Source organism: Bufo bufo, chromosome 9 (genome assembly GCF_905171765.1).
Source record: "Bufo bufo chromosome 9, aBufBuf1.1, whole genome shotgun sequence".
NCBI lineage: Eukaryota > Metazoa > Chordata > Amphibia > Anura > Bufonidae > Bufo > Bufo bufo.
The window spans coordinates 86654147-86798325 of NC_053397.1; the positions used below are offsets into that span (position 1 = coordinate 86654147).

At 42.8% G+C, this 144179-nt stretch overlaps 1 long non-coding RNA gene across 1 annotated transcript; it reads right to left on the reverse strand.

The window, feature by feature from the left end:
• Window positions 1-913: 913 nt before the first annotated feature.
• LOC120979738 lies at window positions 914-66452 on the reverse strand. Its single transcript, XR_005774374.1, has 3 exons — window positions 66362-66452; window positions 34542-34581; window positions 914-1086 (listed from the first exon to the last, which is right to left on the reverse strand). It is a non-coding gene; the product is annotated as an uncharacterized LOC120979738 (long non-coding RNA).
• Window positions 66453-144179: the final 77727 nt, after the last annotated feature.

The window sequence follows — 144179 nt, forward strand, 5'->3', positions numbered from 1 at the left end:
GTGAATGAGAGAATAAAGAATATAAATCCATATATACATTATACATCATTTGTGATTACTCCAGGTACGCTAAAGTCTGTAATTACAATCTGTCTCATTTCTTTCTTAGCCATACCTCTCAAACAAGAGACAAAGAGGGCAGAGGCTCGACAGATGGTATATCAACGATATAAAAAGTCTCCTAATGAACCAACAAAATGTTCATATTAAAGGTTTCTCTCACTTGGACAACCACTGTTCATATGCCCTATTAGTGCTATCAGACATCATACAGAGAGGTCTGTCGCTCTGGCTCACGTTTCTATGAGACACAATAAAAAGCCCAAAACAATGAGCCGTTCTTGCTCGGCTGTACCAAGCCATGAATAGCTGGCATGTAATTGTACATGTTCCCTACAGTGGCTGTGTCCTCCCGTAGCAATAACAGGGGTTGATTGTCAGGGGTTTCTGGATTCTGTTGAAAAAGGTTTGTGTCATGAGACAACCCCTTTAAGTAGCACTATATTAATCTTGCATTTTTCAAAGACAAGCCATGTTTTGTCAGGCTTTATTGGAAAGACAAAAAATAACTAGCTTTATTTGATAAATAATTGTGTTTTGTGACAAATAAGGCATTGCCAAGTCAAGAAGGAGAATTTCCGGAAAAATTAGTGACTCAAAGAAAAGAGGTTGGTTACTCTGCAATCCATAAGGAAAAATGGCCAGACAAGAACAGCAGTCATCAGTCTTGCCGTGATGTACAGTCAACGATCGATGGTTTGCCTTCATATACCAAACTCACCGACAGCGTTGAATGTTCATCAAGACAGGCATATGGCATCCATTAACTTGAATGGCATCCAAATGAAAGCTAGCTGCCATTGAATCGTGTCCAATGCAAGCACTTATGATCCAAATGATATATTTTCGACAGACATAGAAATATGCTTTGTATATCCTTTGTGCTCTAGACTCCAGGATTAACCCATTCCCAAACTTGCTGAGAGATTTATTTAATTGATACCCTGCAGTCAGCCGAGGTAATTACAGAAGGATGAGTAATCAGTGAGCCCGGAGAACAGCTGGCAGGCCATCAAGATGGATGTTCTGCAGAAAAAAACACACAAGAAAATTTTTATTACAACAGAATTCTGCAAAGTAGAGAAATTCTATCATTTCTGAAATGATCTCAAACCAACACGTGTGAACAGGCCAATAAATCAGGTGTTAAACTGGAAAATCAAAAAATGTTGTATGTGCCATTTTACCTAAACTAATATATTAGGAATTTGCATAAACAGCAATTCCTTCATATCGTCTCATCATTCCGTTAATGCATATTCAGGGCTGGGTGAGTTTTTTTTACAGCTTTCGAGCAGCAGCCTGTAGTCAGTGAATTGGATACAGCCTATGCGCTGTCATAAAGCAGGAATGCCTTCCAGTATTATTGGATTATTCTTGTAGAGGGAGTGATTTTGATAAGAGGAATTTCCCAGACCTTGACATCGCTCCTTTCCAGTGCCCACACCTCCTGGCAGCACTTGGCACAGCTCTCAGAAGAATGTGACATACTCCAACCCCTACTCTGAATTAAGACAAAAGCAATGTGGAGTGTAATGAGGGCATATCATGACCCACCAATTAGTTGTGCATCTCCTGAAATGATCTACTGGAGGTAGTCAGTGAGTGTAGCAGCTAGAATCTAGGCAAAATTATCATTTGGGGTTTTATCTGGAATAATTCAGCAGGAAGGAATACCAAAAAGTTATAAACTAAATTATGCAGCCATTTTAGGTCCAATTGACAATGCATACAGATGATGACTTGACACTTAGAAAATTGAATACACAGTTGCAACAAAGTTAAAATTGATCATTAAGGGTGGGTTCACATCTGCCTTCTGGATTCTGTTATGGCTTTCCGTTATAACATGGTTATAACGGAAAAAAACTGAATCCATGAGACGGAAGGACGGATCCGTTATACTGCCCATAGACTTGTATTATGACGGAATGCAAAACGGAAGCCTTTAAAAGGCATTCCGTCTTAATAGAAGTCTATGGGAATCATAACGGATCCGTCCCATTTCCGTTATGCAGAACGGAGAAAAAAGTCCCGTCGATAGGACTTTGTTTTCCATCTTGCATAACGGGAACCAGACTTCCCATAGACTTCTATGAAGACGGATGAAAATGGAATGCCTCTTAAAGGCTTCCGTTTTAACTTCCGTCTTATGGATTCCGTTATTTTCCGTTGTAACGGAAAGCCATAATGGAATCCAGAAGGCAGATGTGAACCCACCCTAGCACAAAAAATCCATTGAAAATGTAAAATTGGGATGCTAATACACATGCGTCTTAAGCCATGGGTACTACATTGCGGTTACTACTAATTGTGAGGCTGCACCTGGACTTGACACATAAAACATAGGTGCTGCCTAGCAATTAGCGGTAACCATGTTTCGGTACCCATCACTCAAAATGAATGTACATTAGTGCCCTTAAACTAAATGTCAAGTTAACTTTTACCACATGTGGAATTTACTTTAATTGTAACATTTTATAAAAAAGCTTATTTTTGACTATTATTATCTGATGTCACATACAAGTCAACCTACTGTTATGCTATATACAGCAGGTGAAAAACTGATTTCTCCAATTTGTGTTTTTAGCATAATTTCCTACTACTGTAATAGCAAACCGTTACACACTTACCTCTTTTCCCCCCTGCTGCTTCCAGCTCGGCCCTCCCCACAGGTGTTTGCTTCCTGGCTGCAGCGGTGTCGTTCCATGCACACATGTCACTGCGCAGCCAATCACTGGCCTCAGTATGAAACGTCAGAGGAGAGGACCAGAGCGCAGCACTGGAAGCAGGAGGGGAGAAAAGGGATGTGCATCTCTTCTTTTGCTATTTCAGTACATTTACAGGGTATGCTTGAGTTTTTATTGAACCCTTTAAAAACAAGCAGTGTGATGTACAAATAAATCAGCAGAGCAAGATGGAGTTAGAAGCCTATACCAAAGATTAAAATAAAGTTGTCATAAGACGTCAAACCGCTCATCAACTACACATTGATGCACAGAACATTTTGTGGCATATTTTGTAGTAATAGGCTAGGACTCCACAGCGACTCTTTGTCGTGCAATGGTTCTGGTAACATCAGTTACTGCTACTGCCATATCTGACAATGTAGAGTTACTACTCTTCATAATCCATCCCTCTGCATTTTTTTGAGCCAAAGCAAAGCAAGAAGTGAGTTGGAAAGAAATGAACAATATAAAGGAAAGACTTAGGGCTCTTTCACACGAGCGGATACCGTGCGGGGAATCCGCTGTGTGAAAGACAGCCAAGCCCCGTTCCGGACAGCAGAGGCGCGGAGCATTAAAATGATTGATAATGCTCTGTGCCTCTCTGTGATCTTTTTATTACAAAATCACAGTGAGATAAAGTTGTCCCCATGATTTTGTAATAAAAAGATTACAAAGAGGCAAATCTCTGCTGTCCGGAACGGAGCTTGGCTGTCTTTTACGCAGTAGATTCCATGCACGGGATCTGCTCGTGTGAAAGAGCCCTTATACATTTCCCTTCGTACTGGATTCACTTCTGGCTTTGGCTCAAAAAACTGCCACTAATATGGATGTTAATCAAAAGCGTCTGTACAAAGGTGGACATTTCCCTTTAACATCCTGTGCAGAGAAGGAGATTCTATTCTGCCCATGTCAACTACAGGCACAGGAATCAGTACCTAATGATAAACCCTTCCCTGAGAAAGTGAAATCTGCAAGAATGATTGTTAAAATCATATTGATATAAAATTTGAGGCATTATACTTGTGGGTGCATGTATTGGAGCTGATTGTTCCTTGGATAAAGTATGGTTAATATACATAAGGTATAAAACTGAACGTACATAGACTATAGCCAGTGACACAGTTTACATCAATAATCTCTACATTAAAGTCAGTGCACTCCCAATTTTGAGCTCCAAATCATTGAAGGGATTAACATTGACCTGATTCCTGAAATAAAGCAGCAGATCTAACTCTCGGTTAAAATTCAAGTGAGCCAGAGGCGCAATGTATAAAGTCACACAAACCCCCCCCCCACCCCAAAAAAAAAAAACAGCACTATAATTCCTATACTCGCAGGTCTGAACTGCACCTATTACCTTATTTAAACAACAGACATTTACAATTAGGAAGTCTTCTAGGTCAAAATCATTGCCATGTTAGCAAAATACATAGAGGACATAAAGGCTGCTGCCATTCGCCAGCCCCAGACTCCAGTGACCTCTGATATTTCCAAACCTACAATGCTGTTCTTATTTTATGGATCACATTATTCATTGCCTTCCAGAGAACGCTTGGTTAATCAGAAGCTGATTTAAAAAAAATACCCAGAAATAAAGATTTAGAGTAAGGCCAGCAAAATGATAACATGCCTTGTGACAACTGGACCCATTATGTCAGACAACCCCATTTGAAGCTGATTTTAAAACAGATCATTTATCACTAGGGTCTATCACAACTTTCAGTTCTTATTGAAAGGGTTGTCCACAACTGGAAAACATGGCTGCCTTTTCCTAAAATCATCAAAAATCTGTCAACAGGTTGTGTGTGGTATTGTAGCCCAGCACCATTTATTTCAAGGAAGATGAAATCTAGTACAAATAATGGACAAGTGTAACTTAATTTCTAAAAGAAAGCATCCATGTTTCCCTAATTGTGGAAACTCCTTTAATGCTGTGATCTACAATGCATTCGGGAAGTCTTCAGACCTTTTTACTTTGTTCTGAAACTTTGGCCCAGTCTAAAGTCCAGAGCACTCTGGATTAGACTTTCATTAAGAATCTCTCTGTACTTTGCTCATTTCTGGTTTGCCTCAACCCTCACCAGTCTCCCTGTGGGAAAGCCACTGAAAAACACCCCCACATCATGATGCTGCCACCACCATGCTTCACTATAGGAGTGGTATTTGGCAGGTGAGGAGCAGTGTCTGGTTTCCTTCAAATATGACGCTTATAATTGAGGTCAAAAAGTTCAATCTTGGTTTCATCAGACCAGGGGTTCTTGTTTCTCACAGTCTGAGAGTATTTTAGGTGTTTTTTTCAAACGCCAGGTGGACTTTCATGTGTCTTTTACTGAGCATAGGCTTCTTTCTGCCCCATTTTCCCATCTGCACACAGGATGTTTGAAGCTCAGCCAGAGTGACCATTTGGTTCTTGGTCAACTCTATTACCAAGGTCTTTTTCCCCCCGATTACTTAGTTTGGTTGGGAAGCCAGCTCTAGGCAGAGTCCTAGTTGCTCCAAACTTCTTCTATTTAAGAATCATGGAAGCCAATGTTAATGATATTTTGTCCCCTTCTCCAGATCACTGCCTCCACACAATCCTGTCTCTAAGTTCTACAGGCAGTTCTTTCCTCTAATATGACTTTTTTTTTTGCTCTGATATGCATTGTCAGCTGTGAGACCTTATATAGTCAGGGGTATGTTTTCAAATCCTGTTGAATCAACTATATAGAAACATCTCAAAGATGATCAAGGAATTGGGAGGTCCAGCTCCACTTTTTGCTTTATCTAGTTTTCAATCAGACTATCCTTTTTTCCTAATAAAACTAAATATACACCAGTATGAATATATACAAATATACAATGCCGTTCTATTTACTGCGTCATTTGATAGGGCTATACCGAGAGGGTAGAGAACAGTATAAAAATAAACCAAGAGCTTTGTTTGCCGTAAGCGCCGGGGTGAAAATATACATAAAATTTCTCTTCACAGTTACAGGAATCTTAATGCGCACTGTCAGGGTGAGGAGGCGAGGAAAGCTTCCCTCCCTCTCTCACGCACCCGCGGGGACCTTTGCTGTCTCTGCGGTCTCTCTTCGCTGACTATGTACCAGTGATGATGGAAAGGACATAATTTAAGTGACGGCGGTAGCTCTGCGTCCAGTGGCCGAGTGAGGGAACTGGAGCAGAAAAGCGATGTTTCCGCAGGAATTCTTTCATCTGACCTAAATTCACTCATGCTTTCAGTATAAGGACAAATCCGCATTTTTTTTTTACAGAGAGGAATCGCTAGAAAGACCTTATTTATTATTTTACTCACTTATATAGTGCTGACATTATCATTGCTTTCTGTCTCCAATGGAGCCCATGCAAACCATTGATGAGCGGCAGGGGCAATATTCGAATTCGTGATATTTTGCAAATATTTGGGCGAATATTTGTCATATATTCGCGAATTCAAGAATTCGTGATCTCCAGTCATTATTTTCTTGATTGCGAAAATTGGCAATTGGAAAATTTGCGATAAAATTAGCGATACGAAAATTAGCGATCAGCACTACTCCTATAGGCAACTTTCCTATTAGTTGCTAGGGATGTTGCTAAGTGCCGATATTCGCAATAAATTTTCCATAAATTCTGTGGCGAAACCAACCTCGCCACTGAGTTTTGGACGGGCCTGGCTACCAGCCTCTTGCCCCAGGATTATGGGCCCTCTCATCAGCCAGGCTTCCTTTGTTCACAAAGGACTTATACTAACTTGAAACCCTGGTCTAATTCGTGCCATTTTGGGATGTTAAATGTCTATGTGTATTGAAAAGGGTGGGACATTGTATACGTTGAGTAGTGAGGTCTGTTCCATTGTCTCTCTGTGTGTATTAGCAATGTCCTTTGTCCTGAGAGATAATTGAATTACCTCTCAGTTGTCTCCAGGACAGAAGATATTGTGTATTCTCCTGCCTGAGATGATTACATCAACCCAGTGTGAGGTAATGGTATCGCAGGCAGAGGGGAGGATTTTGTGTGGGAGTGTCTGAGTGTATTGTACGTGGTTATTGGCTGTTTTTACAAAACCCTGTGGGTGGTAACCTTGTTTGAAAAATGTGTATAAATCAATGCTTGTGTGTTAAAATAAAGAGTTCCTGTTTTATCCTTCATCATGTTGAGGCTGGTGTTTGGGTAACTGATCGACACTGGGGGATTGCTATACGCTGAAGATTTGCTATACTCCCCTGGCTATAACTACTAGCTCTTGTAAGAGCTGTTCCTGCTCTCTGGATTTAGGAGAGGTTCACCCACTGGAGCCTGGAGCCTTGTCGTAGGTCCAGGGTGGGTAGGAGACAGTGAGACCTCAACCAAGCTTCGGCGGTTCGTGGGGTCTGCAGCGCTTACGGTGTCAAGTGGAGTGCTTGGGGACCTCGGGAAGCACTAGGAGCATCTATCAACGGAGGTACCGGTCGGGGTGCTAGGAGATCCGTTACAAATTCGCAATTAGAATATTCGTAAATACGAATATATAGCACTATATTCTGAATATTCGCAAATTCTCAAAGTGGCGATATTCACAATTAAAATTTGCGATTCGAATATTCGTGCTCAACACTAATGCAAACACAGGGAGAACATAGAAACTCCATGCAGGTGGCCTTGGTTGCATTTAAACCTAGAAGACCATTGTTCTAAGGCACCATGATAACCTATGAGCCACCAAATCTACATGACATAAGTATTAAAACGACTTGAGTATTACATTTAGGGTTCTCCTGTTTCTTGGTTGATTATTTTTAGCCAATTTATTTACTTTAATATTGGTCTCTTTTGAATGATCCATGCCATCCCCAAGTAGCCACTGAATTTCTATTGGCTTGGGAGCTGAACACGAACTACTGTATCTACATTTCTTTGCTAATGTCTTACTGATATTTTACAGATTACAGAAAATTACCTTAATATTAAAGAAGATTTATTCTAACTCCTTCTGTAAATCTGCAGTACCTAATAGAAATAATAAAGATAATAATCTTTATTGGTATAGCTCCAACAGCAAGAGCTAAAGAAAAAGAATTGTAGGCACATTCTATGCTTGTGATATAAGTAGAGTGGATCAATGGTTGGTAAGTATCACGGAATCAGACATAAACACAAAGAGGGAATTTATTATTCTCCCCATGACAGTTTTCTGGTTTAAAAAAGTCTTAAGCCTTGACTTTTTAAATGCTATTGCGCTTAAATTTAGGTGCATGTGGAGTTTCTACGCTGCCCTTGACACTTTCCCAAGAAGAGAGCTTGGTAAGGTGGGTCTGGAATAGTTATCTGCCCTGGGTTTCAAATTGGGTGCATGGACTACCAGAGAATGAGCCTAATTTATGATGAGGCATGCGCCTCGTCATAAATTAGGCGCTTCATTCGCCAGAACAGGGGATATCACAGACCGGTGTAAAATGCTGGTCTATGATAAATTCCCTGCAAAGATATTAAAACAAATCATAGCTGATATCTTTAAAGAGTCTGGCCCCTTTCTTGCTACTTGTGACCAATGTTTAGGTATAGAAAATGGCACAGAATATTAACAAAACCTATACTAGCAAGTGCTACAGTATATAGTCATCTTACAAACACATTGATGAATAGTAACCAGAAAGTGGCCAACCCCTTGGCGTTTTTTTATAGTCTACTTTTTTTTGCATTTTATTTTCTACACATAAAAGGGGAATCCATCTTAGGCTACTTTCACACTCGCGTTTTGGGCGGATCCGTCATGGAATTGAAAAAACAGATCCGTTACAATAATACAACCGCATGCCTCCGTCATGAACGAATCCATTTGTATTATCTGTAACATAGCCAAGACGGATACGTCATGGACTCCATTGAAAGTCAATGGGAGATTGATCCGTTTTTTATTGTCCCAGATTGTGTCAGAGAAAACGGATCCGTCCGCATTGAATTACATTGTGTGCCAAGACAGATCCGTTTGGCTCAGTTTCGTCAGGCGGACAGCAAAACACTGCAGGCAGCGTTTTGGTGTCCGCCTCCAGAGCGGAACGCAGACAGAACGGAGGCAAACTGATGCATTCTGAGCGGGTCCTTTTCCATTCAGAATGCGTTAGGGCAAAACTGATCTGATTTGGACCGCTTGTGAGAGTCCATGACGGATCTCACAAACGGAAAACCAAAACGCGAGTGTGAAAGAAGCCTTACTAAATCTGTGGTTAACAGTAGCCATGTGGACCATATAATTCAGAGATGCTCACTGGCTTTTATGGGAGAGTTTTCCTGACATGCTCTGTAGCCTGTACATAGGTCATTATGCAGAGAGGGAGAGTATATAAGCTGTGACCATCACCTATTGTTTTATATACACAGATACACACACACACACACACACACACAAACTGTAGATGTTATCTGTCATTGTGATCCTACTTGTGAATATAATGTGTTGAATACAGAAAAGTAATCTCTACAGAACAGGAAGTGTCAGCCTACTACTAGGCTTAGTGATCAGTGTGAAAACTGAAGATTTTAGTTTAAAAATATATATATATATAGAAAATGACTGTGAAAATTAAACATAGCATCACCAAAACTTTGTGAAAAAATATATTTGACAAACATTTGATTCAAACTCACTAAAATTGTTCAAGAGGGTTCTGTATGTATTTCTGGAGTGTAATAATAATACAGTTACTAGTTTTCTGAAGAAGAGTCGTCAATCTAGGGAGTTATTCTGACTACCTAATTGGAGTCGGGAATGATTTTTTTACCCCTAAAATGAGAAAATTGTCTTCTACCTAATGAGGGCTTTTTTCCTTCAGCTTGCAGGATAGCAGGCTGAACTTGATGGGTAGATGTCTTTTTTCAGCCTTACAAATGATGTTACCATTCCCTTTTACCTTCTTTTTTTAGTGATGATTTTGACAGCCTTCCTTACTGTACTTTCATTAGCAGTACTTTTATGATATCTCTTTTAGTGCAGTTATTCTTCAAGATTTATTAATTATAAAATAATTTACAGAATAAAACAGGTTTTAGACTTATGTAAATGTATAAATTAAACAACAGTACATATCGACTTATATGAAACAACAGATTTCACTGGATACTGTTCAAAATCCTTGTTGACGTGCCTAAGGGATACCAACACAACTGGAATAAACTAATCTGACTGTAAAGATGTGCGAGTTTGAAACCATGAACCAAGGGTACTCTGCACTTGATATGAGTGGATATGTTTTACAACATCACCTGTGCTTATGATGTGTGCAATGAATTCAGGCAGGAGGTTTTATATCTATATTAAATATGCTATGACGTTAGACAGGAAACATCTGCTCTTCAGTTCTGTAGATTTAGAGCAACGGTCGAAATGCCATGAACCGTGTGAAAAGAATTCATATGGACTCCATATAAACAGCTGCATTCCTAACGAGATTATCAGACAGATGTCTACCAATAGGGCAACCAAGGACACAAGGCCAGGGATGGGGTTAGACCTACAATAGTTAATAATGGTAAGGCGTTTGGGTAAATAAACGTATAAGAAAGAAAGAACGTAAGAAAGGAAAGAAAGAAAAGGAAAAAGAAAGAAAGAAAATACTGGGGCAGATATGTAGTATACAGTATATAAAGGGGTTATCCTAAGTGAGCCAGAGGTGTGAGATCTACATGAAGTTTCACCCATGGGCTCATAGGTCATACCTTTTACCTTCAAAGCTTACACCATTCAAAAAATAAACAAATAAAAACAAGACAAATTTCACAAATGCAAATACGTTTTAGCGACGGCCTTTATTAGTTAACCTGTGCTGTTCATAACTTTATAACTGAATAACCAATAACCCAAAATTAATAATCAGCATAAACGATAATAAGGAATTACAATTAACAAATGAGCTCAGCCTTAAGCTGAGCTCTAGCAAACATTTCAATATACAAGCAATTCACCCCAGGTTAACACAAAAAAGGCCGTGACAGAGGAAACAAAGGGGTGGGAGGGCGGGGCCGAAGATTCTTCAATCCTGCAGATGAGGTAAGCCAGGACAGACACGAAACGCCGCATATTTATACCCCTAAGCCTGCTCCAACAACCAATAAGGTCCTGTTACTAGGGCAGAAAAGCTCCACAGAACTCAGTCAGAACCCCATTGAAAAAATGACAAAACCAATGAAGAGCATCATTGTACAACTTCTGCCGAAGCAGTAGCAACACCAATCAGTGTACTGTTGTCACCCTGGGCAATCTGCCCAGTGATGGCAACCTTGCATTTGGCAGGAAAAATTCTGGCCAAAACCACAGAGATATCCACCATAGGGATGACCATAATCCCATGTGGATCCCTCCGTAAGGTCCAGGATCCTTCCATTCTATGGCTAAATGGCATGTAAGTTATTTTGTTTCTGGCAGAGCAGTGGTCAGGTTAAAGGTGGCCTTGGACATGAGTTTTTTTTGCTATTGGATCCCATCCCAATATCATGTCTGCAGTTGCTGACAGATCTTTCCTCAAACTCTGTCATCAGAGGAAACAAGGATTGCACAGTACAGTTTTCTGGAGAAGAAGAGAGTTGGGGAGTGCAGCAGTACTACCAAAGTAAACATTGAAGGCTTTCACTGGTTTAGCAGCAATTCTTTTATGTGTTATAAATTGTCCTGGCAACGAGTTTCAGGGCCAAATAGGCTCCTTCGTCAGGCATTAACAATGATAAATCTCAATCTCCTCTTCTTCTCAAGTCTATGAAAAAGCAACCAATAAACGTGTAGGTAAGTACTGCCATTAACTGTAATGCCGTAGCCATGTTGGTTACTGGCATTACAGTGATTGGCTGGCCGGAACGCGTCATCGGGTGCTATATAGCACCCGATGACACGAATTCGGCTCAGTCTTTGTCAGGGAGAGCTGTGCTGGAGAAGGGACAGAAAGCGTAGGGAGTGAAATAGTAATATTTTATTGAAAAAACATGTTAGAACACAAAAGTCCTTTTAAGTGTCCCCTGCGGACAGTTACATTAACTGCTCTACATCTCCTGTATAACGTTTGCGTATCCGAAATATCAGTGACATTCAGTCTAATATTTTTGCTGCTGGTGGCAGCGACATTACCTGCGCTACATCTCCAGTATAACGTTAGCGCATCCGATTTATCAGTGACATTCAGTGTAATTTTTTTCGCCGTGGGGACAGCGACATTTTCTGTGCTACATCTCTTGTGTAATGTGTGCGCAGCCTAAAAATATCTGTGACATCCAGTGTACTTCTCCCTTAGATGGTGTCCGCTGCGGACAGTTACATTATCTGCATTACATCTCCTGTATAACGTTTGCCCATCCTAAATATCAGTGACATTATTTCAGTGTAATTTTTTTAGAAGCCGCCGCTTGACAGCAACATTACTTGCACTATACCTCCTGTATAACGTTTGTGCATCCTAAAATTATCTGTGACATTCTGTTAACTTTTCTCATAGACTATGATCTGTGCTACATCTCCTGTTTAACGTGTGCACATCCTAAAAATATCTGTAACATTCTGTGTACTTTATTTGCGCATACACTTACAAAACCTGCGCTACTGTACGTGTGACATACTTGCAAGCATATGAACCATTTAATATGCGCAAGGCGAGCAGTAAGGGACGGGGAAGTGGCCGTGCTGCTGATGGTGCACGCAGAGGCCATGGCCCTGGGCACGGTGAAACTGTGCCTGCTGCCAGAGTACAAGAAACATACTCATCCACGATACCTAGCTTCATGTCCCAGTTTGCAGGGCGTTGCAGGACACCACTCTCTAAGTCAGACCAGTGCAACCAGGTGGTCGGTTGGATTGCAGCAGATAATGCTTCCAGTCGGTTAAGCACCACCCTGTCTTCCTCAAAGTCCAGTCTCAGTAGCCAAGAGTCTGGTCAACAGAATCCTCACCCTGAAACTCCTTCCTCCCACCATCGAGAGTTTTGGTAAACAAGTGATCCCACACTCGGATATTCCGAGGAGCTCTTTTCTTTGCCATTCCTTGATTTGGGCATCTCGACAAGCCTGCTTGAAGAGAGACATGAGGAGTTATTGTGGCCTGATACCCAAACTCTTGAGCATCCACAGTCACAAAAAGATGACGGTGGGGAACGGCAATTAGTGTTTCACGAGGAGGATGATGATGAGACACAGTTGCCAATAAGTCAATCGTAATTAGTGTCTCAAGAGGTTGATGATGAGGATGAGACACAGTTGTCAATTACTGAGGTTGTTGTTAGGTCAACAAGTCAGGAGGATGACCAGAGTGAGGAAGTGGAAGAGGAGGTGGTGGACAATGAAGTCACTGACCTAACGTGGGAAGGTGGCAAGCCAAGCGAGGACAGCAGTACAGAGGGGAAGGGATCTGCAGCACCGCAACAGGCTGAAAGAGGCAGAGGGGTACCAAAAGGGAGAAGGCGGGCCACACCAAACAGGCCCGCAACTGTTCCCTGGAGCACCCCCTTGTGGCAATCCCCCTTCCCAAGGGGTAGGTGTTCCGCAGTCTGGCGCTTTTTTTAGGAAAGTCCGGACGATAAAAGAATTGTCATTTTCAACCTGTGCCGTACCAAAATGAGCAGGGGAGTGAACACTAGCAACCACACCACCACCAGCATGACCTGCCACATGGCATCAAAGCACCCTAATAGGTGGGCCGAACGCCTGGGTCCACAATAAGTGTCTGCAGGTCACACCACTGCCTCCTCTTCCCCTGTGTTATGTGCTGGCCAATCCCCTGTCCATGATGCAGGCCCAGATGCCTCCCGCCATGCACCTGGACCTTCGCAAGCACCATCCGCTAGCACATCCACTTCTGTGTCCCAGCGCAGCGTACAGATGTCTATACCCCAGGCCTTTGAACAAAAGTGCAAATACCCAGCCACCCACCCACAGGCAATAGCACTAAATAGCACTAAATGCGCACTTTTCGAAATTGCTGGCCCTTGAAATGTTGCCATTTAGGCTTGTGGACACTGAGGCTTTCGGCCGCCTGATGGAGGTGGCTGTCCCGCGTTACTCTGTCCCCAGCCGCCAATATTTTTCACGGTGTGCAGTCCCAGCCTTACACATTTACTAAATAACGTTTTTGTTATGTATAAAGTTTATCAATCAGATATAATAATTTCTCATCTGATAGCAGAGTTTGACCTGTACATTTTTGGTGACCATTACCACAACGATTGTAGTGAAACAGCATATGGAAAGTTCTGAGAGACAACTCTACCATAAGGAAAAGCTAGGTTTATTAATCCAGCGTGGATACCACAAGATTTAATGTGAGAGAAAGTTGCATCTAATTAATCAACTCACCTATGAACACCACCAATGAAAGTAGACTGAAGGTGCAATGCTCCAATGCCAAGTCAGAACCAGGTTTTATTCATCCAGGGAATCAAACCCTGTATATAAAATGCCTTTTCCAAGGCAGAATGGCTTGGTGCTCTCTCTGGCACACATGACCCATCAGTTTATACCAACTATGTCCATGCTGCAATGTACAAACATCAGACAAAAAAATTCAAGCTTCACAGCCTCATAAATTATGACAATGATTCTTATATATCATTGACCGCTTTGTTCATTTATCATGGGTGGTTATCATTAGACTAGGTTTACATCTTTGGCCGCTGTTCTCTAAGGAGCCTACATCATAGATGCAGGACAAATACTGAATCATTTACTAGTTTATCCGGCAGAACGAAAGACATCCTAACAGAAACCCAACAGACCCAATTATAGTCAATAGGATCTGTCAAGCGCCATTGGTGCCCTTCCATTTTTACTTTTTCTGGTTCTAGACCAGAACAGAAAACAGAAAATACACCAGAGATGTGAACCTAGACTTACAATTCCTCAGAAATGTACAAACTGTAATAATTGATCCATGTCAACAGGTGTTCAGTTGAGTGCTGATAGTTTCTTGGACACAACCTAAATCTAGCAACTCCATATTTAATCATAGAACGTTTTCAGTGGATGGGTTGTATATAATTAATAGGAAGAATTTCATGAGATAATGCTGAAAATGCATGGCCTGATCAAGTATATGTTCAGTGTTTCCCTCAGCTTGTAAACCAAAAACTGGTGAAAAACAAACGTATTTGTGAAATGTTAAAAAGTGCTTTGGGGCACTACTTTTATCTTTAAATTCATATATACTGTGCCTGCAGCAGTACACGGTATGCTGATTGCTGAATATAAATTGAAGCGAGTTTAAGTTGCTGAGTTAATCTTGGCACTAGAAGGTTGTGGTTTATGGTGTAATACCTAGCTATTTTTGTCTGTGTAAAGACAGAAAGGGGTCCTTTCAGCCTGATCTTGGCCCTGAGCCCGATGACTGGTTTATATAAGGTAAAACAAAAAAAAAGATAACTATTCATCATCATACAGAGATCATAATATGGGAGCGCATTATGCTCCTTCATATTTAGGACAGGATGAGGACATGTGAACAAAGGAGAAGTTGATTTTCTGCTTCATAAAATTTTATGTACTCCCATATGGGCAAATCTAAATGACTTGACTTTTGTTAAGCATATCCGTGAATATGTCTACTCGAGAGTTAATTGGCTGGTACTGAGGTGGACCACTGCATTTTATTATCCCATGATTAATGTAAAAAATGAGAATCAGACATTATATAGTACATCTATATACAATGGCACAATAGGCACAACTCCACCTGCATATGTACACTGGAAATTTATTTAATCTACAATATCAGCAGGGTCCTTGCTGTAAAAAAAATCCATAAAATATACACAACTCCTATTTCATCAGATAAAAAAATAAATAATAATAATAATAATAATAATAATAATAATAATAATAAATATATATATATATATCACATCTCATGGGGTATGTCTTTTCTCAAAGAGGGTGTCCTTTCTGCCGCAGCTGTCTATTACCACTCAGGGGGGTGCCATTTTTTCAGGAGGCATGTCCTTTCTGCTGCTGCTCTATCTCTATCAGAGCTCATAAGGTGTGTCCTTGCTCAGGGGTATACCCAGGGGCATAGCTAAAGGTTCATGGGCCCTGGTCCAAGAGGTCAGCTTGGGTCACCCTTCCCTCAGTGCTTTGTGGCCAAGGACAGGGAAGCGCATATTCTTTGTGCTACCCGAGGCAAAAATTGAAACAGCACCCCCCAATGCCAAATTCTTGACCAAACCCCTTCCCTCCAGTCAGAGGTGTAACTTGACCAGCATGCACTTTCTATAATACTGTTGTCTTGTTATGCGGACAAAGGCCTTTGGGCCCCCTGAGGCTCCTGGGCCCGGTAGCAACTGCTTCCTCTGCACCCCCTATAGCTACGCCCCTGGGCGTACCCTTTCTGCTGTAGCTCTCTCTCCGTAAGTCTAACAGCTTTCAACAGTAGATAGGGCTGGTGGCAGTTGAAAGATGGAACTGAGCATGTGTGACCTGCTCATTCAGCTCAATAGAAGGACATTTTACATTATTAAAAAGATTGAGCACCAGCAGGCAACATTATATCAAAGTAAGGGGAATATCTCACAACTGGAGCATTTTTCAAGCTGAATTATATTAAAATAACAATTAATATTGGGATAACCTCTGTAAAAAGCATTCAAAAAGATGGCATTTTCTATTGCATGTTATGTAATGCAGATTTAATGTTTGTAGGGGAGAATACAGTGTTTTAAAGAGGCCCAGGCAGCTATACCAATGGACGCCAAATAGGGTCAGCTTTGTCATCTACATTGGTGGCTATATGGATGCTAAATAAGTGTATATTGCATGGCAAATAGAAATCATGTAGAGAATGTTTACATGTGAATGTACTTCAACCATTGTATGAAAAGAATGTCTTAGAAATCATTCCCACGTCACTGTTCTGTGCTCGGACTTATTCTGGATGTTAACACGTAGATGTGCATATGTTACAGAAATAATATGCAATTGCAAATCTCAGAGATCTAACTGAATAACTGCAGCCCTGAAGAGAAAGTCTCTCTGTTTTTTCCTGAATAAAAGCAATGGATGTCACTTTTATCTTCAAATGTGCCATGTCAGCTACACAAAATTACTATGTGGTTGAAGGTTATATTTTAGATGTTATTTTAGTTCAGACGCAGTCGCTACTAATTTCTCACAAGTGCGTCCTGCACCAGTTTAAGTTTACACATGCAGGCCAAAAATCTAGTTATAGGGGAAGCTCCCTACTGGGTCAGAAGCCTGGGTGTATATTTTAAGACTCTGTAAATAGGCTCTTTGTGTTACATTTTAAAGACTTGGCAAAAGTTTTTTTTTTTTCCCTAAGAAATAGCAAATGTTAAAATTCCAGCTTCCCACACCAAGGTATTTAGGAATTTCTAATGGTTTTTAAGGAAAGGTTACTTAACCCTTCTCCTGTCATTCATTGCAGAAATTATATTAATTTGTCAGTAAATTAATTTGCAGAGGTGTAACTGGAAGCGCCTAAGTCCTAATGTAAAATTGGTAACAGGGTCCACCCTCTGCCATTTCACTGGTCTGCTGTGGGGCCACCAGAGGGATAGAGTTCTCAGGACCCCCGCTACTGGTACTGTATATAGAACATACGCACATCCACTATTAGTAGCAGTGTTATATTTTATGCAGAAGACATATCAAGACTCTAGCAGCTCAGGTTGTCCCAGGTTAGAGACCTGTAAGATGACAAAAAAAATAAAAATAAAACATCAAGACTCTGCTTAAGAATCTTACTATAGTATGTCTTACTATGTCTTAATGTTAATATGACATTAGCTGATCATACCATACTGACAGTCAGCAGGAGAATCAGCCATACGTTTTCTATCCTATACCTACTGTATTGAAGCAGTGTCCACCAGTTTTTGATGAGTTGCCCTTGACTCTGACACCATATCCCACTCAAGGATGGCACAGTAAGGGTACGGCCACACGGTTTCCTAATGCAGTTTTTGAAAAAAACAGGAGTGAATTCAAAAAAAGAGAAGTTGTATCTGTCCTTTATACTTTCTCTTGTTTTATGATCCCCTCCTGATTTTGGCTTCCAAAAGTGCATGCAGAAACCTTACCATGTGGCTGTAACCCTAATTGAAGCAGACGCAGCAAGCAGTGATGGCCAGTTCGCCGTGTTCGCCCGCGAACACATGCAGGCTGCCAACTTAAATCACAAGTCCGGCGAGGCACAGGTAAGTCCTTACCTGTGCCTGCACCGCGAGACGGTCTGAAACAAATGCAGTCACCGGGAGCAGGCAGTTCTGAGAACAGCCCGATGAAGGCCCCCGGTGGCTGTTCTCAGAACTGCCTGCTCCCGGTGACCGCATTTGTTTCAGACCGGCTCGCGGCGCAGGCACAGGTAAGGACTTACCTGTGCCTCGCCGGACTTGTGAGTTAAGATGGCAGCCCGCATGTGTTCGCGGGCTGACACGGCGAACTGGCCATCACTGGTAGCAAGTTCAAAGAAACAGATGAGGTATGCCAGAACTTTATTCTATACAGGACAAGAAATGTAATGGTCACAAATTGTGGCGCAGAGTTTGGTGGTTATAAGGGCTATAGGACACATGCTCAGCCGTGCACTCTGCAGTAAGAAATGTTAGCTTTTCTCCATAGAGCTCCATGTCAGCTGCAGTTTCAGTCCTGTGTGTACTTATCTCACACCTGAGACCTCTCTTCGTACCTTACAACGCACACTTTACCTCTCAACCACTAGGGGTACAAAAACACTGTGGTTCAAACTCTCCTGTGCCTGCAGACATGACCAGAGACCATGCCAGCCACCGTGCTTGCCCAATACAGTGCAAAACATGACATTAACATTTTAAAAGCACAGTAAGTGCACATAGCGACATTGCCACACAGCATAAATATCTAGTTAGCTTCACTGACGTAACAACAGTTCAAGTGCACAATACAAAAAGGTCAGTTCAAGTGAACTATTTCGGAAGGGGTGCTGGTCACAGAATAATACCCTTAGGCTTCTTTTTCAGTTTCCGTTCCGTTTTTGCGGATTCCGTTTGCGGTCCATATGTGGAACCATTCATTTCAATGGTTCCGCAAAAAAAAAAAAAACTGAATGTACTCCGTATGCATTTCATTTCTGTATTTCCGTTCCGCTGAAAGATAGAACTTGTCCTATTATTGCCCGCAAATAACAATCCGTGGCTCCATTAAAGTCAATGGGTCTGCAAAAAATACGGAATGCATACGGAACACAGATCCATGCCCACTTTGCCCCTGTGTATACTGTTAAAATACATTACTGTACATTACATTAATGATTAAAAATGATATGTTTCCATTTGCAATCCGCAAACAACGGATTGCATACGGAAACCATACGGAGATTTTTTGCGGAACTACGGAACGGAAATGGAATGGAAACACAAGGAAACATAAAACTGAACAACGGATCCGTTAAAAACGGACCGCAATATACAGAAAAAGCCATACGGTCGTGTGCCAGAGGCCTTACAATTGCACTGATTTTATAGACAAAGTAGTTGAGTGTTTATCCTGCTGCTCTGATCTTGGCTGCAGATTTGAGAAAGCAAAGCCACGTGTCAATAGAGAAATAAATAGATAACTTGTCCTTTCACACTGTATGTGATAAATTCCTGAATAGCAGTGATGGTCACTGGAAGAAAACTAGGGGTGGAATGAAATACTGTATGTATTCACTGACTTACAGTGCCTTGAAAAAGTATTCATACCCCTTGAACGTTTCCACATTTTTCCACATTTTTTCACATTACACCCACAAACTTAAATGAAGCAAACAGAAGGCAGCTCTCACCTGCATATCCTTGTCTTGAGCCAGGACATAGTGTCTGGGTACGCTATAAGTGAACCTTGAAAAAACTTTGCGATCCAGCTCCAAATGAACAAGGTATGAATGAATCTTTATTAAAGCGGTTAAAAATTCCATACAGGTACAATATGTTATGCATTTCAGACCGTATTCAATATAGGTCCTTCTTCATGACACCAAATGTCATGAAGAAGAACCTATATTGAATACGGTCTGAAATGCTGTACCTGTATGGAATTTTTAACCGCTTCAATAAAGATTCATACCTTGTTCATTTGGAGCTGGACCGCAAAGTTTTTTCAAGGTTCACAAACTTAAATGCATTTTTATTGGGATTTTATGTAATAGACCAGTGATGCCCAACCTACGGCCCGAGGGCCAAAAGCGGCCCGCGAAGCCTATCATGCGGCTCGCACAGTAACAGGACTTTATCAGCACACTAGCGCAGGGTGCGCTGTGAACGGCACACGCAGCAAAGCGATGCTGCCTGTGCCTGCAATCTCCCCGCCCAGCGCCGCCTCCTAGCTAATTTATTCACTGCACTTGCCTCTGTGAAATTGAAGAGAAGCACCGTAATCTCGCACAGGCGCACTGGCAGAGGCATCGAAGTGCGCATGCATCGTCTTCCTGGCCTCTGCCAGTGCGCCTGTGCAAGATTACGGCGTTTCTCTTCAATTTCACAGAGGCAAGTGCAGTGAATAAATTAGCTAGGAAGCGGCTCTGGGTGGGGAGGAGATCTGTGAATGACACTGAGGGGGGGATCTGTGGATGACACTGAGGGGGGGGATCTGTGAATGACACTGAGGGGGGGGATCTGTGAATGACACTGAGGGGGGATCTGTGAATGACACTGAGGGGGGGATCTGTGAATGACACTGAGGGGGGGATCTGTGAATGACACTGAGGGGGGATCTGTGGATGACACTGAGGGGGGGGATCTGTGGATGACACTGAGGGGGGGATCTGTGGATGACACTGAGGGGGGTTCTGTGGATGACACTGAGGGGGGGATCTGTGGATGACACTGAGGGGGATCTGTGGATGACACTGAGGGGGGATCTGTGGATGACACTGAGGGGGGATCTGTGGATGACACTGAGGGGGGATCTGTGGATGACACTGAGGGGGGATCTGTGGATGACACTGAGGGGGATCTAGGGAGGGGTGTGGGGATGTTGGGGTGGGAGGTCCTGGAGGGGTGTTTGGGTGGGAGCTCTGGAAGGGGTGGGAGGTCTGATAGGTATGTGGGGGTGGAAGATCCGGGAGGGGGGCCCATAAATTTTTTTTTATGGGGCCCAGTCATTTCTAGCTACGCCCCTGATTGGTAAGATTGGGCGGGCACTGGAGCGATAGAGCGCCCCCTGCTTTAGGAGAAGCCGTCAGGAGATGAAAGGAGGAGGGGCCAGCTCCGGGTGGTGTCGGGCACACGGCGCAAGCATGGCGGTTGAGGATCTGACTGAAGCCTAAAGACAAGACATCAAGGTAGACCTGCAGCAGAAGGTGACAGTGCAGTATGTGATGTATACATGTGTGTAATGTATGTAGTGCAGTGTGTGATCATCACATACTGCACTACATACATTACACACATGTATACATCACATGCCCCCTCACAGTAATAATGCCAAGATATGTGCCCTCTTCACAGTAGTAATGCTCACACATGCCCCCTCACAGAAGTTATGCCCAGATATGTGCCCCCTCACAGTTATAATGCAAAGATATGTGCCCTCTTCACAGATGCAATGCTCACACATGCCCCCTCACAGTAGTTATGCCCAGATATGTGCCCCCTCACAGTAGTTATACCCTGATATGTGCCCCCTCACAGTAGTTATGACCAGATATGTGCCCCCTCACAGTAATAATGCCAAGATATGTGCCCTCTTCACAGATGTAATGCTCGCACATGCCCCCTCACACTAGTTATGCCCAGATATGTGCCCCTCCACAGTAGTTATGCCCAGATATGTGCCCCCTCACAGTAGTTATGCCCTGATATGTGCCCCCTCACAGTAGTTATGCCAGATATGTGCCCTTTTCACAGTAGTAATGCTCAGTTGTGCCCCCTCACAGTAGTTATGCCCTGATATGTGCCCTCTTCACAGTAGTTATGCCCTGATATGTGCCCTCCTCACAGTAGTTGTACCCTGAAATGTGCCCCCTCACAGTAGTTATGCCCAGATATGTGCCCCCTCACAGAAATAATGCAAAGATATGTGCCCTCTTCACAGATGTAATGCTCGCACATGCCCCCTCACAGTAGTTATGCCCAGATATGTGCCCCCTCACTATAGTTATGCCCAGATATGTGCCCCCTCACAGTAGTTATGCCAGATATGTGCCCTCGTAATGCTCACACGTGCCCCCTCACAGCTTTTGCATTTCTTTCTGGCAAAGCTACCTGGTTCCGGCCCGCAAAATTTATACCGAGTCTAGTGCGGCCCTCAGACGATAGACGAAAAACAAAGTATCAAGTGTGTGTGACATAAAAAAGAAAATGATGCATGGTTTTTAAAAATTTTATTAAATAAACATCTGAAAAGTGTGGTGTTCGTTTGTATTCAGCCCCCTACATTCTGATACCCCTAAATACAATCCAGTGTGACCAACTGCCATCAGAAGTCACCTAATTAGTGAATACAGTCTACCTATGTGTAATTTCCTCTCAGTATAACTACAGCTGTTCAGTGAAGGCCTCAGAGGTTTGTTAGAGAACATTAGTGATCAAACAGCATCATGAAAACCAAGGAAAACACCAGACAGGTCAGGGATAAAGTTGTGGAGAAGTGTAAAGCAGGGTTAGGTTATAAAAAAAATATCCCAAGCTCTGAACATCTCATGGAGCACTGTCCAATCCATCATTCGAAAACAGAAGGGGTATGTCACAACTGCAAACCTACCAAGACATGGCCATCCACCTAAGCTGACAGCCCAAGGAGATCACAAATTAGAGAAGCAGCCAGGAGGCCCATGGTCACTCTGGAGGAGCTGCAGAGATCCACAGCTCAGGAGGGAGAATCCGTCCACAGGACAACTTCTAGGCTACTTTCACATTAGCATTTTCAATTCCGCTATTGAGATCCGTCATAGGATCTCAATAGCGGAAGAAAACGCTTCAGTTTTGTACTAAATCATTGTCAATGGGGACAAAATTGAACTGAACAAAACGGAATGCACCAAAATGCATTCCGTTCCGATTGGTTGCGTCCCCATCGCGGACAGAAAAAACTCTGCAAGCAGCGTTTTTTTGTCCGCGATGTGGTGCGGAGCAAGACGGATCTGTCCTGACACACGATGTAAAAGTCGATGGGGACGGATCCATTTTCTCTGACACAATAGAAAACGGATCCATCGCCCAATGACTTTCAATGGTGTTTAAGACGGATCCGTCATGGCTATAGAAGACATAATACAACCGGATCCATTGATGACGGATGAATTTGGTTGTAATATTGTAATTGAAGCGTTTTTGCAGATCCATGATGGATCCGCAAAAAACGCTAATGTGAAAGTAGCCTTCGTGTACTCCAAAAATCTGGCCTTTATGGAAGAAAGGCAAGAAGAAAGACATTTTTGAAAGCAAGCCATAAGAAGCCCTGCTCTAGTCAGATGATACCAAAGTTGAATTTTTTGGCCTAAATGTAAAATGCTATGTGTGCTTTTCTTCAGCAGGTACAGTGAAGCTGATCAGAGTTTATGGAAAGATGGATGGAGCTAAATACAGGGTAATCCTAAAGGAAAACCTGGTAGTGTCTGCAAAAGACTTAAAGGGTTTCTGTCACCCCACAAAACTCTTTTTTTTTTTTTTGGATAGTTATATTCCTTATAGCGCGATATAGGAGAATATAATAGTCTTACTTACTTTCATGCGGCCGATTCTTTAGAAAACGAAGTTTTATAATATGTAAATCAGGGCTCTACCAGCAAGTAGGGCGTCTACTTGCTGGTAGCCGCAGCAGAAAACCGCCCCCTCGCCTTGTTGATTGACAGGGCCAGCCGTGATCTCCTCCTCCGGCCGGCCCTGTCGGCATTTAAAAAATCGCGCGCCTCTGGTCATTCGGCGCAGGCGCTCTGAGATGAAGAGGCTCGTCTCCTCAGAACTCCCTCAGTGCGCCTGCGCCGATGACATCACCGAAAGAGAAGACGTCATCGGCGCAGGCGCACTGAGGGAGTTCTGAGGAGACGAGCCTCCTCATCTCAGAGAGTCTGCGCCGAATGACCAGAGGCACGCGATTTTTGAAATACTGACAGGGCCGGCCGGAGGAGGAGATCACGGCTGACCCTGTCAATCAACACGGCGAGGGGGCGGTTTTCTGCTGCGGCTACCAGCAAGTAGACGCCCTACTTGCTGGTAGAGCCCTGATTTACATATTATAAAACTTCGTTTTCTAAAGAATCGGCTGCATGAAAGTAAGTAAGACTATTATATTCTCCTATATCGCGCTATAAGGAATATAACTATCCAAAAAAAAAATAATGAGTTTTGTGGGGTGACAGAAACCCTTTAAGACTGGCCAGAGGTTCACCTTCCAGCAGGACAACAACCTTAAACATACAGCCAGAGCTACAATGGAATGGTTTAGATTAAAGCCTATTCATGTGTTAGAATGGCCCAGTAAACGTCCAGACCTAAATCCCATTGAGGAACTGTGGCTATTTTGCGTAGAAGAATGGGCAAAAATTACAGCCTCTAGATGTGCAAAGCTGGTAGAGACATACCCCAAAAGACTTGTAGCTGTAATTACAGTGATAGGTGCTCCTAAAAAGTATTGACTCAGAGGGGCTGAATACAAATGCACGCCACATTATCCAGCTTTTATTTATAAAAAATGTTGAAAACCATGTATCATTTTCATTTCACTTCACACATATTTGCTACTTTGTGTTGGTCTATCACATAAAATCCCAATAAAATATATTTAATGGTACATTCACACGACCGTACTTATTGGTCCTCATTAGAGTTGAGCGAATTTCATATTTTGAAATTCATTCACGCTTCGTTTACTGGTATAAGCTGAATTGCGTTATGTATTCCATTACCACGGACCATAAGTCCATAACGCAATTCTATGACGGAATGCATAACGGAATGCCTTTAGAGGCATTCCGTTATTCATTTCGTCAAAATAGAAGTCTATAGGCTGCAAAACTGATCCATCCCGTTTCCATTATGCAGGGGAGTCCTCTCCTGCATAACGGAAACGGAACAGATCCGTTTTGCAGCCCATAGACTTCTATTATGATGGAATGAATAACGGAATGCCTCTAAAGGCATTTTGTTATGCATTCCGTCCTATAATTGCGTTATAGTCCGTGGTAACGGAATCCATAACGCAATTCAGCTTATACCAGTAAATGAAGAGCAAACAAATTTCATAACCTGAAATTCACTCATCTCTAGGCCTCATCCGTTCCACAATTTTACATAAATACATAAGATGACACTGTGTTAGCCCATTAAAGACAGTTGCAGGGTGAAGGAGTGGTAACACCACTCTGGGGTGTTACACATGCTCTATCTTTTTTGTGGGGCCACAGAACAGAAGTACAGATGCAGACAGCACACAGTGTGCTGTCCGCATCTTTTGCCGCCCTATTGAAATAAAAAAAATTGTGGAGCGGATGTGGCCCTTTTAATTTCAATAGGGCGGCAAAAGAAGCGGACAGCACACTGTGTGCTGTCTGCATCTGTACTTCTGTTCTGTGGCCCCACAAAAAAGATAGAGCATGTGTAACACCCCAGAGTGGTGTTACCAGTCCTTCACCCTGCTACTGTCTTTAATGGGCTAACACAGTGTCATCTTATGTATTTTTGTCCAGGTCCTATATACTGTGCATTCCTAATCTTTTTGCAACTGTTATGTTCATGTAATGTGCCTGGTTCACCAGCAGGTGGCATAAAACACGGCAGAGCTGTACTTAGCTAGAATGGAACGCTCTATTCCATTCTACTCCCCTCTGGAGAGAAGTGGGCTAGTCCTACTTCCTGAAGGAAGGGTAGGGACCAGTTTCTAGGCAGTCTAGTCTTCCCTAGACAGGGGAAGGGTGTACAGGGGCATGTCTCTGCTGGACGTGCCCATGCCAGTCAGAGTACCTTAAGCTCTGCTGGCCATGGAGGCCAAAGCTTAAAGCCTCAGGAGCCAGGAGGAAAGTTCTTGGCGTTACCTCGAGTCAGACTACGAAGAAGAAGTGCAGCATACAGAACAAGCTGAGTTATACAGCCAGCCTGTCAGTGCAGCAGAGTGAGAGAAACAGATATAGTAGAGTTGAGTTTGGCTGCCAGTTTCATGCTAAAGCCTGCTGGAACCAAGACAAAGCCTGTAAACTGTTTGAGGAAACATTTATTCAAGTAAAGCTGCCATTGAGCTTCATCTCAAGGTCTGGACTCAAGTTATTCTTTCAAATCCCTCAATTAGTCCCCTTTTTATTGCTTCAGAGCCAAAGCTTGGGGTCCAGCGATATCCAGGTAGGAGCACCGTGACACACAATAAGAGTGATTTAGGCCGCACTATACCTCTCGGCATTTTCTACACCTGGGACACGATATAGAGGGCCCTCGGGGAGGCCGCCCATTGCACATGTCCTACAGTATTCTTGTACTCAATTGCGAACAAGAATAGGCATTTCTATCATAGGGCTGGCCGTGTGCGCTCAAAACACATACGGTCGTGTGAATGTACGCTAAGTTTGTAGATGTAAAATGAAAAAATGCAGAACTGTTCAAAGGATACAAGTACTTTTTCAGTGCACTGGCAAATAATTATACAGCTTAGGGTCTGGAAGAAAACCCATGGTACTAACAAAGTAACCTTTAACAACTGCATTTCCAGTAGTGTGGTCTGTGTGGTTGTATAAGTTAGGTGGTTCCCTGATAGTTTGGTTTATGAATGGTTTCTACTGAGTGGTAGTAGGATATGTTTTTTTCAGGTTTATTCCATTTGATCTTGTTAGATAAGGGGACAATATGCATATTATTGCTCTGGCCTGCAATCTCCTGCAGATTATTTGACAGTAAACATATATTAGTCAGCTATGGCATACCCACTTCTCCAACCCCCGCGCTCTCCTGCCCTACAGGTGGGAGGCCTTCTTCTGCCATCTGCTTTTCCGCCTTTTCCACATCATCTAATATCGATCAGAATATGTCATCAGGAACATCCAGCTCCTCCTCTCTCTACATCTTGCAGACTTTTCTAGGACATGAAGACTTTAGGATGATTTGGAAGAAGTAAAGCCAGCAAAAGATGAGGATGGTCATCATTAAGACCTGGCCCTCCTAAGGGGTGCAGACTGGTTGGTATTGGTTGGCACGCTGGCACTGGAATAATAAAGGCTTTCATCTCATTGGTATTGTATTACATTTACGGCTGATGTAGGAATAAGTAAATGTAGGAACATATAAAACTGATGCAGAAATAAGTTTCCCTGCACTCTCCCTCTCAAATATTCTTCTATTAATCAATTTCAGCAACACTGTTCCTAGCGCATGAGTGCTTGCCACATCTCTCCCTATGCTCAGCTCACAGGACAATGGCTCTCTTAATAAATGTGTCCCTTAGTCTGTATATAATCACCTCAGTCCATATGTAAAATGTTATCACTTTAGTCCATTCAGGTCTCTTCTTCAGCCTTTAGGGGCTGTGTGGCTGCTGCAGTCAGTGCTCATTGGTTAGGCTTCAGTTCTAGGCTAGCCAACGCCCAATGGCAGGAGGTGGCGGCAGTGCTCACCTGAGGGTGGGTGGTCCAGCAGTCTCTGTGCTTCTGATTACTCCCTGGTGGCCGTCACCTGCTGGAGTGTGTGTATGACTGAGCAGATTGGTGGAACAGCAGTTCTTGATTACTTGCTGCTCTGCCAATCAACTTAACACTTAGCACCGCAGTTAGGGTGGCCACTTTCACGATACTGCAATACACTATGTCAGTCAAATTCCAAACATTTGCTTTTGGATATTACAGGGTTGAGATATAAGAACTACAATTCCCAGCATTTCTCTGGCTCTCACACCGAATCCATAGCTTCTGCACTATTCTCTGCTCTATACAAAGCTCTGCCCCTCATGTCACATGATGTCATCACAGGTCCTTCATCACCACTTCCACTCTCCATTGCTGACCTCCTCCCCTTCTGTACTGATTACATGATGGTAGCATCATCCCAGGTCCATCAGCTGTACAGGTGCAGTGTAGCATACAGTGAGGAACAGAAGTATTTGAACACCCTGCGATTTTGCAAGTTCTCCCACTTAGAAATAATGAAGGGGTCTGAAATTCACATTGTAGGTGCATTCCCACTCTGAGAGACAGAATATTCTAAAGAAATTCAGGAAATCACATTGTATGATTTCTAAAGAATTTATTTGTCTTGCACTGCTAAATATAAGTATTTGAACACCTGAGAAACAGCAAGAATTCTGGCTCTCAAAGACCTGTTACTGTGCCTCTACTCCACTCATTAATCTAACTTAGTAGCACCTGTCTGAGCTCTTTAAAGACCCCTGTCCACCCCACAGTCAGTCAGATGCCAACTACTAACAGGGGCAAGACCAAAGGGCTGTCAAAAGACACCAGAGACACAATTGTGGACGTCCACAAGGCTGGAAAGGGCTACGGGGCGATTGCCAAGCAGCTTGGTGAAAATAGAACTGTTGGAGCAATTGTTAGAAAATGGAAGAGGCTAAAGACGACTGTCAGTCTCCCTCGGACTGGGGCTCCATGCAAGATCTCACCTCGTGGGGTATCACTGATGATAAGAAAGGTGAGGAATCAGCCCAGAACTACAAGAGAGGAGCTGGTCAATGACATGAAGAGAGCTGGGACCACAGTTTTAAAGGTCACTGTCGGTAGAACAATATGCCGTCATGGTTCCAATCATGCACAGCAAGGTTCCCCTGCTCAAGTCATTACATGTCCAGACCCGTCTGAAGTTTACCAATGACCATCTGGATGATCCAGAGGAGGCATGGGAGAAAGTCATGTGGTCAGATGAGACCAAAGTAGAACTTTTTGGTCTAAACTTCACTCGTCGTGTTTGAATACTTCTGTTCCTCACTGTATACAGAGCATGTCTTGGTCACTACTGTTGTGCCTGAAGCTGTTTTGTTCTCTCTGTTATCAGAGTGCCATAGCACTTCCCCTCTCTGTTGACAAGGTTACTCTGTTAGCAAGGGAGAGGGAGAGTGGGGGGAAAAAAAATTCTCCCTGGCACTGCCCCCCCAAGGCGGCACGCAAGGCACGTGCCCTCAGGGGCCTAATTGTAAATATGATCTTCACGAACAGTAAGGGAAACCGTATTTCTCAATTACTTTTAGCATTCATTTCTAGATTTAGAGGTAAGAGGTATTTCATTCAGGATAACCCATGCCTATATGACTTATTATAAGGGAAGGTCTTCTGCTACAGAGAATGATTGCTCCTTTACTGACCAGGAGCAACACCAACATACAACACCGGCCCGTTAAAAGTCTGTTACCTGACCTATTTGGTTTTATGTGGTTTATGATGTGTGATGTTTGTATCCATGTGATAATGCAAAAGGTTCTGACACTATGCCTAGTAGGAATTTATCATTGTAAGATAAAAAATAAAAAAAGAACGAGTGCCACATTCACGAGTGTTCCATTTCTGTGATACATGTACATGTTCTTAGTTATAAGCCTACCGAGGTATAAAGCATCTGTTATTTTATAAATTCTTTATTAAGCAAATCCTTCTAATTGAGAAATGTTGGACTTTAATAATTATTTGTGTTTATTCTAATTATTTTGCTTGACACTAATCCCATAACAGTTTTTTTTTTCTGTTTAATGAACAATGAACCTCCCCCACCCCCTTCATAATTTCACCCATCTCTTTTCCCAGTGAATACATTAGGAAGTGGAACTGCATTCATGAGATAAAGCCAGCATCCTCGCTGCACGCAGTCAGATAATGTTCTGAGAGGGGCGTATGGGATTAATTGGGAGGAGGATCAGGGATGGAGGTTGGGGGGGGGGGGGGGTGCTGAACAGCCAGGCCAATCTGACAGGGTGATAAGATCAGTTCATTATGGAAGGCTTTAGTACAGCATGTCAGCAACATCAGAAAACCACTTTCCACAATGTACCAAAGAAAGGAAGATTTTCAGCTGCTAACGAAGCGGCTGGAACAGTTTATGTGTTAAGTGAGCAGATTAGTGCACATCCCTGTATAGGGCAGAAGGAATGAGAGAGGAGAGTATGCATTTCACTCAAGAACTGATATAACAGGAGGTCATGCTCACAACGGGTAATGAGGTTCACGCCGAATAAATGACTACATTTTTCTTATATGGCTTATAGAGTGAGAGGGGGATAAATGGAGAGACTACATGTCTACTATTGGAGGGTATTCTGGGACATTAATATTGATGACCTATCCTCACGGCAGGCCCTCAACATCTGATCAGTGGGGACTCAGTCACCATCAGCTGCTGAAATGAACTGCGGCGCTTGGTTTAGCACTGATCTTCCTCTCCATAGACTGTTAGTTTCTAGTGGTGTGACAACCCGAAACAGCTGATCAGCTGGGTGTCAGACCCTTCAGATTGATATTGATGACCTATCTTGGAGATAGGTCATCAATGTCTGTAGCCCTTTAAATATTTGCTCAGGATCTATGTTGTCAACCAGACCCTAAAATAGTGAATGTATATTTTTAAAGGTACTTTACAGTAATTAGGAACAGTATTTAGGAATCAATGCCTTACCCAAAAACTCAGATCAAAGATATAAAGTAATTGTCCCTACCCTATATAAAATATCTATACATCTTCCCGGTACTGTAGTGTGTACACCTAGCTGTGTCACTGAATCCACAGCCTCCGTACTGTGGTGCATTAAATACAGACATATGTATAGATTTAACATAATACACTTATCATGGCATTTATCAAACTGGTGTAAAGTAGAACTGGCTCAGTTGCCCATAGCAGCCAATCAGAATCCACCTTTCATTTTGGACAGCTCCTTTGGAAAATGAAAGGTGGAATCTGATTGGTTGCTATGGGCAACTAAGCCAGTTCTACTTTACACCAGTTTGATAAATGATCCCCTTAAATTAGTTTTGTGTCCCCTTTCTGACAGCATTCACAATAGGAAGGTTGGCTATCATAAGACATTGTAAGATACCTTCAATGGTCGAATGATTTTCTGCATAGGAAATTATTCCAATGGTTGCAAATATGTTTTACGTGTATAGCTACATGTGCATTTTTCTCACTTGGTAACTGAGGCGAGCATCAAATCAGAAATGGGCAGGAAAAATTGACAACATGGCCTATACCAGTTAGTACTGTATTATGTGAATAAGGGATGACTGTTTCAGAGAAAGCACCTTTAAATTATAGTAAAGAACTTAAAGGTAATTGATTTTAGGGCAAAGTTTTCCAGTTTTAAAGAGACAAGAGCTACCACAAATTGTCATTAAAGCCATTTAAGGGAATCTGTCACTAGCGATCTCCATATCCAGCTGTTTGCATAGACACATAGTTGTGGTTCACCTGATTAAAACACAGTTTTTCTTTTGTTGATCTGAGGCTCCGTTCCAGAGTTATTATACTTTTTCTTAATATGCAAATTAGGCTTTTGGTGCAATGAGGGTGGAACGTTGCTCATGTTGCACCCAGACTCCACCCATTTCTGTGGCCAGCCCTTTCTTTGCTGCTTCAATTGACAGGGCCAGACAGTGGCAAGGCATAATAGGAGGGGCTGACCATAGATAGTAGTAGAGCTTGGGTGCAACAACAGCAAGAGTGACACCCTAATTGCACCAAAGGTCTATTTTGCATATTCTCTTCTCTTCCAGTTCTGCCATGCTCCGCTGGGCTCCATCGATGTCAAAATCTGGTTTGACATCACCGCAGAAAATCACTGGTGTCCTCATCCCCTTGCAAACATGTGACCATTTTTCATGACACAACGGGAGTCAAACACCACCGCAGTCGATGCTTGGCTGCAGCAATGTCAAACCGGATGTTGACATCGATGGATCCCAGTGGAGCATGGCAGTACTGCAGGAGAAGGAGCAGAGAACCGGCGCTGGGAAACAAGTAAGTAATCTTCCCATTGCAGGTCCGGTGTTCCGTTAGATTTCCCTACCTCGTGAGATTTCCCTACCCTCGTCACTTCCGGCCGCACCGGACATGACGTAAGAAGGTGTGTCGTGCTGCGCAAGCGCACAACGACGGGGTAGGGAAATTTCACAGCAGAGTTAGCTGGACACTGTCCGACACTGCACATGCGCCAGGAGCCTCACCAGCAGTTAGGGTAGGGAAAAGTTACGGGCCAGTGCACAGGCGCGGCGATCGAATGGATGTTCTCTTCTGGATACCGGCCGACACTGCGCATGCGCTGGGAGCCTCACCAGCGGTTAGGGTAGAAAAAAAGCACTGGCTCGTAATTTTTCCCTTCCTTAACCGCTGGTGAGGCTCCCGGCACATGCGCAGTGTCGGCCGATGTCTAGCTAACTCTGCTGTGAAATTTCCCTACCCCATCGTTGTGCGCCTGCGCAGCGCGGCACACCTTCTCACGTCATGTCCGGTGCAGCCGGAAGTGACGAGGGTAGGGAAATCTCACGAGGTAGGAAAATCTAACGGAATACTGGCAGAATGGGGCGGTTGCCAAACCATCAACCCAATTCTTGTACAAAACCGTTAAGGTAATCCTGTATCATATGTTTCAATGGGGGTCTTCCTGTATATATTTACATACTGTGCACAGATAAATACATACATGCATACATACATATCTGTACACTCACATACATACATGAATGACAAACATCTTCCTTTTGCAAAAGAATATTATGTAAAAATGAAATAGAGCCTCTCCTCCTAAGGGAATTCTAACTGCAACTTACACAATGTATGCACAATATAATTACTTGAATAATCAGATTAGCCAACCTCTGCCTGTGCAATGGAGTATTTTATTAAGGGATCCTGATCTCAAACAGAATGTTACTTCTCTGCTGTAATTTAAAGAGGATAACAAACATTGCAGCTCCCTGCCATATCCCTTCTTTTCTATAAACCCAGTGGGATTTGTAAAGATAGCAGCTGTAAGCATTCAATCTGTTTCTTTATAAAGCGAATAGCTGGAGCTAGAGAAGAAAACAGTAATTTCATTTGCATTATACAGTAGGTTGTAAATGAGGTCTTCAAAGGATGGACAGCAGCTCCAGACAATGTTTCGCCTCAACATAAAAGAAAAACGTGCAAAATGTTCATTATGTCACATTTTCTTACATTAATTACAAAGAAGTAAATGTCCAACCGTCTAAAAGCGTTTTTTTTGGACTTTGATCTAGATGGTGACCATCCATATCAGATAAATGGGGGTTCAACTCCAAGCACCATCACTGATCATCTGATTTATGGAGCGGCGAAGCTGTGCCTATAAGCAATGAAGGGAAAACAGCTCACACAGTGATTGGTGGGGGTGCCAATAGTTGAACCCCCAACAAACTGATATTGATGATGTTTCCTAAGGATTGGCCTTGAATTTCAAAGTCTTGGAAAAACGCTTTAAGCCTTCAGTGAAAAATTATAAGTAAGTAACTATCGTAATTATCATGGCCAATAAAGCACAGCTCTCCCTGGTAGAGTCTAATAGGATTATACTGCAGATTGCTGCTCTGAGCCGTGTACTGTACATACTGTGGCCCAGTGCAGCTGTTCAGGCTTTTATTAGACCTGTAAAATTCCAAATGACCAGGAGGAGATCATTTTCTGCATCCGTTGTCAACACTACTGAAGTGGCAAGGTGGATGTCCTAGGCACTCAATGTAAACATGACATTACTTTAAGGGGTTGTCCCATGAAAAATTTTCTACGGTTTTCAAACGAGCACCTGGTTCTGAATACTTTTGTAATTGCATGTAATTAAAAATTTAGCCATAGAGTTATTCAATAACATGTATCTGTATAGCGCCACCTGCTGTTTGTTTATTTTCTTATTTATTTGTCCTGCTCACTGAGATGGCCGCACATGATCAATTTCATCCTTCGCCTGCCTCCTGAGCTGTGATAGGGAGAGCTGAGACACGCCTCCTGAGCTGTGATAGGGAGAGCTGAGACACGCCCCCTGAGCTGCAGCAGAAAAGACACTCCCCTTGATATAAATCTAGCAGAGCAATGAATGAGGAGATCTCTGGATCCATGTGAGGTACAGGGCTGGTTCTAGCTTTGTTAGAAAGAGAGTGGCATGTACTGTATGATGTCTTACATTAGTCATGAGATAACGCCTTAAAAGGGGTTGTGCCATAAACTTTTCATGCTAAAGTTTTTTTTTCCATAAATTACTCTAGCCCCATTTCTCCTTGGATTGTTTCTTATTTCTTTTTAATTTACCTCATTTGCTGTTTCCTCTTATCTCCCATGCTTAAATACTACTTCCTGGTTTACCATATGCCTGCTGTCCCATGATCCCTTAGGACAGGAAGGGACATCCTTACCCTCAGTACTGTTCATATACTACTGCTGATAATAGTCTAGAGAGATCTGCTTTAGTTGTTACACATTTTATGCCTTTAGTCAAGACTTCATTCCACAGTACTAAAAGATATGACGAATATCATAGTTAAAATGTAAAGTTCTCATGCGCAGTAGATTTGGAGAAGTTTGGTTGCATTCAAATTGTTAAATGTTGAAAGCTTCAATACCTCCAGATGGTGAGATGGCTGGATGCCTTTCCCGAGTGTAATAGTTACAAATTATAGTTACTAGATTTCGGGGAAGGGTCATTGATTCAGGGATTGTACTAATTGCCTGACTTGGAGTTGGGAAGGAATTTTGGTTTTTCTAGAATTGAGGAAAATTGGCTTCTGTTTTCCTCTGGATCCGCATTGCGGGTAAAAGACTGAACTGGCTGCACGGGTGGGTGTCTTTTTTTTTACCTTACTAACTATTGTATATTACTATGTGCATGCTTTCTTATCAAAATGTGAGTTGTTGAGAAGTGTTTAGTTCTCACCTCAGGTAATCCGCCATATCTTGTATGATCAGCATCTTACCTAGAAAGAGGAACATATTTATAGGTCAAGAATTGATAGCATGTGATATACATTTATTTAGCATAAAGAAATGTGTACATTTTTTACCAGTGCATCTAATTATTTTATTTAATTTTTTTTTGGGGGGGGGGGGGCACCCAAGGATAGGAGAGAAAATTTGCGCAAATTTACATTTCCTCATAGCAGTCATGGAAATGACACCTCAACTCTGGTTGATTGCAAAGGAGAAAAATGCACCGTCGAAGGCACCATTCACAATCTCCAAAATAAATAGTGCTCCATACACTCTGACACTTCAACTTAACCCGACAGACCTCGTTGTAATGCTGTGGGGTCCATTGGGCATTGGTGGTCACGAGACAGATCTGTGAGAGCGTTAGAACTTACATTCCTTATTGAGCCTTGTCAATGACTGATAAAAGTAGTTCTAATGCTACCCTGTTATTATATGTCATATGATGTCATCATATCACAGGCTCAACGTTGGACAAAAAGTCACATTCAAAAACATTGCTCAATACCAAGCAGCAGCTAAAAAAGCTAATGAAATGTTAGGATTTAGATAAAAAAAAAAAAAAGGATTTAATTATAAATATACAAGCATAACTTAACCACTCCTGAATACACAACTTTAACTTGGGTTGCAGTTTTGGTCACTATTCTGTAAACTAGATTGATCCAATGGACAATTGCGTGTGCAAAATAGAAAAGAAGATAATTTTGCTTGTGAGGATTCATCAATACTAGCTGGATTTGCATACAGTACAATCAGCTATACATATACAATTCTCACTGATGCCTGATGAGATATATACTCAACTAATGTCAAACTGTGATGGAAGCCCCACAATGAAGACTGGGACATGCTCTCATTTTACTGCAATGTTAACAGATGCAGACATAATTGTAAAATGACACTTATTCACGCTTAAATACCATCCGACATCTCCCCTGACATGTTTGATATAGTAAATAATGGTATTCACCATAAAATAATAACTCTGAAGTGTCTTTTCTTATAACTGCGTTGTGCTGCTCCTGGTATTATTCCTAGAAATGTATGCATATTGATAACTGTGTTACCATTCGGAGGTGTGTACCTACAAAGTCTGCCACTGCAGACAATATATTAATACATTTATGGGAGGAATAACACAAAGCAAAGCAAATGTCTAAGAAAATAAACTCCAGAATGTCAGGAATGGTAATAGGTCATCTGTAAGGATAAATGATCACTGTGGATACAGTTAGGTAGTATGTAAAGAATTAGATAAACAGCAAGCCCCAAAATTATGTAGCCAATGAAATCATTCCTGCTATAAGTAGGGGTATTGGGAATTTTTGACAGTGCAGATTACTGGTGTCGTAAAATAATGATGACAGGATCTAGAAGATCCTCTGTATTTATGGATTTGTGGGCCGCAAAATGGATCAGGTTGTGTGCATGAGGCCTAATTCAGATAGGTCATAACTCACAGGAAAATACTGATCTGATAAAAATGATCAAGGGGACAAGGAAAAATATTATGTGCAAAAAAACTGAATAAACAAATTCACATGTTGGGCACATTTTTTGCTCATAATATAACAAGCACATCCGTGGTCTCCAACCTGTGGCCCCTTGAAGTTCTAGCTTTGCAACAGCTAAAGAGACAGAGTCTTAGAGAAAAGGAGCTCTCGCATGGCCCGCTATGTATGTGTTCTAAATCAATTGAAGTGTATTACCCTTATTGCTACTACACCACATGTATTATGTGCTTCAGACACATTTTGTGCACTATTAGACAAAATTGATCATGGCTTAAATGTATAGTTAAAAAAAAGTTAAACGGCCCCTTAAAGGGGTTCTGCACTTTGTTTTAACTGATGATCTATCCTCTGGATAGATCATCAGCTTCTGATCGGCAGGGGTCCGACACCTGGGACCCACGCCGATCAGATGTTTGAGAAGCCTTCTCACTGTTTACCGCCGGCCCACTGACGTCACGACTAGTATCAACTAGCATGTGCGGGGCTAAGCTCTGTTCACTTGAATGGATCTTAGCCCCGCCCACGCTAGTTGATACTAGTCGTGACGTCACTGGGCCGGCGGTAAACAGTGAGAAGGCTTCGCAAACAGCTGATCGGCGGGGGTCCCAGGTGTCGGACCTCCGCCGATCAGAAGCTGATGATCTATCCAGAGGATAGATCATCAGTTAAAACAGAGTGCACAACCCCTTTAAAGTGTCACTAACTTTTCACAAAACTTCCATCCCAACATATCAAAAGTATGGATCGGTGGTGGTTTCAGCACTCAGACCTTCAAAACCTCTGATATGTCTTTATGAGATATACATTACATTTTCCTCTCTAGTATCGCCCCCATGCTGTTTATCCTTCTGGTCCACATTCTCCCGCATTCAGACTAACATGCTCAGTAGCTTCCCTGATCTCTTCTCCTGGGGTAATGATCTCAGAAAAGTTCCTACATCCCTACTTCGTTTTATATAAGTATATAGCTATACCTTTCTAGACAGTGGAGAAGGAAATTGAGGTGGGGGCATTACATACCGTAGTGCTATAGTGCAATCTCTGCTGCAGACAGTAAGGGGCTTTTTTTCGTGCAGGGCAGGAAGAGGTTAACAAGAGCAGTGTACTAATGGGAGATGTACTGTAGGTGATTGTCTCATGTGACAAGCTACTGCTGCCCACAGAAAGGACAGTCAGAAGTCCTCCAGATAATGTGAGAAAAAGAAAAAATAGTAAAAAATGACACTGTGGTGATGTAGTTAAAAATGGTGTGCATTACCGTAACTACCGTAGATATTTTTTATTAAATTTGTGAGATAACCCCTTCAAAAGGGTTGTGCCAAGTTTGCAAGTAATCGCTTGGGGCAGACTGCTGAGACGCTCCATTAATTTTTTAGGGGACCACTGGAAATTGCTGAAGACTGTACTTCTTCGGCAATCCCATAGACAATGACTGAATGGAGTGTCTGGGCACATGTCTGTCCTGCCACTTCATCAGATCAGGGGAATGGGACCCCAGTTCTTGGGAGCAGTGGGGGGTCTCCGCGGTCAGACCCACAGTGATTCATTAGCTTTCCCTTATCCTGTTGATAGGGGATAACTTGCAAACTTGGTACAACCCCTTTAATTATTCAATTGTTATATAAAAGTTGTGTGAAGTTCAGGCCTATGGACATGCATACATTGTGGATCATTTACTAGGCCCCGGTATGCCAGAAAAAATGGCTTAAAAAGGTCACAAACCTGTGGCTTGAAACTTTTTAAATGCCATTATTTATTTTATGCACTTTTATAGCACTATTATGATCCGCAGCAGTTTACAGACATTAGCATCAAGCTGTCCACAGTGGGGCTCACAATCTAAGGTCTCTATCAGTATGTCTTTGGAGTGGGGGAGGAAACCTATAATACCCGGGGAAACCCAGGCAAACACGGGGAGAACATACAAACTCCATGCAGATGTTTTCCTTGGTTGGATTTAAACCTAGGACCCCAGCACTGCTAGGCACCAGTGCCAACCAAAGAGCCACCGTGCTGCCCTAAATGTTGGTGCAAGAGGCATTTCTACGCCTACCCATTTACTGAAAAGGGGAAGTGGCAGAGGCGGTGGCATGGATTACTGTGGGACCATCAGTCCCAACAAATTCACTATCATTTACCCCAGTTTACTGGTGTGAATGATGATAGAAATCTAATCCTGCTACAAGCGGGAGTAGATTTAAATCTAGGCGCTTTGACTACTGGAAGATACGCCTGTGCTTCAAATTCATCCTCCAGCAGCACTGGGGATGTCAAAGTCTCCCATCTGTGATAAATGACCCTCAATAATGTTTACTAAGAACGCAATTTGTCTGCAGACTCATTTTCCACAGACCATAGTGCAAAAGGGACTGGTTCATGCAATCGTACATTAAAAAGGGGTGCACTTTTGATCAAGCTTCCTACCATTGTAAAGGATAATAATCAAGAGCAAGTAATGAACATCTATATATAATAGGACAAAGAAGATGATTTAGAATGCAAAAAATAAAGTGTTGGGGAAAAAAACACAAAAGGCAAACTGGCTAATCCACTTGGTATGTTTTCTGCCATCAGAATTCTATGTTCCCAGTGTCTAAAGGGAACTCATTATTGCAGGAGATTGTCAAACAAGAGTCCCAGAAATTCACTTTATTAATCTTTTAAATTGTGTCAAAATGTAGAAATGACTGTTCATTATAGGTCTTACAATAGTAACATAATGTGTTGGGGAAAACTATTTTGCAGGAAAGGTAGAAGAAGAGCACAGTACACGCTCCGTTCCGTGAATGTGTGGATTTATTTATGAAGGCAATACGCTGTGAATTTTTTCACTACTTAAAAAAGCAGACAAACTGGCACTGAAAATGTTAATAACCGTCTCCTGCTTGTCCAAAACTGACAGAGAAGTTTTTCGAAGTGGCTCATTACCACTACAACTGTCTGGCGTCAAACAGATGCTTATCTATCAGCTGCATACTGTGCATACTAACCTATAATTGCCAACAATAATTTACCATGTAGGCAAGTCTGCAGCCCCCGACCACAATCCCAACTCAGTATACTGAACCTTTATGATGAATAAAATGGTCTTATGTACACTCATTATATATATATATATATATATATATATATATATATATATATATATATATATATATATATATATATATACACACAGGGAGTGCAGAATTATTAGGCAAGTTGTATTTTTGAGGATTAATTTTATTGTTGAACAACAACCATGTTCTCAATGAACCCAAAAAACTCATTAATATCAAAGCTGAATATTTTTGGAAGTAGTTTTTAGTTTGTTTTTAGTTTTAGCTATTTTAGGGGGATATCTGTGTGTGCAGGTGACTATTACTGTGCATAATTATTAGGCAACTTAACAAAAAACAAATATATACCCATTTCAATTATTTATTTTTACCAGTGAAACCAATATAACATCTCAACATTCACAAATATACATTTCTGACATTCAAAAACAAAACAAAAACAAATCAGTGACCAATATAGCCACCTTTCTTTGCAAGGACACTCAAAAGCCTGCCATCCATGGATTCTGTCAGTGTTTTGATCTGTTCACCATCAACATTGCATGCAGCAGCAACCACAGCCTCCCAGACACTGTTCAGAGAGGTGTACTGTTTTCCCTCCTTGTAAATCTCACATTTGATGATGGACCACAGGTTCTCAATGGGGTTCAGATCAGGTGAACAAGGAGGCCATGTCATTAGATTTTCTTCTTTTATACCCTTTCTTGCCAGCCACGCTGTGGAGTACTTGGACGCGTGTGATGGAGCATTGTTCTGCATGAAAATCATGTTTTTCTTGAAGGATGCAGACTTCTTCCTGTACCACTGCTTGAAGAAGGTGTCTTCCAGAAACTGGCAGTAGGACTGGGAGTTGAGCTTGACTCCATCCTCAACCCGAAAAGGCCCCACAAGCTCATCTTTGATGATACCAGCCCAAACCAGTACTCCACCTCCACCTTGCTGGCGTCTGAGTCGGACTGGAGCTCTCTGCCCTTTACCAATCCAGCCACGGGCCCATCCATCTGGCCCATCAAGACTCACTCTCATTTCATCAGTCCATAAAACCTTAGAAAAATCAGTCTTGAGATATTTCTTGGCCCAGTCTTGACGTTTCAGCTTGTGTGTCTTGTTCAGTGGTGGTCGTCTTTCAGCCTTTCTTACCTTGGCCATGTCTCTGAGTATTGCACACCTTGTGCTTTTGGGCACTCCAGTGATGTTGCAGCTCTGAAATATGGCCAAACTGGTGGCAAGTGGCATCTTGGCAGCTGCACGCTTGACTTTTCTCAGTTCATGGGCAGTTATTTTGCGCCTTGGTTTTTCCACACGCTTCTTGCGACCCTGTTGACTATTTTGAATGAAACGCTTGATTGTTCGATGATCACGCTTCAGAAGCTTTGCAATTTTAAGAGTGCTGCATCCCTCTGCAAGATATCTCACTATTTTTGACATTTCTGAGCCTGTCAAGTCCTTCTTTTGACCCATTTTGCCAAAGGAAAGGAAGTTGCCTAATAATTATGCACACCTAATATAGGGTGTTGATGTCATTAGACCACACCCCTTCTCATTACAGAGATGCACATCACCTAATATGCTTAATTGGTAGTAGGCTTTCGAGCCTATACAGCTTGGAGTAAGACAACATGCATAAAGAGGATGATGTGGTCAAAATACTCATTTGCCTAATAATTCTGCACGCAGTGTATATATATACACAGTACAGACCAAAAGTTTGGACACACCTTCTCATTCAAAGAGTTTTCTTTATTTTCATGACTATGAAAATTGTAGATTCACACTGAAGGCATCAAAACTATGAATTAACACATGTGGAATTATATACATAACAAACAAGTGTGAAACAACTGAAAATATGTCATATTCTAGGTTCTTCAAAGTAGCCACCTTTTGCTTTGATTACTGCTTTGTACACTCTTGGCATTCTCTTGATGAGCTTCAAGAGGTAGTCCCCTGAAATGGTTTTCACTTCACAGGTGTGCCCTGTCAGGTTTAATAAGTGGGATTTCTTGCCTTATAAATGGGGTTGGGACCATCAGTTGCGTTGAGGAGAAGTCAGGTGGATACACAGCTGATAGTCCTACTGAATAGACTGTTAGAATTTGTATTATGGCAAGAAAAAAGCAGCTAAGTAAAGAAAAACGAGTGGCCATCATTACTTTAAGAATTGAAGGTCAGTCAGTCAGCCGAAAAATTGGGAAAACTTTGAAAGTAATGGCTATTTGACCCTGAAGGAGAGTGATGGGGTGCTGCGCCAGATGACCTGGCCTCCACAGTCACCGGACCTGAACCCAATCGAGATGGTTTGGGGTGAGCTGGACCGCAGAGTGAAGGCAAAAGGGCCAACAAGTGCTAGGCATCTCTGGGAACTCCTTCAAGACTGTTGGAAGACCATTTCAGGGGACTACCTCTTGAAGCTCATCAAGAGAATGCCAAGAGTGTGCAAAGCAGTAATTAAAGCAAAAGGTGGCTACTTTGAAGAACCTAGAATATGACATATTTTCAGTTGTTTCACACTTGTTTGTTATGTATATAATTCCACATGTGTTAATTCCTAGTTTCGATGCCTTCATAGTCATGAAAATAAAGAAAACTCTTTGAATGAGAAGGTGTGTCCAAACTTTTGGTCTGTACTGTATATGTTCAATCTGTAACGTAAAATCTCCACCATAGTATATTAATAGAAATACTTATTTGAAAAGATATACTAGACAGTACAGTGTTAAATGGGTTGTCCACTTTTTTATATTAATGACCTATCAGCCGGATAGGTCAAGTGGACAACCCCTTTAACACCACATTAGGTTATCAGTATCTGATCTGATCACCACTCCTGCATTTTTTAGAACTGGCATACGTGTCGTGGATGGGTAAGAAGTCGCAGATTTGGCTGCAAATCCCCTTTATGACCCCCATAGTTTATATTTCTAGTCAATTGCAGCATTCCATGCCAACACTGTGTAAAGCTCTGTTCTCACTGGCATTCTGAATCTGTTTCATCCACTTGCACTCTCTTGCTCAGTCTACGGACCAGAAGAGACCCATCGCCTGCACCAGTGGGCACATGGATACAGGGTTAGGCGTGTATTTTTTTCTTGATGCAACGGATTTAGGCATTATTATTTTTGCTATTCAGGTTAAGTGCACTATGGAGGACATGTTCTTATGGGGTGTTTTAGTATGACTAAATATGTCTATTTTTAAAGGGGTTGTCTGAGTTAGGCTCCATTCACACGTCCGCAAAATGGGTCCGCATCCTTTCCGCAATTTTGCGGAATGGGTGCGGACCAATTCATTCTCTATGGGGACGGAATGGAGCGCGGCCCCGATTTTGGGTCTGCAGCTCCGCAAAAAGCTTGCGGACAAGAATAGGCATTTCTATGGGGGTGACGGGCTGGTGTGTTGCGGACCCGCAATTTGCGGGTCCGCAACACACCACGGACGTGTGAATGTAGCCTTAAATAAAAACATGGGCAGGCTTAAAAAAACTAGCCAGCACTGCCAGGTGAGAAGGATTACCTCAGTCTGACAGTGGAGCTCAGGAGGTGTGTGTGCTGGGATCTGAGGCTTGTGCAGTGCTGGAGGTCTGAGACCATGTTTAGGGGAAACAGCACCCTAAAATCCTGCTATGGACTCAGGGGCGTACCTAGAGCATTTGGCACCCGGGGCGAACCCTTTGTTTGGCACCCCCCCCCAAGAAAGTTAAGAAAACATGCACAAACTTTTTTCAATGTTTTCAATAATATTTAAAAAATAACAAATAAAACCCGTTAATAAAATAAACCTCTGCACACCCCCTTAACGAAATAAACCCATTAACCCCCCTTAATAAAACCCATTAACCACCCCTTAATAGACCCCTTAACCCTTCCTTAATAAAATAAAAACCTGCACCTCCTTAAACCCCAGTATAATAAACATTGGTGGCGCAGTGCGCCCCCCCCCAACATAATAAACATTGGTGGCGCAGTGCGCCCCCCCTCCCTAGTATAATAAACATATAAACATTGGTGGTGCAGTGCGCCCCCCCCCCAACACCCTAGTATAATAAACATTGGTGGCGCAGTGTGCCCCCCCAACATAATAAACATTGGTGGGCAGTGCGCCCCCCCTCCCTAGCATAATAAACATATAAACATTGGTGGTGCAGTGCGCCCCCCCCCCAACACCCCAGTATAATAAACATTGGTGGCACAGTGCTCCCCCCCCCCAACATAATAAACATTGGTGGGCAGTGCCAATGAGGGTTAAAAAAATAAAAATTAACTCACCACCTCCAATTGATCGCGTAGCAGCCGGTCTCATGTACTTTCTTCAGGACCTGTGGTGATGTCACTGAGCTCATCACATGATACATCACATGATCCATCACCATGGTAATGGACCATGTGATAGAGGCTGGAGCTCAGTGACGTCACCACAGGTCCTGAAGAAATTACAATGAGACCGGCAGCAGCTACGCGATCAATTGGAGGAGGTGAGTTAATTTTTTATTTTTTAACCCTCATTGGCACTGCCCACTGCCCACCAATGTTTATTATACTGGGGGGGGGGCGCACTCAATGTTTATTATACTGGGGGGGGCGCACTCAATGTTTATTATACTGGGGGGGGCCGCACTCAATGTTTATTATACTGGGGGGGCGCACTCAATGTTTATTATACTGGGGGGGCCGCACTCAATGTTTATTATACTGGGGGGGCCGCACTCAATGTTTATTATACTGGGGGGGCCGCACTCAATGTTTATTATACTGGGGGGGGGCGCACTCAATGTTTATTATACTGGGGGGGCCGCACTCAATGTTTATTATACTGGGGGGGCGCACTCAATGTTTATTATACTGGGGGGGCCGCACTCAATGTTTATTATACTGGGGGGGCCGCACTCAATGTTTATTATACTGGGGGGGCCGCACTCAATGTTTATTATACTGGGGGGGCCGCACTCAATGTTTATTATACTGGGGGGGCCGCACTCAATGTTTATTATACTGGGAGGGGGGCCGCACTCAATGTTAATGAAGATAACTGACCTGTTAATACAAATGCAGGAGGCGGGTGCCGGAATCAAATAGCGGCACCCGACCTCTATGACAGGGAGCGGCACCTGAGGGGTTAACTGCCGCTGATGAGGCTGATCGCAGCTCCCTGTCATAGAGGTCGGGTGCCGGCTATTTGATTCCGGCACCCGCCTCCTGCATTTGTATTAACAGGTCAGTTATCTTCATTGGTGGTGCAGTGGCCACAGCCCCTCCCCCGGCCCTGTCCCTCTTCTTATTGGCCGCGGCGGCAGCACAGGGGGAGGGAGAGACCATCTGGAGCCCTGCCCCTATCACAGCGCCACGCCTGGCCCACTCGCCACATTTTTTTTTTTTATCCTCAGTCGCGGCTGGCACTCCCCTTGTGAGTGGCACCCGGGGCAGGCCGCCCCCCCCCGCCCCCCCCCTTGGTACGCCACTGTATGGACTGCTGGTGGTAGAACTGCCAACAAGGTGATTTTTGCTATGTGGACTTTCCATTGTGTGTGAACTAACACCAAGACTGCAAAGTGACGTTTTGTTTTTGCCTTGTGTGAATAAACACAGAAGTTTGATTTAAGAACTGGTAATTTGCCTCTGTACTGCGTCCCCATACCCTGTCTACCAGAGCGAATCCCCACTATATATATATATATTTATTAATTTTTTTGTGGGAAAAGATCCAGTTATTTATACATTTATATCTTTGCTTTTTCCACCTCCTGTGAACAGCTATCGGTACAGGAGGGAGGAGTTATCAGAGATTGATATATAAGTGTGCATAGAGAGATAGCTGTCAATCACTGATAATGTCTCCCTCCTGTACCAATAGCTCTTCACAGGGCTGTAGATGGAAATGTAAACATTTCTAATTTTACTGAATCTTTTCCCACAAAAAATATATATCAATCTTCTCCTGCTCTATAACATGGTGCCTTCAGATTGAATGATTGGCAGCATGATGTGTGCGACAGGAAAGTCACTGCTTGAGCCAGGAAAACAAAAAGAGGCGGGGAGGACCGTGGAGAAAAGTATTGATTCTTTTGTTATTTTATTACATCTACGTGACTGCATGAGTTTTCATTTAACGTGGACAACTGGACAACCCTTTTAAGCTTAATGGGATTGTGCCAAATTTTGAAGTTATCCTTTATTCACAGGATAGAGGATAACTCATTGGTGGGGGTCCGACCTCTGGGATCCTCACCAATCCCTTTGTTGCACTCGGCTACCTTCTATAGAGAACGAATGGAGCAGCAGGGGGCATGCTCAACCTGCCGCTCCATCAAATCGGGAAAAAGGGACCTTTATTCTATGAATCGATGGGGGTTCCAGCATCAGCAACCAGTTAGTTATCCCCTATCTTGGTGGATATGGGAATACTTCAAAACTTGACCAACTCCTTTAACACTAACCTGCCTCAGCTAACACAAACCTCCAGTACTTTTGCTGCGGCTTGTTATGGCTTGATGCATTATTTTATCACTGTGCACAATATCAAGCAAGGACCACGACACTGACGACTGCACAGAACTAGGGAATATGAGAAGTGGTGGCTGTCTTATCACCACTTTATGGCTTTTTATCAACCTATCACTTTGGTATAAGAACTTCATTGAACATACCATTGGCTCGGAAGCCTCTACTTCATGGACAGCAGTCTGGAGCCTGGTCTATTCAGGTGTCCATGTGGAAAATAATACAACTAATAGAATATCAGTAAAGTGTAATGCAGGAATCCTTCTAAAAATGGTTAAACTGTAATAAATAAATGAATTTTCAGTTTACAAGAATTGAGAACATAAGAGGCGCCAGTCTCTACTAGTAATGGAAATCTTTTAAGAGCGATGCAGGACTTTCTAGAAACTAAAGAGTTAATAGTGCATGAACCTCCACTGAAACCTGCACCTGGCTACACAAAGACAAGAAGGTTAGAGGTCAAGCCAGGGCATTAAAATACAGAATAAACAGGCCTTTCTTTGGCAGACAGAATCCCTGCAGGGTGTTACCTTATTCCTTGTCTATCCCTTCTTTCACTAGAGTGTTACCCATAATGCACCAGACCCAGCACTTAACCCTTCTGCTAGAAAAATGAGGGGTCCACAGCGCGCCTCTGAAATGTTTGTATTTCTTCCTCCTTTTACACTGACTAGTTGGCTTATCTGAGTGCAGTGGGAAAATAATGACCTTTATCCTGAAGAAGTGAATGCCTGCGAGTAAATGGTTTCGGCTCATCTTCCTGATTGATGGTGCTGTCTAATCACATCTAGGTGACAATATGGGAGAACAAGGTGACCGTTGGTAGGGAAGGAAAAATGTCGTGCCAGCAAGTTTATATTGTAAGAAGAAATCACCTCTCTCTGGATTATAAAATAAAAAATCTTAGACTTGCAACGTTCAACCTATGTATTGTCACAAATGCCTATATAAACCTTTGTGTTTGTATGAACGACCGAAACACTATTAATCAGGCGAGTAGCTTAAAGCACCTGGGCTCAGTGCAAAACTAATACTCGGCCTAGCTACAGTAATGTGCAAATGTTTTAGGCAGGTTTGGAAATAGCGGGTTTCAAAATAGAAGTATTAATAGTTTCAATTAAAATGTATTCTGCAGCAGGACAACAATTCCAAACACACAGCCAATGTCATTAAGAACTATCTTCAGAGTAAAGAAGAACAAGGAATCCTGGCAGTGATGATATGGCCCCACAGAGCCCTGATCTAAACAATTGAATCTGTCTGGGATTACATGAAGAGAAGGATCCAAGCAAGCCTACATTCACAGAACATCTGTGGTTAGTTCTCCAGGATGTTTGGAACAACCTCCTTGACAAGTTCCTTCAAAAACTGTTGTACAAGAGTACCTAGAAGAACTGATGCTGTTTTGAAGGCAAAGGGTGATCACACCTAATATTGATTGATTGCATTTTATTAATGGATAAAAAATAAACTATTGAGGCTTTATTCACACGTCAGTGTTTTCCATCAGTGATTGTGAGCCAAAACCAGGAATGGATCCTCCACAGACATAAGCTGTAAGGGAAAGAGATCTGCACCTGTTCTGAGTCGCACCTGGTTTTGGCTCCCAATCACTGACCGAACACTGACTGTGTGAATAAGGCCTAACACTTCTATTTTGAAAGCATTCTTACCACACATGCCTAAAACTTTTGCCCTGAACTGTATGACTGTGCAGGCATGTACTTTATATGTTCTATGTAACACACTGTATAGGATTTACTTACAGTGAAAAAAGTAATCTGTTTCCTGAAATAAGTCCAACTAAGATCTAAATTAGGGCTCATTATTATTAGTTATTATTAATGCACCATTCATTCCATAGCGCTGTACATATGATAAGAGGTGCACATACATAATACTGACAATTGCACTAAGCATGAATAAGACCAGTTACAAACTGGTACAGAAGGAGAGCGGGCCCTGCCCGTGAGGGCTTACAATCTACATGGTTTGGGAGAAGGACACAGTAGGAGAGGGCACACAAATATATTTTGTGGACGTTCCATTTTTTTGTGTGGCCCGTATATGGAACCATTCATTTCAATAGGGCTGCAAAAAAACCAAAATGACTGTGTGCATTCCGTGTTCGTATGTCCGCATGTCTGCTCCTCAAAAAAATAGAACATGTCCTGTTCTTGTCCATTTTGTGGACACTAAGGCAGGCATTGTTACAATGGATCCACAAAAAACTATGTATGTAATGCGGACATCACACGGATGTGTGCGGACCGCAAAATACATACGGTAGTGTGCATGAACCCTTATTTCTATGTGCCTGCAGGCCATGAGAGCTCTTCAGTTACTGGGGACTATAACGTTCCCAACTATATATTGGGGAGATTAAAGATTCTTCATGGAAACCTATGGGAGTCAGAGAAACAGCCGACAAGATGACGTGGTATGAAATTCCACAGTTTACTAGATGTACAATAGCAGAATGCATTAAGGAGCCTTCTGTAGACCACAAATGAGAAATTAGGTCATTTAAAGGGGTTCTCCAGGATTGGAAAAACATGGCTACTTTCTTTCAAAATCAACATCACCCCTGTCAGTGGATTGAATGTGGTATTGCAGCTCAGCTCTATTAGAATCAATAGGGCAGAGCTGCAATACCATACATGACCTGTGGACAGGTGTGGTGCTGTTTCTGGAAGAACACAGCCATGTTTTTTTTTTTTCCTGGACAAGGTGTATGCGTCCTTGTATGGTGTCATCTAGCCACAGGCTCTACATATGGAGCATTACACTTGCAACCTGTTGTTTATAAATGAAAATGTAGAGAATGGTGCATTGACACTAAATACCTTATTAGTGGACTTCCATCCTTCTTTCGAGAAGAATTGCTTCATTGTGTCTCAAGTAGAATGTATATAGCATTTTGTAAGAACAAACGGCATGTATTTTATAATGTTCTTGCTCATAGGATTAGCTCAGTTTGCTTAGCTTCATTATTTAAAGGGGTTGTCCAGGATTACAGAAAGATTTAAGTTTTTTTTCCAAAAACAGCACCACCCCCATCCATGGGTTGAGTCTGGTATTGCAGATCAGCTCTATTGGAGTCAATGGGGAGGAGCTGCAGTACCACACACAACCTGTGGACGGGGGTGGTGCTGTTTTTGGAAAAAGGCAGCCATATTTTTCTAGTACTAGACAACCCCTTTAAGTAGAAGTCTTTCACTTAGGGCATGGACACATGTTGTAACAAATGGCCAAAACCTAGCCCAATTGCGGCCAGATGATTTTGCAAATAGAATTAAGACATTACCTTTACAATCATTCTGCCAATCGATATAGTGGGTGGACGGGGTTTCAGTAGCTTTCTCCTCTCTCCCCGTATATATGCCTTAGGATTGTATTTTTACTTTTTTACATGATGAGTTTATTGGCCAGCACATGCCTATAAAGTAATGGACCTAATACATAAAAACTGCTGCATTGTCAGTCATGTTGCAAGTTACCATCGGATCACTTTTGAAGTCAGTTGTAGAAAAAATCTAATCTGGAATGTGATTCTATGCTATGAGCCTGGCACTTCTATTCATTTATGTAGGAGGCCCATTGTGTGCTACATGATCATTTTTATCCACGTGTCCTACGCCCTGCGCTGATTCTTATCACATGGACGGCATTTTGAATGAAATAGCCGGGTCTGGTCACCACATGCAAATCCCTGCTGATTAAAAAGTTAAACATAGACAAGAAATTCATATGCAATCCAGTGCGAAGAAGATAAGAAGCCGAAAAGAGCAGGAAATGAGAGGGGAAAAAGTTTGCCTGAAATAACCCCAATAGAAAAGCTGATTTCTAAAATGATAATCGCCATGTAATTTGATAATGTCAGGGCAGCAAATTTCCAACAGCTTATACTGAATACTGTGGACTCCAGTGTACCCAAAAGAATGAGAACCTCGAGTACATAGACAAGACTGCAAAGAATTCTGTATTTTAGCAATTTTATCAAGTGAATATTCAAATGGCAGACTGAATAAATACACATTTTAGGGCATGGCTCCATGACCATTAAATGTATATAATAATTGTGTATGCAATCTTAACTGTATTGCATTATTACACAATGTTAGCCTATGGGACAGCATGGCATTGCAGAAACTGTAACATGCAGAACATGTAAAGGAGCAACCTGTGGTGGTATATTGTATTGTATGGTTATGTAGAGATTTTGAGCTTTATAATGTGGTATGTCTGAGATGTCTCTTTTCTCATCCTAGTTTTTATTACATTGGTAGTACACCCCAAATATTGTAATTTGGGTCATTGCAGGAACGTCCTGGATATGGAGTCATGAAAAGGGGTTGTCCCACGAAAAATATTCTACAGTTTTTAAAGCAGCGCCTGGATCTGAATACTTTTGTAATTGCATGTAATTAAACATTTAGTATAGCCACTGTTTTTTCTTACTTCTTTGACCTGCTCACTGAGATGGCCGCACATGCTCAGTTTCATCCTTCAACTGCCTCCTGAGCTGTGATAGGGAGAGCATGGACACGCCCCATGAGCTGCAGCAGAAAAGACACTCCCCATGAGCTGTAATAGGGAGAGCATGGACACGCCCCCTGAACTGCAGCAGAAAAGACACTCCCCATGAGCAGTGATAGGGAGAGCATGGACACGCCCCCTGAACTGCAGCAGAAAAGACACTCCCCATGAGCAGTGATAGGGAGAGCATGGACACGCCCCCTGAGCTGCAGCAGAAAAGACACTCCTCTTGAGCTGACAGCTTGATATAAATCTAGCAGAGCAATGAATGGAGGGAGCTCTGGATCCATGTGAGGTACAGGGCTGGTTCTAGCTTTGTTAGATAGAGATTGTCATGTACTATAGGATGTCTGATTTTCATTTTTTTCATTAGTCATGTGATGGCCCCTTTAATACATGTCCCTAACATGGCCTCAATAAACGACATGCTTTAATGTTATGCTATTGATTGCATCTTGTTCCAGGTTTTATTCATGCATATGTTCATTATGATATACCGTATTTATCGGCGTATAACACGCACTGGCGTATAACACGCACCCTTCATTTTAAGGGAAATTTCAGGAAAAAAATTAAATTTCAAATTGTACTGCTATGGGGTGGGGGGGATCTGTGGATGGAACTGTTATGGGGGGGGGATCTGTGGATGACACTGCTATATGTCATCCACAGATCCCCCTCATAACAGTGTCCCCCAATACACCGGCCCTCTGCTCACCGAAGTATTTATAAACGTGAATCCTTATCCTGTTATTAGGCTGCCCTCTCCCATGTTCCCATGTCCCCCCTGTATTCCCACAGCACTTACGATTCACACGCTTCCATAGCAGGCAGAGCGGACGGCAGCAGTAACGTCACTCACTGACGTCGCGCGTCTGCTCCGCCTGCTTCATTCATAAAGGGGGCGGAGCAGGCGCTCGACGTCAGTGAGTGACGTTACTGCTGCCGTCCGCTCTGCCTGCTATTGAAGCTTAAGTAAGTGCTATGGGGATACAGGGGGGACATGGGAACATGGGAGAGGGCAGCTTAATAACAGGATAAGGATTCACGTTTATAAATACTTTGGTGAGCGGCGGGGCCCGGTGTAAGAGTACAGTGACTGCACCGGGCCCCGCCCCTAGTTACGGACTCCAGCCCCTCCTCTCTCCCGGCTCATACAGCGCAATGAATATCGGCGTATAACACGCATACATGATTTGCCCCCTATTTTCAGGGGGAAAAAGTGCGTGTTATACGCCGATAAATACGGTATGTGTATTCTCTTTTTGCCAGCTGCATATGATCTGGTCCATGTGGTGAGAAATTCCTAATGATACATGCTTATTGGCTGTTCCTGACTGTAGACGTATGTTGTGTCATAGGCATGAGTAAGGGGCTGATGTGGTCACCCGAAACGCGTAGACGCTGCTTGTCTTCTGTATTTGGCTTTTATATCTTTGGCAAAATAAAAGACAATTTAAGCAATCAGAAATTTCTATGACAAATCTTCCGTGTGTGAGAATACCCTCACTAGTAGTTTTTATTACCTCAATACTGCAGGAAAGCAAAGGAAAAGACACCGTAAATTAAGCTGTCAGTAGAAGGAACCAGCAAGCTTCACCTCAGATCTCTGCTTCTTATACACCTGTGTGAATGATTTTGGAAGTTGGAAGTTTGATGTTGATTGAACTCTATATATATATGGAAAACCAATTTCTAAAAGCATGTCCCCTAGCACTTCCACTGACACTAATGGCACACTAGTTCTACTATAGAAGTATAGGCACACATTGGGCCTCATATAAAAACTAGTGCACACAGTAGAACTAGCGGCGTTACCCATACCAGCCTATTACAATTCCATTTATTTTTTAACCAGGTAAAATGCGAGCTGTTATTGCACAGGTCAGTATGGACAACAACTCTAGTTTTTGCCTGCACAGATTTTCATATATAAGACCCTATATTGAATAATAGATAGTAATACTGGCATTTTAAAAAGACACTAAACAATGTTTTTAAAGCGCCATTTTATGAAAAGGAATCAGTCACGTTAAATTGAATCAAATCTGCCAGTCAATTTGACCAAATCGGACCCAAAGGAATTTTGGTAAATTCATTTTGGGTAGTTCTTAGTACATGACATGCTCAGCAGAGGGACAACAGCTTGCTTCATGAGTCACTGACAATAACAAATGAAATCACGTCATCTTTTCACAATATCAACACAATAGGGTGTTCAGAAAGATAACGTATTCATTTTGTAGGTAAAGGGTTAACTTACTACTACCCTCTTCTCAACCAAGAGTCACAATGTGACACTGTTAAAAGTTCTTCCTCCCACTGATATTTTGTTGCATTTATTGAGCTTTTGTTTTGCCTTCTGTATCATCTATCATATTTTATTTATCATTTTATTTTCCAAATGCTTAGTAATTTGTATGAAATCATGGGAAGTACACAAAGAGGACAAAGGAAAATTGACTCAGGGCAGACAGCCGACAAAGAACTCTCTTATTTTCCTACTTCAGCCCTCTGCACAAGTCCAATTAGAATTGAAAATGTGCTGTTGATTTAATGCATTTGAATGTATAATAAGTTCATGAAGAAAGATGTCATTGAAACAAGCTCTCTCATGTGAATAAGACATAAACTGTCATGGGGGGGGGCGCATTTCAAAAGAGGAAAAGAGAGCGCAGCAGAAGAAATGAATGCAAAAATAAGCTGAAAAACATACACTTCTATGAGTTCAAAGGGTTGTACAGATTATATGACAGTTGTCTAAATAAATGAAAGTTGTTGTTGATGATGACCTGTCCATCTCAGAAAACCCCTTTAAATACCCTATAACTGTCATCACACAATACTAATGGCTGCCCACCTATAAGCCAAAAAAATGTGACTGAACTCTAGTGGTGTAAATATAGGGTCTGAAGAGGTTGCAGCACCTGTCCTCCTAGTTCTGGCAGTCCATAGGTCCCCTAGCATACCAGGACATTGTGTGCCACACCACATACACGTGTTAAAAAGGTTAGACAGTATCAGGAAGTTGTGTGCTCTGTGGCATACAAGGTGAGGACGCTGCCTGGCATCAGGACCTGTGTCTAAGGCACTGAAGACAAGATAAGCCAGGACAGAAAAAAGGTAACTAAAATACCTGGGGGCAGGGGCGTTGCTAGGTTAAAACATTGGGGGCCTGGGACCCTGATGTTTTGTCCCAGGCCCCGAATGTCCTCCCTGCCAGATAGATACAAGTGTATTGCTGTCCTCAGGACGGCAATACAATTGAATCTATTGCCCTGCTAGAGTTAAAGGACCTGTGATGACATCACAGTCCATGTGATCAGTTCTTAATTAGAGATGTCCCGAACTATTCGCCGGCTAACAGTTCCCGGCGAACATCGCTTGTTCGCGTTCGCCGCGGCGGGCGGACATATGCGATGTTCGGTCCGCCCCCTATACGTCATCATTGAGCAAACTTTGACCCTGTACCTCACAGTCAGCAGACACATTCCGGCCAATCAGCATACCCTCCCTCCCAGACCCTCCCACCTCCTCTAAAAAAGCAAGGACAGCATCCATCTTAGATTCATTCTGAAGCTGCAGTGTTAGTGAGAGCAGGGAGAGTGCTGCTGCTGCTGAATTAATAGGGAAATCGTTAGCTAGGCCAGTGTTCTGTGTCCACTCCAGTCCTCAAAGACTCATCTGCTGTAAGGACAGCGTCCTGACAGCACCCCAAAAAGCCCTTTTTAGGGCTGGTAAATCAGTCAGCTTTTATTTAATTTTTTCTATATATATATTGCAGTTGCCTGCCCGTGTGTGAGAGGCCACAGGCCCACAGACTGTACTGTGTGCACACCACTCATATAGGGTGGCACAGTACCTTGCAGATAAAAAAGTCATTTAATGACCTTCAATGACATCAGTGAGGACGAGGAACGGGACATGAGTAGCTCGGCATCCAACCTTGTGCAAATGGGGTCTTTCATGCTGTCATGCCTGCTGAGGGACCCTCGTATAAAAAGGCTGAAGGAGAACGACCTGTACTGGGTGGCCACGCTACTAGACCCCGGTATAAGTAGAAAGTGGCTGAAATGTTACTGAATTACCGGAAGTCGGAAAGGATGCAGCAGTTACAAAACAAGTTAAAAAGTATGCTTTACACAGCATATAAGGGTGATGTCACAGCACAATGGGAATCTAACAGGGAAAGAGGTGAAAGTAATCCTCCTCCTACCACGACCACGCCGGCAAGGACAGGACGCTTTACAGACGTGTTGTTGATGGAGGACATGCAGAGCTTTTTAAGTCCTACGCATCGCCACAGCCATTTGGGGTCCACCCTCAGAGAACGACTCGACTGACAGGTAGCAGTCTACCTCGCCTTAACTGCAGATATCGACACTCTGGGGAGCGATGAACCCCTTGACTACTGGGTGTGCATTGTTTTCTGGGTCACTTAACTGTCACTGAACTACGTCAGCATGACCATAGGCTTTGAAAAACCGCCATCGCCTGCAATCTCCCGAACGTGCGCACGAGCACAGTCATCACTACACCAAGAGTGACGCATAGAGGAATAAAATTAATGTCATGAGTGTGTCAACTATTGACAACTCTTTGCGGTTGTTTGCGGTGCGTTAAATGGGGAGTTTGGTCTGTCAGAGTTTGGTTTGTCACAGTAAAGCGGGCGTAACCCTTACACTACCTGATAGATACAACATCATACCTGATCGTATACACACACTGGATGTTTTAAAGCACGTTATTCCAAACGATTTAGGAATGTTAGGTGATTTATGCCCTTTATGGATTAAAACCCGACTCTGCGTCAACTACGTAATTTTCCATGGGAGTTTTGCCATGGATTCCCCTCCGGCATGCCACAGTCCAGGTGTTAGTCCCCTTGAAACAACTTTTCCATCACTATTGTGGCCAGAAAGAGTCCCTGTGGGTTTTAAAACTCGCCTGCCTATTAACTCAGCAGTGAAGAGAAGTCCTGGGAAGAAGCTGTGATGAGGTCTGCTACATGAGGAGAGGTAAGTGAACAGGTAGATTACTCAGTGTGAGACAGAGCAATGTTGGGAGTTGTAGTTATTTAACTGGGACTGTCTGTTAGGGCTGAAGGGAGGAAAGATATTTACATAGGACTGTGGGTGGAGTGATGTTATTTATATGGGACTGAAAGTTGAGGGGGGGTGATGTTATTTACATGGGAATGCATGTTGGAGGTGGCTGTGGGAGGGAGTGATATTATTTATATGGGACTGAATGTTGAGGGGTAATGCTATTTTCACGGAACTGCATGTTGAAGGCGTCTGGGGGGTGATGTTATTTACATGGGACTGAATATTGAGGGGTTGATGTTATTTACATGGGACTGTATGTTGAAGGCGGCTGGGGAGGGGATGATGTTATTTATGTGGGACTGTTGGAGGGGGCAGGAGAGATGGTGTGCTGTTATTTACATAGGACTGTATTTTGGAGGGGGCTGTAGATAGAGAGGGATGTTATTTACATGGGACTGTATATTGTAGGGGGGCTGGAGAGATGGTGTGAAGTTATTTACATGGGACTCTATGGTGGAGGGGCTGAGGAATTATAATTTCTGAGGACAGTAAATTGAGGAATATAACTACAGGGGGCACTGCAGGGAGCATTATAAATACTGGGGGCACTTCAGGGCGAGCACTATAACAGTAGGCGGTGATATAAATACTGGGGGCATTATAACAGTAGGGTGTGATACCAATACTGGGACACTTCAGGGTGAGCATTATAACAGTAGGGGGCATTATAAATACTGGGGACATTAGGCTTTCTTATTACTACTGGGGGCTCTATAGGAGGGACTTATAGATCCACATTATTTCTACTAAGAGCACTATGGGCGCCTTATTACTACTGAGGAGTCTGTAGAGCGCTTTATTACCACTGGGAGAACAATAGTGGGCCTTATTTCTACTGGGGGCTCTGTAAGGGCATTATTAATACTGGAGGGCTGTTCTACTAATGGAGGCACTCTTGGGGAGCACTATCACTGTTGGAGGCACTGTAGGGGGCAGTATTACTAATGAGGGCATTCTAGAAGGGAATTACTATTGGCAGGACTATCAGGAGCACTATTACTATGGGGGGCACTCATTTTCCTTCAGGATAGTATTTGGGGGTATTGGGGGGTACAGAGAGCAGCAGGATAACACAGTGGGGACTCCAGGTTGGGAGATGATGATAGAAATGTGAGGAAGCTAAGATGTCCCTGTGTCACACTGTACAGAGATGAGGCGCAGCCGAGAGAAGTTGTACGGACCAAATGGAGAAGATGATGACAGAAGATCTACATCAGAGGAGACGTCACCTGGGAGGAAGTGGATGTGAGCGGTACGTGCTGCTGTATAGCAAGTACAGCAGCACGTTGTTTCTCTAAGATTATTTTAGAATTTTGATCAACATTTTACTATTAAGTACTTATATATATATATCACAATGAACTTATATTTGTTGTTTTATTATTATATGTATAATTTACACTTGTGCACTCTATTGTGTATAACGCGTCTTAAGAAGTCATTATTGTTGTACGTGTATTTATTTATGAGCATTGATGCCTTTTAGCTGTTGGTCATCTATGTAAATGAATTTGCTAGTATGCTGCGCATTTGGCACGATTTACAATGTACTCTACTATTTAAGATGTATTACTATTGTATTATATTCCAATTGTGTTGATATCACCTTTTATCACAATGTATTTATAATATTATACCTATATAGACATGTTCGCGGCGATATTCTGTCCTCCCTTTAGTGAGATGGTTGGATATTTGTGTGCGATCATGTGACTCTCCTGGGCGAGGTCTCGCGCGATTTGCTGCTAAATGACGTCACAGTCATGTGACTGTGGTCAGGTGAATTCTTCTCGTGAGTAATCTCGCGTGATTAGCCACTGAGTGATCAGTGATGCCACACTGTGGGATGGCTATTTGCGGTCATGTGACCATGATGATGATAGGTGACGTCGCTGTATCGGTCTCGCGGGATCTCGCCCGAGATAAGTGGAGTAGATCTATTGGTCCCTCCACATGTGTCCCACATATTCAATTAGTATCTGGGTATATAGTGTGGCTGAGTGTTCAAATCAGATACGCCCCTTGAAGAAGCGGAGCGAAACGTGCTTCGGGGTGCGCTCACGGCTGACTAAAGGTTGGATCCCTGTATTGTACCATTTCCCAGGTATTTTCTGTCCCTTTCCCTTTTATCTGCCTGTAGTTTATACATCCACAGATGGTTTCCTAATTGGTACCCTATGTGGATGTTTGCATATAGGGCATATGGGATTATGGGATAGTCCCCTGGAGATTATTGGTAGACTCTGCTATTGCTCTTTTGTCCTTGTATTGAGCTAGATTAGATGGTGGGATCTTACACCTTGTTAGTCAGCAGGTGAGCTACCTCTCGCAGCACTTACCTGCATTGCTGCTTAACTTTTTTTTAAATATTTTGTCTTGATTCATGAGTTGCTGTAATTATTAATTATCTAATAAAGTTTTTCATATTTTTTGTATGTGTTTCCCTACCGGTCTTTTGGTGTTTTGTATAGCAAGCACAGCAAAATGTCTTCAGTGCTAGTGTTTTCCGGGGGTGGGGGGGTTTGGTTGGGGGAGTGCGTTTGGTCAACTCAGAGAATTGGGCCAAATGCATTGGGGCTTGGGCCCCAGATCTTTTGAGACCCTAGCAACGCCCCTGCCTGGGGGACCTATGCACCTGCTGGTTATGCTAATGAGAAGTCAAATTCTGAACATGAATGCTTCATGTGTGATGTCCATTTAAGTTGACCAGTTGTGGAAAAGCAATATTGGTCATATACTGTAAATATGCTAAAATTAAGAAATGGTTGGATGTTTTTGATCATATTTCAGGTGGCTTGTTAGTATTTACCAATGAGAGAAAAAGTAAGTCACAGAAGTTGAGGTAGTGATACAAATTTACCCTGACTTGTAGTGGTAGGCATCTGAATGGCTATCATCAGTATTATAACCTTTTCTTTAGCCTAGTTGCCCACAGGGTAAATCCTAATATGTGAGGTTATGAGGAACTAACACATGATCATTTACAGTTGTATGCACTTTGCACAGTGGTTAGGGGGATGGAGGACATTTTATGCTCTTGTGTAGGCAATCTTCACAGAGGTAGACATTTAGGCTTCTTTCACACATCAGTAAATCGCAGATATGTGCTGTCTGTTTTTTCCACAGACAGCACATGTATCCAGTGTTTTTTACACAGTGTTTTTTGGTCAAACAATGGAGACATAAACTACTTTGGTCTGTGATGAGGACACCCATTAAAGTCTATGGGCTTGTGAAAACTATTTGCAAATAAATGCCATGTTCTGTCAGTGGTTTCCACTGACCATTGGAAGGAGATAATCTGGGAATCCTTTTTTCAGCCTTGGTATATATGGTATACAGATGACACACGGAGGGCAAAACACTGATACATGGACCAACAACGGACCTGTCACAGGCATCATCATGGATGAAACATCTTCTTGCCACAGATATCATCATGGGCATGTGAAAGAGGCCATATTTGGGGCTCTAAGCCAAGACAGGTGGGTTCATCTACATTCCAGTCCTCGTTCAGCTCTCTTAGGCTACTTTTACTGCCTTTAGTAGAACCTTGAGATTGAATTTTAAACCTCTTTTAGTGTCTACAGTGCACTTTCTTTCAGAAACATACACCATTTCATTCACCCTTTTTTTTTTGTAAAACAGACGGTGGCACTTTAAAGCAGCCATCTGTTAAAACAGCAGACGACAAGTTTTTGTGTTTGTTATGTGATGTGTCAAGTTACTTATAGCACCCTGCAAAAGTTCACAATATGTGCAAAGAACACTCCTATACCAGTCGTCCTTCATCACTTATGAAGATTCTGAAATCTTTGTTTCTCTTGCACCAGTGAAGCACAAAGTGAAAAAAAACAAGCTGCAGGGAATAAAAGAGCAAGTCTCCCCCCACACAGTCAGCGAGGAGCAGGGCTGCTGAGCCAGCAGAAAGACCTCATTTTAATCTTTTATGGCCCACTGCAAATAAACTTTAGCAGATTCATTTTATACCCGTAATACACCAAATGAACAAGCTCCCCATTATTCAGGCCTTTCACTTAGAATCCTAAAACATACTAATTTAACCCCTCCTATTTGTGAACTCCATAACTTTATGGCATTTATATATGTAGTGACCAGTTATTTTTCCTGCCCCAAATCTTTATGTCATCTCTCATAAACTAATACATTTTATTTCATAGTTTTACTTTAAATGTAGCTTTCCAAGATGCAGATGGGCAATGTCCTTTTCCCTGGACAGATTTCAATGTCAAATATTGTCACTAGGTAGGGATGCATTTTTAGTCAAATGGTCCAAAAAAGGATTAAAAAAACTAAGAAATTATAATGAAAAGTAACATCTTAATGGACAGTGTAATCTTCGAATGTCTTCTTTGATAATCCAACACTTGGGCCAGAAGAGCAAATACTTAGTAAAATAATATCCCCAAGTATCATGTGCCTTGGACCTTCACTTTTGTCAGTTGTTTCTATTAACTTGTGGCTGTACATATTTCTTGTCATCTTAAGATATTAAGGACGGTCCTTTTCAATTTGAGTATATTTAAAACGGAAGTTGAAAGTTAAGCTGGCCTCACACTCTTCTTAGAAGATGAGACCAGACGTTGTGATGCTGTGTGAGTGTAAATGCTGGATCTGCTGTGGAATGGTCACTCTACGCCTGCTACACTTTCACTAGAGTTTACCTTTAATGTGAACTAGTTCTGATAATTATGTACGAATACACCAGATCATTAGAGTCTTTTTTTATTATTTTGCACAGCAAAGTTTAATTATAAAAATGGTACACCATTATGAGTTCTTTCCAATGGACAAAAATGGAAATACTTGTACTCCTGGAAATACTAATAGCCTTATTCTTGATGGTTTTTGTTGGAAAAGATAGATGGATGATCACATGATGTCCCACTGATGCCCTACTGCCAGGACACCCACCCATCAGCTGTAACCTGGTACTAAACTTGGCAATAATTGTCCAATTCCCCAGCAGCCCCACCTCAGGCAAAATTACACAGAAATACATGCTATGACCTCAAGAGTGATAACCGTTCTTTGTACCCACACTCCATTCTAAGAGAGAGGGGTCCTGAACAAAAGACCCCACTCTTTGAACTCGGAATTCCCTAATTGAGTATCTGAAAATGGGGCTTGTAAACCAGACTTCTTTAAGATACAGCTGTGTGACAACATTGAGTGCCTATAGACACTATGACTGCATTTCAACCTCGGACAACATGCCTTTTGTCTGAGATGTCTACACATTTTGAATGAAGGTTTACTTGTCTGCTTTGTGTCAGTCATAGGTAAACTTGACACGTGAACCTGAAAGAAAAACAGACCTGTCAGTTAAGTTACCTCCCTGTGTTTATGTGCACAGAATGGGATATCATGCCTTTGTGGAAACACTTATAGAAGAAATTTTATACATCAGTGTCAGTATCAGTGTCGTAAAAGTTGCACATTCTTACCCCTGTGATCTCAGCAATGATCATTATAACAAAGGAACTAAACTGCTACGAAACACTGACAACATGACTAAGCTATTTCCAGAAAGTTCTGTCTAATATTCAGATCTTAATACTTCTCAGTGACGTTCTCTGGATATCTGTGGTAGGTTACTAGGAGAATAATTATCTTTTCTAATGTCTCATCTGTCCAATAATATGTTGGCCAAATATATGTTTTGCTACATTCAATACTATTCGTGGTATTCTTCAAGATCTTCACTAACATCGAAATTCAAAGCTCTCCATTCTTCTTCTGTTACTTAGGTTGAAAGAAGGCACTGGTTCATCAAGTTCAACCTAGCTCCAGCAGAAGGTAAAACAAACCCACTGGCCACCTGCAGCTAATTTTGCATGAGGGAGCAAAACAATTCCTTGTTGATCTCACACAGTAGTTGGAAAATTTCACGAGATCATAAGTGAACATCATTCATTGATTATATTTTATATTTTTATGAGAGCTATTAATGTCATTAGCCATGAGATAAATGTCAAAGTATGGTAGGGCATTCCAACTGTACTACACTGGTCATATATGTAATTTATATAGCCTGTTTGGCCAGCAGCCTTCCCTCTCAACCTGCCTTACATACATGCCTGCTCAACTTGGCCTAGCATGTATGTGTTTTGATTGGTGATAAGAGAAAAGCCACCGCCAGACACCTCTGATTGCATTTTATCTCCCATGAGAACAAGAGAATGGGGCTTGTTGAATTTGTCTTTCCCTGACATTGGGGGAAAATAAGGAAACCTTCATGATGACTGGCTAGTCCAGACAAAATTGGAAGGTCCAAGAACATTATTTGAATGTGTATGACCTGCTTAACTAAAAAAAACACCTTTACTATTTTAATGTTTGAATCACCTTTCCTTCTTATTTGTCCACTTCTTCACATCCATATTGATAATAGATCAGAAAATACCACAGTCTGGACACTTCTGATGTTTGAACTGACGGAAACACTATTAAATATGATTGCTTGTGTTATTCACCGGAGCGATTGCCAAAGCAAACATGGTGTATGGCGTCAACGTCCTTAACCTCACCCCATTTCAGTCATCAAAATCATACAAAGTCATGAACTCACAAAACGCTCAGGCACTGGGTATTTCATTTTCATAAGTCACGTGCACGTCCATTTCTCCCAGTAGCAGCAGTCATTTCCAAAAATGAAAATGGCCATACCTTCCATACACACCATAAAATAAAGTAAATCATTTTACATTGCCATATCGAAACAAGTTGTATATAGAGACAGAGTAATGATTGCTTTCATTGCCTACATTCCGTATCATACCTCCGCTCACACAATCAAACAATGGCACAATAGGTTTCTTTATGGCTTCTCATATCTTAGCTGTTTTCTCTTCCAGAGTCCTCCCCATGTCTGCTTTTATACTAAATTCTACCTAGCAGGCATAGGGTAATGAGATCACAGCAGTAAGAAAAGTCATCTGGCTCTATTTTGCCTTGTGATTCAATCTTCAATCAGTTATAATTTTCAGAGGAACTGCACAACTCTCTGGATTAAATCATTCGATAAAGGAGGAACTTGCTGAAGCCAGGGGATGAAAGGACTACATATTTAAATGGATCCCCTAAAGGCTTTCACGCCAGCATCTGGTAGCACATTATTTATGTTGATGCTGATGTTAACTGTAGTGTATGAAATATTTAATACCCATTACACCCAGTGCTTTCATCTGTAGTTCAGTACATGCTTGTCTGACAAAGGATGGACACACTGCTGACAGTGATCAGGACAGGTAAGAAGGGTGAAGACAATGAAACTTTACATCTGGATCTCAGATATACCAGGTTTTATTTTTTTGTCAATTCAATGCACCCTGTATGTGCAAGATTATGTAGACAAAAAAAATTATATCATTTCTATACATTTTGAAAAAGAAACATTTGAATCAGCCATTATAACTATAGGATGCAAATAGATGTATGACTACATACGTACCCAGACACAAATATAGACATACAGATACACATGATATACACATACATGCACTCCCAACTTTTTGGATATTCAAAGAGGGACACTTGTGGTTCGTTGTGTGAAAGGTCCATTTTCCCTGCATAGCTATAGACTTCAATTGTTTTCTCTTGTGCAAAAATTATCTGAATATAGAAATTTCAAAAATTCTAATTGCATCAAATAATGAAATAATATACAAGGAGGGCTCTAATATGCACATGGGAACCAGCCAAACACTTTCTGGATCGATATTGTAAATGCAATAATACAAATCTATACTATACTGATCAAAAATAGGGACAGGGGGACTTGGGTCAAAAAGAGGCACTGTCCCTCCAAAAGAGGGACACTTGGAAGGTCTGATTAAAATAGTGACATACACACAGACATACATATACTGTAAAGACACAAACATACATATACAATACAATCCTTTCAATATAAACGATGGAAGGCATAGAAGACACATGGCTTTCTACAATAATCTGTCCAAGGAATTCCTCCATTGGTTCTCCACAATGCTGCCAATCACTAAATACCGTTTGTATTAGCAACCACACTACCTTTGGATCTCTCGCCACACACCTGATGAAGTGGGTGTGAAATCCAGGTTGGGCATTCTTGAGATTCGACTTTGTATTATTATTCACGTATTGTAACTATTATTCTGAAAGTAAAACGAAGTCTTGCGTGGTTTAGCTGCCGCCAAGTACAGTTCGCTATTGTGCTCTTGTTTCTTTTTCCTGGATCAGAATCTACAGAGATATCCAAGATAGTGTGGTTGCTAATAGAAACGGTGCGCGGTGATTGGCAGGACTGAGGAGAACCAAAGGAGGAATTCCTCAGACAGATTATTGGAGGAAGCCGTGTCTTCTATTTCTTCTATCGATTATATTAAAAGGAGCAGCGAGGATCCAATTGTATAAGATTGACTGTAAAGGGGACCGACTTTACCAGATCACAGAAGAAAGATCCCTGACATACACAGGCACACACGCATTGATACACAGACATACATACTGACATACACAGACACACATATACACATACATCTACAGACACACATGCATTGGCACACATACTGACATACACACACACACACACAGATATACACATACATCTACAGACACACATATACAATTAACCACGCAATAGCAAACACAGAGGTACAAAGATATATACAACAATACTAAACACATATGGACATACATGGACACACGCTGTACGCTTGCCTACTTATAAGAATTAGTAATCATAAAGGAACTAGTAGTATAAGGCCTCATGCACACAAATGTATTTTGTTTCCATGTCCATTCTGTTTTTTTTTGTGGACCGTATGCGGAACCATTCATTTCAATGGATCCGCCCAAAAAAAAAAAGGGAGTTACTCTGTGTGCATTCCGTTTCCGTATGTCCGATCCACAAAAAAATAGAACATGTCTTATTCTTGTCCGCCTTACGAACACGGATAGGACTGTTCTATTAGGAGCCAGCCGTTCCGTTCCGCACACGAACATACGGAATGCACACGAACATCATCAGTATTTCTTGCGGCTCCGTTTTTAGCGGACCGCAAAATACATATGGTTGTGTGCATGAGCCCTTAGAGAAATAGGCATACAGACACTTGGTGCAATAAAGATGAGATCTTCAAATGTGATTATTACATGTCTGACAAAAAAAAAAAAAGGTCAGAATTGTCCAGGGCAATAAAGAAAAAAGGGAAAGAGGAGAAAATCCATTCAACTTTACCCAAGTGAAAAGACCAGACGAAGGGACTAGTTTATTTGGGACATATTAAGAGAAGACCAAGTTTCCGTAGAAAATGCAGTTACGGTATGTCCGCGAGAGTTAACGAGGACAACCAACAATGACGGAAATCATGGATGAAAATTTAGAATCCTAAATGCTTAAAAGGAGTCAGGGTTTTCTAGAGGAGCATTATTAATATGTTCACCGGGAGTCAAATCAATTTGGTGGGATATATACAAATATACATACAGCACACATACACCATATATACCACCAAATATATTTGCGTATATATATATACCTGAACCATACAAATGTAATATTGCCCGTACTTATATATTCTAGTGTTATAGAAAGCACACATTATCCAATGTGAAATCCAATTTTCAAAGCCACTAGTAGAGAAGGATTCCCAGGCAGGAGCACTGTCTGCTTTATGGTTAAACATTAAGTCTGGGTGCATGGCTACATTCCAGACAGTCTGAACCTCTACGGATCACTCTGTCGGCATTCAGGTGTCTCCAACCTAGTGGGTGATGGAAGGGGGTGGGGGGAAGGCAGACGGGAACACTAAACAGACAAAGAAAAGAGGAGGGAGCTGTAATATATGGATTAAGTACTCCTCTTTTTCAAGTGAGTTCTATTGCAATGATGTCCCTCACTAGGCATAGGATTATTTATTTGTTATATAGGCACCCGTATCATATGCGTCATACACACCTATAATGTCCAGCATAACTCTTTCCCAATTTTTATGTATTCTCTCCTATAATATCTCTCTTCTGCTGATCTTACAATTGCCATCATTGCTCAATGCAACCACACCCTACATTACATCATGTTCTCAATAGATCTGCTTGAAGCCCTTCTAAGGTATAAAACAACATTTTACAGTCAGTGTAACAGTCGTAATACCGCATTACCATCAGCCACAGTAAGTGCGTTAAGTTGGCGCGAGGAATATTTTTGCACTGATTTCTGACATGATCTGTGATTGTAAAATCCCATACAACATAATACTTCCATATGAAAGAAGATATGAGTAAACTGCTACTCATCGCAGGCAACCACAACCAGGAACACCAAACAATTAACTCCTCAACTCCCAGGAGCCATCAATTCTCAACTGAACCTGTCACAGAAATTGTGTTGATATGAGACAGTTTATAGATTATTTGCTAGACTGAGATGAAAGACCCATTACCACATCATAGGATATGTGCCTACAGCATATAGTATGTGTCCTAATTGTTTTTTCATTGCAAAGTCATAGCTATATAGTCACTAAACAAGAAATAGGAAACTCATTGTCGCAGCGCTATATCCACAACATATACCACAATCTCCATAGACCCTCCTGTACGTTAGAGTTGTTGACTGCTCACAGTTGTGCAATTTTATCGTGCAAAAATACAAATCTAAAAAAGTGCAACCTACAGAGGCATGGTGTTCTTGAGAAATACTATAAGTATAGTGTATCAGTTGAACATCCATGAATGGAGCATATTAACTCCATTGCTGCCAGGACATGCCGGTGAAATTCAGATGCTTTAGGTACTGTAGGAACACAACAAAATTATAGTCTAAACCCAATGGTGACCTGATCAATTTCTGTATTACAGGTTCACAATGTTTCATTGATATTGTCCCCTGAAATGTTCCTGACGTTAGTACGTTGGCTGAGCACTGCACTGATTTTGTAGTTCCATTCTCAAAAAAAAAAACAGCTACAGCTAAAAAACAAAGGTCTTTACAATGAATAATGGATATAGAAGTACGGTTTGTATTTAAAGGTGTTGTACTTACAGTTCCTTCTGTCCATACGGGATCACACAGGCATTCCGGCATTTAAGAAAAGACCAGGGTCTACTGGAGACTGAGATTGTGCATCTCTGAGAACTGCAGACCTTACATGAACTGGAGATTTTTTTTTTCTGTCTTCTGAAAAGGCAGCAGCAGGAGAGGAGGGGTGGATGTTAGCACATGACACACACCAGGCCTGAACATTGGCTGGAGGTACAGACATGAAGCCAGCAGGATTGGCCAAATTAAAAAGTCTGTGCCTCAGGGGATCCTCCTAGTAAAGATTTTTTTTTTCTATGTGTTGAAGAATGACTGGAGGAATTTTCTCATTGTAGAAGTTCCACTTGGCTTACAAAATCACAACAGTTTAATGTCTGGAGATAAAGATTGCTTCTAATTTGACCGCATCACTAATGGTAGTTCTTATTTAAAAGAAAAGGGCTAATGATACATTTCCAGCTTTTTCCCCCCCACCCGCCTGCCATGCACAGAAGAGCTAGCAATATGGTTGTAAGCAGTACAACTATATAGTAGTCTGCCTGCACCATAAACCTGCTTCCCTTGCTAATAAACTTGTCACAACAGTTGTCTGCTGGGAGATTTACAGCACAGGAAACAATAATAGTAATGGCATTTCTTGAGATTTGTTGCAGCAATTCTGCAAGTGTAACACTGTTCCCTGTGCGGACCTTCAGTTCATTGACACCTATTTCACCAAATGCTTTTAGAAGTGATTTGTTGAGACGTGTGACAAATAGTTTTGACCCATACGTTTACTTGTTAGTGCTCTGTTTTTTTTTTTCTGTTAGCAAAGTCCAGCGCAACAAAATGACAATGAAATGTTCGGGTTACATTTCAAAACACACAAACATGGCAGAGATGAGTTTAACAAAGTTGAGTGCTCTCATGCCATTAGAGTTGTTTTCCTCAGCGCTAGACGGGACATTCCTGTTCATTTATTATGGTGACCGAAAGAAATAGATGACAATGCAAACAATGCTACACCTGTACATACCAAAACAGGTTTATTTCTTCACAATACAGAGGTGCAATACGCTTGGTGTTTACAGCTCTCATATAGTGTTCATCACGAATATTCTAATCGCAAATTTTGGCATTTCGAGAATTCGCGAAGATCTAGAATATAGTGCTATATTTTCGTGATTGCGAATATTGTAGATTTTTTTTCATCAGTAACCTCCCTTTTTGGTTGTGGACCAATGAGAAGGCTGCAATATCTTTGTCTGAACTTAGCAACATCCCTAGCAACCATTAGGAAAGTTGCCTACCCCCTTACTATATAGGAAACTCCCCAGAAGCCATTTTCTGCTGTTTTTTGCAGTTCTGAGAGAGAGAGAGCAGTGACATTGCTGTGCTCTGTGCTTTGCAGACTCATCTGGATCCTTATTCAATTACATTAGATAGTTGGCTCATATATATAATACAGATAGTTAGTGGGAGGTTAGATAGTGATATAGTGCAGCTGGTTCCAGTGCAGGGTGTTAGGTAGTGTGATAGGAATTACTGTGCTGTGATAGGGATTAGTGTTTTTGTCTTTTGCCAACTATTTTCTCCAGTCTCAGGAAACTTCTAGCAGCTTAAAAAAAATAGCAAAAGTGAGCCACACCTGTACTGCGTGCGCAATACGCGCATATTACATTGCCAATTTTCGCAATCAAGAAAATAATTACTGGAGATCATGAATTCTATAATTTGCAAATTTATGGCTAATATTAGGCCAAAAATCCGCAAAATATCGTGAAAACGAATATTGAATATGCTGCTCATCACTACTCTCATATAGGACACAGCAGCGTGATGGTTGCAGTTCCCTTAAGATGGTGCTATTCCTTGAACATTCCAGAACATACTTGAACAGTCTTTAGGATTTAACTGCTCTTCTCTCTCTCAGGTTGCTATTGAGTTCACATGTGTTACATCCACACATTTGGCTATCTTATCTGGTGTAGGATGTCTACGTGGCACTTGTGGCCCGCTGCGGGCATCCTCCATTGTACGCATTTCTTGCTGGGGATCACCCTTGGCAACGGACCACATGTGCAGGATTTGCTCCCCCGGTTATAAATGCACAACTTCATATGGGGTTGAGCATTTCCTTCTTTTTGAGACCACGTTATATTATGTAATTTGAGTTCATAGGGGCTTTCAAGCCAATGTTGTCTAAAAACCAAACTACAGACAATACTGACTCCACACTGCTCTTCAGCACTTGAAGGTAACCAGTAACTCTTCTTCAACTGTATAAGACAATTTTCAATGTGCATGTGTGAAAGTGGCTCCTATTGTTCTCACAGTATTTCTAGGATCCTTTCCTCTCCGAGTCCCACCTATCTTACTTTTATTTAGTCTACTATGCTTCAAGACTGTTCTATTCAGGCCACACCGCAGGCGTGTGGGCAGCCAACCTTCCACTACATGCTGTCCACCAGCCTTCCTCACACAAATGATGCACACATCCCCTCCTCCACACAGCTATAACCTCCCACGGGTATGAATTTAGAGCCACTCCATCCACTTTGGCTCCCTTCCTAGAGTCACTTCTCTCACTGTGACGTCTCTCAATGCCCCAGCACTGACTACTCCCAAGCAGAGAAAGGGGCTTAGCCATGCTGCCTCAGCAACTACCCCCAGAGAGTTCTTCAAGATGCTCACTTCCATAGCTAAGATTATCCCAGCACACTACTCTAAGGTGGCAATGATTCCTCTAGGTCAACTCATTATCAGCTCTATGACTCTTCAGGGCCTGTTTCCTGATGTTAAGGTGATAAACTGTGGGCATCCAAAAAATCAGCCAGATAACCCAATCTGCAGTGTTCCTCGGGTCTCACTTCACATACTTCAGCTTTCAGCTGACCATCTTGCAATGGGCAAGCTAGTCCAGCCTCTTAGTCGAGCGAAACTTCCCTAAATTTAGCTATTGTTCACTCTTGCCTTCAATTCACTGGTGATATTGAAATGGACAGCCTCTGCTCCTCCCATCATTGTGGCCAAGCCCACTGGCATCACAAACCTTATGCCCACATCAATTGCAGGCTCTTCCTAACGGTGGCATCTCCTCTGATTACTAGTTATTAGTGACAAGCTATTCCGACTATCAGATACTGTGACGGAGCCTGGTGGTGCTACTGAATGCCCACAACCCACAAGCCCAGCAACGAGATGGCAAAACACATACAATAATGCAACATCACACAAATATGCAGAGCAACAGGTGGTCTATTGTATCGATATGACATACAATGAAGTAAAACATAAATAATCTGTTTTCTTCCATTAGCTGTGTAGTCTCCTTACTTATTAAGGGGAATACATGCTTACCTTCCCTGCCCTACATTTTAGATGTTTTTTGGTTTGCCAAGGTCCATCAAACATTCTCTCATATATATATTCAGATTGTAATCTCTCTGCATATAGATGTTAGTCTCGTTGTGACTGAAATTGTCTTCACTGTCCTTAACTGACATTGTGAGGGTTCAGCTAGACAACAAACAGACTTACAGTGTTCACATCCCCCCTAGACATTTAGACTATTTCATATTTATTTAACATGAACACCACTGGATCAAAATGATATCATTAGACTTTCTCTTCACAAGTACCTACAGTAGTCACCCCTTTATGACAGTATTATGTAGAACAACCTATGACAACTTTTACTGCCTGATTCTTTCTGGCCTTTTAATGAGAAGTGTTATTATGGTATCTTGAAGCCATCATCAAGCTTTGGGTGGTATGTGTTTGGTGGTACACTGTATTTGGCATACATCGAATATAGCAGGGTTTTTATGACATGGAAGTTGTATTTAGTTCTCATCAAACCATGAAATCAATTTCCACTTGCCTTCTGGAATATTTTATCTGAGATACCATTGTTTGTTTTCAGCAGTGGTTTTCTCTGTGATAGGAAGCTGCAGCTGGTAATAGATCTCTGCAACAGTTTCTGCATGCACATCCTCTACCATTTCAGCTATGGTGGAATAACGTACCAGGGGCCTAACAGACAAGGAGTTTTTTTAGGAACTCCTGCTCTAGGTAGATTTATAATATGCAGGGACTGGGCGAAAGAACAGACAACTGCACAGTTATACCTTCTTATACTGAAAATGATTTTGAAAATTAATATAAGCAGTGACAAATGCAAAAGGTTTTTCATGCAACGCTGTATATCTTTAGCAGTTTCTACAATTTTAACAAAAACAACAACTGCAAGAGCCATACTGATTGGGCAGCCTCTATAACACGGCAGTCTCTTGCATTAATTGAAAATAATACTGGGAGCAGTCCCAGCAGTGAAACTTATAGTCCATAGCAATAATCTGGGAGTGTATTAGATTACCTTCTCTAGCAATTAGCTTCTCCATGTGCAAGGCCATGGTATGCTCCATCAGGGAGAGCAGACTCCCTTGAGTTATAATTGCCACTGAAGTTAAATGGGGTCCAGACAAATTGGGAGAGGTCTCATTTGGGGTGGGCAGGGTCTTGCAGATGCTCTTTTCAGAGACCCAGTTGCCATCAGAGACCTTTCCTCTGGTGGCCCAGATGTGACACTCTGGCTATCCCAGACAGTGACTTCTCTTCGGAATGACATAAATCCACTGGAATCCACACCAACTTCTATACTGGGTCATTCTCATTCCCCAGATGCAATTGTTATGGTTTAAGTTCCGTATGTTGTGCAGTACAATGTCATATTTTTTATGTTTAAAGTGGATCTGTCAATGTAAAAATGTGTTACCCTAGTCCTAATGGTCAATATGACAGCTCAGGCAGGTTATGACCCTGAGGATAAACCACCAGTGGTACTGAGGTATTGAAATGGATTCTTATCAGCCACAGGTGACACCTGGACTGCATGTGATTTAATGTGGAGCTTCAAAATATGTGACGTGAGAGGACAATCACAGCGTAGCCCACCATCATCACTACATAACCTCCCCCTTGGTCTTCTCCATTGACGGAAGGACAAGGGGGCAGGAAAACTATCAAGGGGCCCATCAGGCTCTAACAGGGAGCTAGCAGTTGTATACTGATATTTCAAAGGACAGCTGGATGTGACAAGGATCACTTTGAAGTGTTGTACAATAAGCCCATTTCCACATCACAGTTTTTCAAACCACCAATATACGATCTCCAGGTCCTGAAATCATTATGACTCTAAAGATGGACATTTACATCTTTAATTGTCGTCCATACGTCACCATTTTTAAACCCCAAACCAATTGTCCTAGCAATGTAGTTGTAATAGCATAACTTCTGCAGTGACTATTTACATTCTGCAAGTTCATAATATGGGTATGGGTGAAGTACCATAAAAATATCAGATCTATGTAAACTACCTTCTTTAAAAAGTTTTTGTTTCTGTGCTTCGGTTGCTCAATTTCTAATTCAGTTAAATGGGATTCAGAATTGTTGCACAATAAAACAGGAAAAAGTCCAGGATTTCACATCACACTAAAAATAGCGACATGCAACACTACGTTTGATCGAGACTTTTCATAGACATAAATAAGAGTTACAATCACAACCATAACTGTCAGCTAAAGATACAACTTACAGTAGGCTGCACCACATGCTGTAATCATGTCGTCGCTCTAGGTTTTTGTGCCAAATTATATTCTGCCAAAATCTATTTTGTCCATACCCAGACCAGTCGGCTTCGCTAGATTTGTCCCTTCTTGCAATGGACAATTTCTTGCTTCAGTGTTCTCTCGTGTTGTCCCTATTAACGTTGTTGAGTATTAACCCCTGGAGAAATACTTTGCCATCAAGTTCTGAAGTTGGCAGAGCATTGAATCCAAACCAATGTTTCGATGGAAAAATGAACCAAGCCAGCAAAGGAGGCAATATGGACAATCACAATACATTAGTAAGTGCCTTGTATTAACTTTCTCTACATGATACATGTAATTTGCTGAAGTGACACAACTCCTTTAATACGTGTAAAAAATATATAAAATCTCTTCACAAAAGAGTATTTTGGATTCAGTGTTATTTTAAGAACTGTTTAATGCCTTATTGTTCTCTCACTGTAGAGGGAACATCTGAACTGTACATTACATGGACGGCCCATTGACTTAACTGAACACTTTCTGGCAGCTTTCCCTGACAGTATTCGCTAATCATGGTCAGTGGAGTTGTAACTTGAAGTTTCTGGGCCCAATGCAAAATCTTAGCAGGCCCACTTTCTACCATGTGCCATTTCTAATGTTGGTGTCTTATTATATGGCAGTGGGTCCTTTGGTCTCCCTAAGGCTCCAAGACCAAACTCTGCACCCCTTATAGTTATGCCCGTGATGGGCAGCTCAATTGACCTTAACACAACCATTTCTAGCTACTTCCAGCTGATCATGGGGATAAGTGGAAAACGATAATAGCGTTTGTAATGTTGTAAAAGTTGTTCAACTCCATATAATTTTTTTAAATACCCCCAGCAGAACTTATCAAGGGAAGCTTATTTACCTGCTCCCCAATACTTGGTCCCAGCTCTATGGGTCCACTGCTGTCTTCACTGCCCTTCAATCCCAGCATGTAAACTTGAACGGTCCCAGCAGTTAAGGAACATTTCTACCACTTGTTGTATTACTTGGGAGTTTGTAAACCAACTAAAAACCTGTTCAGGGAAAATGGTGCCAGGTTACCACGGACCATAACGCAATTCTATGACGGAATGCATAACGGAATGCCGTCATAATAGAAGTCTATGGCCTACATAACGGATCCGTCCCCTTTCCGTTATGCAGGGGAGTCCTCTCTAAAGGCGTTCCGTTATGCAGTCCGTCATAGAATTACGTTATGGTCCGTGGTAACGGAATCCATAACACAATTCTGCTTTTACCACCAAACGAAGCGTGAACGTATTTCATAACATGAAATTCGCCCATCTCTAGTGATAATATCCAGCTGTTAAATTCTTTCAAGATAATGCTGAGCTTCACATAATTTGTACAGTCAATGGAATATCCCATTTGTGACAATAATTCTGTATCACCACTTACTTTCAGTAATTTTATTACCTTCTTTTTTATTATAAAAAACATTAATAAAGGAATATTTTAAAAGAAAAGAAGTGCCGTCTTTTTCCGTTTCTACCAGTGCTAGATCCTGATCTGTGATCTTGGAGACTGTATCTATTTGTAGAACTGTCAGTAAATTAGGAAATTAGAGCACATGTAGTGCCTGGTTAATTTACCTCCGTATTTTATGTATATCTAGAAAATCCCTTTTATCTTTTACTTTTAATTCTACAAAAATGGAAACCATGCTATAGTAGCAATAAATCCTAATTTATCTATTTAAATGAAAAGATCTCTCTAAAATGATTGAATTGATAGAACCAACAATCAAATACCTACACACATAAGGTACAGTACATGTACACAACAGGGTAGTTTATGCTGATTTATTGCTATGCTATGTAATGTTGTATGCTTTATGCCTGTACTGTGACATCCCTGTCGATATAATACATGCTGAGTATAATAACTCTGTATTGTGACATCACTGTGCAGCGAGCTCCTGAGGAGTTGGTGCAGAGGATGTGAGTGGTAGTGGCCCTAATGAGATGTCGTGGAAGAGCTAATCTCCCTACATTAATCCTCAGGACAGCGATGCAGATGAACACTGCAGCAGGGCAAAGGACAGGCGTCTCCCTTTCCTGTTCCTCTGATAGGCTAATGCCTGCAGCCTATCAGAGGCCGGCGCAGGCGGTGCGATGACGTCATCGCGTCCGCCTGAGCCGGGCTTTGTGCTGTACTGGACACAGTCTGGAAGAGGCCTGAATCACATCGCTGCCAGCATGGAGGTAAGTATAAGTGTTTTTTTTTTTTTTTTTTCTGTGGCGCGCTGGGGGCATTGCTGGCACATGGGGGACACAATGGGGGCATCTACTTGGGGCATTCCTGGACCATGGGGGACACTATGGGGGTATCTACTGGCACATCCTTGGGGACACTATGGGGGGCATCTACTGGGGGCATTGCTTGCAGATAGGGGGCATTTACTGGGGCATTGCTGAGATATAGGGGGCATATACTAGGGGCATTACTGACACATCATGGGGGACACTATGGGGGGCATCATCTTGTGGGCATTGCTGGCACATCCTGGGGGCATCTACTGGTGGCATTGCTGGCACATTCTGGGGGCATCTACTGGGGATATTACTGGCGAATTATGGGAAACACTATGGAGGCATCTACTGAGGGCATTGCTGGCACATTATGGGGGACACTATGGGGGGCATCTACTGGGGGGATTGCTAGAAGATCATAGGGGCATCTACTGGGGGCACTACTGGCACATCTAGGGGTATTTGCACTGGCACATAATGGGGGATAAAATGGGGGCATCTTATGCTGGCACATTATGGGGACACTATGGTGTTGGGGGGAAGAACACTATGGGGGCATTTTATATAGGCACATTATGGGGGCACTAAGAAGGAGCCTTTATACCGGCGCATTCTGGGGGACACTATGGGGGAATCTGATACTGGATTATGGGGGGCACTATGGGGAAGAGGAGCGGAGCACTATGTGGGTATTTACTAGGGGCATTATATAGGGGTATTTTATACTTGCACACATTATGGGGGACTTACTGTGAATCTGCTGCCCGTTCTGCCTATACTCCATAGATGAAGGACCTGCGATAACATCATAGTCATGTGATGTTTTCAACACTGGAAGTGGTGATAGGACCTGTGATGAGGTCACCATCATGTGACCAGTGCAGCAAAAGGCAGGGTTCAGCAGTGGAGACCTGTGATGCCATGGAATGAATGTGCCTGTAAGTACCAGAGAAATGCTGTGAAATGTGGGTCTCCTTTATTAAACCTACCTCCCTGCTTAGTGGGAGGGAAATATGTTATTTACCTGAGACTGTATGTTAGAGGGTCTGAATGTTACAGACGATTGGGGGAGATTACCGGTGTTATTTATATATTATAGAGGACTGGAGGGTAAGGAGTGATGTTATTTACATGGGACTATGTGTTGGAGGGTCTGAAGGAGGGGATTTAAGTTATTTACATGATACTGTATGTTATAGCACACTGTAAGGAAGAGATGTTATTTAGATGGGACAGTATCATACAGAAGACTGGAGGGAGAGGACTGGTGTTATTTACATGGGACTGTATTGTATAGAAGACTGTAGGAGAGGACAGCCATTATAATTTATGGGGGCATTACAGAGAAGATTATAACTCCAGGGGGTACGGCAGGAGGTATTATAATTACAGGGGGCACTGCAGAGAACATTATAAATACTGTGGGCAGTGTTGGCGGGCATTACTACTGAGGGCTCCATAGGAGTGCCTTATAGATTAGTCTTATTTCTATTAGGGGTGCCTTATTAGTACTGAGGACACTGTAGGGGTACTATGGGGGGGGGGGGGGGGTCCGCCTAGCAGTGAGCCCGGTGACGTCACTAATGGACGGGCTTTAGCGCTGCCTTAGCCTGTAAAGCCACCCATCAGTGCTGGTGATGTCACCAGGAACACTGCTAGGGCTGTAAACAAAACAACCCTTACCCTACGATTTACAGCGCAGGCCAAAGAAGAGCATTGGAGTATGAAATGTCAGGGGGATGAGTGGGGGGAGAAGGGGATATGTCCAGGTTCAGCTCTGAACCCTGACAACTTCTTTAAAGGGCATCTATCAGCAGTTTTGAACCTATGAAACTGGCTGACCTGTTGCATGTGCACTTGTTAGCTGAAGGCATCTGTGTTGGTCCCATATTCATACGTTTTAATTTATGCAAATGAGCCTCTAGGAGGAACAGTGGCATTGCCATTACACCTAGAGACTCCGGTTTCTTTGCAACGCCGCTCCCTATCTACTTTGACAGGGCCTGGCAGTGAAAATCTCATCACAACTGGCCATGTCAAAGTGCAGAGGGCACGGCAGTTACAGAGAGAGCGGATCCTCTAGGGGTAATCGTAATGCCCCCATTTGCATATAATAAAACATAATTTTTCTCAGCAATGTGAGTATATTCTGTATGAACATGGGACCAACACAGATGCCTTCAGCTGCCAAGCGCACATGCAACAGGTCAGCCTTTTAGATGTGCAAGTGTATGAGGGAGTCCTGGGGGATAGCTGAAGGCCTAGGGAGCATTTTACCGTCAGCTATCTAAAAAATATGAACTTCAGTGGGGGGAGGAAGCCGGCACTAAAGTGCCTAGGGCAACATACAATCTAAATATGTCGCTGGCTCCACAGAAGCAGCACAATGTAGTGTCATACATCACACTGCTACTGTGAAGGGGAAACAATATCTGGACATAGCTACTATGAAGGGGGCACATATCTGAACATAACTACTGTGAGGGGGCACATATATGGACATAACTACTGTGAAGGGGGGCAAATATCTGGACATAGCTACTATGAAGGGGGCACATATCTGAACATAACTACTGTGAGGGGGCACATATATGGACATAACTACTGTGAAGGGGGGCAAATATCTGGACATAACTACTGTGAAGGCGCACATATCTGGACATAACTACTGTGAAGGGGGCCTAGGGCAGCATAAAATCTAAATATGGCCCTGGCTCCACAGAAGCAGCACAATGTAGTGTCATACATCACACTGCTACTGTGAAGGGAAAACAATATCTGGACATAGCTACTATGAAGGGGGCACATACAGTACAGACCAAAAGTTTGGACACACCTTCTCATTCAAAGAGTTTTCTTTATTTTCATGACTATAAAGACATCAAAACTATGAATTAACACATGTGGAATTATATACATAACAAACAAGTGTGAAACAACTGAAAATATGTCATATTCTAGGTTCTTCAAAGTAGCCACCTTTTGCTTTGATTACTGCTTTGCACACTCTTGGCATTCTCTTGATGAGCTTCAAGAGGTAGTCCCCTAAAATGGTCTTCCAACAGTCTTGAAGGAGTTCCCAGAGATGCTTAGCACTTGTTAGCCCTTTTGCCTTCACTCTGCAATCCAGCTCACCCCAAACCATCTCGATTGGGTTCAAGTCCGGTGACTGTGGAGGCCAGGTCATCTGGCGCAGCACCCCATCACTCTCCTTCATGGTCAAATAGCCCTTACTTTCAAAGTTTTCCCAATTTTTCGGCTGACTGACTGACCTTCATTTCTTAAAGTAATGATGGCCACTCGTTTTTCTTTACTTAGCTGCTTTTTTCTTGCCATAATACAAATTCTAACAGTCTATTCAGTAGGACTATCAGCTGTGTATCCACCTGACTTCTCCTCAACGCAACTGATGGTCCCAACCCCATTTATAAGGCAAGAAATCCCACTTATTAAACCTGACAGGGCACACCTGTGAAGTTAAAACCATTTCAGGGGACTACCTCTTGAAGCTCATGAAGAGAATGCCAAGAGTGTGCAAAGCAGTAATCAAAGCAAAAGGTGGCTACTTTAAGGAACCTAGAATATGACATATTTTCAGTTGTTTCACACTTGTTTGTTATGTATATAATTCCACATGTGTTAATTCATAGTTTTGATGCCTTCAGTGTGAATCTACAATTTTCATAGTCATGAAAATAAAGAAAACTCTTTGAATGAGAAGGTGTGTCCAAACTTTTGGTCTGTACTGTATGTGGACATAACTACTGTGAGGGGGCACATATGTGGACATAACTACTGTGAAGGGGCACATATCTGGACATAACTATTGTAAAGGGGGCACATATCTGGACATAACTACTGTTAGAGGCACATATCTGGGCATAACTACTGTGAAGTGGGCATCTCTGGACATAACTATTGTGAAGGAGGGACATATCTGGACATAACTATTGTGAAGGGGGCACAAATCTGGAATAACTACTTTGAAGAGGCACATATTTAGGCATAGCTACTGTGAAGGGGCACATATCTGGGCATAACTACTGTGAAGGGAGCACATATCTGGGCAAAGCTACTGTGAAGGGGGCACATATCTGGGCATAACTACTGTGAAGCGGCAAATATCTGGGCATAGCTACTGTGAACAGGGCACATATCTGGGCATAACTGTTGTGAAGGGGGCATCTCTGGGCATAACTACTGTGATATGGGCACAGATCTAGGAATAAGCGCTGTGAAGGGGGCACATATCTGGGCATAAGTGCTGTGAAGGGGGCACATATTTGGGCATAACTACTGTGAAGGGGCACATCTGGGCATAACTACTGTGAAGGGGGCACATCTGGGCATAACTACTGTGAAGGGGGCACAGTGTGGGCATTACTACTATGTGCAGGTACAAAGGGGGAATAATTACTATGCGGGGGGCATTAAGGGGACAGATTGTGTATAGTTATGCTTTGGGCACAGTTAGAGGCATGACCTAGTATGAAAAAAATATACCGTATTTTTCGCTTCATAAGACGCACCCGATGATAAGACGCACCTCAGATTTTAGAGGAGGAAAATAAGAAAAAATATATTTTTCTTCATCAGACCTCATGTCAGATGCTTAGATCAGACCCCCATATCAGGACATCAAATCAGACCCCATATCAGCCCTCCATGTCAGAACCCCATCAGACCTCAAATTAGCCCTTTATTTTTAACCCCCATCAGACCTCAGATCAGCCCTTTATTTATTAACCCCTATCAGACCTCAGATCAGCCCTTTATTATTAACCCCTATCAGACCTCAGATCAGCCCTTTATTACTAACCCCTATCATACCTCAGATCAGCCCTTTATTAATAAACCCTATCAGACCTCGGATCAGCCCTTTATTATTAACCCCTATCAGACTTCAGATCAGCCCTTTATTATTAACCCCTATCAGACCTGAGATCAGCCCTTTATTATTAACCCCTATCAGACCTGAGATCAGCCCTTTATTATTAACCCCTATCAGACCTCAGATCAGCCCTTTATTATTAACCCCCTTCAGACCTCATATCAGAATAAAACAAAAAACTTCCTTACCTCTCTTGCCCGCGCTGCACCAGGGGCGGATTAAGTGCATGATAGGCCCTGGGGTGTCTACCCAACTTGGGCCCCTCCCTCCATTTTAGTTTAGTTTTTTTGTATGAAGAGGCTGCGGTGCTTCATGAGCGCCACAGTCTCTTCCTAGGCCATATGACATCTGCAGACTAAAAAAAATACCCCAAATTGGGTCCTAAGCTGAAAAATTTGGTCGCCAAATTTAAAATACATATAATTATAATAATAATGTCCCAGGTACTATATTGCTGAAAAAATAGTGACCCTAATAGACATAATTGGAGTCATTTATCAAACTGGTATAAAGTAGAACTGGATTTCCAAAAGAGCTGTCAAATATAAAAGGTGGAATCTGATTGGCTGCTATGGGCAACTGAGCCAGTTCTACTTTACACCAGTTTGATAAATTACCCCAATTGTCCTTATAGTGTCCACAGCAGCTATAATGTCCTCTAGACTTCCCCCAGTAATAATACCACCCTCTATTGTGCTCCAGGCAATAATCCCTGTATAGTGTCCCCAAAAATAATAGAATTACCCCTACAGTGCCTCCCCAATAGCAACACCCCCATATAGTAATTTCCACCACACTGCCCCCACATAGTAATTCCCCCATAGCAATTTGCCCCCACATAGTAATTTCCCCCAAACTGCCCCCATATAGTAGTTTTCCCCCACACAGTAATTTCCCGTACATAGTAATTTGCCCCTACATAGTAATTTCCACCACACTGCCCCCACATAGTAATTTCCCCCACACTGCCGAATATAGTAATTTCCCCCACACTGCCCCCACATAGTAATTCCCCCACACTGTCCCCACATAGCAATTTCCCCACACTGTCCCCACGTAGAAATTACCCCACACTGTCCCCACGTAGCAATTCCCCCACACTGTCCCCACATAGCAATTTCCCCACACTGTCCCCACATAGAAATTCCCCCACACTGTCCCCACATAGCAATTCCCCCACACTGTCCCCACATAGCAATTCCCCCACACTGTCCCCACATAGCAATTCCCCCACACTGTCCCCGCATAGCAATTCCCCCACACTGTCCCAACATAGCAATTCCCCCACACTGTCCCCACATAGCAATTCCCCCACACTGTCCCCGCATAGCAATTCCCCCACACTGTCCCAACATAGCAATTCTCCCACACTGTCCCCACATAGCAATTCCCCCACACTGTCCCCACATAGCAATTCCCCCACACTGTCCCCACATAGCAATTTCCCCACACTGTCCCCACGTAGAAATTACCCCACACTGTCCCCACATAGCAATTACCCCACACTGTCCCCACATAGCAATTTCCCCCACACTGCCCCCACATAGTAATTTGCCCCCACACTGTCCCCACATAGCAATTTCCCCCACACTGCCCCCACATAGCAATTTCCCCCACACTGCCCCACATAGCAATTTCCCCCACACTGCCCCACATAGCAATTTCCCCGACACTGTCCCCACATAGCAATTTCCCCACACTGTCCCCACATAGCAATTTCCCCACACTGTCCCCACATAGCAATTTCCCCACACTGTCCCCACATAGAAATTTCCCCACACTGTCCCCACATAGCAATTTCCCCACACTGTCCCCACATAGCAATTACCCCACACTGTCCCCACATAGCAATTTCCCCCACACTGCCCCCACATAGCAATTTCCCCCACACTGCCCCCACACAATAGTTCCCCCCACACTGCCCCCACATAGTAATTCTGCCCCCACACTGCCCCATATAGTAATTTGCCCCCACATAGTACAAACCGGATTCCAAAAAAGTTGGGACACTAAACAAATTGTGAATAAAAACTGAATGCAATGATGTGGAGATGGCAAATGTCAATATTTTATTTGTAATAGAACGTAGATGACAGATCAAACGTTTAATCCGAGTAAATGTATCATTTTAAAGGAAAAATACGTTGATTCAAAATTTCACGGTGTCAACAAATCCCCAAAAAGTTGGGACAAGTAGCAATAAGAGGCTGGAAAAAGTAAATCTGAGCATAACGAAGAGCTGGAAGACCAATTAACACTAATTAGGTCAATTGGCAACATGATTGGGTATAAAAAGAGCTTCTCAGAGTGGCAGTGTCTCTCAAAAGCCAAGATGGGTAGAGGATCACCAATTCCCACAATGTTGCGCGGAAAGATAGTGGAGCAATATCAGAAAGGTGTTACCCAGCGAAAAATTGCAAAGACTTTGCATCTATCATCATCAACTATGCATAACATCATCCGAAGATTCAGAGAATCTGGAACAATCTCTGTGCGTAAGGGTCAAGGCCGTAAAACCATACTGGATGCTCGTGATCTCCGGGCCCTTAAACGACACTGCACCACAAACAGGAATGCTACTGTAAAGGAAATCACAAAATGGGCTCAGGAATACTTCCAGAAACCATTGTCAGTGAACACAATCCACCGTGCCATCCGTCGTTGCCAGCTGAAACTCTACAGTGCAAACAAGAAGCCATTTCTAAGCAAGATCCACAAGCTCAGGCGTTTTCACTGGGCCAGGGATCATTTAAAATGGAGTGTGGCAAAATGGAAGACTGTTCTCTGGTCAGACGAGTCACGATTCGAAGTTCTTTTTGGAAATCTGGGACGCCATGTGATCCGGACCAAAGAGGACAAGGGCAACCCAAGTTGTTATCAACGCTCAGTTCAGAAGCCTGCATCTCTGATGGTATGGGGTTGCATGAGTGCGTGTGGCATGGGCAGCTTGCATGTCTGGAAAGGCACCATCAATGCAGAAAAATATATTCAGGTTTTAGAACAACATATGCTCCCATCCAGACGTCATCTCTTTCAGGGAAGACCCTGCTTTTTTCAACAAGATAATGCCAGACCACATTCTGCATCAATCACAACATCATGGCTGCGTAGGAGAAGGATCTGGGTACTGAAATGGCCAGTCTGCAGTCCAGATCTTTCACCTATAGAGAACATTTGGCGCATCATAAAGAGGAAGGTGCAACAAAGAAGGCCCAAGACGATTGAACAGTTAGAGGCCTGTATTAGACAAGAATGGGAGAGCATTCCTATTTCTAAACTTGAGAAACTGGTCTCCTCGGTCCCCAGACGTCTGTTGAGTGTTGTAAGAAGAAGGGGAGATGCCACACAGTGGTGAAAATCGCCTTGTCCCAACTTTTTGGGGATTTGTTGACACCATGAAATTCTGATTCAACATATTTTCCCCTTAAAATGGTACATTTTCTCAGTTTAAACTTTTGTTCCGTGATTTATGTTCTATTCTGAATAAAATATTAGAAGTTGGCACCTCCCCATCATTGCATTCAGTTTTTATTCACGATTTGTATAGTGTCCCAACTTTTTTGGAATCCGGTTTGTTGTCCCTCCCATAATAATTTGCCCCCACACTGCCCCCACATAGTAATTTGCCACCACACTGCCCCATATAGTAATTTGCCCCCACATAGCAGTGTCTCCCATAATAATTTGCCCCCACATATTAGTCTCTCCCATAATAATTTGCCCGCACATAGTAGTCCCTCCCATAATAATTTGGCCCCACACAGCCCCATATAGTAATTTGCCCCCACATAGTAGTCCCTCCCATAATAATTTTCCCCCACACTGCCCCATACAGTAATTTGCCCCACATAGTAGTCCCTCCCATAATAATTTGCCCACACATAGTAATTTGCTCCCACATAGTAGTCGCTCCCATAATAATTTGGCCCCACACAGCCCCCACATTCCCCCCCATGTACTCAATGTCTCTTCATGTACTCAATGTCTCTTCCCTAATATGTCCTCCTGTGTGCCCCCCACCAAATGTCCCCCAAAGTAGGCACATGAAAAAAAATAAAAAAAATAAATGAAAAGCTAAATACTCACCTATGTCCAGGGCCAGGCTGGAACAGGCGCGCAATGACGTCATCACGCACGCCTGCGCCGGGATTTCACTACCGCATAGGCCTCAGGCCTACTAGGCCTGAAGCCTATGGCGATCGGCGACGGGACAAGGAGCTATGTGCTTCCGTGCCCCGCCGCAGTATGTGGGCGTTCGGGTCGGGGTTGGGCCCCCCAGCGGTGCTGGGCCCGGGGCTGACGACCCGAACGTCCCTATTGTAATCCGCCACTGCGCTGCACTTTAGTTGTAGGTACAAATGTGTATAAAATGTACATAGGTAAATCTGCTGTAAGTGTAGCCTATGTGTAATTTATATGCTGTATGGTGTATATGTGATTATGTAAGTGTAGTGTCTATATAGTCTGTTTGGATATGTATACCTCCCAACCATGCCAGATCTGGCATAGCTAATGTGTGTGTGGAACAATAGAGACTAGGCAGGGTTGGGACATGTTCACATAGACATTGGGTGGAGTTAGAGGTGTGGGCCAGTGCATTATAAAAACTTGTTGTGGCGCGCTTTGTGATAGTTTAGCTCCTTAGGCTTTTTAAAAGTTGGGTGGTCTGTGTGTGTAATGTATATATGGTGTAGTTATGTATGTGTACCATGTATATGGTATATTTATGTGTATGTGTGTTGCATATACACTCACCTAAAGAATTATTAGGAACACCTGTTCTATTTCTCATTAATGCAATTATCTAGTCAACCAATCACATGGCAGTTGCTTCAATGCATTTAGGGGTGTGGTCCTGGTCAAGACAATCTCCTGAACTCCAAACTGAATGTCAGAATGGGAAAGAAAAGTGATTTAAGCAATTTTGAGCGTGGCATGGTTGTTGGTGCCAGACGGGCCGGTCTGAGTATTTCACAATCTGCTCAGTTACTGGGATTTTTACGCACAACCATTTCTAGGGTTTACAAAGAATGGTGTGAAAAGGGAAAAACATCCAGTATGCGGCAGTCCTTTGGGCAAAAATGCCTTGTGGATGCTAGAGGTCAGAGGAGAATGGGCCGACTGATTCAAGCTGATAGAAGAGCAACGTTGACTGAAATAACCACTCGTTACAACCGAGGTATGCAGCAAAGCATTTGTGAAGCCACAACACGCACAACCTTGAGGCGGATGGGCTACAACAGCAGAAGACCCCACTCATCTCCACTACAAAAAGGAAAAAGAGGCTACAATTTGCACGAGCTCACCAAAATTGGACTGTTGAAGACTGGAAAAATGTTGCCTGGTCTGATGAGTCTCGATTTCTGTTGAGACATTCAAATGGTAGAGTCCGAATTTGGTGTAAACAGAATGAGAACATGTATCCATCCTCTGATGGCTACTTTCAGCAGGATAATGCACCATGTCACAAAGCTCGAATCATTTCAAATTGGTTTCTTGAACATGACAATGAGTTTACTGTACTAAAATGGCCCCCACAGTCACCAAATCTCAACCCAATAGAGCATCTTTGGGATGTGGTGGAACGGGAGCTTCGTGCCCTGGATGTGCATCCCTCAAATCTCCATCAACTGCAAGATGCTATCCTATCAATATGGGCCAACATTTCTAAAGAATGCTATCAGCACCTTGTTGAATCAATGCCACGTAGAATTAAGACAGTTCTGAAGGCAAAAGGGGGTCCAACATCGTATTAGTATGGTGTTCCTAATAATTCTTTAGGTGAGTGTATATGTTGTATGTATATGTAAACATGTGTTGTGACGCTGCGTATTTGAAGTTGACTAGGGAACAGGGGTGGACTGACCATTCGGGCACTCGGGCATGGACCAAGGGCGCGTGGCCACTATGGGGCCCTGTGAGAGGCTCCTGGTACCTTTTATTGGTTGCCAGTAGGACCATTTCTAGAACCGGGAAAGGGCTGCCACCGCACGGAGGAGTACAGCACTCCCGGCAGTGAGTACAGCACTCCCAGCACTAGCTGCACTCACCACTGGTCCTCTTCTTTATGGCTGCAGTATTTCCTTGGCTAGAGACTAGAGCAGCCTGTGCAGTGTGTGAGGGAGGAGGAAGGGCATGTGGGAGCGCGTCAGGCAAGGAGGCGGGGCCTGTGTTGGAAGAGGACAAGGCACTGAGGGCTGTGTGGAGCAGCATAAGGGAGGAGGAGGAGCTTATCTGGGGAGGATTCAGGCAGCTCTGACCTGTGAGGAACTTTTTTCACAGTGACTACAGACCATAATGCACATGTGCTGAAGCCTGTGCATGAGGGATGATCAGTGCATGAGGGTAGATGAAGGGCGGGGGGGGGGGGGGGGAGTCGTGCTCACTATATGAGGGTAGATGCTGGGGCAGGGGGGTGCTCAGTACATGATGGGAGATGCGGAGGGGTGCTCAGTATATAAGGGGAGATGCTGGAGGGATGCTTAGTATATGAGGGGAAATGCTGGGATGGGGGGTGCTCAGTACATGAGGGGAGATGCTAGGGGGGGGCTCAGTATATGAGGGGAGATGCTGTGGAGGTTGGGGGGCTCAGTACACAAGGAGAGATGCTGGGGGTGCTCAGTATATGAGGGGAGATGCTGGGGGGAGTGCTGAGTGTTTGAGGGGAGATGCTGTGGAGGATGGGGTGCTCAGTGTATGTCAGGACATAGTGCAGCTCTGGCACCAGGACACAGTGCTAAACCAAGAGCGATGGTGCCTGGAGGAGGAGCAGAGAGGAGAGTATACACTGTATACAGTCAGGTCCATAAATATTGGGACATCAACACAATTCTAACATTTTTGGCTCTATACACCACCACAATGGATTTTAAATTAAACAAACAAGATGTGCTTTAACTGCAGACTGTCAGCTTTAATTTGAGGGTATTTACATCCAAATCAGGTGAACGGTGTAGGAATTACCACAGTTTGCATATGTGCTTCCCACTTTTTAAGCAACCAAAAGTAATGGGATAATTGGCTTCTCAGCTGTTCCATGGCCAGGTGTGTGTTATTCCCTCATTATCCCAATTACAATGAGCAGATAAAAGGTCCAGAGTTCATTTTAAGTGTGCTATTTGCATTTGGAATCTGTTGCTGTCAACTCTCAAGATGAGATCCAAAGAGCTGTCACTATCAGTAAAGCAAGCCATCATTAGGCTGAAAAAACAAAACAAACCCATCAGAGAGATAGCAAAAACATTAGGCGTGGCCAAAACAACTGTTTGGAACATTCTTAAAAAGAAGCAACGCACCGGTGAGCTAAGCAACATCAAAAGACCCGGAAGACCACGGAAAACAACTGTGGTGGATGACCGAAGATTTCTTTCCCTGGTGAAGAAAACACCCTTCACAACAGTTGACCAGATCAAGAACACTCTCCAGGAGGTAGGTGTATGTTTGTCAAAGTCAACAATCAAGAGAAGACTTCACCAGAGTGAATACAGAGGGTTCACCACAAGATGTAAACCATTGGTGAGCCTCAAAAACAGGAAGGCCAGATTAGAGTTTGCCAAATGACATCTAAAAAAGCCTTCACAGTTCTGGAACAACATCCTATGGACAGATGAGACCAAGATCAACTTGTACCAGAGTGATGGGAAGAGAAGATTATGGAGAAGGAAAGGAACTGCTCATGATCCTAAGCATACCACCTCATCAGTGAAGCATGGCTGTGGTAGTGTCATGGCGTGGGCATGTATGGCTGCCAATGGAACTGGTTCTCTTGTATTTATTGATGATGTGACTGCTGACAAAAGCAGCAGGATGAATTCTGAAGTGTTTCGGGCAATATTATCTGCTCCTATTCAGCCAAATGCTTCAGAACTCATTGGACAGCGCTTCACAGTGCAGATGGACAATGACCCAAGGCATACTGCAAAAGCAACCAAAGAGTTTTTTAAGGGAAAGAAGTGGAATGTTATGCAATGGCCAAGTCAATCCCCTGACCTAAATCCGATTGAGCATGCATTTCACTTGCTGAAGACACAACTGAAGGAAAATTGCCCCAAGAACAAGCAGAAACTAAAGACAGTTGCAGTAGAGGCTTGGCAGAGCATCGCCAGGGATGAAGCCCAGCTTCTGGCGATGTCTATGCGTTCCATACTTCAGGCTGTAATTGACTGCAAAGGATTTGCAACCAAGTATTAAAAAGTGAAAGTTTGGTTTATGATTATTATTATTATTATTATTATTATGTCCCATTACTTTTGGTCCCTTAACAAGTGGGAGGCACATATGCAAACCGTTGTAATTCCTACACCGTTCACCTGATTTGGATGTAAATACCCTCAAATTAAAGCTGACAGTCTGCAGTTAAAGCACATCTTGTTTGTTTCATTTAAAATCCATTGTGGTGGTGTATAGAGCCAAAAATGTTAGAATTGTGTCGATGTCCCAATATTTTTGGACCTGACTGTATATTTTGCTTTCTAGTCTGATGGCTGCATTTAGTGTACTAAGGAGTAAGGTAGAGGTTATAGGCGGTGACAGGGGTCTGAATACATTTAAGGCCTGTATAAATTTGTGGGCTAATATGTATGAATTTGGGGGTTGTTGTGGGGTCTGAATGGAGTTGGGGCTGACTTGGGGTCTGTATGAATTTGGGGGCTGATCTGGAATTTGGATTAATTTTGAGATCTGGTCTGGAGGTCTGCAATAATTTTGGGATCTCATGTAGGCTCTGTGTTAAGAAGGGTTTATCTAGCCGTGTAGAATTCATTTTTGAAAACTGATTTGAATGTGAAAAAATGTAGTGATACATCTCTGATCCCTGGCGCACTTCTTCCACTACTTCCCATATCCTCGCTGGTCTATGTACTTCTATGTCCCCCTCCACTGAGACATGAGACCACTGCAGTGCAGTGAGGGGTGGGATCAAAAAAGTTTCACCACTTATTATGTTATCATGTTCTCAGCAGTTTGAAAGTAAACTAATGTAGGAACATGGGGCAGAACCGGTCATAGTATTGGTGGACACTACAGGGTAGCAGTGTTAAAGGGGACAGCCATATAGGGAGGTTATTTGCTAAACAGGGTCGAGGTGGACTGCAGAAACAACAAGCCAAAGTCAAAGGTATCAGCTGAATTCCCTGGTCCCTAATGCAAAATCTGTAACAGACCTTATCTACCCTGTGTCATTTATTAATACTGGTGTCTTTTTATGTGACAGAGGGGGCTGCGCACTCCTGGACGAAGACGTCTGCGCATGAGCTTCTGGAAACAAACTCAAAATAAAAGGAAAGTGAACAAACTGAAATCTGTGGAGACGTTGCCTGTAAGTCACTGGGTTTACGTTGGTTAACTGATTCTTTTAAAATGTGTTTTATTCTCTTCATTAGAAAGTAAGATCCCTTTAAACGTGAATGAGGGGGGGGGGGGGACTTTTGTATTGTTCACCCTGTTGGCAAAATTCCTTAGAAACATAGTGAAGAGAAATTCTGTACCAAGTGTAGGTGATGTGGGTGGCGCGATATGTGTGTGGGGCTGTGTGTAGGTGTGGCTTAACCCCTTAAGGACACAGCCTTATTTCACCTTAAGGACCAGGCAATTTTTGCAAATCTGACCAGTGTCACTTTAAGTGGTGATAACTTTAAAACACTTTGACTTATCCAGGCCATTCTGAGATTGTTATTTTGTCACATATTGTACTTCATGACACTGGTAAAATGAAGTAAGTAAAATCATTTTTATTTATAAAAAAATACCAAATTTACCCCAAATTTTTTCAAAATGGCAAATTTCCAAGTTTCAATTTCTCTACTTCTATAATACATAGTAATACCTACAAAAATAGTTATTACTTTACATTCTCCATATGTCTACTTCATGTTTGTATCAATTTGGGAATTATATTTTATTTTTGGGGATGTTACAAGGCTTAGAAGCAAATCTTGAAATCTTTCAAAAATTTTCAAAAACCCACTTTTTAGGGACCAGTTCAGGTCTGAAGTCACTTTGTGAGGCTTACATAATAGAAACCACCCAAAAATGACCCCATTCTAGAAACTACACCCTAAGGTATTCAAAACTGATTTTTCAAACGTCGTTAACCCTTTAGGTGTTCCACAAGAGTTAATGGCAAATGGAGATGAAATTTGAGAATTTAAATTTTTTGGCAAAATTTTCCATTTTAATCTATTTTTTTCAATAACAAAGCAAGGGTTAACAGCCAAACAAAATGCTATATTTATTGCCTGATTCTGTAGTTTGCAGAAACACCCCATATGTGGCCGTAAACGACTGTACGGGCACACAGTAGGGCGTAGAGGGAAAGGTGCGCTGTATGGTTTTTGGAAGGCAGATTTTGCTGGACTGTTTTTTTTTTACACCATGTCCCATTTGAAGCCCCCCCTGATGCACCCCTAGAGTAGAAACTCCATAAAAGTGACCCCATCTAAGAAACTACACCCCTCAAGGTATTCAAAACTGATTTTACAAACTTTGTTAACCCTTTAGGTGTTGCACAAGATTTAATGGAAAATAGAGATACAATTTCAATATATTACTTTTTTTAAAGATTTTCCATTTTAATATTTTTTTTCCAGTTACAAAGCAAGAGTTAACAGCCAAACAAAACTCAATATTTATGGCTCTGATTCTGTAGTTTACAGAAACACCCCATATGTGGTCGTAAACCGCTGTACGGGCACACGGCAGGGTGCAGAAGGAAAGGAATGCCATACAGTTTTGGAAGGCAGATTTTGCTGGACCGGTTTTGTGACACCATGTCCCATTTGAAGCCACCAAGATGCACCACTAGAGTAGAAACTCCCAAAAATTGACCCCATTTTAGAAACTACGGGATAGGGTGGCAGTATTGTTGGTACTAGTTTAGGGTACATATGATTTTTGGTTGCTCTATATTATACTTTTTGTGAGGCAAGGTAACAAAAAATTGCTGTTTTGGCACCGTTTTTATTTGTTTTTATTTTCAACATTCATCTGACAGGTTAGATCATGTAATATTTTTATAGAGCAGGTTGTCACGGACGCGGCGATACCTAATATGTATACTATTTTTTTATTTATGTAAGTTTTACACAATGATTTCATTTTTGAAACAAAATAAATCATGTTTTAGTGTCTCCATAGTCTGAGAGCCATAGTTTTTTTCAGTTTTTGGGCAAATATCTTGGGTAGGGTATGAGTTTTGCGGGATGAGATGATGGTTTGATTGGCACTATTTTGGGGTGCGTATGACTTTTTGATCGCTTGCTATTACACTTTTTGTGATGTAAGGTGACAAAAAATTGCTTTTTTTACACTGTTTTTTTTTTACGGTATTCACCTGAGGGGTTAGGTCATGTGAGATTTTTATAGAGCAGTTTAGTAAGGACGCGGCGATACCTAATATGTATACTTTTTTTTTATTTATGTAAGTTTTACATAATTATTTCATTTAAAAAAAAAAAATTATAATCATGTTTTAGTGTCTCCATATTCTGAGAGCCATAGTTTTTTCAATTTTTGGGCGATTATCTTAGGTAGGGTCTCATTTTTTGTAGAATGAGGTGATGGTTTGATTTGTACTATTTTGGCGTACATACGACTTTTTTGATCACTTTTATTACCTTTATAGGGAAGTAAGGTGGGCAAAATGTCAATTTCATCATAGTTTTTTTTTTATGGCGTTCACCATGCGGGCAAAGTAACATGACCGTTTTATAGATCAGGTCGTTACGGACGCGGTGATATCAAACATGTGTAGGGAATTTTATTTTTTTCATTTTTAATCAGTGATAAATGTGTTTTTTGATTTTTACTTTTTATTCACTTTTTTTTTTACATTTTTTTGACCCAGACCCACTTGGTTCTTGAAGATCCAGTGGGTCTGATGTCTGTATAATACAGTACAGTACACTACAGTATAGTGTACTGTACTGTATTTTCACTTTACAAAGTCTGATTAGACTTCTGCCTTTAGCAGAAGTCTAATCAGCACCATGGACAGCATCTGATCAGTACCATGGAGAGCCGGACGCCTGTGAAGGCGTCCGGTTGCCATGGTACCCGTCACTCACTGCCACAGCAGAGCAGTGGGTGATGGGGAGGGAGGGGAGCCCCCTCCTTCTCCCATCGGGGGCTGAAAAGGCACAGCAGCCCCCGATGGGAGAGGGAGGGAGCTCCCTCCCTCTTAACCTTTTCCATACAGCGGTCCCTACGGACCGCGGCATGGAAGGGGTTAAACACATGGCATCTGTGCCAGCACAGATGTCAGGCGTTTCAAGCAGAGTGTCAGCAATGTGCTGACACTCTGCAAACCACTAGGCTATCCTGAGAGAGGGGGCGGGCGGATGATCGCATGCCTGCCCGCCCCTCCAAGCACCGCCCGCACCGCCCGCCCTCCCTGCCGCACTCCCCGCAGCCCCCCCGCTGCGCCCACTGTCAGATAACAAAGAGGGCAGCAGGGGGGGGTTAAACATTAAAATATAGGTTATTTGAAGTTTCTGACCCCCGCGGTCTGTGTCAGAAACTTCCGAAACCGCAGCAAACCACAGGTCTGAATTGACCTGCGGTTTGCTGCGATCGCTGACATGGGGGGGGGGGGGGTCACAGGACCCCCCGACGCATTTAGCCAAGGTGCCTGCTCAATGATTTGAGCAGGCACCGGGTTCCGATCACCGCCCGCCGGGCGGCGGTGATCGGAACTACAGGGAGTGCAGAATTATTAGGCAAGTTGTATTTTTGAGGATTCATTTTATTATTGAACAACAATCATGTTCTCAATGAACCCAAAAAACTCATTAATATCAAAGCTGAATATTTTTGGAAGTAGTTTTTAGTTTGTTTTTAGTTTTAGCTATTTTAGGGGGATATCTGTGTGTGCAGGTGACTATTACTGTGCATAATTATTAGGCAACTTAACAAAAAACAAATATATACCCATTTAAATTATTTATTTTTACCAGTGAAACCAATATAACATCTCAACATTCACAAATATACATTTCTGACATTCAAAAACAAAACAAAAACAAATCAGTGACCAATATAGCCACCTTTCTTTGCAAGGACACTCAAAAGCCTGCCATCCATTGATTCTGTCAGTGTTTTGATCTGTTCACCATCAACATTGCGTGCAGCAGCAACCACAGCCTCCCAGACACTGTTCAGAGAGGTGTACTGTTTTCCCTCCTTGTAAATCTCACATTTGATGATGGACCACAGGTTCTCAATGGGGTTCAGATCAGGTGAACAAGGAGGCCATGTCATTAGATTTTCTTCTTTTTTACCCTTTCTTGCCAGCCACGCTGTGGAGTACTTGGACGCGTGTGATGGAGCATTGTCCTGCATGAAAATCATGTTTTTCTTGAAGGATGCAGACTTCTTCCTGTACCACTGCTTGAAGAAGGTGTCTTCCAGAAACTGGCAGTAGGACTGGGAGTTGAGCTTGACTCCATCCTCAACCCGAAAAGGCCCCACAAGCTCATCTTTGATGATACCAGCGCAAACCAGTACTCCACCTCCACCTTGCTGGCGTCTGAGTCGGACTGGAGCTCTCTGCCCTTTACCAATCCAGCCACGGGCCCATCCATCTGGCCCATCAAGACTCACTCTCATTTCATCAGTCCATAAAACCTTAGAAAAATCAGTCTTGAGATATTTCTTGGCCCAGTCTTGACGTTTCAGCTTGTGTGTCTTGTTCAGTGGTGGTCGTCTTTCAGCCTTTCTTACCTTGGCCATGTCTCTGAGTATTGCACACCTTGTGCTTTTGGGCACTCCAGTGATGTTGCAGCTCTGAAATATGGCCAAACTGGTGGCAAGTGGCATCTTGGCAGCTGCACGCTTGACTTTTCTCAGTTCATGGGCAGTTATTTTGCGCCTTGGTTTTTCCACACGCTTCTTGCGACCCTGTTGACTATTTTGAATGAAACGCTTGATTGTTCGATGATCACGCTTCAGAAGCTTTGCAATTTTAAGAGTGCTGCATCCCTCTGCAAGATATCTCACTATTTTTGACTTTTCTGAGCCTGTCAAGTCCTTCTTTTGACCCATTTTGCCAAAGGAAGGGAAGTTGCCTAATAATTATGCACACCTAATATAGGGTGTTGATGTCATTAGACCACACCCCTTCTCATTACAGAGATGCACATCACCTAATATGCTTAATTGGTAGTAGGCTTTCGAGCCTATACAGCTTGGAGTAAGACAACATGCATAAAGAGGATGATGTGGTCAAAATACTCATTTGCCTAATAATTCTGCACGCAGTGTATACATGACGTACCGGTAAGTTATGTGTCCTTAAGTACCAGGAAAACATGCCGTACTGGTACGTCATGTGTCCTGAAGAGGTTAAGGGTGGGCGGGGACACAGGGGCTCCATAATCTCCTATTGCCCGGGCCCCATGAGTTGTCAGTCGGCCCCTGCTAGGGAACCTTTTGTTAAAAATTTGAATCCCACCCCTGGTGATGGGATATATTAGGCAGCAAGTGAATAGCCGATTCTTGAAGTCATTGTTGTGGCAAGAAAGACGGGCAAGCCTGAAGATCTGGTTGACTTTGACAAGGGCAAAATTGTGATGGCTAGAGGACTGGGTCAGAGCATCTCTAAAATGGAGGTGAAATTTTGTGGGGTGTTACTGGCGTCCAGTGCCCTTTTACTGTGATTATTGGTAGGGAAAACCTGTGAGGCATCCATTATGGAATGTGTGGCCATGAAAAAGCTATTCTTGACCAGCAATTAGCTTCTGTGCAAGCTAACCTCCCACATGGCCAGGTTGCTGGTGGTGCAGTTGCTGCCTTATCACTTAGATGTGGTAATGCTGGCGCTATTCTGTGCCTTCACCAAAATTTAATTCTGCTGTATAATATTTATACTTCTGACCAATTGTTAATTTTTTTCAAAACAATTGTTTAAATTTGCAATTCCCACTGTTCAGCAAGGTGCACGCCACTGTGGACACCTGGAGAAGCTGTTATGGGCAGGGACAATAAAGGTCTTTCACGGCCCGCTGGGTCAGCGACGAGGCAGTTCCACACCAAGAAGACCAGGTCCTTTAGACACCTCCGTGTCTGTGTCGGACTCTTTCTCCTATCATATGTGTAAAGTGAAGCGCCGCTAGCTGTTCGGCCTGGGTGAGAGGAGCCACACAGCTGATCACTTGCTAAAGTGCATCAAGCAGCAAATATCCTGCTGGCTTTCACCCCACCGATTCCACCTGGGCAAGGTAATCAACAACAATGGCAGGACCATAGTGGCCACGCTGCATTTAGGAGAAGCAATACATGCTCCCTGCATGGTGCACATACATGCAGAAAGGGAGGACAAATTACATTACTACCAGGTAACACTGTGTATGCAGCTTATGGCAAGCAGTCACCTGCCACCAGCGTGTCTGAAAGGGAGGTCCCTCTCGCCCCTCACAGAGTCACCCCTTTGCCACCATCGCAAGCAGCAGAAGCCACAGCAGCAGTAGCTGCCATTTCAGTCTCCTCAACATGATGGAGCAGTTTTTCCATGTGCTGCGCCAGGTTGAGGCCAATCATGAAGTCAACAACGCCCGCCTCAATGACCAGGTTCAGGCCTACCTAAACTATGGGCATTCTCTGTCGCATACCCTGTTCCCTGACCCCATGGATTTCCGGGCAGGCAGACTGGAACAGTGGACCAAACTGGCACAGTATGCTCTCTTATCTTCTTTCGTGCCCAGCATCCAGTGTCATCTCTGAGAGGGTTTTCAGCGCTGCGGCAGGGGGGGGGGGGGAGGTGGGCGGTAAGATCCAAATTGACCAAATTGTCCTCCGCCAGTGTCCAAAATATCACTTTTGTCAAAATGAACCAAGCCCGTATTCAGGAGGATTTTCACACTCCTCAGCCTTGCTGGCGGTGTCCCATTTTGCCACTGTTGAAATCTGTTTGCCTAACTGCCATTATGTTCTGCATGCCGCCTCCATCATGCCACTGCTGCAACCTGCTTACCATCATCTTCCGTAAGGCTGCTGCTGCCTGCCTGCCAACATGTACGATATGGTTGCTGCTGCTGCCGCGCCTTGCTGTTGATCCCTTACTGCCATCACCATTAACGCAAAGCATCTACCATCACTATTACTACTACTACTATTGCCACTACTACCCAAAGACAGCCTTGTATGTTCCATGCTCTACTGCTGCTGCCACTATTGCGGCCGCTGGCCACTATATCCATACCGTACCCTTTCCACATCAACACTGCACTGCTGCTGCTCCCAATAAAAAGGGCAAATTTTTTTAGGCTTGTTCACAACGAGACACTTTTTCTTCTGACATTCAACACTTGTGCATGTCGTACAGGCAGGCATTTCGACCCTGTCAAAGTATAATGTTTGGATGCTTGGTCCCCCAAGCCACTTTAAAAAAAAAAATTGTGTGTGTTTAAACATCACCTGCCCCCGATAAGGGACAATTTTTGGAAGCTTTAGAATATGAAAAAGCATACCACAAACATGCTGTATGTTAGCGCCCATAACTATGTATGCCAGTGTCGCTCAGACATCATTTACTATTGCTGTCATTCAGTTCCAGAGTTTAGGGAGGGGGAGGGGAAAAATTCCTAAAAAATGAACAAAAAGAGATAACAAGTTTTTCTAAAACTATGAGTCCTAGGAGGCTAGAGGGGGTTATATACCAACTTTCAGGGCAATTGGAGCGACTTTGGTTCGGCACGAATCAATTCGGATAAAAAAAAAATCTTTACATTTTCGCAAACTGGACCCAAAATGAATCTTTTTAATGACTTGATTGTAATTTGTTTATAATGATCAGTAATTTAGTGCATTTAATGCATCATGTTTTACTATGTAATTACTTTACTTAAGAAGCGTTTCATGTTCTATACCTTCTGTCACTGCCTACAGCCATTATGGATATTATGTTTTAAAGAAATTTCAGTTTACTTTCACATTTCAGTGCCAGCCAAACCATCATTTTTGGCCTCCTTACTAAAAGCAGGAGCTGACACTGGATCAGCAGGATGTTAAAAATGCTAGATAGGGAACCTCCAGAGGGTGTGAGGTGTTACCTAATATCTGATCCTTTCCCATGACCTCTGACTTATGGGACAAGGCAGAAAGGAGTGTTTCAGTCATCCAAAGACTGACCGCCCACCCCCTCCCTAAGACCTCAGCATGCTATTTGACCTCAAATCAATAACTCCCCTTTTGTCCTAAAGCACAAGATTCCATCTGGACTGATGGCTAAAAAGGGAGATCCCAGCCAATTTCACTTGATTTCCATACTCTGGTACATCTGGACCAGCAAACTCATTTCATATTGGACTTTGGCAAAAACAAAAATCCCTTGTGGATGTATTTATGCCCAAAATTGTACAAAGTTAGTAAAGGAAGATTTCTTTCTTTTTTTATGAATTGTAACATTTCTGTAATTTCATTTACATTCTCTCCCATATCGCAGATATATATAATAATCCATAATGCAGCTTATGTATCACTATGCATATATTACTTCCAGGCTCCATTTACCTCCACAGGGAGAATGCAGAAATACAGCTGTCAGAACATACAGATGTGAGACTTAAAATGGTGAGATAGTTAATACAAGGCACTTACTAATGTATTGTCATTGTCCATATTGCCTCCTTTGCTGGCTGGATTCATTTTCCATCACATTATACACTGCTCTTATCCAGGAGTTACGACCGCCCTGCAATCCAGCAGTGGTGGTCGTGTTTGCACACTATAGGAAAAAGCTCTGGCCTCTTTGGTGACTGGGACCATAGAAGCGCACATAGGCACACATGCGCAGCAGCTTCCTCCACGCCACCTTGTATTTGTGCTGCAGCAAAGACTGTAACCATGGAAACGAGCAGTGTATAATGCCATGGAAAAATGAATCCAGCCAGCAAAGGAAGCAATATGGACAATAGCAATACATTAGCAAGTGTATTGTATTAACTTTCTCTACATGATAAATGCCATTTTCACAAGTGAGACAACCCCTTTAACATTGGTCTCCTATTAGGAAATGGAACAAAGTATCTAAGAAGTATATTAAAATATGTGCATGAGACTAAAGAGAAAAATCCTGTCCATGGGTTATCTGCATAAAATAAAATGTATTAGGCTTTACATTGCACGGGACTTTATGAACTATTTGAACAGTATTCCATACAGTTATACTTGACTGCCATTAAACAATGTGAACCATATACTATAGGCTACAGACAAATCGAACATCGCTGAACATATCCTAATTCAGCCATTAGCCAGAATTAAAGGGGTTTTCCCAGATTCTGATTTCAATGACCTATCCTCAGGATATATCAGGACCTACCCTCATCAATATCAGATCTGCAGGGCTCTAACACTGGTAACTGATCAGCTCTTTGAGGAGGCAGTGGGCACTGCAGCTTACCAAGCAAGGCACCATCCATTGGATAGCGGCTGTGCTTGGCATCACACCTCAGCCCAATTCACCTAAATAGCAGTGAGCTGCTCGTAGGCCATATGACTGATGAATTTGACATCACTGGCCTAACGTAAGCTGCAAAGAGGCCGTGGAAGTCAGCAGAAAAGTCTTTTCCAGGGAGTCAGACCCCCACCGATCAGGTACTGATGACGTATCCAGAGGATAGGTTATCAGTATAAAACACTAGGAAAACCCCTTTAAAGAGCATAGCAGAGTCTTTCTCAGAAGTTAAAGTATTTTTGCTGGCAAAAATTGTGGAATTTTAATGCCGAGCTATTCTTGGTTTCAAAAACAATAGAAACGTGGCAAACGTTATTATAAGTCAAGGGAATCTGGAAGGATTTGTTGGGAAGCATTTGAAAATAGATTTACTATGGTTGTAATGGTCATTATGAATGGAAGACATAATGCTAGTGTGAACATGCCCTTTAGAGTTGGTTACTTATGTTGGCGGGTATAATATAAATGGGTTTATGGTATAACCAGTTTTAGGATTGCCTTATTGATACACATGAATATGTCATCTCCTAAGATGATAAGTAATCTTGGGTGTATTATATGTGTTGCTTTCTTTGAAATTTCTCAAAGATTGCTTGTAGCCCTGCTGGCTGGTGATTGGCGTTTGTAGGGACTGGACAGAGACTTACAGGTATTTCTGTATCAGGAGTATAAAGGAGATGTATGACAATAAGGGAGAGTCATCAATGCTTTAAAGAGAATCCGTCACCAGTTTTGAGGTGTCCTAAGGGCAACATAAACTAATGACAGATGCCCTTAGCAGAATACTGGGTCACTTTCTTTAATTGACAAAGCCATTTTGCTAAGATTTTGTGCTAAACGAGTCCCCATATTCATGAGCTCCTGGCTGTCCCCGCCCACCTGCTGCTGATTCATATGGGAAAAAAACTGTCAATCAGAGGCGGGTGGTGGGCGGGGAGAGCCGTGAGCTCATGAATATCAGGACTCATCGGCATATGCTCGAGCTGTTAGAACCTAGCAGCATAAACCTGGTGACAGACTCCCATTAACATTAGGGGCGTGTAGCCTCCTATATTGCCCCAGATTTACTATATTGTATGCCAGAAACTAGCGGAAGTTATCTCTCGGGTCTATGCCGACGCTCACGAAAAGCCAGATATGAACCTAATTTATTAAGAGGCATAAATTAGGCACATCTCACTCAGGCGTATAGGAACACCAATCTTGACTCCTGCAAAGAAATATGAGCTCATCCCGGTGTAAATAAAATCTTTAATGTAATAACTTAAAGTAGCAATATGCCTGGCAAACCTGAAGTCTGCGTTCTATCCACATAATGGGATTGGATCTCTGCAGCCTTTCCCTGTTTCTTCTGCTGAGAACCAGTGACATTTGGCAAGAAATATGTGTACGGGATACAGAGAAGGTTAATACAGCCTTGTGAGTTGTAATGGGCTACTGTAATGGCAATATGATACTCCTATTTCTAAAATGACCTACCTGTACACATTCCCCAGCATTCACATCAGTCCCTGTCCCCAATGGGCCCACAATCTAATTTTCAAATCTAAGTTACATGCACACTAATGACAATTTTCATAGAAATTAACCTACCAGTGGGATGAAGGCAATTGAAGTATCTGGTTGAAGTTCCTACAAAGTTTATATCCTCTAAGCCACCCCTCATGTCTTGTCCATTTCCACAACTTCTAGAACATAATTTTTCCTCTCCATTGTTCCAAACCAGATTGTATAATTATGGAAAACTGGGCATGGAATGAAAAATGCATAAGATTTAAAATGTAGCATCTTAAATCTAAATAAAAATGCTAACAACATATATTATACTGCATGTCAAATGTACTTGTAGATGTCCTTTAGCCAGACTGGACTTTTGGCATACCTTTACCTAGTATAAGTCAGGGTTCCTTCTCCTCTGCTACTGTTTGTAACTTTTCTAATTTCATTTTCCCCTCTCCACTATCAAACTTCTGCAGCATGTCCTTGGAAACAGACAGCTGTTCAGCTTCAGTCTGCCGTGAAACGTGTGACCTAAGAGCTGAAATCTAATTGTGTAATCATTATCTGGGTTCTTGCAATCCGCAGCTCTCTGGTAACAGGAAACCATCAGAATTACATGAATGGAGGAGACTCATCTAGCAAAATAACTCAAAATTGGTAAAACATAAGTAAAGCTAATTATTTTGAAAGTATTTATTTGAAGAACTTACCTAAGGCTACATTCACTGAACAGTGAAAAAAAGGCATGAGAATAGGTTTAACTGTCAGTTTTTAAAAAAATGACCATTAAAAACGACCCCTTCAGTTGTTAGGGGGCTGTCAGGCTGTGAAAATGGATAAAATAGGACATGTCATGTTATGGCCATTTTTATGGCCCGTTAAAAAAAATGGCTCTGTGAATAGTACCATAGACTGTTCTGACAACCATTAAACATGGCTGTACTCTTATAGCAGGGATCAGCAACCTCTCCAAGTTGTAGTTTCACTGTTGTGAAACTACAACCCCCAGCATGCACACTTGCTCAGCCATTCCCAGAAACCCTATTGTAGAGAATGAGGTATCATGGGAGTTGAAGTTTCACAACAGCTGGAGTGCCAAAGGTTGCCGACCCCTATCTTAGAGGATACTGCACTTCTAAATTTTGCCTACATATCAGTCCAACATATAAGTCCTTTAAACAGAGCCTGTTACCTTAAAAATCAGGTTCGGTGCCCCTGACTTTGCCTGCATCATTGCTACCAACTCTTAAATCTCAGGGACTGTCAATTAGACAAGAGGGGAGGCGCTGGGTGGCATTACTGGTGGAGAGATGGTGCACCAAATGGAGAGGCCACATCCAGACTGCACCAAAAACTTTATTTGCATAAAAATAAAAAGGTTAGAAATATTTACAAGCAAGGTGTGGTTATGTATTGGGGCACCTACCCTACATGGCGGTATGCTTACCTTGAAACAGATTTGGGAGGTAACAGATTCCCTTTAAGGAAATTATAATAGTATTCTGTACCAAGGTGACAATTTCCTGATGCATACACAATTTCTAGTTCTCGTCACCAGCGGAAAAACTAACAAACCATACCCTGGATGGATCTAATATCTAGCACTTGGTGACTCAGTGGCACAGTTCATAGCTTCTGATAAACACTTGCCATTGTGTTAAACAGGATTGGCCTTCACTTTCATGGTACTGTCCAAAAGTCGTCCTTAAAGCGGTTGTTCCACAAAAAATATTCTACCGTTTTTAAACGAGCACCTGGATCTGAATACTTTTGTAATTGCATGTAATTAAGAATCTAGCATAGCCACTGAGTTATTCAATAACATGTATCTGTATAGCGCCACCTGCTGTTTGTTTTTTCTTATTTATTTGTCCTGCTTCAACTGCCTCCTGAGCTGTGATAGGGAGAGCTGAGACACGCCCCCTGAGCTGTGATAGGGAGAGCTGAGACACGCCCCCTGAGCTGTGATAGGGAGAGCTGAGACATGCCCCCTGAGCTGTGATAGGGAGAGCTGAGACACGCCCCCTGAGCCGATATGGGGGGAGCTGAGACATGCCCCCTGAGCTGTGATAGGGAGAGCTAAGACACGCCTCCTGAGCTGTGATAGGGAGAGCTGAGACACGCCCCCTTAGCTGCAGCAGCACAGACACTCCCCTTGAACTTTCAGCTTAATATAAATCTAGCAGAGCAATGAATGGGGGGAGCTCTGGATCCATGTGAGGTACAGGGCTGGTTCTAGCTTTGTTAGAAAGAGATTGTCATGTACTATATGATGTCTGATTTTCATTTTTTACATTAATCATGGGATTACCCCTTTAATAGAACCATGTCTGACCCCCACTGCTCCCCAACATGAGTGACAAGCATGGCAAAATAAATTTATACAAAAAATTTCGTGTTTACTGTTACTGAAGAGTGGTAGCTTCTCAAGCAGCCCAGAAAACTGTCAGACCAGACCGCCATGATGATTTCTTTCAGCCATCTCTTGTCTCTGCAGAGTTTGACAAATAGACATCTTAGTTTCCTACTTTTCCATCCTCCTTCCCACCTTCTTAATATCCCATTATGCACTCCCAATACTGTGCCTGCCGTGTTCCCCAATACTATACTGCAGAAACAGATAATCACTGAACAAAGTGGCCTAAATGGGAGGAAATGCTCAACCCCAAACACTGTAGCGTGTTTATAACCGGGGGAGCAATTCCTCCGCAAGTGATCCATTGCTAACGGCAATCCCCAGCAAAAATTCATACAATGGAGGATGTCGGCAGCGGACCACATGTACCACAAAAACATCCTACACAAGATGAAATAATGTGTGGATGAAAATATAAAAATACATAAATCACTGAAAAAAGGTGCACCACAATAATATGCGACTGACCATACTGGCCAGACCCTCACGCTGATGTTAAAAGCTGAAAGGTTAGCCAATATCTTCCAGTCAGGAACATATCGGAGCCCTGCACACCCCGTCAAGGTATCTCAGTGTGGCGTGGGCTAAACTTCCTATCGTATGTGAACACAGTCTGATAGGTGCTAAGAACCGACTCATGCATAGCTCCATAGTAAGATCCCTAATACAATGGGAGGGAGAAACAGATAATCCCCTGAAAATACTAGTAGCACACAGATAGTGCCCCCTTGGCACAAAGTGCCTTAAAAAATAACTGTGCCCAGTAAATAGTGTCCCTGAAACGTATAGTGTCGTTAACATAGTGTCCTCCAAAAATAATTGTGCTAAGCTGATACTGTGCCAGAGTGCCTCCCAATATAACAGTCCTCCCAAAAGTCCAGACAATAGTAATAATTCTCTGCCAGAGTGCGCTATGTGGTAACAGTGCACCCAATAGTAATAATGTCCCTCATTTTGCCCCAGAAATAATAATGCCCTCATTGTTCCAGTAGTAATACTTTCCACTATAATGGGAGCCTGTACAAAATGACCTCCTTATAATGTGTGCCATTACAAAAAAATGACTCTTTAGAATGTTTGCCAGTAAAATAATTCCCTCTTGAAATGTGCGCCACTACAAAAATGATCCCTTATAATATGTAGCAGTACAGAAATATCCCCTTATGTGTGCCAGTACAAGAAATGCTCCCTTATAATGTGTGCCAGTACAAAAAACAACAGCTTCTTCTAGTTCCCCCTGTAGAGCAAATGTCCCCGTAGTGGCCACCTTAGAATGTGTGCTAGTACAAAAATGCTCCCTTATAATGAGTGCTAAGTACAAAAAATGCCCCCTTATGTGCCACTACAAAAAATGTTCCCTTATAACGTGTGTCAGTACAAAACACCCCCTTTTAGTGCCCCCTAGTTGATCAAATGTCCCCATAGTGGCCCCCATATGTGTGCCAGTACAAAAATGCTCCTTTTTACAGCTGCATTGTCCCCATAGTGCTTTCTCTAGTTACAAAATAATGACCTACACCCCATTGTGGCTCAACAGCATGCTGCCAAATAAAAATAATAAACTCAACTACTTACCTCCATTCTGATGTCAGCGATGCAGTACAAGACACATACTACTTGTAGTCTGTGCCCTGAGCTCTATGCAGCGCGGCTCAGGCAGCACGATAATGATGACACCTCTGATAGGCTACAGGAACTAGGACTAAAGCCTATTAAAAGAAACAGTGGGCCAGGGAGACATCGCTTCCGTGCCCCATCGCATCTGTATCACTGTCCTGAGTACAGTGAGGCAGTTCAATATACAGAGATGAGCGTTTCCACAATGGAAGTGCTTATTCCCCATGGCCCTTTCGCTGCCCCCTTTGGCCCTACCATGCTACTGCCTGAGGCAATCGCCTCACCTCGCCTCATTGGCGGTGCACCCCTAATGACAGGAAGTCATAGTGGTTATGGTCAGTGGCCTCTATTTCAATATCGGATACATTATGTTAGAGGGAACAAAGTTTCTATAAGGGAAAATGTTCAGCAACAAACAAGTGACCACAAGAAACCTGCCATATAGTGACCCAGTCCATGCTGTTCACTGATTGTCTTGTAGTCATTATCCAGTGGTTTAGTTTTCGGTGGTCCAGTGCCTCAACCTCTAATACCCTTTATTAATATTGTAGTATTGAATGTCCAGAAGGATGCAGATGTCGGGGGAGAGAAAGATTGGGCTTGTTGGATTTTAACACGCGAAAACCCTTTGTTTCCCCAGGAGATGAGCTGATGCCAGAGGTGTCTGGCTGTGGCATATTCACTTTGCTTGTTCGCTTGCATGCTTACTCAGATTTGGGAGGCACCTTAAGGCTTCAGAGAAGAATATTCCCACTTACTAGTGCTCTTCATTCCCTCCAGTCTTTTCCAGTGTTTCTCAGTTGAGTGTTGCACTTGACCAATAAGACTGAAGCTATAGCTTTATCCAGTATGTTATAAAACTTTAAATTGATTAGTGCAGTGTTAATAATGGATGTCTAGAAAGTGTGTTACATTACTATGCTTTTATGTTCTCCACTTTGATTTAACCCATCGTTGAACAACAGCAGACACATGTAATTACATACTTTTGCAGCCCAACAATTCATCACACAGTATTCCTACCTTCACCTGTACCATTTGATTAAAAAATTTTCCCCAGTCCATTATCCCTCAGCAACCAACATCTCTTCTCTTTACAGGGACCATTACAAACTAAGCTCCCTTTACCCACACCTTAAAGGGGTTCTCTGGGAATTAAGAAAATACAATTACTTAAATATTACTTTATCATAAATATATTCCCAAATACCTTTAATTAGTTATAATGGCTCATTTTGAAATAAAATGGCCGCTGTCCTATTAGTACACACAAAACCTGTCCTAATCACACAGGAGGACAAGTTACTTCACAACACTGAGCTATAGAGCTGCCTTATCCTCCTCTCCTACTTGTCAGGGATTATGACCCTGAATACAGATCATAAGAACTTCAGCTGAATCTCTGTACGAATGGATTTCATGAGAAGACATGAACTACAGAGAGGAGGGTGGGGATATGAATAATAAGTAGTAGCAATTCATGCAGTCTCCATTACTACAGTCTGTCCTGTCCGTACTCTATACTTCATGTCTCCTCATGCACTCCTTTCCCACAGACATTCAGCCGAAGATCATATTAAACTGCATTCATAATCCCTGACAAGGGGAGAGGAGGCTGAGGCAAATCTTTAGCTCAGTGTTCTGAAGTAAATTGTCCTCCTGTGTGATTAGGACAGTTTTGTTTGCATACTAATAGGATGGCAGCCATCTTATTTCACCTAATGATTGCTCCCTAGGCAAAATGAGACATTCTAACTAATAAAAGGTAGTTGGGAATATATTTATAATAAAGTAATATTTAAGTATTTTCATTTTCTTAATTTCCGGAGAACACCTTTAGGATACAGTCAAACAATGTGCCTGTGCACAAGGCCGGGACGATGGGTAGCTGAGGATAGGTGGCGGCGAGGGGGGGGGGGGGCGCAATCACATCTGTATTTGTGGCAGTTCACCCTCATAGGGCTCAGGCCACTAGACCTGAAGCCTATGAGGCAGTAGACCACAGCAAGAGTTCGCAATGACATGACCACGACCTCCTGCGTCGGATCTCACATGATCACTTTATTGTGTTAGACCCAGTGCAGGAGCAATGATGTTATCGGGACTCAACAGTGATCAGCCATTGGCTAGTGTGAATTAGAGTGGGTTCGCTATGGCACTCTATGAGCCAGGAGTGCATGCCACATGCGCTAGGGGACAGAGGAAAGAGGCCTAGCCAGCAAGAAGCAGGCTACAGCCTGCTAGGGAGATGGCTCGCTGCAAGAAAGCAGATGTAGGCTGTCTAGTCCAAGCCACTGGAGCAGGAATAGAGAGGAGTGAGTGGTTGACCGGGAGAGAGGGACTGTGATGGGTACGGGCCGCCAATATAACAGGTTGCTGAGGGAGTCCCATAGTAGTGGCACAAGACAGCGATTTTAAACAAAGCAGTTTTAGGGGTATGAGGCCACTGCACTTGCTCCCTTTGCTAGGGGTATTCTACTGAATAGAAGACTTTGAAGATAATTACTTTTAAGGCTATTTTATATCAGTAGATCTTTCTAGACACCCTTTAAGCTTTGCTATAAATTCTGTTGCACATATGTACTTACTACTTTTCTAAGACTCGTTTACAATTACCTTTAAGGTGGAATTAGGACACCAAAGTAAAAACATTGCAGTGAACCATGTAGACATTAAGCATGAATTCATTGTTCCAAGTACGATGGGTGTAACAGATAGTCAGCCATGCAAACAATCCTATTAAGTCTCTTTATGCCACATACCTGTATTTCAGCCTATTGACATATTTGCAAAAATATACACATAAATGGTCAAAAAGGATAAACATTATTGTCTTTAGTGTGTTTCTGGTACAGCACATACACAGTCTTGACACAGCTGTTGAAAGAGTTAGTGATAGATTCTCTAAACCATTTTGTAAAATGTCATAATAAAACATGCTGTTAACCTTTGTTGTGTTTAAGGGCACATGTACTATAGCTCCATTTTTATTATAACCCACTGGAAGTCACTTGTTGAGCGTATTTCTTAAAATTTGTTTCAGGTCCAATTCTAACTAATCGGTTAGAACCGAAACAAAAGTGCTCAGATTACATTGAATAGTTGTCTATGACCCTCTGAGGTCTAGCAATTATGGCAAAAGAGAAAAGGGAGAGGCGCTCATAGGGTGATAAGCGATAATACGCAGATGACGTGATGAATAAAATGTGCTCACCTTTGGGTGTTGTGCAGATGTAAGCGCACAACAGGTTTAGGCACACAATAGGTTGGGAGGGTGAGGGAGGTCCGTGCTGCCGGTACCCGTTCAGTCCCTTTGGATGGAGTTGCCAAAAACTCCTAGGGATTGTTAGGGTTGAGAAGAGTGATTTGTGTCCGAAAACACACAATAGGGTACCTCTTTGGCGCACAGGAACGACCGTTCCTGTGCGCCAAAGAGGTACCCTATTGTGTGTCCTTTGAGGTCTAGTAAGACTGTATTCAAACCATTTCAAACTCTTTCATGGAAAGACAGCATGATTAATGTCATAGTGACAGCGACATATATGGCTATGTGTAAACGGATAGTAGCTAGCGGTAACAAACAACCTCTTTAACCCATTCTGGGACCTCTGCTGTACATATATGGCAGAAGTCCGGTCTTTAAAGATGGTGCCCACTCCCGAGCAGAGCAGTCCCCATAGCTGCTGGGTTTCTGCTGTTTCACACAGCAGACACCCCGGCTAATGTCTACTATCAGTGATAATGCCGGCATTTAACATCTCAGATACTGTGGTCAGTTGTGACCTTGGAATCTGAGATGGCTTTCCCCAGGAGTGCAGCACTCCTAGGGCCTGAACAGCACCCCAGCGCAGCGATTGGGGAGTCGTTCTTTTTTGTAGTAGCCTCGGTCCCTCCGAAAAATCCGAGGCTACCACAGTAGTAGTCCCTATGGAGGCCTGCAGGTGGCAGGGCTTCATAGGAACATAGTGCAACTCCCATAGGCTGCAATGGTAATTCAGTGCAGTCTATGGGACAAGAGATGTAACCATGGCTTGTTAAAGTCCCCTAAGGGGACTTAAAATATGTGTAAAAAGATGTTTTTAAAAATGTAAAAAAATTAAAATAAAATCACTCTCTTTTCCCCATAAAAAAATAAAAATAAACCATAAAAAAATAAAATAAACGCTCATACTAATAAAATATGAATGTATTTATCCCAATGCAGTAGCCAAAAAAAAAAAAATCTAAGTGGTTGATTCAATGTTTTCTCGTCATCATATTTAAAAGTAGAGATTGCCCCACAAAAATCTGAAGAATATGGCGATGCACAGTAAAAACATTTTTTTCAACGTTTTTTTCAGTATGAAAACACAAGAAATGCTGTATAAATGTAGTATTGTCTTAATCATACTGGATTAATCATAATCCGTGCTGAATCTCCCATTGAAATTAATGTGAAGCATAAAAAAAACTGCTCGATGTGCCAGATGTTCATATGCCATTTTTCTCCATTGCTCTATTGCTACAAAAGTGAATAACTATAGTAAGAAAAATTGCATCTAAAAAACTAGCTCTAAATTACTGTATGTTATATCTAGCAAGTAACAGAGAGCTGTCAAAGGATTAAAAAAAAAAATAAAGCGTCAAAGCCCAGCTCTTCTCATTTATAGCGCCCTTGAATGGCTGTACATCACAATGGCAGATATACAAAGCTTGAGCCTGCTTAAAGTAAGACTATGCATCCAAACCATTAATCTGCTTTGCCTTGCATTATCACAGGCAGAGTTTCCCATAGTCTACATAAAGATGAGATCTTACTTCAGAAAGGGAGGTAAGGAAAGCCCAGGACTCCAGGAATTAGAGCGTGGCTAATGCCAGACTGAGAGGTTTTGCTGTTGAAGTGAGGCAGTAAATCAATATTTTGCAGAGCTTTTCCATGTTCACATTTTCACAAGCCCTTCTTTAAATGTTTCATGGCAGCTCAATCCCTAAATGGCAATGTCTAAAATGTCATAGAGCCAGAGGGTGCAGGGAGCATGATTATCGTGTACGAGGCCGCATGACCATTGAATCTAACCTCGCTCTACCTCCCCTTACCATGGAAATGTTCTGCTCAGCCTTCCAGGACTATTAACTAATGAATTGTCTGAAGGGACACTAAACCTTTGGCCTACATGATGCAGTAGAAAGGATTCTATCCTCTAAGAACAGTCATTTTGGTTGGAAGGTGCTGAGAACGGTTGTCTTCAATGAAATTCATGACACGGAGTCTAGGAAAATGTCTTCTCGATTATTGTAATTACATTTAGTATTATTATTATTATTATTATTATTATTATTATTATTATTATTATTATTATTATTATTATGCGCTGTCTAGATGGTTTCCACAGACAATCACATTATGTAAAGTGACCATCTCCATGATAGTCAAAGAAAGAGTTAAACCTAATTACACATTTTACATGTAGGACCCCCTTTCCTGCGCTGGCCCCAGGACTTCAAGGGACATTTTTATCTTTGACGTTTATGGCATATCCACAGGATATGAGGTACTGATTGCTCCAGCCTCATCTTAGCTCGAATTTGGTTATGGACTTCACAGACATCTTGTGACGCACTACCACAGAATCAAACATTTTTTTAAAAGGGAGCCTGTCATCAACTTTATGCTGATCTCACTGAGGGCAGTATAAAGTAGTGACAGAAATGCTGATGTCAGCGGTGTGTCACACATCAGCTAAAAGTAAGTGGTTGCTGAGAACCAGCATCATAATCATTGCAGCCCAGGCCTTGAAAAGAGTTAAATCTACCTGAGAAGAGTCCTGGTTATTCCTAATCTCCTGCTCTCCTGACCATCTGCTGATGATTGGCAGTTCTCTCCTAGAGAGAAAGGGAGAAAACTAGGTAGAAGACTGTCAGTCATCAGCAGGTGGGCAGGAGAGCAGGAATTCATGAATAACCAGGACTCTTCTCAGGTGTCCGTGACTCTTTTCCAGGCCCAGTCTGCAATGATTGGGATGTTGGTTCTCGGCAACCACTTACTTTTAACTTATAAATGACAGACCGCTGAAATCAACTCACCTGTCTGTACTTTATTCTGCTGTTAGTATGGGTAGCATAAAGTTGATGACAGGCTCCCTTTAAAAAGAAATTATAAAATGGTCAGTTGATTCTACACATCTTGGGATATGTTAAGCCATTGAACCAAGAGGAAACATAAGAAAGGACACATCTCTAAAAAAAAGTGCAGTGGGACCACTATCTATCAGACATTTAGGATACAGCTACATGGCAACACTGGTAACGCAACAGCTGTCCAGGATTGCTGAGCAGCGGTGATCCCATAGAATTTAATGGGATAGCAACACTGCTGTTTTTTTTTTGACTCACACTGCAGTTCCATACATCCCTACGATATCACCGCTGCTCTGCGAACCTGGCCATGACAGCTGTCTTGCGACCAGTGTCGCCATGTATCGTACTCTTATAGTATGTAGTGTGGATATGCTATAAATGTCTAAGACAATTCATCTGAGTGCAAGGAGGTCCTCTGGAAACAGATTCTCTAGTTAAAGGGATTGTGTCACCAGCTATTAAGCTAGCTGACATTAGCGATGTGCTAATGTCAGCTAAACCTAACTAGCCTATTCCTACTTTTATCTTTGCCTCTGTTACGCCAGAAATCTAACTTTTGCCCTTTATATGCCAGTTGGGTGCGACAAGGGTTGGGGTGTGTCGGAGGCCGTGCTGGGGCTTGGACCCCAGTCCCAGCAAATTTACTTATGGAAATTTACTTATGTAAGCTAAAAGGCATAGTTTTTACCCCAAGCACACAGATGTGCGTAATTTATGACGAGGCACTCTCCTTGTCACACTCACGTATTTGGCGGATCCGTCATGGATCTGCAAAAACGGATCCATTACAATAATACAACCGCATGCATCCGTTATGAACGGATCCGTTTGTATTATCTGTAACATAGCCAAAACGGATCCGTCTCCCGTTGACTTTCAAAGGTGTTCAAGAAGGATCCGTTTTCTATTGTGCCATATTGTGTCAGAGAAAACGGATCTGTCCCCATTGACTTACATTGTGTGCCAGGACGGATCCGTTTGGCTCAGTTTCGTCAAGCGGACAGCAAAACGCTGCAGGCAGGGTTTTAGTGTCCGCCTCCAAAGCGGAATGGAGACTAATCAGAGGCAAACATGCATTCTGAGCAGATCCTTTTCCATTCAGAATGCATTAGGGCAAAACTTATCTGTTTGGAACGCTTGTAATAGCCCTGAACGGATCTCACAAACGGAAAACCAAAACGCGAGAGCAGCAGAAAGCAACTTTTAAGGTGACAGTGTTCCCCCCTTTCTCCTGGGCCCCTGTGCAGCTGCACAGGTTGCACATGTGGTATTTCCGCCCCTGAATTAGATGTATCTAGCGGCAGCGCATACGTGGAAACTAAGACCAGTGTAAAACGCCAGTCTTAGGCTACTTTCACATTAGCGTTTTCAATTCCGCTATTGAGATCCTAAGACGCTTCCGTTTTGTCCCCATTCATTGCCAATAGGGACAAAACTGAACTGAATGAAATGGAATGCACCAAAATGAATTCCGTTACGTTTGGTTGCGCTCCCATCGCGGACATAAAATAACCCTGCAAGCAGCATTTTTCTGTCCGTGATGTGGTGTGGAACAAGATGGATCCGTCCTGACACACAATGTAAGTCAAAGGGGACGGAACCGTTTTCTCTGACACAACAGAAAACGGATTCATCTCTTATTGACTTTCAATGCTGTTCATGACGGATCCGTCATGGCTATATGACATAATACAACCGGATCCGTTCATGATGGATGAAAATCCATGACAGATCCCCCAAAAAAACGCTAGTGTGATAGTAGCCTTAGTAAATGTGCCCCAATGAATCTGTATGGGGGTAAGTGATTGCAGTTGTGATTGCTCACATCCACACATAGGAAATGATTGCTGCAACTATCATCTCTGTTCAACAATCAGGCAATGATCAGGAACGAACTGTTCACTCCCAGTCATTGCCTATGTGTCTTGTCTCGAGAAAAAAGTAACTCTTTCTATCCTATGGATGCAAGCAATTTCTCAAGGAGCATTCATTATATTCATTGTGCATCACAACTGAACTCATCAGATCAACAAAACTGCATGATGATGAACAATTCAATCTGAATTGTTTGATATTTCTAAAAAATCTTCCTGACAGTTCACCATGACTTGAGTGATCTCTGTCAATGTCAATCTGATTGCTTTGGTAGTACATTCGCAACAATGAATGATACAGTTTCAATCAAAATGTCATTGCTGTTTGTTTGGATCCCTTTCTTTGTTTATGCAAAGCAATGATCTCTTCTGTTAACTATTTGGACTACGCTCCCGACTACCAGGCGTCAAGGTGGCTTCCGCAGATGGGTCCCTAACACTAAATATATTGCCTCTCTTTGGACTTACCTAAGCCTACAATATTCAATATACACTGCCCTGAATATTGTAGTAAGTCCAAAGAGAGGCAGTATATTTAGTGTTAGGGACCCATCTGAGGAAGCCACCTTGACGCCTGGTAGATGGGCCTGACACATGTTTGAGCAAATATGTGCGCTAAGAGCTTCCATTAACTCATTTATAGTAGGTATTGTTCCACTTTTATTTAGAATGACCCCCATTTCTTAGCTCTATTGTTTGTATGTATAATGTTGTGCAGCCATTTAGTTTTTTTTTTATAATCATGCTTGCTTCATGGATATGCACCTGTGATTCTGAAGGTTCTAGTCTAAATTCTCTTGTAGTAGATTAATTTTTCCATTACATTATACACGGCTCCTTTCCATGTTTATGACCAGTCTGTAATCCATCAATGGTGGCCGTGCTTGTACAGTCGTGGCCAAAAGTTTTGAGAATTACCTAAATATTGGAAATTGGAAAAGTTGCTGCTTAAGTTTTTATAATAGCAATTTGCATATACTCCAGAATGTTATGAAGAGTGATCAGATGAATTGCATAGTCCTTCTTTGCCATGAAAATGAACTTAATCCCAAAAAAAACTTTCCACTGCATTTCATTGCTGTCATTAAAGGACCTGCTGAGATCATTTCAGTAATCGTCTTGTTAACTCAGGTGATAATGTTGACGAGCACAAGGCTGGAGATCATTATGTCAGGCTGATTGGGTTAAAATGGCAGACTTGACATGTTAAAAGGAGCGCGTGCAACCATCATTGCGTTGCATAAAAATGGCTTCACAGGCAAGGATATTGTGGCTACTAAGATTGCACCTCAATCAACAATTTATAGGATCATCAAGAACTTCAAGGAAAGAGGTTCAATTCTTGTTAAGAAGGCTTCAGGACGTCCAAGAAATTCCAGCAAGCGCCAGGATTGTCTCCTAAAGAGGATTCAGCTGCGGGATCGGAGTGCCACCAGTGCAGAGCTTGCTCAGGAATGGCAGCAGGCAGGTGTGAGCGCATCTGCACGCACAGTGAGGCGAAGACTTTTGGAAGATGGCCTGGTGTCAAGAAGGGCAGCAAAGAAGCCACTTCTATCCAAAAAAAACACCAGGGACAGATTGATCTTCTGCAGAAAGTATGGTGAATGGACTGCTGAGGACTGGGGCAAAGTCATATTCTCCGATGAAGCCTCTTTCCGATTGTTTGGGGCATCTGGAAAAAGGCTTGTCCGGAGAAGAAAAGGTGAGCGCTACCATCAGTCCTGTGTCATGCCAACAGTAAAGCATCCTGAAACCATTCATGTGTGGGGTTGCTTCTCATCCAAGAGAGTGGGCTCACTCACAATTTTGCCCAAAAACACAGCCATGAATAAAGAATGGTACCAAAACACCCTCCAACAGCAACTTCTTCCAACAATCCAACAACAGTTTGGTAAAGAACAATGCATTTTCCAGCACGATGGAGCACCGTGCCATAAGGCAAAAGTGATAACTAAGTGGCTCGGGGACCAAAACGTTGACATTTTGGGTCCATGGCCTGGAAACTCCCCAAGAACTTGTGGTCAATCCTCAAGAGGCGGGTGGACAAACAAAAACCCACTAATTCTGACAAACTCCAAGAAGTGATTATGAAAGAATGGGTTGCTATCAGTCAGGAATTGGCCCAGAAGTTGATTGAGAGCATGCCCAGTCGAATTGCAGAGGTCCTGAAAAAGAAGGGCCAACACTGCAAATACTGACTCTCTGCATAAATGTCATGTTATTGTCGATAAAAGCCTTTGAAACATATGAAGTGCGTGTAATTATATTTCACTACATCACAGAAACAACTGAAACAAAGATCTAAAAGCAGTTTAGCAGCAAACTTTGTGAAAACTAATAATTGTGTCATTCTCAAAACTTTTGGCCACGACTGTACACTATAGTAAAAAGCACCAGCCTATGTGTGGTCCCATGGTCGCAGCAACCAGAGAGGCCGAAACTTTTTTCTATAGTGTGCAAGCACGACCACTGCAACTGGATTGCAGGGTGGTCATAACCATGGAAACAAACAATGTATAATGTGATGGAAAAATTAATCCAGCCATCAAAGGAGGCAATATGGACAATCACAATACATTAGTAAGTGCCTTGTATTAACAATCTCTACTAGGGTTGTTGCGGGTATCGAAATTTCGATACCCAATCGATACTTTTGTCCCGGTATCGATACGATACCGGGATTTCCGTTTTTTCGATACTGGGCTGCGCTTCTGCGCAGTCTAGTATCTCTGAACATGAGCGCGCTGCTATCGGCGCGCTCATGTTCTCTCTCAGCAGCACGGGGAGAAGGAAGCTGTCCTCCCTCCCCCTGTGCTGCTGCCGCTGCCACCAATGAGAAGAGAGGGGCGGAGGAGGGGCGGCAATGAGAAGAGAGGGGCGGAGGAGGGGCGGCAATGAGAAGAGAGGGGGTGGAGGAGGGGCGGCAATGAGAAGAGAGGGGCGGAGGAGGGGCGGGCGCACTGCGCCACCAATGATAGGATTACTATCGGAGCGATGGGAGGAGACATCAGCTTCACTAGTGGGCGTTCCTTTTCCCTGCGCTGCGATTGGACAGCGCTACAGCCATTGAGAAGGAACGCCCACTAGTGAAGCTGATGTCTCCTCCCATCGCTCCGATAGTAATCAGCAGCATGTGGAGCAGGAGAGGAGACAGTAATGGGGCACTGCGGGCGAACGGAGCGGCGCCCAGGACTAAATGGTGAGTGCTGAGACATCGCTGGGCGCCGCTCTGTGTGGCCTAATAGTGAAAGTCTGGACTCATATACAGTAGTCAGTCTTTAACACATACAGGAGGCGGGTGCCGGCAGCAGAATCGCATTGCCGGCACCCTGCCCCTGACAGGGAGCTGCGATCAGCGGCAGTTAACTGCCGCTGATCTGCTAGTACCCGCCTCCTGTATAAAGGGGTAAAATCATTGGTGGTGCAGTGTGCCCCCCCCCTCAATCCCCCCATCCCATTAAAATCATTGGTGGCACAGTGCGCCGGCCCCTCTCAACCCTCCAGTATTAAAATCATTGGTGGCAGTGGCCACAGGGACCTCTCCACTCCCCCTCATTGGTGGTGCAGTGGCAGCTTCTGATCGGAGCCCCAGCTGTGTAAGCCTGGGGCTCCGATCGGTTACCATGGCAGCCAGGACGCTACAGAAGCCCTGGTTGCCATGGTAACATCCCTGATGCTGTGTGCACAAAGCACAGAGCAGCAGGGACAGTGTGGAGTCCTATTCACCCTGATAGAGATCTATCAGGGTGAATAGGAAAAGGGATGAAAGATCCCAGGTTCTAGCCCCTAAGGGGGGAAATAGTTATTAAATAAAAAGTGAAAAAAAAAAAAAAAACTAAAATATGAAGTATAAATCACCCCCCTTTTCCCAATTTCACATATAAAATATATAAATAAACATATTACATTGCCACGTCAGAAAAGTCCAAACTATTAAAATATAAAAAAAAAATCTAGGTGGTGAATGCCGGAACAGAAAAAATAAAATAAAAACTGCGCGATTCGCCATTTTTAAAAATGAGGAATGCACGTGGCTTTTTTTGTTTATTTTTTTCGCGTGGTATCGAATGGTATCGAGTATCGCAATACTTTTTCATGGTATCGAAACCGAATCAAAAATTTGGTATCGCAACAACTCTAATCTCTACACGATAAATGCTATTTGCTGAAGTGACAAAACTCCTTTTAGGGCTCATGTACGCGAACTTATTTTCTTTCCGTGTCCGTTCGTTTTTTTTTGCGGTCTGTATGCGGTACCAATTATTTTCAATTGGTTCGTAAAAAAAATTGAAGTTACTCCATGTGCATTCCGTTTCCATATGTCCGTAGCCCTGTTCTGCAAAAAAATAGAACAGGTCCTAATATTGTCCGCATTATGGACAAGGATAGTACTGTTCTATTTGGGAAATGTTCGTGTGAGAGTAGAATAAGGTGGCACTGCTATTTCATGGAGTATCCTACCCGACAATCCCCTCAGACCGATGCGCACAACACAGCAAATAATCTTCGTATGTGGTGCTCAGCAAGCAATAACAGTATAAGAGCAAAGTCCTATGCAATAGAAGGGGAGAAGAAGCAAAATATCTTGCGGCACTCACCGAAGTAGAAACAATATAAATCTTTATTCTTCCTCTTACAGGATACTTATGAACGGGGTACAGGGGCGGACAGCTGATTACAGAAGATCGGCGGCTATGGCCGTTTCGCGCGCAATGTCGCACTTCTTCTGGCCGCTCAATTGCTCCTTATATGGAGCCTAAGTTAAAATCAAAACCTTGTATAGGGTTGGGCGTCACTCAGTATCGGGCAACCATATAGACAAGTGAATATCTGAAAATAGTTTGTCTGAAAATTATTTTATATATATCACACTTAAAATATTGACAACATGTTGCATGAAATCATAAATATCAATACACATGTGTATTATGATTTCATGCAACATGTTGTCAATATTTTAAGTGTGATATATATAAAATAATTTTCAGACAAACAATTTTCAGATATTCACTTGTCTATATGGTTGCCCGATACTGAGTGACGCCCAACCCTATACAAATTTTTCCACCACATCAGCAATAGGGAGTGCTGTGGGGCAGTGCACCTTTTCTATTAGTGGACAGTAAGTGAGCCACCAATTTTTGTCATTTGCTAAAATCAAAACCTGGATCGGACCGTGACTGATCATTGCATATACTGAACAATCCAATATCAAATACTCATTCAATCATAAAATATAGGTTATTCACCTAATGCATATTGGTGTTATATACTGAATACTGCCATCATTAAATATAGTAGTGATGTTATATTATGTAAATATCATATACAAAATCTTGATGCAGCAGACTTGTCGATGCCTGGCTGTTTTATCAGCGCATTGAAACGTCCTGCACCCTCCCACCGAATCCAGTTATTACATCAATGAAAACCAAGTCTGCTGGATCAAGATTTTGCAGCAGTCCACACATTATAGAGCAAGCTGCGAGAGCTCCGCAGCTTAGTATAAAGGAGGGACCGTGACTATTAATTATTTATATTTATTTTTATGTATTTTTTATTGCTAATTTTAGATTTAATATCGTATTTGATTTTGTGCTGCCATATGCTGGGGTTTGTGCTGCCAGCTGGGGTTCCAACATTGAAATCTACAGTGTATGGGGTCATAAAGAAATTGGTCACACAATGCATAATGCTGTGAATTTTGCTTTATTTGATCATTCCACTTATGTAAACCAAACCATGGACACAAAAGTAAAATGGAATATACAAACACCTAATCATACAGTAAAGGACAGGTAGGCCTGGACTATAATCTGTCCTAACGGGAAGATCCCCAGTGGGATGCTATGTCAGGGTATTTATTTTGTGCTGCACTATAAATGCTTGTTGTTACTAGGAGGAATAGGAATTTTGTGTAGTATGGTGGTTAGTGAAAAGCAAATCAAAGTTAGTGAAGTGGAATTTGATCCGAATTTCAGGAAAATTTTGATTTGTCACAAATCTGAATTTCCTGGCACGATTCTATTTTCCCTGAAATGGCAAAAAAAACATACCTCATCCATTTGATCACAGAGAGGCCACTACATTAATATTGATTAAAGAAAATGCCCCAATGCTCACGTGTGATGTCACCACTTCATCACGCTGGGCAGGCAGGCACGATTATGTCACATGTCAGCATTTTCTTCAATCAAGATGGCCGCAATGGGGTTTCTGCGATCGAATGGATAAGGTGAGTGTATATATTTCTTTGTTTTAACCCCTGATAAATCCTGATAGGTTGAATGTGACTCTCAGATGCCGCAATCAGTATTGAATACAGCATCTGAGAGGTTAAATGATGGGGGAAGGGTGTCTCGATTGCCATACCCAGTCACTGCGCCCAAGTCCAGCCCTAAGGACAGGCTTTATTTATGTAAAAAATAGGCATTGGTTATCCAGTCAGGAACAAGTGTACGCTACTAGTGTTGAGCGAAGCGAGCTTTAGATGCTTCATCCAAAGGCGCTTCATTCAAAACTTCGGAATATTACTGTACAGAGATCTGTCTCTGTACATCAGTAGAATGTATGGGCTCCGATGAGTCAAAGTAAGTTATTCACGAAGTCGAGTGTGACTTCGTTGAATAACTTCGGTAGTTGATTTTTAAAGTGCAAAAAACACTTTAAAACTTGAGACCGAACTCAGCTTCAGTTCCGACTGTTCTCTTTTCCTCTCCATGTGACCCAGAACAATATGACAACTTCTCCTGATACCTTCAGAATTTGTTTTCAAGACATCTTTGGACACAGCTTTAAAAGCAGCACGAAGCAATTCTGTGTAATCAGACCTTTAATTTAATTCAGACACCAGACACCAAAATTATTCCATATACCAGGCCTCAAAATGATTTCAGACTTGAGATAAGACCCCTAAATAAATTCAGCCCCCATGATAATTTTCAGACCTCAGACCAGATCCCTTTATACAGACCACAGATCTCTAAATAAATTCAGTCCAGACCAGGACCCTAAATTTAGACTCAAGATCAGACCCCTCTATATACTTAGCTTCCTCGCTCTTGGACTACTCTTCAGCTCCAAGCACCACAACATACACTGAACATGGATGGTCCTAAAGCTGCCAGAGTTGCAATATTGCATACACTCCTTCATACTAACATTGGATGATGTAATGACTCAGTATGGCATCTTCTAGAGCTGAACAGCCCATGAGTGAGAAAGTAATATACTATTGGCCAGTGTCTGCTTGATAAATCCAATAGTTATTAATTGATTAAAGGGTTTTTCTAGGACATTATTGACCTATTTTTATGAACAGGACATCATTATTAGATTGGTGGGGTCCCCCCCCCACTGCTCATCTGTTTTGGGCAACTGCCTGCACCTGAAACTATGCAGTGAACAGATCTGGAAGCAGAAGGCTCCATCCACCACATAGTGGCTGTGCCTGGGTACTGCAGCTCAGCTCCCATTCAAATGAATGAGAGCAGAGCGTCAGTATGCCGGTGTCCGAAAAGACAGAGCCCGAAACAGCTGATTGCTGGGGGTGGCAGACAGGGCCGGATTAAGAGCATCATGGGCCTGGTGCTGAGGATTTTGCTGGGCCTTTTTATGGAACTGCACTCAGTGTCTTAATTACATATATATTTTATCGATACCATTAAAGTATTTTGTTCCTGCAACTACCCCTTCATTTGGCGTCTATCTTGGCAACATGGAGGGGGACCACGGGAGGGGGACCCTGAGGGTGGGGGCACCCTCAGGGCACTATAGTGTCAGGAAAACCGCTTTGTTTTCCTGACACTATAGTGATCATTTAACATGACTATGAAGATTACTGTTTTCTAGCTGCTGTGGACTGTGGACAACAGCAGCTAGAAACAGTAATTTTCATAGAGCTGTGTTATGTTTTATGGACACAGCACTCAGCATGCTTAGCCAGTCAGATAGAAGGCTGGCTAAGCATGCTGAGAGCTGTGTCTAAATAACATAACACATTAAAGGGATTCTGTCACCAGGTTTCACCCCTGTCAGCTAAACATATGCTGATGTTCAGGGCGTCTTCACGATTCCTAATGTGGGCTTATAAATGTCATCTGTGGGCTTATTTAGCTAAAAAACTGCTTTTACTAACCTGTCAGTCAAACAAATAAGGTGCCCAAGGGGATGTTAATGGATGCAAGGTGCCGGCCGCACCCGCCGCCGTTCGCGCCCAGCGCCGCCTTTCCAGACTTCTGCGCCGCCTCCTAATCCTCTGTGACGCCTCTCGCTCTCCCTCCCTCCCCCCTCCTCCTGCTGTAAGATCTCGCGCATACAGGGGTTGCGCGAAGTGCCGGCGCATGCGCACTTCGCTGTAAGAAGCCAAATGGAGCCCTGTGCGCAAGCGCGAGATCTTACAGCAGACGGAGGGGGGAGGGAGAGCGAGAGGCGGCACAGAAGATTAGGAGGCGGCGCAGAAGTCCGGAAAGGCGGCGCTGGGCACGAACGGCGGCAGGTGCAGCCGGCACCTTGCATCTATTAACATCCCCTTGGGCACCTTATTTGTTTGACTGACAGGTTAGTAATAGCTGTTTTTTAGCTAAATAAGCCCACAGATTACATTTATAAGCCCACATTAGGAATCGTGAAGACGCCCTGAACATCAGCATATTTTTAGCTGACAGGGGTGAAACCTGGTGACAGAATCCCTTTAAAGAAATAACTATTTCTAGCTGACAGTAGTACAACGAACCAAGTGAAGTGAAATGTGAATGCACGCACAGGGAAAACTATGTGCTGAATTACAGTCACTGGCTGATAATAAAATAGTCCCCACAGTCCCCACTTAACGGAATCCATAAAGGAGATGTGAACCCACCCTTAGTTATATAGCTACTGAATGAGATGCCTTTAACATATATATCTCCTGAGAAGCCAATTTGATCCTAAAGGGTTAATTCAACCTGTAATCTAAACTCTGTGTCATCTGTCACTTCTCTTCTCTCTCTCTGCTCCTGTCCCTTAATCTTATCACTGCTGCAACAAAAGCAGCTGAGAGCCTCAGTGTAACCTGTTCTAGACTCCGACAGCCTCAGTGTAACCTGTTCTAGACTCTGACAGCCTCAGTGTAACCTGTTCTAGACTCTGACAGCCTCAGTGTAACCTGTTCTAGACTCTGACTCACGGCTCTTTTAAAGGGTTTCTATCACTTCGTATGACATAATTAGTTGTCAGACACTAGCGATCTGCTAGTGTCTGCTCTGGCCAACCATCCTACTATAATCACTTGTGGGGCAGCGGTTTTGCTAAAAAACTAACTTTTATAAATATGCTAATGAGCCTCTAGGTGCTATGTGGGCGTCATTAGCACCTAGAAGCTCCGTCTACCTTCATACACAGCCGCCACCCAGCGCGTCCCTCCGGCCCGCCCATGTCCTCCTCCGTGTGACGCAGTGGACGAGTTCTCGCGCATGCGCCGTGCGCGGCTGTATTCGGCGCATTTGAGATCTCAGCTCGGAGCGGTCAGACATTCAATGCGCATGCGCCGAATACAGCCGCGCATGCGCATTGAATGTCTGACCGCTCCGAGCTGAGATCTCAAATGCGCCGAATACAGCCGCGCACGGCGCATGCGCGAGAACTCGTCCGCTGCGTCACACGGAGGAGGACATGGGCGGGCTGGAGGGACGCGCTGGGCGGCGGCTGTGTATGAAGGTAGACGGAGCCTCTAGGTGCTAATGACGCCCACATAGCACCTAGAGGCTCATTAGCATATTTATAAAAGTTAGTTTTTTTGCAAAACCGCTGCCCCACAAGTGATTATAGTAGGATGGTTGGCCAGAGCAGACACTAGCAGATCGCTAGTGTCTGACAGCTAATTATGTGATACAAAGTGATAGAAACCCTTTAACTCAAAGAATCGAATGAATCACTAACTAATCGGGTCTTTAGATTCTTTTAACTTGAGACTCTTTCGATTCATTTCTATTCTTAGACTCCCTGTACTACTCAGAGGACTCAGAGCTGCTAGTGCTTGCCTTGTCTCAGCTCTGATTGGTTGGTGGGCGGGGAGGGGAGGGGCTGGCAGAAGCAACTTCCACTCTAGGATCAGATAACGCTCCTCCCAAGTTCCTCCCTCAGGCTCCCTGCTGCCAGCGTGAGGTGAGCGTCTCTGCATTGTCTGTGCGCTATGTGACAGCTGACAACAGAGGACTTTTAGCGCGGGCCGCTCCCGACGGCCTTTTGGCTGGCGGATGGGCCTATTTTATGGTAGGGGCCTGGAGTTGCAGCTCCATCAGCCCCTACGTTAATCCGGCCCTGGTGGCAGATGATGGACTTCCACCAGTCTGATTTTGATGACCTATCCTATTGCTGAGGATAGACCGTCATTATCTAATTCCTGGAAAACCCGGTTAAGAATAATTGGCTATGTGGACTCCTCTTGCCTCCTCTTCAAATCAGCCGCTGAAGTGTTTCATAGGTAAAGATTCCCTTTAAGTCATGTGAACAGCTGTGACTCTAGTCTAAGTTATATGATTCTTAAATATTATATTATAATATATTAATAAATATATATTATAATATTATCTGGTTCCTAAGTAGGTAGCTTAATGAAGGTACGCTTAGAAATAATAAAGGGATACCGCGCACTTAATGCCTCGCAAGAACGTGTGGTCCTGCCTGTCAGGAGAATACCTGCAGTGTTACAGTAACTTCTATTTACCTTATGATTGTAGTCCTTCTTTTCCCGCGTGTATTTCCCTCTGTAGCTGGTTCAGAACCCACACTATCGCTGATCAGATGCTGGAATTGACAGCTCCAGCCCAGCCAGTGGCGCGATGCTGTACGAGAAAAGGAGTTAGCGGCTTGTGCTCTCACGGAGCAGCTCGTGATGTCACTCCTGCAACTACGGATGGTTGCAGGTGCCAAGATTTCCAACGAGTTTCAGACAGATCGCTGTCCTTCCTCAGGGAGAATTACATGACTCTCTTCAGTGCCCTCTTTATATACGCTCGCTCATAGCTTTTTAGTGTTTGACTCCTTCTTGTCCACTATATAGTGTGGTGTACTTGTGATGATGGAGAGATTTTTTTTTATTATTATTATTTATTATTCAAAGGCAAACAGTTCTATTTCAGTGTTTAGGCCACTGGGTATTAGGGAGTTCATGTTTAATATCCATTTGGTTTCAGCCCTGGACATTTCTTTAACAAAGCCACCTTTTATTTTTCCTCACAATTTCTATCCCACAAAATGTTGAGCCAGTGAAATGTCCTTCATGCTTTTCTTTATAGTGGCGTGATAACGGATGTCCCTCGGATTTCCCCTAGATATTGTATACATGCTCCCCTATTCTTTTCCTTAATTGTCTTTTCATTCGACCAATGTATACTTTATTACAGGGACATGTAATTATGTATATTACTCCCCAACTATTGCAAGTGATGAATTGCTTCATGTTCTGTTTGTATGAGCCATCACTATTAGGTATTTGCATTTGAATTGTATTACTTCGTGATTTCTTGCATCCCACACATCTTTAACAGGGATAAAAATCCATTTGAAAGACTATCTGTTTTAGCATGTTTCTCACTACTGTTGTTTGTTTTCATACATTTATTTGTTGATGCCACCATGTTACCTATATTTTTAGCTTTTCGATATACAAATCTTGGTTCTGCGGGAATCATTTTGCCAATTATTTTATCTTCTTTAAGGATGTCCCAGTGTTTTTTTATGACTTTCTTAAAATGTGGTACCTAGCTATTGTATGGTATAATAATTGGGGGAATCAGTGCTGTTTCTTCTGTTTTTGTTTTTTCTATCTCCCTCTCCTCCAACATTGCTTGTCTATTTAAATGGCCTATTTCTGTTTTATGTTGTATTAATTTATCTCAGTTGTAGCCCTTAGATGCATAAATTCTGCGTCCCTTTCATATTCCTCTCTTTCTGTGCAGTTTCTCTTGATCCGTAGAAACTGGCTCCACAGTATATTCTCTAACCAGCGTGGTAAATGGCAGCTCTCCATTGCAATAAAGCTATTTGCATCAGTTGACTTGTTGAAGGTTTTTGTGCATATTTTATCCCCTTCTATATATATATTGTCAAGTCTAAAAAAAGTTTTCTTGTTTGCTGTAGCTAGGCATGAATTCTTAATATAAAAAAAATATATATATACAGGGAGTAATTCACAGTATGAAGAGATATATATAGTGTAGGAATAAATCTGTATATCACTGAATAATTATCCTACTAAAACTTTATCCTACATAACTTTTAGTTATTAACATTTAAAATAGGTCCCACAAAAGTGTTTAGATAACTGCATTTGTAAGATACAAGGGCTTATGCACAATAGGGCACCGGGTATATAAACAAAATAGAGAGCACGATTTTGGACTAGATAGTTCCCACTCACGGTTTGATGATTTGTCTGTTATGGAGATGGATCGTACCACAGCAGGATATACGTGTTTGTAGTGGGAAGGTCCACAGGAACAAAATAGATGGGTGTTCTCTGCAAATATCATGAAAAAGATGATGTAGTCAACGGCTCTTCTGGTACAGGACGGATAGGTAACTGGGAAGACATTATCCCTAGCCGACTGGTGAGGCCCTGCCTAAAAGCGGAGAGGTCTCCCGCCTATGTGCGGGAGAATCACCCCCAAGGGAGCGACCCCACTTATCGACGGCTTTCCCTGTTGTCCTGTCCCTGAAAGTAATTTCTCCCAGTGTCAGTGCAGCCAAAAAGAGTAATAGGATGGCGTAATCCCAACGCGTTTCCTCCGATAATAATAGATGTGTTTCACCGGATTCATCGGGGATATCATAGGAAGATAATGAATGGATCAGTGGCACGGTAGCCGTCAGCCCAATAGCTCTCTGTAGATAGTATCCAACTGAAATAATGCAGTTCAGAGTGATATCTGCGACTGCCACCTTATATATATCAATCCCAATCAACATAATGGATTAAAACAAATACCTCATGGTCTGTAATGTGCGGCGTGCGTTCCACCATCGCCCATGCCGATACCGGAAGTGCGTCATGAGTTTGGGCGCCGGCCCCCATCATTGGCTGTTGGTGGAACGCATGCCGAAACCGGAAGTGCGTCATTAGTTTGGGTGCCGACCGCTGTCATTGGCTGCTGGTGGAACGCACGCTGTAGATGGAACGCATAGAGGACCGGAAGTAGGCAAAATGTGCCAGGAAGTGATGTAACAGAACATTGGAACGCATGTTATATGTGTTCCACAGCGGTCCACTCATAGAAAAGCAGCAAACATTATAGAGTTTTAGATAGTACAACGCATAATGAGTAGTAGATACTGCTATTATATACTGAGGCATCGCTAATTAAATTCATAGATATAGTTTAAAGTTATAGCACAGAGGTCAAAGATCAATAATTGGTCTATCATAGTGGCATATATAAGGAGGGTTTTACTGGTTGGAGTAATAGGGGACGACAAATGGAAACATAAGGGAGGAACTGCTATTGTTAATATTATAACTAATGATTATGTCCTTCCACCTGATACTAGTACCATTTGCATGTAGATAATGAAATAAAGACCTATTTCGGTCTGATGTTATCATTTGTTTGGTCCGAATTTAATATTAAATGATCATTTGAATTAGATACAACAGGTTTACAAAGAGATATATATAAATGTCCAACAAGGTACAGTATGATGATAATCATCCAAGGGGGGGGGGGGGGGGAGGTAATAGTTTAATTGAATTTGGTAGTATGTCATTATTATTAAATAAATAAATAACTGAGAACCAGATGGAGACCAACACCGTATAGTCAACATACATTTAGATGTAACAACCAAAGGACAGAATTTCATTCAGCCCACATGGGCTCACCGTTTTTAATCGGTAGGTCCATTCGGACTCTTTTTGTAAAATTCTCTTATTGAGGTCGCCTCCTCTTGGGGATGGGCGAATCACCTCAACAACACAGAACTTTAGACATTTGGGATTTCCATCATGGAGATCATGGATATGTCTAGAGAGGGTGGTATCTCTCTTATGTTTGATGTCTCCTAGATGGTGTCCGATTCTTCTTCTAAATCCCCGCTTAGTCTTACCGACATACTGAAGCTGACACATACATGTGCAGAGATATACCACCCCACTAGTCTTGCAATTTGCAAAGTCCCGAATGTTATATGTTTTATTAGTGGTATTGCTGGTGAAGTTTTTGGTTTGATGTATATACGGACAAGCTATGCAAGAACCGCATTTGAAGGTGCCCAAGGGTTTTCTATCTAACCAGGTGCCGGGTTATTTGACTGCTGTATAATGGCTATGAACAAATCTGTCACCTAGTGATCTACCTCTTCTATATGTTATGGCAGGTGTAGCTGGAAGTATATCACGTATATCTGGGTCCAATAAAAGCATATCCCAGTATTTTTGAAAGATATATCTAACTTCTCTGTTGCAGGTATCATATGTTCCAATTATACGAAAGATGGAGTCCGTTTCTGTCTTTTTAGGTTTAGATGATAAGAGATCCATTCTATTTTGATTCAGAGCCGACCTGAAAGCCCTATGTAAGGGATAGTCGGGGTAACCTCTTTGGTTAAACCTGGTCTTGAGGTCTTTAGCCTGACTGAAGAAATCCTTTTGTGTAGTACAGTTTCTGCGAATTCGCAGATACTGTCCCTTTGGAATGCCGCATTTAAGATTTTCTGGGTGATGGCTTTCCCACCTAAGCAGATTATTTGTTGCTGTTGGTTTTCTATAGGTTTTTGTAGTAATTGCGCCATTCCTCAGGGTGATATATAAATCCAAAAAGGCAAGACCTTGGTCATACACTTCCGATGTGAAGTGCATGCCTATTTGATTTTTGTTCAGGTCGGCCATGAAATCAGAGAATAGTCGTCTGGGGCCGCTCCAAAATATCAGAATGTCATCGATATAGCGGCCCCAGAAGACTATCCTCGACGTCCACGGACTCTCATCTGTGAATACCAGAGTGTCCTCCCACCAGCCCAGGAACAAATTAGCATACGTGGGGGCACAAGCGCTCCCCATTGCTGTGCCCCTGAGCTGGTGGAAGAACCTGGAATCAAAAAGAAAAAAATTATGTCTGAGAATAAAATCCATAAGTTGAAGAACAAAGTTACTGTGTGCACTGTATTGTGTACCGCGGCTTTTGAGAAAGTGGTTAATGGCACATAGTCCCTTGTCGTGTGGAATGTTACTATACAAAGCCTCTACGTCTATAGAGGCTATGAGAACATCATCGTCAAGTTGTATACCATCTATCTTACTCAATAAATCCGAAGTATCCCTAATGTATGAGGGAAGTGCTGTAACATAATTTCTAAGGACCTTATCGACATAGATACCTGCATTCTGGGTGAGGGAATTAATGCCTGCAACAATTGGGCGTCCTTTTAATAGGGTTAGTCCTTTATGGATCTTTGGGACGGTATAAAATGTAGCGGTTTGAGGGTGCGGCACGAGCATGAATTTAGCCTCATCATTAGATATTATTTTGTTCTGAAGAGCTTCAATTAAGATGATTTCCAGGTCCCTAGTGAAATTATCTGTAGGATCAGCCCCAAGAATCTGATAACAGTTTTTATCATTGAGAATGGTGTTATCATTTTTATCATTGAGAATGGAGAATGATGTCATGATTTGATTGGATTTTCATCATGGCCTCTATTTCCTTTTTATCCAAATTAGAGCCATTTTTGGGCTGTTTGTGATCTAATTTTTCTAGTTCTTTACTGACTATGGTCAGGAATAAATCTATGGAGCTACTTTCCATTGGAGGAGGAGGTTTAGTGCTTTTAGGTTTGAGGTTAGTGAAAGGGCCCTCACCTATTCTCCTTTGCCCTTCTGAAAGAAGGTCGGCCAAAGTCTTAACCATGGGGAGTTCATTAAGGGGAATCCCTAGTTTGATACTCTCCTCTAGGTCACTATGTCTAAAAAAATTTTGCCATTTAAGTTTGCGGCAAAACAAATGGACATCCTTCACCCAGGAAAAGGAACTGTACTTGGTGGTCGGTACAAAAGAGGTGCCCTTAGTAAGTATGTTCAATTCAGTATCTGAAAATGTTTGGTCGGTAAGATTAATGATTTGTCCTTTCTGGTGTACATCTATTTTTCTTGTCGTGGTCGTTCCCTGAGGTGGTATGGGATCCCCCCTGACCCTAAAAAATTGGATGGTAAACCAGATCCAGATAAGGATGGTCCCTCTGAGTATGTGGTTTGTGACTCGTTTCTGGTGTTGTTTCCCCATTTTTGATTCTTTCCCCTGGGGCCTCTCTGTCCCTTAGATCCTCTATATTTTGATCTCCCACGAGAACTATAGTCTACAGATCTATCGGTATCCGATGTTTCTACCTCCGAGGAGGAGACCTCTTTACTTGGTAATTTAGTTTTGTCACCTAGGTTTATATATGCTCTTTTCTCTTTAAACTCTATAATGTTTGCTGCTTTTCTATGAGTGGACCGCTGTGGAACGCATATAACATGCGTTCCAATGTTCTGTTACATCACTTCCTGGCACATTTTGCCTACTTCCGGTCCTCTATGCGTTCCATCTACAGCGTGCGTTCCACCAGCAGCCAATGACAGCGGTCGGCACCCAAACTAATGACGCACTTCCGGTTTCGGCATGCGTTCCACCAACAGCCAATGATAGGGGCCGGCGCCCAAACTCATGACGCACTTCCGGTATCGGCATGGGCGATGGTGGAACGCACGCCGCACATTACAGACCATGAGGTATTTGTTTTAATCCATTATGTTGATTGGGATTGATATATATAAGGTGGCAGTCGCAGATATCACTCTGGACTGCATTATTTCAGTTGGATACTATCTACAGAGAGCTATTGGGCTGACGGCTACCGTGCCACTGATCCATTCATTATCTTCCTATGATATCCCCTGATGAATCCGGTGAAACACATCTATTATTATCGGAGGAAACGCGTTGGGATTACGCCATCCTATTACTCTTTTTGGCTGCACTGACACTGGGAGAAATTACTTTCAGGGACAGGACAACAGGGAAAGCCGTCGATAAGTGGGGTCGCTCCCTTGGGGGTGATTCTCCCGCACATAGGCGGGAGACCTCTCCGCTTTTAGGCAGGGCCTCACCAGTCGGCTAGGGATAATATCTTCCCAGTTACCTATCCGTCCTGTACCAGAAGAGCCGTTGACTACATCATCTTTTTCATGATATTTGCAGAGAACACCCATCTATTTTGTTCCTGTGGACCTTCCCACTACAAACACGTATATCCTGCTGTGGTACGATCCATCTCCATAACAGACAAATCATCAAACCGTGAGTGGGAACTATCTAGTCCAAAATCGTGCTCTCTATTTTGTTTATATACCCGGTGCCCTATTGTGCATAAGCCCTTGTATCTTACAAATGCAGTTATCTAAACACTTTTGTGGGACCTATTTTAAATGTTAATAACTAAAAGTTAAGTTTTAGTAGGATAATTATTCAGTGATATACAGTTTTATTCCTACACTATATATATCTCTTCATACTGTGAATTATTTCTAAAGAATGGCCAGTTTCTTGTCTGGTCCGATTAATACTGATCAATGGTTGGCTGAGGCCACCCAGGTTTTCTCAGATCAAAATATTGAATCAACTGATACACCGGGCAACTTAAAATCTTTGTTCAAAGAATTGTACGTATGTTATAGGGACAACATAAAGTCTTGGTGGGAGACTCAGTCTTTGGAAAATTATATCAAAGCTGAGATCGTCCCTAAAGGCCCACGTATTTTCATTTCCCCTGCTATTAGATCCCAAACACCGGATCTACTAATAAAATGGGAAAAAACTCTGACAGAAAGTTCACTTAATCTAATGCGCTTACTGCTGACAGAGGAGCGAGCCACATTGGAAAGAACCTCTGACAGATTAAATACTGTTATCGAGCAGACACTCAAATTTAAGGAGGATCCCGATTTCTCTAGAAAAGAGAATAATTTACAGATCTCTGTTGAGAGATACCATACCTCTATAAAAGAGAGAAAACATAATCAATATAAAAAAGACCTCCTAGAGTTTAAAGAGAAAAGAGCATATATAAACCTAGGTGACAAAACTAAATTACCAAGTAAAGAGGTCTCCTCCTCGGAGGTAGAAACATCGGATACCGATAGATCTGTAGACTATAGTTCTCGTGGGAGATCAAAATATAGAGGATCTAAGGGACAGAGAGGCCCCAGGGGAAAGAATCAAAAATGGGGAAACAACACCAGAAACGAGTCACAAACCACATACTCAGAGGGACCATCCTTATCTGGATCTGGTTTACCATCCAATTTTTTAGGGTCAGGGGGGATCCCATACCACCTCAGGGAACGACCACGACAAGAAAAATAGATGTACACCAGAAAGGACAAATCATTAATCTTACCGACCAAACATTTTCAGATACTGAATTGAACATACTTACTAAGGGCACCTCTTTTGTACCGACCACCAAGTACAGTTCCTTTTCCTGGGTGAAGGATGTCCATTTGTTTTGCCGCAAACTTAAATGGCAAAAATTTTTTAGACATAGTGACCTAGAGGAGAGTATCAAACTAGGGATTAATGAACTCCCCATGGTTAAGACTTTGGCCGACCTTCTTTCAGAAGGGCAAAGGAGAATAGGTGAGGGCCCTTTCACTAACCTCAAACCTAAAAGCACTAAACCTCCTCCTCCAATGGAAAGTAGCTCCATAGATTTATTCCTGACCATAGTCAGTAAAGAACTAGAAAAATTAGATCACAAACAGCCCAAAAATGGCTCTAATTTGGATAAAAAGGAAATAGAGGCCATGATGAAAATCCAATCAAATCATGACATCATTTTAAAACCATCTGATAAAGGTGGAAATTTGGTGGTCATGAACCATCAAGAATATAAAAAAATGTGTAACACCATTCTCAATGATAAAAACTGTTATCAGATTCTTGGGGCTGATCCTACAGATAATTTCACTAGGGACCTGGAAATCATCTTAATTGAAGCTCTTCAGAACAAAATAATATCTAATGATGAGGCTAAATTCATGCTCGTGCCGCACCCTCAAACCGCTACATTTTATACCGTCCCAAAGATCCATAAAGGACTAACCCCATTAAAAGGACGCCCAATTGTTGCAGGCATTAATTCCCTCACCCAGAATGCAGGTATCTATGTCGATAAGGTCCTTAGAAATTATGTTACAGCACTTCCCTCATACATTAGGGATACTTCGGATTTATTGAGTAAGATAGATGGTATACAACTTGACGATGATGTTCTCATAGCCTCTATAGACGTAGAGGCTTTGTATAGTAACATTCCACACGACAAGGGACTATGTGCCATTAACCACTTTCTCAAAAGCCGCGGTACACAATACAGTGCACACAGTAACTTTGTTCTTCAACTTATGGATTTTATTCTCAGACATAATTTTTTTCTTTTTGATTCCAGGTTCTTCCACCAGCTCAGGGGCACAGCAATGGGGAGCGCTTGTGCCCCCACGTATGCTAATTTGTTCCTGGGCTGGTGGGAGGACACTCTGGTATTCACAGATGAGAGTCCGTGGACGTCGAGGATAGTCTTCTGGGGCCGCTATATCGATGACATTCTGATATTTTGGAGCGACCCCAGACGACTATTCTCTGATTTCATGGCCGACCTGAACAAAAATCAAATAGGCATGCACTTCACATCGGAAGTGTATGACCAAGGTCTTGCCTTTTTGGATTTATATATCACCCTGAGGAATGGCGCAATTACTACAAAAACCTATAGAAAACCAACAGCAACAAATAATCTGCTTAGGTGGGAAAGCCATCACCCAGAAAATCTTAAATGCGGCATTCCAAAGGGACAGTATCTGCGAATTCGCAGAAACTGTACTACACAAAAGGATTTCTTCAGTCAGGCTAAAGACCTCAAGACCAGGTTTAACCAAAGAGGTTACCCCGACTATCCCTTACATAGGGCTTTCAGGTCGGCTCTGAATCAAAATAGAATGGATCTCTTATCATCTAAACCTAAAAAGACAGAAACGGACTCCATCTTTCATATAATTGGAACATATGATACCTGCAACAGAGAAGTTAGATATATCTTTCAAAAATACTGGGATATGCTTTTATTGGACCCAGATATACGTGATATACTTCCAGCTACACCTGCCACAACATATAGAAGAGGTAGATCACTAGGTGACAGATTTGTTCATAGCCATTATACAGCAGTCAAAAAACCCGGCACCTGGTTAGATAGAAAACCCTTGGGCACCTTCAAATGCGGTTCTTGCATAGCTTGTCCGTATATACATCAAACCAAAAACTTCACCAGCAATACCACTAATAAAACATATAACATTCGGGACTTTGCAAATTGCAAGACTAGTGGGGTGGTATATCTCTGCACATGTATGTGTCAGCTTCAGTATGTCGGTAAGACTAAGCGGGAATTTAGAAGAAGAATCGGAGACCATCTAGGAGACATCAAACATAAGAGAGATACCACCCTCTCTAGACATATCCATGATCTCCATGATGGAAATCCCAAATGTCTAAAGTTCTGTGTTGTTGAGGTGATTCGCCCATCCCCAAGAGGAGGCGACCTCAATAAGAGAATTTTACAAAAAGAGTCCGAATGGACCTACCGATTAAAAACGGTGAGCCCATGTGGGCTGAATGAAATTCTGTCCTTTGGTTGTTACATCTAAATGTATGTTGACTATACGGTGTTGGTCTCCATCTGGTTCTCAGTTATTTATTTATTTAATAATAATGACATACTACCAAATTCAATTAAACTATTACCTCCCCCCCCCCCCCCCCCCCTTGGATGATTATCATCATACTGTACCTTGTTGGACATTTATATATATCTCTTTGTAAACCTGTTGTATCTAATTCAAATGATCATTTAATATTAAATTCGGACCAAACAAATGATAACATCAGACCGAAATAGGTCTTTATTTCATTATCTACATGCAAATGGTACTAGTATCAGGTGGAAGGACATAATCATTAGTTATAATATTAACAATAGCAGTTCCTCCCTTATGTTTCCATTTGTCGTCCCCTATTACTCCAACCAGTAAAACCCTCCTTATATATGCCACTATGATAGACCAATTATTGATCTTTGACCTCTGTGCTATAACTTTAAACTATATCTATGAATTTAATTAGCGATGCCTCAGTATATAATAGCAGTATCTACTACTCATTATGCGTTGTACTATCTAAAACTCTATAATGTTTGCTGCTTTTCTATGAGTGGACCGCTGTGGAACACATATAACATGCGTTCCAATGTTCTGTTACATCACTTCCTGGCACATTTTGCCTACTTCCGGTCCTCTATGCGTTCCATCTACAGCGTGCGTTCCACCAGCAGCCAATGACAGCGGTCGGCACCCAAACTAATGACGCACTTCCGGTTTCGGCATGCGTTCCACCAACAGCCAATGATAGGGGCCGGCGCCCAAACTCATGACGCACTTCCGGTATCGGCATGGGCGATGGTGGAACGCACGCCGCACATTACAGACCATGAGGTATTTGTTTTAATCCATTATGTTGATTGGGATTGATATATATAAGGTGGCAGTCGCAGATATCACTCTGGACTGCATTATTTCAGTTGGATACTATCTACAGAGAGCTATTGGGCTGACGGCTACCGTGCCACTGATCCATTCATTATCTTCCTATGATATCCCCTGATGAATCCGGTGAAACACATCTATTATTATCGGAGGAAACGCGTTGGGATTACGCCATCCTATTACTCTTTTTGGCTGCACTGACACTGGGAGAAATTACTTTCAGGGACAGGACAACAGGGAAAGCCGTCGATAAGTGGGGTCGCTCCCTTGGGGGTGATTCTCCCGCACATAGGCGGGAGACCTCTCCGCTTTTAGGCAGGGCCTCACCAGTCGGCTAGGGATAATGTCTTCCCAGTTACCTATCCGTCCTGTACCAGAAGAGCCGTTGACTACATCATCTTTTTCATGATATTTGCAGAGAACACCCATCTATTTTGTTCCTGTGGACCTTCCCACTACAAACACGTATATCCTGCTGTGGTACGATCCATCTCCATAACAGACAAATCATCAAACCGTGAGTGGGAACTATCTAGTCCAAAATCGTGCTCTCTATTTTGTTTATATACCCGGTGTGCATAAGCCCTTGTATCTTACAAATGCAGTTATCTAAACACTTTTGTGGGACCTATTTTAAATATACAGGGAGTGCAGAATTATTAGGCAAGTTGTATTTTTGAGGATTAATTTTATTATTGAACAACAACCATGTTCTCAATGAACCCAAAAAACTCATTAATATTAAAGCTGAATATTTTTGGGAGTAGTTTTTAGTTTGTTTTTAGTTTTAGCTATTTTAGGGGGGATATCTGTGTGTGCAGGTGACTATTACTGTGCATAATTATCAGGCAACTTAACAAAAAACAAATATATACCCATTTCAATTATTTATTTTTACCAGTGAAACCAATATAACATCTCAACATTCACAAATATACATTTCTGACATTCAAAAACAAAACAAAAACAAATCAGTGACCAATATAGCCACCTTTCTTTGCAAGGACACTCAAAAGCCTGCCATCCATGGATTCTATCAGTGTTTTGATCTGTTCACCATCAACATTGCGTGCAGCAGCAACCACAGCCTCCCAGACACTGTTTTGAGAGGTGTACTGTTTTCCCTCCTTGTAAATCTCACATATGATGATGGACCACAGGTTCTCAATGGGGTTAAGATCAGGTGAACAAGGAGGCCATGTCATTAGATTTTCTTCTTTTATACCCTTTCTTGCCAGCCACGCTGTGGAGTACTTGGACGTGTGTGAAGGAGCATTGTCCTGCATGAAAATCATGTTTTTCTTGAAGGATGCAGACTTCTTCCTGTACCACTGCTTGAAGAAGGTGTCTTCCAGAAACTGGCAGTAGGACTGGGAGTTGATCTTGACTCCATCCTAAACCCGAAAAGGCCCCACAAGCTCATCTTTGATGATACCAGCCCAAACCAGTACTCCACCTCCACCTTGCTGGCGTCTGAGTCGGACTGGAGCTCTCTGCCCTTTACCAATCCAGCCACGGGCCCATCCATCTGGCCCATCAAGACTCACTCTCATTTCATCAGTCCATAAAACCTTAGAAAAATTAGTCTTGAGATATTTCTTGGCCCAGTCTTGACGTTTCAGCTTGTGTGTCTTGTTCAGTGGTGGTCGTCTTTCAGCCTTTCTTACCTTGGCCATGTCTCTGAGTATTGCACACCTTGTGCTTTTGGGCACTCAAGTGATGTTGCAGCTCTGAAATATGGCCAAACTGGTGGCAAGTGGCATCTTGGCAGCTGCACGCTTGACTTTTCTCAGTTCATGGGCAGTTATTTTGCGCCTTGGTTTTTCCACACGCTTCTTGCGACCCTGTTGACTATTTTGAATGAAACGCTTGATTGTTCGATGATCACGCTTCAGAAGCTTTGCAATTTTAAGAGTGCTGCATCCCTCTGCAAGATATCTCACTATTTTTGACTTTTCTGAGCCTGTCAAGTCCTTCTTTTGACCCATTTTGCCAAAGGAAAGGAAGTTGCCTAAAAATTATGCACACCTAATATAGGGTGTTGATGTCATTAGACCACACCCCTTCTCATTACAGAGATGCACATCACCTAATATGCTTAATTGGTAGTAGGCTTTCGAGCCTATACAGCTTGGAGTAAGACAACATGCATAAAGAGGATGATGTGGTCAAAATACTCATTTGCCTAATAATTCTGCACGCAGTGTATAAAAAAAAAGTCCTTTAAGCTTTCTTCCCCCCCCCCCCCCCCCATATAAAAATGATGTCGTCGATAAAACGTCGCCATAGGACGAGGGCCACCCGGAGCTCCCCATCTAGGTGGATAAATTGATGCTCCCACCATCCTACGTACAGATTTGGGAACCTTGGTGCAAACCTTGTCCCAAATGCGGTCCCCCATGTCTGGAGGTAAAAATCTTCATTATATATAAAATAATTTATTCGTAAAATAAACATGATACATTCTCCTAGATACTCAATTTGTGATTCTGGCATTTCGCCTTTCATTCTTAAAAAATATTTAGTTGCGTTGCATCCTTTTTGGTTTTCTATTATTGTATACAAAGATTTGACGTTAGCATGCCAATTATATAGTTCTCTTTCCATTTGATAAAATCTGTAATGTGTGTTTGGTATCTTTTAGGTGTGCAGGGAGTGCCTGTGCATGCGGTTGCAGGTGTTGGTCTACATATTTGGACAGTGCACTTGTTAAACAGTCTATACCAGACACAATTGGTCTTCCCGGTGGGTTTTGTGGGTTTTTGTGTATTTTAGGGTTATGGTATAATGCCGCAATCTTTGGGTGTTCTATATCAATAAATGTAGCTTCCTTTTTATATAAAATCTCTAGATTCCTTCCTTTTTGGACCAATGCTTTCAGTTAATTTTTAAAACTCACTGTTGGGTCATTTTATTAATCTTTTGTAGGTTCTATCATCTCCCAATATATTATTTGCTTCCATGTGGTAGTCTTCCTTATTCATTATAACAATGCCCCCGCCATTATCCGACAGGGCGGATAATGATCTTATTATTGTCCTGCATGGAGATGATTGCTTTTTTCTCTTCCCTGGTGACATTACTAATGTATTGGGAGTTTTTTGGTTGTCGAGTTTTTCTTATCTCTTTTGTCACTTGGTTCATGAAGGTATTAAGGGCAGCGGAATATTCTTGTAACGGATGTTTTTTAGATTTGGGTTTTAAATCTGTATGTCTAAATTGATCTATACTTTCTTTATCATTAATTTATTCTTTTTTGTGTGTTTCTGCCCCTTTTGTGGAATTTTTCCCCAATACATCCACTCTTTTGTTTCCATTTTTTCGCACCAGGAAAAAATCTTGTTTTACTTTCTTTTTTGTTACTGATTTTCTTCTGCCTTCATCTATGGTTCCTTTTGGAGTTTTAGTTTTGCTCATTTTTTCGCCTTCCTTGTTCTCCTGTGTTCCTTTTCCCAGCTTCTCTTTTGGATTTTCTACCTCATTTGTTTCTACAGTTGTTCTATTTTTTTCTTGGGATTAGTTCCTCTATTCCTTTTTCTTATTTTTTTCGCTTTTCTTTTCTCTTTCCTCTTTCTTTTTCTTCTTTTTTGTCTTCTTCATCAGTGATCTGGCTAAGGGGGCTAAAACGGTTCTGTGTAGAAACTCCTGGGTTGTGTATTATTACTAATGGTGATACAGGAGCACTATAATTTTGATCCTCTAATTCTTCTACATCATTATGTGTCGTAAAAAATAGATTCATGATCGCTCTGTGATTTTGGCGAGTATTCATCTATCGTTTCAAACGAGTTAAAGTTTTCCCCCATCTCGTTTTCAGCAATTTTTATTGGTAGTGAATCTCTGTTAAATTTCCGCATCTTTTTATCTTTTATCTCTTCCTATTTTATGTGTATTGTCCTCTTTATGTTTTTTACTAGGGGTTGTATCTCTAGATGGTATTTCCATGGTCTCAATTTTTCAAACAGTTTTCGTATCTCCGTCATTAATCTAAGTCTTCTTTTGTGAATAATGAAGATGATGGCCCTCCTCGAAAAATCATGGAACATTTGCTCCCACTCTCTAAGGTTAGCTTTATCACTCATGTCTCCCGATAGTGTTTTTTTCCACCTTTAGCCCTTTTGGTACTATGTCCCATTCTATATATTTTTCTAATGTTGTTATTTCCCATAAATCTTTCATTTCCCCTATTAATAAATATTCTAATTGTTGCAATGTATTTTTAATGAAAGGGAAATGTGAGTCATAATCCATACTGTTGCTTGTTTGATCAATTTTAGGTGGTCCAAAAATGGTTTGGACCCTTTGGATTTGCTCTTTACTGTCCCACCATAATTCAGACATTACTGTAGGTATAGGTGGTAAAACAGGAGTTTTGGCAGCTCGCTTGAAACTTGCGGTATTAAGTGCAAATTAAACAATAAGAGGTGTTCCAATAGCGCTCTCTCCTTGTTTTACCTAGTGTGGCTGCGGTATCGCAGCAAAACAGCACACAGCTGCTGCACACAACAGATACACTTAGAAATAATAAAGGGATACCGCACACTTAAATGCCTCGCAAGAACGTGTGGTCCTGCCTGTCAGGAGAATACCCACAGTGTTATAGTAACTTCTATTTACCTTATGATTGAAGTCCCGCGTGTATCTCCCTCTGTAGCTGGTTCGGAACCCACACTATCGCGGATCAGATGCTGGATTTGACAGCTCCTCGGCCAGTGGCACGAGGCTGTACAAGAAAAGGAGTTAGCGGTTTTCCCCCACCTGAAAACGAGGTGGGGGAAAACTTTAACCCATTTGAAACAATAGATGAATACACAACCCAGAAGTTTCTACACAGAACCGCTTTAGCCCCCTTAGCCAGATCACTGATGAAGAAGAGAAAAAAAGAAGAAACAGAAACAAAAGGAAAAGAAAAGAGAAGAAAAGAAGATAAAGGAATAGAGGAACTAATCCTAAGAAAAAATAGAACTGTAAAAACAAATAAGGTAGAAAATCCAAAAGGGAAGGTGGAAAAAGGAAAACAGGAGAACAAGGAAGGCGAAAAAATTAGTGTGACGAATACCGCACCTCACGTTGAACTCACGAGACACGGTATAATCACTGGTTACCAAGACGTGACGTTACGCCCTCCCGGAGGAGCAGGTGGGGTAAGCTAAGTACAGTTTACACAGTTGGCTCCTGTCCACGCGGGCACAGAGAGGCAGAGGGTTAGAGAAACTCGCTCACAACCCTGACAAGCTGAGAGAGCCTTTCCACTGCCCCAGTGAAACAGCGCTTCCTCTGCCAGGGTATAGTGCCACCAGTTTCTCATTTGATATAAGCCCGGTCCGCTAACAGGATTATATAGGGTGAGAAACCAACCGGCGGTAGCGTATAACTATGCCAAAACAGGGATGTGGGGATTCGTGATCGAGATACAGGACAGCACAAGATTAAATTATATATTTAATCGCCTTAAGGCCTCACTAGACAGTACACAATATAACAGAGAATATATACAGTAGTCCGATGTGCAGAATACAGGTGGTATGGTACAAACAGGATTAAACAGAGCAAAAAGTCAGTTTACCAGATGGATGAGTCCTTTGGGTTGATGAAAATTGGTTGCTGTAATCCTTGGCTGTGGTCACATGGGAGACAGTGATATCAGCTGTTTTAAAGGTCCCTCCAAACACGATTCTCAGTGTGAACCCCCTTCAGAGAAAAGATGCTGGACTCTGCCTGCATAGGTCTTTTCACCTGTAGTTGGCCACGCCCTTCCCTGGCTCTGCGTGGGGTCCCCCCTCCCTCCTGGTCTTGGCAGCCAAACAACCCACAAAACCCATTAGGGCCCATAGCTCCAGACCAGAAGGTCACAGGGAGATGGTTCTGGGACCAACGGGTCCGCCTGGGTTGCGGCTACAAGTAGAGTCCACACATGGTACCGTTATTAGGTTTCTGTGGGGAGATGTCCGTATTTCCACTCCCTGGCATCCTTCCACCCAAATACAAGCAGGAGTCAGTCCATCTTGGCCACAGGGTCGCAAATATATATCTGGTTTATGCCTGTGATGGATGGGTGATTGATAATTCCTTATGAATCGCCGGTTCCATAATGTCTTATAGTTGCTTTTGTTCTGCGGAATGACTTAGACCCCCTGCAGGGAAGTTTTCCTGCAGGATCCATGCTGTCTGAATGGAGGTGTGAAATGTAACCAAATGTGGCCTGCTAGGAGTTTTCTGCTATCTGGCTGCGTTTTGAAGCAGGGCCGCCCTGCGGAGTTTGATTTCCTCTGCCACTCCTTGAGCAAATGGCAGGAATGAAATCATACTCCATATTCCTCACAATGAGCAAAACTAAAACTCCAAAAGGAACCATAGGAGAAGGCAGAAGAATCCGTAACAAAAAAGGCAATAAAACAGAATTTTTTCCAGGTGTGGAAAAAAATGGAAACAAAAGAGGGTTTGTGGGGGGCGGGTGGGGGGGGGGACTCGCCAAAAGGAAAAACCAACTAACAGAAGAGAAATATACAGATTTGGCCTTGGGCCAAAAGATATATAATTTAAAGGGGTTGTCAGGACATAACCTGGACCATGGGCGTAGGAAGCGGGGGGGACGGTTCCCCCCCAGGAAATAATGCGGGGGGGACAGGTTTGGTCAAATCCCCCCCAGCGGCAGTGTGTGCGGCGGCGGCGGGCAGGCACTGAGATGAGCGCTTCCATTGTGGAAGCGAAGCGCTCATCTCCATAGTAATCTGACTGTTTGTATCGCCGTCCTCAGGACAGCGATACAAACAGAAGGCTGCGGAGGAGCAGGACAGGGAGGTGTGTCCCTTTCCTGTTCCTCTGAACACTATCTCTGGCACTACTAGGCCGGCAGCCTATCAGAGGCCGGCGCAGGCTGCGCGATGACGTCATCCCGCCGCCTGAGCCGTACAGCGCTGGAGTCGGGACACAGGCCGGAAGAGTCCTGCATCGCATCGCTCCAAAGAGGTAAGTATAAGTGTTAATTATTTTTTTACTGGCACATAATGGGGGGGCCCTATTACTGGCACATGATTGGGGGGGGCGGCCTGTTATTACTGGCACATAATGAGGGGGCCTGGTTATTACTGGCACATAATGGGGGGGCCTGGTTATTACTGGCACATAATGGGGGGGCCTGGTTATTACTGGCACATAATGGGGGGGCCTGGTTATTACTGGCACATAATGGGGGGGCCTGGTTATTACTGGCACATAATGGGGGGCCTGGTTATTACTGGCACATAATGGGGGGGCCTGGTTATTACTGGCACATGATTGGGGGGGCCCTGTTATTACTGGCACATGATTGGGGGGGCCCTGTTATTACTGGCACATGATTAGGGGGGCCCTGTTTATACTGGCACATGATTGAGGGGGGGGGCTGTTATTACTGGCTGATGAGAGGCGCTGGGGGGCTGAGAGAGGCACTGGGGGCTGCAGGAGAGGCACTGGGGGCTGCTATGAGGCATGGGGCTCTTATCTGAGGTTTGATTGGGGGTCATTCATATTGGGGTCTGAGCTGAGGTGTGATGTGAGGTCTTATTAACATTGGGGATCTTATTGGGGCTGTTAGCTGAGGTCTGATTAACATTGGGGGTCTGATTGGTGGTCTGACCTGAGGTGTAATGAAAAATATTTTTTTCTTATTGTGCCCACTTCCAGCCCGGAGCCCAGAGCACTGATCCGGAGCAGCTTGGAGAAAAAGGCCTCATTGTCTCCCACACTCCTTCTGCCCGGCCAAGCCAGCACCCCTGAGTCTTCAGAACTGTAAGTTTATACCCGGCGAGCAAAAATGCTGTCCCCCCCAGATTTTAGGGGGTTCCTACACCCATGACCTGGACATAACCATATTTTCACCCAGGCAGCCCCCCTATTGTTAGCATCGAAGCATCTCATGCAAGGGCTCTTTTGTTTACAGTAACACACTGCCGGGAGGCCACTGATGAGAGGCGCTGGGGGCGGCACCCAGTAGTGTGTTCGGTGACGTCACCAGCTCAGATGGGTGTGCTTTAGTGCTGCCCTAGCCGTTTAAGTGGCTAGGGCAGCGCTGAAGCCCGTCCGTCAGTGCCGGTGACATCACCGGGCTTTCTGGCAGCCCCATGTAGAGCCCGGTTCATCACCAGAACTCCTGAAAATGCTTTTGCCCTGTGCGATTTAGCGCAGTGCAAAGGAGAGCATCTGAACATGAACTGCTCCAATGCTCAAGTCAGGGGGGCTGCCGTGGTGAAAATGGAAGTTTGTGCGGGTTCAGCTCTGAACCCAGACAACCCCTTTAAGCAATTATACGCTCACTAAATAGAAGAACGTATTTTAAAAAAAGGGTATAAAATTTGCCCCAACTGTATTCTTTAATACGTTTAAAGCATTCATAGGTGTCAGAAATTCATGAGGAGACTAGCACTGAAAAAAATACTTTTTAAAAAAATCCACAAAAGGGGCAGAAACACACAAAAAAGAACAAATGAATGATAAAGAAAGTATAGATAAATTTAGACATACAGATTTAAAACCCAAATCTAAATACCATCCGTTACAAGAATATTCCGCTGCCCTTAATACCTTTATGCAGGGCCAGCGCCACCTATAAGGCGACCTAAGCAGCTGCCTAGGCTACAATTTAGCAGGGGGCGCCGGCCCCGTGCGGTTTAAAAAAAAAAGCGTTGGTTAAGTGGCGGCCGGGCCGGTCCTGCAGCAAGTTTTTTTTTAAAGTACGGCGGCAGGCCCTCCCCGCCCGGGCTGGCACGTCTATGATTGTGCACCACCTGGGCGCAGCCTGAAGAGAGGGACTGACAGGAGGGAAGCGCCTCTAATGTAGGGTGGCCGAGCTCTGTTCGGTCCGCGGTACAGGAGCTTTTGTTTCCTGTACCCGGCCGGACTGACAGGAAGTGCTCAGTTAGTGTGCACTTCCTTTCAGTCTGGCCGGGTACAGGAAACAAATGCTCCTGTACCGCGGACCGAACAGAGCTCGGCCACGCTACACTAGAGGTGGGGGGGAATGAGAGTGACAAGGGAGGGGGGGGAATGAGAGTGACAAGGGAGTGGGGGGAATGAGAGTGACAAGGAAGTGGGGGGAATGAGAGTGACAAGGGAGTGGGGGGGGGAATGAGAGTGACAAGGAAGTGGGGGGAATGAGAGTGACAAGGGAGGGGGGAATGAGAGTGACAAAGGAGGGGGGGAATGAGAGTGACAAGGGAGGGGGGAATGAGAGTGACAAGGGAGGGGGGTAATGAGAGTGACAAGGGAGGGGGGAAATGAGAGTGACAAGGGAGGGGGGGAATGAGAGTGACAAGGGGGGAATGAAAGTGACAAGGGAGTGGGGGGGAATAAGAGTGACAAGGGAGGAGGGGATGAGAGTGACAAGGGAGGGGGGGATGAGAGTGACAAGGGAGGGGGGGAATGAGAGTGACAAGGGAGGGGGAGAGAGTGACAAGGGAGGGAGGGGGGAGAAGAGAGTTACGAGGGACGGAGGGGGGAGAAGAGAGTGACAAGGGAGGGGGGAGAAGAGAGTGACGAGGGAGGGGGAAGAAGAGAGTGACAAGGGAGGGAGGGGCGGAGAAGAGAGTGACGAGGGAGGGGGGGAGAAGAGAGTGACGAGGAGGGGGGAGAAGAGAGTGACAAGGGAGGGAGGGGGAGAAGAGAGTGACAAGGGAGGGAGGGGGGAGAAGAGAGTGACAAGGGAGGGAGGAGGGAGAAGAGAGTGACAAGGGAGGAAGGGGGGAGAAGAGAGTAACAAGGGGGGGGTAGAAGAGAGTGACAAGGGAGGAAGGGGGGAGAAGAGAGTGACAAGGGAGGGAGGGAGAAGAGAGTGACAAGGGAGGGAGGGGGGGAGAAGAGAGTGACAAGGGAGGGAGGGGGGGAGAAGAGAGTGACAAGGGAGGGAGGGGGGGAGAAGAGAGTAACAAGGGAGGAGGGGGGAGAAGAGAGGGACAAGGGAGTCCCCAGAGCCAGACCAAGAGCCAGACTGCAGCCAGAGACTAGATCATCTTATTGTCCTGGTGGTAAGTAGACAATGCAATATGTTTATTATGTAATTGTTTAGTTATTAATACTACATTGGAAACTAATTTACCTCACATTAAAAGGACACTATAGTCCCAGAACCACTACAGTTTAATGTAGTGGTACTAGTGTCTATAGTCTGTTCCTGCAGAGAAAATACACTGTGCAGTACTGGTGTTAAAGGAGCACTATAGTGCCAGGAAAACAAACTCATTTTCCTGGCACTATATAGTTGTTAGGAGTGGGGCACCCTCGTGTCCCCCTCCCACTGGGCTGAAGGGGTTAAAACCCCTTCAGCCACTTACCTTTCTCCAGCGCCGGCACTGGGAACTCTTCTCCCCGATCCTCCTCTCAGCTGCGAATGCGCATGCGCACGCATTCAAAACTATGTTCCGCGTCTTCCCACTGTAATTTTCACAGTGAGAATCGCGGAAGCACCTCTAGCGGCTGTCAGGGAGACAGCTACAAGAAGCTTGATTAACCCTAAGGGAAACAAAGCAGTTATTTTAATTTAAATGCCGAGAAAGGGGTGGAACATATGTGATGTCATGATATGGGCAGATCATCTGATAAGGAGGGGGGGGGGGGGGCAATTTTTATCCAGGGTCGGTGCAAGGATTTTTGCCAACACAAGCGAAGCTACGTTTTGGCATCCCCCCTCCCCGCCCCAGAAGTTGAACTCTATGGTTTAGTTGACCCATTGTCAGATGCTAAAATGCTCCAATAGTTCGGCCATGTGAAAGCAGAGATGTTTTCATGTTTTATGTAAATATGGCTTAAAAATAAGCAAGATAAAAGGCACAATTAAAAAACAAACAAACCAAAATCAATGTAAAGAACCATAAGGAGGCAAATAGCGCGTGCACACAACTGCCATTTTCTGACCCATTCATTTCTATTTGGCAGAATTTTTGCAACTGTTCTGAAAATTACAGAGCAAGTCCTATTCTTGTTCATACTTTCAGAAGATAACAGCCCTTGCAATTGATGGGTGGGAGAAAAATACAGAATGTACGCAGAAGGACCCCCCCCCTCGCAGCTCACCTGGCCCTGGTCCCGTCTGCAGCAGCTGGCTTCTCCTCTGTGTAGTCCTGGTATCTTCTCTCTGCTTCAGACAATCGCTGGTTTGAGGACCGTATTTTTCACCCTCTAAGACGCACCTAGGTTTTAGATTAGGATAATAAGAATTTTTTTTTTCCCATTACACCTCAGGTCAGACCAGCAATCAGACCCCCAATGTTAATCAGACCTCAGATCAGACCCCCAATGCCTCAGATCAGACCCCTATGTCAGACATCAGCCCCCATCCATCATCCCCCCATGTTAGCCATCATGCCCCCATGTCAGCCATAATGCCCCCATGTCAGCCATCATGCCCCCATGTCAGCCATCATGTCCCCATGTAAGCCATCATGCCCCCATGTCAGCCATCAGCCCCCCATGTCACATTTCTCCCCCTCCTTTTTACATTATCCCCTC